Source organism: Balaenoptera musculus, chromosome 19 (assembly GCF_009873245.2).
Source record: "Balaenoptera musculus isolate JJ_BM4_2016_0621 chromosome 19, mBalMus1.pri.v3, whole genome shotgun sequence".
NCBI classification, from domain to species: domain Eukaryota; kingdom Metazoa; phylum Chordata; class Mammalia; order Artiodactyla; family Balaenopteridae; genus Balaenoptera; species Balaenoptera musculus.
The window spans coordinates 16792448-16925303 of record NC_045803.1 but is presented as its reverse complement, the minus strand read 5'-3'; the positions used below and the strand labels follow the sequence as shown (position 1 = coordinate 16925303).

The 132856-nt window shown below is 52.9% G+C and overlaps 12 protein-coding genes and 1 pseudogene across 34 annotated transcripts; 7 read left to right on the top strand and 6 right to left on the bottom strand.

Annotated features, from left to right (window-relative positions):
• The first annotated feature begins 4129 nt into the window (after nt 1-4129).
• On the top strand, nt 4130-13784 carry UPK1A (uroplakin 1A). Of its 4 annotated transcripts, XM_036832982.1 has the most exons (9): nt 4130-4265; nt 4351-4451; nt 4863-4954; nt 6457-6657; nt 9731-9805; nt 9939-10046; nt 11574-11753; nt 13072-13155; nt 13235-13784. In XM_036832982.1, exons 1-9 carry the CDS (start codon nt 4231-4233, stop codon nt 13277-13279), a joined length of 921 nt encoding a protein of 306 aa, XP_036688877.1. In that variant the 5' UTR covers nt 4130-4230; the 3' UTR covers nt 13280-13784. The 4 variants fall into 4 exon arrangements, with proteins under 4 accessions (XP_036688877.1, XP_036688876.1, XP_036688879.1 ...); XM_036832981.1 differs by lacking the exons at nt 13072-13155; nt 13235-13784 and adding an exon at nt 12168-13062; XM_036832984.1 differs by lacking the exons at nt 6457-6657; nt 13072-13155; nt 13235-13784 and adding an exon at nt 12168-13063.
• An 8363-nt stretch (nt 13785-22147) lies between these two features.
• LOC118884600 lies at nt 22148-24000 on the bottom strand (annotated as a pseudogene).
• Nucleotides 24001-29728: 5728 nt separating this feature from the next.
• ZBTB32 (zinc finger and BTB domain containing 32) lies at nt 29729-39475 on the top strand. The gene is made up of 6 exons (XM_036832892.1): nt 29729-29755; nt 36920-37905; nt 38162-38235; nt 38353-38421; nt 38545-38709; nt 38895-39475. The coding sequence occupies exons 2-6, from the start codon at nt 37019-37021 to the stop codon at nt 39173-39175; spliced, it is 1476 nt and encodes a 491-aa protein (XP_036688787.1). The 5' UTR covers nt 29729-29755; nt 36920-37018; the 3' UTR covers nt 39176-39475.
• A 969-nt stretch (nt 39476-40444) lies between these two features.
• KMT2B (lysine methyltransferase 2B) lies at nt 40445-60674 on the top strand. 5 transcript variants are annotated; one of them, XM_036832739.1, is made up of 37 exons: nt 40445-40813; nt 41960-42032; nt 42272-44292; nt 44527-44640; nt 44735-44885; nt 45172-45451; nt 45613-45668; nt 45899-46177; nt 46485-46579; nt 46860-46958; nt 47100-47213; nt 47335-47481; nt 47581-47676; nt 48148-48265; nt 48760-48873; nt 49046-49230; nt 49305-49394; nt 49480-49584; nt 49718-49791; nt 50390-50505; nt 50601-50692; nt 50773-50910; nt 51651-51809; nt 52053-52173; nt 52251-52329; nt 52432-52592; nt 53646-53873; nt 53957-55253; nt 55340-55429; nt 55507-55616; nt 58589-58726; nt 58811-58885; nt 58988-59165; nt 59470-59577; nt 59695-59778; nt 59897-60026; nt 60117-60674. In XM_036832739.1, the coding sequence occupies exons 1-37, from the start codon at nt 40445-40447 to the stop codon at nt 60390-60392; spliced, it is 8160 nt and encodes a 2719-aa protein (XP_036688634.1). In that variant the 3' UTR covers nt 60393-60674. The 5 variants fall into 5 exon arrangements, with proteins under 5 accessions (XP_036688634.1, XP_036688635.1, XP_036688639.1 ...); XM_036832743.1 differs by lacking the exon at nt 41960-42032 and having other exon boundaries at nt 40684-40813; nt 42272-42466; nt 42611-44292; XM_036832740.1 differs by lacking the exon at nt 58811-58885.
• A 401-nt stretch (nt 60675-61075) lies between these two features.
• On the bottom strand, nt 61076-66066 carry IGFLR1 (IGF like family receptor 1). 2 transcript variants are annotated; one of them, XM_036832967.1, is made up of 11 exons: nt 65992-66066; nt 65760-65822; nt 65298-65364; nt 65165-65214; nt 64992-65090; nt 64685-64818; nt 64479-64574; nt 62900-64123; nt 62229-62411; nt 61545-61938; nt 61076-61450 (listed from the first exon to the last, which is right to left on the bottom strand). In XM_036832967.1, exons 8-11 carry the CDS (start codon nt 63083-63085, stop codon nt 61095-61097), a joined length of 1119 nt encoding a protein of 372 aa, XP_036688862.1. In that variant the 5' UTR covers nt 63086-64123; nt 64479-64574; nt 64685-64818; nt 64992-65090; nt 65165-65214; nt 65298-65364; nt 65760-65822; nt 65992-66066; the 3' UTR covers nt 61076-61094. The 2 variants fall into 2 exon arrangements, with proteins under 2 accessions (XP_036688862.1, XP_036688863.1); XM_036832968.1 differs by lacking the exons at nt 64479-64574; nt 64685-64818; nt 64992-65090; ... (2 more) ...; nt 65760-65822; nt 65992-66066 and having other exon boundaries at nt 61545-61935; nt 62900-63116.
• Nucleotides 61076-66162, bottom strand: U2AF1L4 (U2 small nuclear RNA auxiliary factor 1 like 4). 2 transcript variants are annotated; one of them, XR_005017391.1, is made up of 11 exons: nt 65992-66162; nt 65760-65847; nt 65298-65364; nt 65165-65214; nt 64992-65090; nt 64685-64818; nt 64479-64574; nt 62900-64123; nt 62229-62411; nt 61545-61938; nt 61076-61450 (listed from the first exon to the last, which is right to left on the bottom strand). XR_005017391.1 is itself a non-coding variant. In XM_036832997.1 (9 exons), the coding sequence occupies exons 1-9, from the start codon at nt 66033-66035 to the stop codon at nt 64039-64041; spliced, it is 714 nt and encodes a 237-aa protein (XP_036688892.1). In that variant the 5' UTR covers nt 66036-66071; the 3' UTR covers nt 63853-64038. The 2 variants fall into 2 exon arrangements, 1 of the variants encoding a protein (XP_036688892.1); XM_036832997.1 differs by lacking the exons at nt 61076-61450; nt 61545-61938; nt 62229-62411 and adding an exon at nt 65571-65621 and having other exon boundaries at nt 63853-64123; nt 65992-66071.
• Nucleotides 66163-66191: 29 nt separating this feature from the next.
• Nucleotides 66192-67599, top strand: PSENEN (presenilin enhancer, gamma-secretase subunit). Of its 2 annotated transcripts, none has more exons than XM_036833027.1 (4): nt 66192-66332; nt 66466-66621; nt 67040-67144; nt 67331-67599. In XM_036833027.1, exons 2-4 carry the CDS (start codon nt 66561-66563, stop codon nt 67468-67470), a joined length of 306 nt encoding a protein of 101 aa, XP_036688922.1. In that variant the 5' UTR covers nt 66192-66332; nt 66466-66560; the 3' UTR covers nt 67471-67599. The 2 variants fall into 2 exon arrangements, with proteins under 2 accessions (XP_036688922.1, XP_036688920.1); XM_036833025.1 differs by having other exon boundaries at nt 66230-66332; nt 66504-66621.
• A 1490-nt stretch (nt 67600-69089) lies between these two features.
• Nucleotides 69090-74073, top strand: LIN37 (lin-37 DREAM MuvB core complex component). 3 transcript variants are annotated; one of them, XM_036833002.1, is made up of 9 exons: nt 69090-69328; nt 71893-71968; nt 72130-72180; nt 72499-72528; nt 72610-72695; nt 72779-72945; nt 73548-73688; nt 73777-73850; nt 73937-74073. In XM_036833002.1, exons 1-9 carry the CDS (start codon nt 69295-69297, stop codon nt 74016-74018), a joined length of 741 nt encoding a protein of 246 aa, XP_036688897.1. In that variant the 5' UTR covers nt 69090-69294; the 3' UTR covers nt 74019-74073. The 3 variants fall into 3 exon arrangements, with proteins under 3 accessions (XP_036688897.1, XP_036688899.1, XP_036688898.1); XM_036833004.1 differs by having other exon boundaries at nt 69124-69328; nt 73606-73688; nt 73937-74065; XM_036833003.1 differs by lacking the exons at nt 72130-72180; nt 72499-72528 and having other exon boundaries at nt 69124-69328; nt 73937-74070.
• A 47-nt stretch (nt 74074-74120) lies between these two features.
• On the bottom strand, nt 74121-76708 carry HSPB6 (heat shock protein family B (small) member 6). Of its 2 annotated transcripts, none has more exons than XM_036833024.1 (3): nt 76462-76702; nt 75344-75466; nt 74121-75232 (listed from the first exon to the last, which is right to left on the bottom strand). In XM_036833024.1, the coding sequence occupies exons 1-3, from the start codon at nt 76657-76659 to the stop codon at nt 75059-75061; spliced, it is 495 nt and encodes a 164-aa protein (XP_036688919.1). In that variant the 5' UTR covers nt 76660-76702; the 3' UTR covers nt 74121-75058. The 2 variants fall into 2 exon arrangements, with proteins under 2 accessions (XP_036688919.1, XP_036688918.1); XM_036833023.1 differs by having other exon boundaries at nt 74122-75232; nt 75311-75466; nt 76462-76708.
• Nucleotides 76709-77814: 1106 nt separating this feature from the next.
• On the top strand, nt 77815-89587 carry PROSER3 (proline and serine rich 3). 9 transcript variants are annotated; one of them, XM_036832790.1, is made up of 12 exons: nt 77815-77892; nt 78280-78382; nt 78752-78937; nt 79292-79363; nt 80357-80484; nt 80591-80691; nt 81352-81434; nt 81535-81677; nt 86268-86443; nt 86560-87535; nt 87635-87716; nt 87872-89587. In XM_036832790.1, exons 4-12 carry the CDS (start codon nt 79308-79310, stop codon nt 88011-88013), a joined length of 1887 nt encoding a protein of 628 aa, XP_036688685.1. In that variant the 5' UTR covers nt 77815-77892; nt 78280-78382; nt 78752-78937; nt 79292-79307; the 3' UTR covers nt 88014-89587. The 9 variants fall into 9 exon arrangements, with proteins under 9 accessions (XP_036688685.1, XP_036688680.1, XP_036688676.1 ...); XM_036832785.1 differs by having other exon boundaries at nt 79161-79363; nt 81568-81677; XM_036832781.1 differs by having other exon boundaries at nt 79161-79363.
• A 2388-nt stretch (nt 89588-91975) lies between these two features.
• On the top strand, nt 91976-105706 carry ARHGAP33 (Rho GTPase activating protein 33). The gene is given in 23 exon segments (XM_036832752.1): nt 91976-92092; nt 94101-94198; nt 94278-94362; nt 94712-94792; nt 94902-95039; nt 95477-95569; nt 96503-96625; nt 96713-96790; nt 96876-96942; nt 97026-97085; nt 97176-97328; nt 97412-97514; nt 98719-98863; nt 98943-99025; nt 99110-99217; nt 100609-100636; nt 100638-100755; nt 101391-101544; nt 101629-101774; nt 101855-101929; nt 103284-103961; nt 104055-104446; nt 104531-105706. Coding segments are annotated over 23 exon segments (3795 nt in total). The 5' UTR covers nt 91976-92086; the 3' UTR covers nt 105314-105706.
• Nucleotides 105707-108210: 2504 nt separating this feature from the next.
• On the bottom strand, nt 108211-113732 carry LOC118884857 (inactive serine/threonine-protein kinase TEX14-like). 2 transcript variants are annotated; one of them, XM_036832964.1, is made up of 6 exons: nt 112895-113732; nt 110216-110322; nt 109016-109408; nt 108877-108934; nt 108676-108806; nt 108211-108539 (listed from the first exon to the last, which is right to left on the bottom strand). In XM_036832964.1, the coding sequence occupies exons 1-6, from the start codon at nt 113021-113023 to the stop codon at nt 108275-108277; spliced, it is 1083 nt and encodes a 360-aa protein (XP_036688859.1). In that variant the 5' UTR covers nt 113024-113732; the 3' UTR covers nt 108211-108274. The 2 variants fall into 2 exon arrangements, with proteins under 2 accessions (XP_036688859.1, XP_036688858.1); XM_036832963.1 differs by lacking the exon at nt 112895-113732 and having other exon boundaries at nt 110216-110587.
• Nucleotides 113733-115427: 1695 nt separating this feature from the next.
• On the bottom strand, nt 115428-127391 carry PRODH2 (proline dehydrogenase 2). Its single transcript, XM_036832915.1, has 10 exons — nt 127131-127391; nt 126858-127054; nt 126629-126767; nt 126450-126536; nt 120759-120839; nt 120517-120672; nt 120251-120417; nt 117132-117242; nt 116650-116735; nt 115428-115674 (listed from the first exon to the last, which is right to left on the bottom strand). Exons 1-10 carry the CDS (start codon nt 127302-127304, stop codon nt 115490-115492), a joined length of 1383 nt encoding a protein of 460 aa, XP_036688810.1. The 5' UTR covers nt 127305-127391; the 3' UTR covers nt 115428-115489.
• Between the last annotated feature and the right edge of the window lie 5465 nt (nt 127392-132856).

Below are 132856 nucleotides of genomic sequence, written 5' to 3'. Positions count from 1 at the left end.
GAAGGGGACAGCCTTTGTGGAAAGCAAACTGCCACATACATACCCAGGACCCAGCAATTCTGCTCCCTAAAAAAGAGACACAAGTCTCTACCGGGCCAAGCGTGAGGGGGTTCATTGCAGCATTATTACCAGTGGGAGTGGTGCGGTGAGGGAGTTGGAAGTAGCCTGACTGCCCTCTCTGGGGAGGAGACAGTAAACTGGAGGATGCACACCAGAGGGGCCCCAAGCAACTGTCAGAAGCCATGGGCTCAATGTGCCCGGAGTCACATGGATGGACCTTAATAAACGTGTAGTGCTCAGCAAGAAAAGTAAGAATAGGGTGAGCTACTTAACACAATCACGGGTATGTCAATTAGAAAAGACATGAGCAGGAAACACTGGTATCCATTTTACAAGAACCCACTCAACAAAAAAAGATATATATGACAATATTAGAATGTTTGCCAGTGGGGGGAGGGGGCACCGAAAGAGACTAGGATATGGAGATATGAGGAAATACATTAAATTTAAATCAAGAGGGCTTCCCTGGTGGCGCAGTGGTTAAGAATCTGCCTGCCAATGCAGGGGACATGGGTTCGAGACCTGCTCCGGGTAGACTCCACGTGCCGCGGAGCAACTAATCCCGAGCGCCACAACTACTGAAGCCCGCGCGCCTAGAGCCCGTGCTCCGCAACAAGAGAAGCTGCTGCAATGAGAAGCCCGCGCACCGCAATGAAGAGTAGCCCCCCTCGCCGCAACTAGAGAAAAGCCCGAGCACAGCAACAAACACCCAATGCAGCCAAAAATAAAATAAATTAATTTTTTAAAAAAACACCATTCACTTAAAAAAATTTTTTAAATCAAGAAGTATCTTGTGGGGGATAATGAACTATAAACTGAGGGTGTGGGATTAACGCAATCCAGGACATCTGTGATCTGAAAAGGAAGACAAGGGAAGGGTGTGGAGGAGGAGGAGTCCCAGATTTATTTATTTATTTATTTATTTATTTATTTATTATTTATTTTTGGCTGCGTTGGGTCTTCGTTGCTGTGCGCGTGCTTTCTCTAGTTGCAGCGAGCAGGGGCTACTCTTTGTTGCGATGCACGGCCTTCTCGTTGTGGTGGCTTCTCTTGTTGCAGAGCACAGGCTCTAGGGCGCGCGGGCTTCAGTAGTTGTGGCTCACGGGCTCTAGAGCGCAGGCTCAGTAGTTGTGGTGCACGGGCTTAGTTGCTCCGTGGCATGTGGGATCTTCCCAGACCAGGGGTCAAACCCATGTCCCCTGCACTGGCAGGAGGATTCTTAACCACTGCACCACCAGGGAAGTCCGAGTCCCAAATTTAGTAGTGAAGTTGTCTCTGGGGCGGGATCACGTGGCTTCATATGCCATCTGCAATGTATGCACCTTAAAAAAACAATCTGCAGTGAATACAGAAAATACTTAGATTTGACAAAGCTGGGATGTAAGGATGTAGGTGTAGGTTACATTATCCCTACGTTTTCTTGTATAGTTGAAATATTTTATAATAAAAAAGTTTGAGAAAACTTTCCTTTCACCACTGCCCATGGAAAACAAAACATCTTAAAAATAAATACAATGAAAATATGTTACTATTAAATTCTAGTGAGACACTGAGGCCTGTTGAAACCTGCTCTAAGCAAGAAAGGAGAGGTATTTAGGACACAGTAGCATCAAATTACTGAGCCTCTCTCCACGGCACCATCTGAAGGACTGGTTAGAAATGGCTCACCTCATCATATGAATTTTGTATCATTTCATGCCATTTCATTTCATGTCCATGGAATGCCTAAAATTACCTCATGTGCCCTCTTTCGAAAACACCACTTTTAACACATGAATATGTTTCTTTTGAAAGGATCTACCCTCTTTAGAATAAGGCATTGGAATAAAAAAAAATACAGAAAAGTGCACTTATCGTGAGGGTACCGCTTGATGAATTTTCACAATCTGAATACCCCTGTGTACCCAGCGTCCAAATCAAGAAAGAGAAGCCCCCTTCCTGTCCCCCCGCCCAGTCACATGCTCCCAAGGGTAACCACTCCCTGACTTTTATCATTCTAGACTGGTATTGCCTGTTCTAGAACTTCCTATCTAGCATCATACAGTGGTAGTCTTTTGAGTGGCTTTTTTCATTTAGCGTAATGCTTTTGAGATTCATCCCTGTGGTTGCGTGTATCCATAGTTCGTTCCCTTTTGTTGCTGAATAGCATCCATTATATGCATGTACCATCATGGACTTATCCATCCTCCTGTTAAGGGACACTTGGGTGGTTTCCAATGTGGGGCTGCTATGAATACACTCACAGCCTTTGGTAGACGGAAGTGGGGGAATTTCCAGGGACAAACGGCCGGATCACAGCATAGGCGTATGTTATCTTTAGGAGATCTCGGCGTTGTGATTTTTATCATCAGCCTTCTGAGCATCTGAGTAATTAGCACTTCAAATTTTATTGTTTTGAAGACTAGCTTATATAACAGTAAGAAAGAATAGTGAAAATTCAAGTTTGACATCAAAACACACTGGGTTCTTGTTTCAGAACAAAATGAATCCCTTTTATGACAGGTGACATATGCCTCCATTGATGAAAACTTTTTGCTTTTACTAGACATTTTATATAACTTCCAATTGCTTATAGTTATCAACTATTTGAAAATAAAAATATTTCATTTATTAGCATGGTCCTATTATTTTGCAAGTTACTTTAGCTAAAACTTATAAAGTGTATTTGACAGGTTATATAAATTATTATTTCAATGTTCTCATTAGTCCTTAATATATGTAAATCAACAGAGAAAAACTATTTTAAATGTATAGTGGATTGACTAAAAATCAAATTATCCATTTTAATCGGAAGACATTTCATGAGTCTTATTACCAAGCCAGTATCTTGACGATTGAATTTTAAGTTCCATTTGTTTGCCCATTTCTCACTGGGGAAAGCCAAAGCACAGAGAGAAAACCAAGCAAATGCCCTAGCTCTCCGGGTTGAAAAGTTCTGGGGAAGGACGGGCCCAAGTCACCCTTTTCGCCTGCAGAATCAGCCTTTTGCCACTAGGGGGCGCCACCGGAGAGACCGTGGGCCGCTCCGGAGCGCTGCTGGTGAGGCGCGGCAGCCCACTGCACACCAGGCCCGAAGACACCCTTTGCAGATATCCCCGGCCTCAGTTCCCATCGCCGCCCAGGAAAGTGGTCTGATGGTACCCATTCTGCAGATGGGCAGATGCACACGCCAGGTCGCGCGGCACGGAGTAGGCGGAACAGGGATTTGAACCGAGGTCTCTTAGATTCTGCAAACTGAAGACATTTCCACCCACGGCTCCACCTCGCTGTGACCCTGCTTTGTCCGCGCGTTTGTGGTGATGGGGGGTGGGCCTCCCACCAAGCCCATTCAGGGTGCCCCTCCCTTTTGCTTGCACACTCCTCTCCCTGCTTGCTCGCTGAACACTCATCTCAAAATCCCGTCACACACCCATCTCCTTCCATCCTCCCCCTCAGCGCAGAAACCGAGCACCAGCATCCCGAGCATCCCTCCCACTTGCCTCATCTCCTCCCACCTCCCTGCCTCATCCAGCCGCCCTTGCCTGCTGGAGTCCCTGCCTAGACCTCCCCTTGGGCTCCCCGCCTTGGAGAGGTGGGGCACCAGTAGAGGATGCAGTTCTGGGCTTGCGGACACACGTGTGGGTTTTTTGTTTGGTGTGTTTTTTTTTAATTGTTCATTTATTTATTTATTTATTTTTGGCTGCTTTGGGTCTTCGTTCCTGCTCCCGGGCTTTCTTCTAGTTCTGGCGAGCGGGGCGGCGGTGGGGGGGGGGGGCTACTCTTCCTTGCGGTGCACAGGCTTCTCATTGCAGTGGTTTCTCTTGTTGCGGAGCACAGCTCTAGGTGTGTGAGCTTCAGTAGTTGCAGCATGTGGGCTCAGTAGTTGTGGCTGCGGGCTCTACAGCACAGGCTCAGTAGTTGTGGCTTACGGGCTTAGTTGCTCCACGGCATGTGGGATCTTCCCGGACCAGGGCTCGAACCCGTGTCCCCTGCCTTGGCAGGTGGATTCTTAACCACTGTACCACCAGGGAAGTCCCCTTACTTGTGGGTTTGACCTGGATCTCTCCCTCCTCCCAGGAAGGCCCTAGTCCTGAGGAGAGACATCAGGTTGTGCACTCGCCCTCTCCACCCCGCCCACTTCCACCACCATGACAGACGGGGAACCAGAGGCCACTGCAGGTCACCCTGCTCATGTGGCCAGATATTGGCACAATCTGGAATTTCAGGTCTGTAAATCACTTGGGGGAGGGGGCTCGTAAAACTGTTCTCCCATTCTGATCTGCCGGCTTGACCTCTTGTCCCCTCCTCCAGACACCCTCCCCCCTTCCAGGAAACTGGCCCAAGGAGGGGCCTGGGCATATATAGGGAGCCACTGTGGGAGGGCCTGGCCAGAGAGGCTTCAGGCAGAGAAGGTAAGGACGGGGCTCTGGGGGTCTGGATGGGCCGGGGGAGCTGGGGAGGTCTGAGGCTAGGGGTGGGGGGCAGCCCTGAGCTCTGGCCAGTGACTGCCCCACCCAAGGCTACATTTCCTCTTTTTTATTTGGCCAAGCCACTCAGCTTGTGGGATCTTGGTTCCCCAACCAGGGATTGAACCCATGTCGCTTGCAGTGGGAGCACGGAGTCCTAACCACTGGACCACCAGGGAACTCCCTCCTCCTCTGTAAAATGGCCCACTGCCGGGGCTGTGGGAGGCTGGGCACACTTGGTACCGGCTTGGGCCCATCAGAGAGCTGGCAGCAGCCCCTGGCAGCTGGGGTGTGGAATGGGGGCAGTGGGTCCTCTCCCGGCCCCTGCCTGGCCTCATCCCGGCTCGTGTGTCCCAGGCAAGACTATGGCTTCTGCAGCAGCAGCAACAACAGAGAAGGGGTCTCCAGTTGTGGTGGGTCTGCTGGTCGTGGGAAACATCATCATTCTGGTGAGACATTCCCTGGTGCTGGGAGCCCAGTGGGCAGGTGAAGAGGAGGGGGGCGGTCCTGAGCCTGGGAGTGGGACAGCTGAGGGCCCAGGACTCACCTAATGGCCAGTGTCGCCTGGCTCTCAAGTCAGAGCAGCCCCAATTCGAATCCCAGCTCTGCCTCTCCCCAGCTGTGTGATCGTGAGTAAGCGACTTTACTTCTTTGTGCCTGTTTCCCCATCTATAAATTATGTCCTCTCTGTGGGCATTGTTGTGTGGATTAATCCATGTATGGCCCTCAGCTCAAAAAAAGTGCTTGACCAGTGCCAGCTATCATCATTAACATGATTATGGACATAAGGTGCATGATTGGTGCACAGGAGACCAATAGTAATGTATAATAACAATGTCCTTTAATTACGTGATACCTGTACATGGCTCTGGAGCCAGACAGCCTGGGTTCAAATCCCAGCTCTGTCACTTTCTACTGTGGGACTTGGGGCCAGTGATGTAACCTCTCTGGGCCTCAGTGTTCTCATCTGTAAGATGGAGATAAAATAGGAATGCTGAGAGGATAAAATGAGTTATTGGATTTGTGCTTAGGCCAGAATTTGGCACACGTGGTTGCTATCTGTGTTGGCCATAACAGCAGTAGCGCAGGAGAGCTGGTAACAACGATGATTATCACACAGAAAGCAGTTTCAAGGACCAACGCACACAGTAAATACTCTATGAGAGTTAGTTTGATTGTTGGCAAAGATGTCCACTGAACAGTCTTCCTCTCTCCTTGTTCCCCATCCCAACAGATAACCAGATTTTTATTTTCTCCAATATTTCTTTAAGCAAATAGGAACCTATATATCTATTTTCTCCCCTTTCTTGCCCCAAACGTAGCTCATTCCACACCCTGCTCCGTGCCTCCCATTTCCTCCTGCGCACATTCTCCGTGCACATGAGTCCTCAGACAGCCTCCCTGCCCTTTTCCACAACTGCCCAGCCCTCCGTTGTGTGGCATCCTGGCTCCTTTACCCACGGTGCTGTGGGAAATAACCTTGTGGGTGTGTGATTTTCCTGCCTGGGCAGGTGTATCTGGAGTATTGATTCCTGCAAGTGGAATTGCTGGATCAAAGGCTTAATGCTTTTGTAATAGTTCTGGCCACGGCCAGACTCCCCTCCTCAGGGAGTAGCAACACTCTTCAGGGGCGGCGGGCTAACCCAGCATCTCCTCGGTGCCAGTCATGAGCTCCAGGCTTTGCATGTAGCATCTCTTTGTATCCTTGAAGCCACTGGCAGCTGGAGTGTGGGTGGGGGCAGGGATCTGGCTGGGTCCTCCTTTCCCTCATGGCCTCCTGCCCACCTTCATCCCTGCTCATGTAAGGTGACATCTTTGCCACTCTTACTACGTGCCCACTTCACCAAGAGGGCAGTAGAGGCTCAGAATGGGGAAGGCCCTTCTCATGGAGACTCATACAACCGGGGCTGCTACCCCTGTGCAGGCCTTGCTAACCGGCTGCCCTGTCCAGCTGTCAGGCCTGGCCCTGTTTGCTGAAACGGTATGGGTGACCGCCGACCAGTACCGCGTGTACCCACTGATGGGCGTCTCGGGCAAGGATGACGTCTTCGCCGGTGCCTGGATCGCCATCTTCTGCGGCTTCTCCTTCTTCGTGGTGGCCAGCTTTGGTGTGGGCGCAGCGCTCTGCCGCCGCCGGTCCATGATGCTCACGGTGAGGCCCCAGGAGGAAGGGATGGGGACGGCTGGGCACAAAGGTCACCCTCACAGAGTCGTAATAACAACCACACCGCAGCCACTAGTGTGTACACGTTCCGCGTGGCACCACACTTGGGCCTCGTGGCAATCAGGTCATTTAATCTGCCCATAACCTAATAACCTAGGCTCAGCTGTTACCCCCATTTTGCAAAGAAAACTGGGGCACAGGGGAGGCAGGGAAGGAAGCTCTGCCTGGGAGGATGGCTCTTAAGTAGCAGGACTGGCATTTGAACCTCAGCTGGTTGGTCTCCAGGGTCTGTGCTCGGGAGCTCTGTTGATAACAATGACAATAATAATAGCACAGCAACCATTTAATGAGCGCTCACTACATTCTACATGCTTTACATAGATTAGTTCATTTGTTCCTCACAACCCACCATGAGGTACCATCATCATCTTCATCATCATTATCATCTTCATGGCCCATTTGACAGAGTTGAAACTGAGGCTCAGAGAAGTGAATCCACTTAACCAGGGTGGCACAGCAAGTGAGTGACAGAGCCAGGATTTAAACCTGAGCACTTCAGTGCTTGAGCCTAGGCTCCTATCTGCCCACAGCAATAACCCACACTCCCCAAGTACCTCTCATGTTCTGACACTAGGCTAAGCAGTTTAGAAAATGAGCTCCTTCAATCCTCCCAGAATCCGTCTGAAGTTAGTGCTTCTCTACCCATTTACCAGATGAGGAAACTGAGGTTCAAAGAGGCCCACAGCCCAGATGATAGGGAGACCAGGGATTCCAATCCTGGCCCCACTGACACAGAACCAACACTGGGTTTTCCCCAGCTGAGGGCTTTTTGGATTCCCAGGAGCAGCTACTTATCCAATCCACAAATGTTTATACAGCAAGAACCATGTGCCAAACCCTGCACTAGTCACTAGGCTATTTTGTGAGCAAACCATAAAAGCCCTTGCCGTGGGGGAGGATACTCTCATGGGGGAGACAGTGACCAGGCAAGGGAGAGCTGGAGCTGGGGATGGGAAAGGGAAGATCTTGCAGGCAGCGAAAGTGAAGCCCCGGGGCGGGGGCTGGGGCGGGGGGGGGCTGGGGGTTGGTAAGGGAGTGAGCCGCTTGAGTATCTGCAGAAAGAGCATTCCAGGTGGAGGGAACAGCAAGAGCAAAGGCTCTGAAGCCAGAGGGGACAGGAGTCCAGTGTGGCTGGAGCCAAGTGGGGGTGAGTGAGTGAGTGAGAGGAACTGAGGGCGGGCAGGGGAGGAGAACAGCAGCGGGGGGAGGTTTGCTGGCCTTGAGGGGAGAGAGGGGCGAGAGCGGAGGTGGTCCTATCAGGTGGACCTGCAGGCCTTGGTAAAGACTTTGGCTTCTCTATGAGTAACGTGGAGCCATGCAAAGGCTCTTTTCCTTTCCTTTTCTTCTTTTTTTTTCTTTCTTTCCTGCATTTAGTTCTCTGGCAGAACAATTTAACCAAAGTCCTAAAAGTTCACCCAACTAGTAAAAGAAAAAAGGTCTGTGTCTGTCTCTCCTATTAGTTTGTCATTAACTAAGAAACGGATTTTTTTTTTTTGATTATTATGGGAAATTTCAAACAGACTAGAGTGAATGGCACGATGCACCCTGTTTACCTATCGCCTGGTTTCCACAATATCACCCACACATCGTCCCCTCTACCCCTACCCTCTGCCTGCCCACATTTTTCTTTCCTGGGGTATTTTGAAGCACATTCCAGACACCAAGTCACTTCCCTGTAAATACTTGCGTGCACAGTTCTCTGAGTGATAAGGCTGTGGTTTTAAAGCAGCCAGGCGTGTGTGGCCACATCACCTCGTCTGGGCAGTGGAGCTGGCACATCCACACCCCACGCCCTGTTGCTTTAAGGGTGAGGGGAGGGGACAGCTGAGGATCAGAAAAATAATTTTCATTAAACACCAATTAAAGAACTTTTTCAGATTTGGGTTTTTTTGTTTTTTTTGTTTTCCCCAACCACTGTACCATGGGCACATTGTGCAAAATTCACCCCAGTCCCTTCCTATCTATCTTCCAATACCCAATCTGTGTTCAGATGTCCTTGGTTGTCTCGGGAATGTCTTTATTTTTTTCTTTTCTACGGTAGGCATTCATTTTACTGCATCCAAGCCAACAGTTAACAGTTAAGGGAATACCTTACATATTTTTGTTGATTCCATTGTCCTGTAACGTTTTATTTTAAAAAATTTCAAACATACAGAAAAGGTAAAGACTTGCAAGGTGAACACCTGTATATCCCCCACGTAGATGTTTCCATCCACGTTGTCCTATACTTTTTTTTTTTAACATCTTTATTGGAGTATAATTGCTTTACAATGGTGTGTTAGTTTCTGCTTTATAACAAAGTGAATCAGCTATACATATACATATATCCCCATATCCCCTCCCTCTTTCGTCTCCCTCCCACCCTCCCTATCCCACCCCTCTAGGAGGTCACAAAGCACTGAGCTGGTCTCCCTGTGCTATGCGGCTGCTTCCCACTAGCTATCTATTTTACGTTTGGTAGTGTGTATATGTCCATGCCACTCTCTCACTTTGTCCCAGCTTACCCTTCCCCCTTCCCGTATCCTCAAGTCCATTCTCTAGTAGGTCTGCATCTTTATTCCCATCTTGCCCCTAGGTTCTTCATGACCATTTTTTTTTTTTTAGATTCCATATATATGTGTTAGCATATGGTATTGGTTTTTCTCTTTCTGACTTACTTCACTCTGTATGACAGTCTCTAGGTCCATCTACCTCACTCCAAATAACTCAATTTCGTTCCTTTTTATGGCTGAGTAATATTCCATTGTATATATGTGCCACATCTTCTTTATCCATGTCCTATACTTTTTAAAAGATTGTGTTTCTGGGAATTCCCTGGCGGTCCAGTGGTTAGGACTCAGTGCTTTCGCCACCAGGACTGGGTTCCATCCCTGGTCAGGGCACGGCCAAAAAAAAAAAAAAAATTGCATTTCTCTCATGGATCCATCCCTTGAGGGGTGAGACTTCACAGGCTTGGCCCTGACAGGGCTGTCCCTGCGACCCTCCCTCCGTCTCTCCGCAGTACCTGGCGCTCATGCTCACCGTCTACATCTTTGAGTGCGCCTCCTGCATCACGTCCTACACCCACCGAGACTACGTGAGTCGGGGGGAGGACAGGGGAGGGGCATGACTTCCAGGGACAGTTTGGTGAGGGTCTTGGGGCGGCAGTGGAGGTCGATCTCTCTCCCCACCCAGCCCCGCTGGACCCTGTTCTTCCCGGCCCACTGCAGATGGTGTCCAACCCATCCCTGATCACCAAGCAGATGCTGACCTTCTACAGTGCAGACTCGGACCAGGGCCGGGAACTCACCCGCCTCTGGGATCGCATCATGATTGAGGTGGGCGAGGGTAGGCAGGATGGGTGGGGAGGGCTGGAAGAGCTGAGGCTCAGGTCTCCCATTATGGCCCCCATTAGGGCTCCCATTATGCCCATTGGTAGATGATATCCACTCATGTGGTTCTTATGAGGGAGGGGCTCTGGTCCTTGCGATTTTCGGGATGAAAACAGGCCCAAAAGAGGGAAAGTCACTTGCCCAGGGTCATATGCTTGGTAAGGGGCAGAGCTGGGATCCAAACCTAGATCCAGAGCCCCTGCTCTTAACCATTGCACATGCTGTCTTTTTTTTTTTTTTTTTTTTTTGGCAGCATTGGGTCTTCGCTGCTGCGCTCAGGCTTTCTCTAGTTGCGGCGAGCAGGGGCTACTCTTCGTTGCGGTGTGCGGGCTTCTCATTGCCATGGCTTCTCTTGTTGAGGAGCATGGGCTCTAGGCACACGGACTTCAGTAGTTATGGCACACGGGCTCAGTAGTTGTGGCTCATGGGCTCTAGAGCGCAGTCTCAGTAGTTGTGGCGCACGGGCTTAGTTGCTCCGCGGCATGTGGGATCTTCCTGGACCAGGGCTCAAACCCGTGTCCCCTGCACTGGCAGGCGGATTCTTAACCACTGCGCCACCAGGGAAGTCCGCACCTGCTGTCTTAATAGTAACAATAGTAATAATAATAACAGATGGTGGTCCAGTGGTTAGGACTCTGTGCTTCCACCACAGGGGACTCGGGTTTGATCCCTAGCTGGGAAACTAAGATCTGCATAGCGGCGAGGCAGAGGCCAAAAAAAAAAAAAAGAATTGTTCAATTAAAAAAATAACAACAACAAACACTTAAGAGCACTATGTTTTGTTTAGCGCCGTTCAAAGCACTTTCAAGCTTATTTAATCCTCACAACCAGTCCATAAAGAAGATCAGCTCTTTAGCGGTGAGGAAACCAAGGCAGGAAGCTGAGGGTTTGCACGAGGTCACACAGCTGGTAGGTCACAGAACCAAAAGGACTCAAACCCAGGCTGTCAGGTTCCAGAATCCACATTCTTAATTAAACTCAACATGATACGGCAGCACAAGAGGAGAATATTGAGGACCCAAGGGAAATTGAGGTCCCCATTCGGTTCGTCATGCAGCTAGCCAGGACTGGGACCCAGGTTTGAAGGAGCCTATGTTTTCATCATTTGAGAGTCACAAATTAAACACCCACGGGGGTCAGGTGAAGCCAGAAATCTGCCTTTTGGTGTCACTTACCTCAGGTTTTGTTGACAGCTAATTAAAAAAAAAATTTTTTTTCCAATGAATTTGTTTTTCAAAACAATTTTAAAATAAATCATGAGTGTGGGTTTGAGCCAAATCCCCCATCAGCCTCGGGGTGCTGGGACAAGTATCTTCTGCTCCTTTGCTCACGCACAGACACTGCTGCCCCTCTTCGAGGAGGCCCAGGATGTGGGAAGTGCAGGCCAACCTTATCCTTCCTCGCTGTGTGACCTCAGGGGAGCGGCTGTCCTCTCTGAGCCAGAGTCCTCCTGACCCCTGCCTCTCTCTCCAGCAAGAGTGCTGTGGCACGTCAGGTCCCACGGACTGGGTGAACTTCACATCAGCCTTCCGGGCCACCACCCCAGAGGTGGTGTTCCCCTGGCCCCCGCTGTGCTGTCGACGGACTGGCAACTTCATCCCCCTCAGTGAAGAAGGCTGCCGCCTGGGCCACTTGGACTACCTGTTCACCAAGGTGCGTCTCCTCCCCGCTGCTGCGTCTGTCGGTCTATCTGACCCTCTCTGGTTCTTCTCTTTCTCCCTCCCACTGTCTGTCTGTCTGCTCCTCCCTCCCATCTGGCTTTCTCCTTCTCTCCCCTCCCTCTGACTCTCTCAACTCTCCATCTGTCCCTCCCTCCCTCTGCAAGTCAGCGGGATGAACCCCGGTTCCGGTTTGATCTGATCCAGACCTGGTGGCGCCTGAAACTTCTCAGCTTGTCTGGGGATAAGAGCAACAGTAATAGTACCAGCAGCACAACACCAATAACAACCAACATTTATTGAGCTTTTACTTTGTACCAGGCCTCCTTGTAGGTGCTTTAAGTTTTTGCCTTATTTAATTCTCACCACAGCCTTATGAGGTAAAGGTTATAATTATCTCATTTTACAGATGATGAACCTCACTAGTGACGGATGGAGTTGGGATGTGATTTCAGGCAGTCAGGCCCCAACCAGGTGCTTTAATTCCTGCAAAGGGAGTGCAGAGGCAGAGAGAGAAACCAGAGGAGGAGAACCGGTCCCCTTGGCTGCCTGGGGGCCCTTCACCGTCATGCCTTAGATCAGGTGTCACACAGAGGGGAGCCTGCATGCAAACCATCACGGCCACCAGAGTCGGACAGCCCTTCCTTGAGCCCTGGCTCTCTGCAGAGTGCTTCCATGCATCATCTCACAGGATCACCACGACTGCTTTCGGAGGGCAGTGCTGTCAAAGATCGCCATTTCACAGATAGCAAAACTGAGGCTCAGAGGGTCAGAATCATAGCTAGGCCCCATAGCCAACAAGCGGCAGAGCTGGCCCCCAGCTCCGTCCTGCCTGACTCCAGGGCACACACCCTGAATCTTTGTTCTTGGCTGCTTCCAAGTTGCGCCAAGCGGGGGTCTACATGAAGGCGACAGGTGTGGGGCTCTGGGCCCACTCAGCCTTACCTCCAAATGAGGAGGTGTCAGAACTGGACTGATCCTAAAGGCGTATTTCAAACCCTTGGAACTTGGGGGCAGCATGGAAAGCCAGCCCAAAACAAAATCACCCTCAGACTGTCATAGGCACTATCGGGGCAGCACCTGCTCGTGCAGGGCCTGGGTTAACATCACCTCCCTGGCTCCCTGAAACCACCCTGGGAGGGAGACACTGCTGGGATCCCCAGGGTGAGACACCCACTTCCTCGTGGTCCCACAGGTAAGAAAACCAAGGCTCGAGGCAGGAAGTGACTTTCCCAAGGGCGCCCAGTGACTCTTGCTTTCAGCAGCCAGCCTCCCCAGGCATTTTCTCAGACCCCCGTGTTCCCCCTGCCCAGGGCTGCTTCGAACACATTGGCCACGCCATCGACAGCTACACGTGGGGCATCTCATGGTTTGGGTTTGCCATCCTGATGTGGACGGTGAGAGGCGGGAGCCCATGGGCTGGGTGGGATGCGGCTGTGAGGCTGGGGCGCCCCTCACCTGACTCCTGCTCTCCAGCTTCCTGTGATGCTGATGGCCATGTATTTCTACACCACGTTGTGAGGAACAAGAAGGGAAGTCCACGTGCACACCCGGCTCCTCCTCCTGCTCCCTCCCGCTGAGATGCCCGCCTCACCTCTCCCTTTCCCACCTCCTCCACCCTTCCCTCTCTCCACTCCAAAGATGTCTTACCAGGTTTCTGAGCCCTGCTGGGAGTCGGGGTGCCCTGAAACCCCTGGACATGTGTGCACGGACCCTTAGACCTTAACCCCATCTCACTTGGCTGATTCCTGGCCCATCTTTCAGTGTCAACTTAAAGTCCTGTCCTGGGAGGCGGGGTGGGCCCTTCCCTGATCTTACCACCCCATTCGCAGATGCCTCTCTTGTAGCTCCCTGAGTTCCTCCTTCATGCTGGATGTCGTCATCATCACTGAATAGTTTGTGATTGTCTATTTAAGCTCTGGTAGACTGGGACTGCCATGAGGGGAGGGACAAGTTCTGTTATGGTTACTTTAGTATCCCCAGTATTGCCCAGCACAGGGCTGAGCATGGATATTCAATAAATACTGCTTGAATGAGTTAATTTGTTTTCTTCGGAGGCCGAAGCGAATAACAAGAACTCTTCCAATGGAAGTGGCAGAAACCCAGCTGGCACTGACTGAAACACAAAATAGAAAGTATTGGCTCGTGTAACTGAGTCAGTAAGGCTGGCTTCAGGCATGTCTGGATCCAGGGGTTCAGTCTAGATTTCCAGGAAACCTGCTTCATTCTCAGGCAGGATTTCTCTGGCGACACGAGACTTACATCTTCATAGCTAAGCAACAGAGCAGCGAGAAAGGGCCTCTTTCCCAATAACTTTTGCCAAGGTCAGGGATTAAATCTCACTGACTTGGTTTAGGTTCTAGACCCACTCTTTGGTTGGGGAAGGGCAGGCACTATGGATTAACATTCCTGCTAAGGATGCATCCAGGGGTGGTGTTAGGAAAGGGGGTTGTTTACCAAAGGAACATCAGAGTGCAGGGATGCTGGGCCAGTACAGGTGACAGACATCCTCCTCCTAGGGACTAAAGCTTCCAGCAGGTTCTCTAAGGGGTGCATGAGAGCAAACAGTTTAAGAATCTCATCACTGCTCTTTTGTCCTCTCTGAAGCAGGCTCATGCTCTGGCCATTTTACAGCAATTAGGCCCTGCGAGGAGAGTTTGTCTTCCTTCCCCATCAAATGAGGTTTCTCAGGGTCCTCATTTACTCTACTGGTCTGCAGATGGTCTGCAAATGCTGAATTCAGATGTCAGCTTTTGAAAATATACTTTAAAAAAAAATCTGTATTGGTCAAATCTATTAGGGTGAAAATTGGAAACAACCTAACCTCCATCAGCAGGGGGTGGGATGTACAACTCGTGTTATATCCTTGGACTGGAATTCTCTGTGGCTGTTAAAAAGAAGATAGATCTATGTGAACTGATATAAAAAGATGTCATAATGGTATAAATAATTAGAAAGCAGGTATAAGGATGTTCATTACAGTAACCTAAATGAACATCAGTAGGGGACTGGTTAAATTAGCTATGCTATGTCTATTCTCTAGAATACCACACACAGTGGTAAAAAATAATGTTTTAACATGAAAAAAATCTCCAAGAAATGCAAGTAGAAACACTTGGCAAACCACATACAGTACTTTTATCCCTGTAGATACATATGTAGGGTAGGTTTTGTCTTTTAAAATAAATGGGTCAAGGTTTTTAAAATAATTTTTAGAAGAATTAGGGAAAATACTTTTTAAAATCAAAAATCATTTATAACTCTTCCACTTAAAAGATTATAAAAATTTACAAATGGAAGTGTCCCATGTTCCGCTCCCCAGTAAACTCCCCCCCCAAATCTGTAGATAACTGCTATTAATACATGATAAACGTCCTTTTTGGCTTTTCAAAAGTTTATTTCGACATATCTATATATACTTGTATGAGCACACACATACACACACATTTAATAGAATAATGCTTTAAATATTGCTTTGCAACTTGTTTCCTTCACTTAACTGTACATTTTGGTCATCTTTCCATGTCAGTATATATGAATTCACCTCTTTTTTTTTTTTTTTTTTTGACTGTTGCAGTGTATTCCAGGGTATAGCTGTGTCATCGATCATCATGCTCTGTTGTAAGTAAATAAGGCAAGGAGCAGGATAAGCATAAGTGATTTCATTTTTATAAAAATTCTATATACATATTTCTCATGAAGGATTCCGTTGAGAAGGGGTATGGGATGGAGGGCCCAGAGGAGGAGGAATTTTCACACCATATATATCTTTATAACGTTTGAAAAAGATGTTCGTAAAGATAATCTATTACTTTTCAAAAACAAAAACTAGTAAAGGGGTTTCTAAGATACTAAACAATGTACAGCTTTGCTTTTCAAGCCAGAATTTTTTTAAATGCCGTGTAGTTGTTACACGTACCATATTTTAACACACAAGAGTCCCTCCAGGTTAACTGGCCTAACAGGCTTTTCTGCAGGCCCTGGAATGAAACTTCTCCCCCATCCCTGAGCACATATTTGACCACGTTGTAAACATGTCAAGGGAAGGGGGGATTTCGTCCCAATCTACTTTTAAATTCAGGTGTGTCCTCAGGAGCAAGTTCACAGTGACCTGGCCCGTGACTTCGATTCTCTGAGAAAGGCAGAGAGGCAGTACTGGGTTCTCACCACGCCTCCACCACACTCTGAGCCTCTATGTGCCCCTCTGTAAAATGGGGTTCTAGCAGTCCCTACCGCATAGCTTAGGGTCCAATACATTCTAAGAGCTCCGGAACCCATAGACCTCTTTACTATGAATCAGGAATTTTCTAAATTCTGTGCAATCAGAACCAAATGCAGAAATAAACTGCCGGATAAGGCTGCTACTGTGTCTGGTGAGCCCGTTTCAAAGGTTTGGGGGCTCCACCACCCTTGATGTACAGTAGCCAATTAATTCATCGAAGTGACTCACATATCTGTGCTTTAAAAAGTCAAATCATACTTGAAAATGCTTGGTGCTTTCGCTGAGAGATGTTCAACCCATGGGCTCAGCATATGTTAGCGTTAATATAACGCTTTTCGCCTGAGGGTCCTTCAAGAACGTTTGTGGAGTTAGTGGAGATTGATATGCCTAAAATCAAATTTTTCCTTAAACGTCACACTGCAAAAGAATATTTAATGTCGTGGGAGAATACCTGAAAAGTTGTTAAGTGAGAAAAGAAGATTACAAAAAGGCATGCCAAGTATGATTGCTTTTCTGATAAAAATTCAAGTATGTGTTTGTGTTAAAGTTGTAAAACACAGTCTCCCAAAGGTTAACCTTGGTTATCAAGGAAGAGGAGACACTTGAGGGGGATTTTTATTTCATTCCTTGGGCATTTTGGTATTTTCCAAATATTCTATGATGACTCTTGCTTTTGTCCTCCTATAAAAATAAATATTAAGAGAGCTCCTTTCTACTTACTAGACGGGATGCTGCCTAATTCATGACTTGTTGAATAAAACCAATTAGATCTTCAGATTTACTTGGTTGATTTTTCTTAACACTCCTACTCAGAGCTAGTTCTGATCATACAACCACAGCCTCCTGAAGACAGATACTCCTCTCTAGCCATCAATCTCACATTGGCTATTGCAATTTAACAGTGGAGCTCAAATTTGTTTGAATGGGATGTGATCCAATTTCCAACAGACAGTTCCTGAAGCAGAAGAAGTGGGTGTCCCTCTGTAGGCCTTTCTGTTTCAATTAAGATCCAAATAAGTGACTGGCAAAGGAAACTTAAAGGCAGCTCACCACTGAGCAATTTCAGAGAGACCAGAGCTGGGAAAACCTGACACCAGCCCCACCCCATCTCCAGAGCCCACTGCAGACAACTACAAACAAGCTGCTCTTGTTTTTTCACTTCTGGTAGTAACTGTATAAATAAAATAGATGAAGGATAGATAGATGGATGGATGAACGGGTAATGACTGATAATCTTTTTAAAGAAGAAAAATAAATAAATATTAATAAAAACTTCAGGGCTTCCCTGGTGGCGCAGTGGTTGAGAGTCTGCCTGCTAATGCAGGGGACACGGGTTCGAGCCCTGGTCTGGGAAGATCCCACATGCCACGGAGCGGCTGGGCCCGTGAGCCACAACTACTGAGCCTGCGCGTCTGGAGCCTGTGCCCCGCAACGGGAGGGGCCGCGATAGTGAAAGGCCCGCGCACCGCGATGAAGAGCGGTCCCCGCACCGCGACGAAGAGTGGCCCCCACTTGCCGCAACTAGAGAAAGCCCTCGCACGAACCGAAGACCCAGCACAGCCAAAAATAAATAAATAAATGAAAATAAAAGTAGCTATAAAAAAAATTAAAAAAAAAAACTTCACTGTAGGACATGAGATGTGTACTGAGAAACGAATTACCTTGCTAAATATTTTCAGACTTTACCTGAGCCGTTAAAACAGGTCAGGCCTTGTCAGATGCTGGGGTCTTGGAGTCAAGCTGGCCTCTGGGCAGCAGGTAGGGGGCCTCCACCTCTGTCCCACATCTGCCACTCCCTTTCCTGGCTTCATCTGGCCACATATTTGCTCAGCTGGAATGGCAGCAGTGTGGCCTGGCCAAGGCAGGCCTCAGCTGGCGGGACGGGTTTGTCTGCCCTGGCCTTTTCACTCAGAGGCCCACTCCTGTGGGTGAGAGAGGAGCAAAGAGATGAGGGCCAGGTGAGTGAGGCTCCCAGGACCACCCACGAGAGAGGCAGCCATTCGATGGCTGTTCCTGCTGCGCCTCTACAGGACCATGTCTGTCCAGAGCTGGATCCGGCCTCTAACCCTCCGTGGCTCCCCAGTGCCCTCAGCACAAAGTCCAGCTGCTCGGCCTGGCACTGAGGGGCCCTGTGGCTTGTCTCCTTGCTACTTCCCCAAGCCTATCTCTCCCTTTTATTTTGTCCCCCCTTTTATTTTTTAAAATTTTGGCCGTGCCGCACAGCTTGCGGGATCTTAGTTCCCCAACCAGGGATCAAACCTGTGCCCCCTGCAGTGGAAGTGCGTAGTCTTAACTGCTGGACCACCAGGGAAGTCCCCCCTCCTGTCCTATTGAACCAACCTCTCTTTCACCACTGGAGATCATAGAATGGAAAGAGTAAACTAATGTATATTATAGCAATCAAGCAGGCACACACATACATACACTGACTACATACACTGTTGCTTACACTCCTTCCGTGAGAGCAAGTTGACTTTTTCACTGAAATGTAAAATCCACACCCCTTTGACCCACCCGATTCCACCTCTGGGAATCTATCCTGCATATACACTCCTGAGAGTGTGATAAGACCCATGTACAAGGGTAACAGAAAAGCAATCACTGAGAAACAGCCTGAATCACATCAGAAGAGAACTAGTTATCCAATTCATTTTTTCACACCACAGAATACTCTGCAGCTAAGTTTCAAAGGAGCTACACTTATATTTTCTGATATGAAATCATCTCCAAGATAGATTGTTCACTGAGAAAAATGCAACGTGCAAAACTGAATGTATGCTAGAGTGAAGTAAGTCAGAAAGAGGAAAACAAATATCATATATTAACGCATATACGTGGAACCTAGAAAAACGGTACAGCTGAACCGGTTTGCAGGGCAGAAATAGAGACACAGGTGTAGAGAACGAAAGTATGGACACCAAGGGGGGAAAGTGGCGGGGGGTATGGTGGGATGAATTGGGAGATTGGGATTGACATATATACACTGATATGTATAAAATAGATAACTAATAAGAACCTGCTGTATAAAAAATAAATAAAATTTAAAAATTTAAAAAAGAAAAAACTGAATGTATGCTAAATGCAATGTGATATCCTATATTGGATCCTGAAAAGACAAGACATTAGTGGAAAAACTAGTGCAATCCAAATAAAATCTGGAGTTTAGTTAATAGTCCTGTAGTAGTGTGAATTTCTTGGTTTTGAAAAACATATCATGGCTATGCCTCTAAATTCCATGTATCATTTAGCACAAGGTTAGGCCTTGTGAGTAGAGGGCGCTGGAGGGACACGGCAGAAGTTAGGGGTTCTCTCCAGATTCCGGTTCTTCCTTGTTGTTCCAACGGAGCTGTGACCAGCAGGTGGCTGGGGTTCTTCTCCACACTTTCCTAAGCCACCTTCACTAACCCAGGTAGGGACGCACCGCTTAACCCAAGTAAGAAGCCTATCGAAAACAGGAAATAGAATCATGATTTCTCACTGTCTTTTCAGATGGCCTTCAAATGGAAATAGAAAGATGAAAAACAGAGAAAATGGTCTTTTTGAAGAACCACTTCTAGCGCTGCTGGAAAAAGTGATCAAAAGATCCTGCCATTTGATCCCTGGCATTAAAATTCATCTCATAAAAATGTATGCAGAAAATTGAGGGAACAGGTCTAGAAACTGAAGGGATTTTTCAGCTTTCAAGATGTATACCCAGGGCCAAAGCAAGTATATTTGTTGCCTAGAAACCACTCTAGCCCAGGGTATACTGGTTAATTTTGTTAACACACCAAAACACAGCTACTTAAAATAATGATTATTTTTTAGCTCCTGATCCTGTGGGACCATTTGGGCTGAGCTCAGTCAGCCAGGCAGCTCTTCGGTTTTTCTCACCTGGGCGTACCCATGCAGCTGCAGTCAGCTATGGGGTGGCTGGGCGCTTGTTGGTCTAGGGTGGCCTCCCTCACATGTGTGGCTGGCTGGAAGTTGGTGTAGGTAGCTGGGGTGAGGGCTCTGACTGGGCCATGTGTCTAAAGAAGGCCAGCCCAAGCATATTCACATGGTGGTGCTTGCAGGGTTCCCAAGAGCAGCAAGAAAAGACAAGTCCCAAGGTGCGTAAGCAATTTTCAATGTTCTGCTTTTGCCACATGTGCTATTGTCCCATTGGGTGAAGCAAGTCAATGGTTAAGGCCAGACTGAGTATGGGAGGTGTGCAGAAGGGAGGAGAATTATGGAGGCTATTTTAACAATCTAACCAGGATGATAAAAAGGTGCCAGCAGTCCCCAGCAGAAGTATCAAATGCCTTTATCTGAGAGTATTCCACAGTTGTGATCTCCTCAAACGGCTTAGAGTTCCCAGAAGGAAGCTAGATAGGAAATAGTTAATGCCAACAGTAGCCTGGACCTTGAGCCGTTCCTCCAGTAATCAAAGAGTTGTCCTGTGAATAAGTGCCTTTTCCCAAATTTCAGATATCACAGAAGTTTGAGACAATGTTTTGACTTAATTCATGTTTCAAAACCCAAGCAAGAGATCTATTAAAGACATTAAGTTTCCCTTAGATATCTCTCAGATGGCCCCCTCAGATGCCACGGGCACTGGAATGGAAATAAATAAAATATAAAAGGTAAAAAGCTGTGAATTCCCTGGTGGTCCAGTGGTTAGGACTCCACACTCTCACTGCCAAGGGCCTGGGTTCAACCCCTGGTTGGGGGACTAAGATCCCACAAGCCATGCAGTGTGGCCAAAAAAAAGTAAAAAGCTAAGAAAGTGGTCTTTCTGGAGTTCCACTTAGGTACTGTTGGACACATAATTAAAAGAAGGTCCCTAGGGACTTCCCAGTGGCACAGTGGTTGAGAATCCACCTGCCAATGAGGGGACACGGGTTCGATCCCTGGTCCAGGAAGATCCCACATGCCGTGGAACAACTAAGCCAGTGCGCCACAACTACTGAGCCTGTGCTCTAGAGCCCATGAGCCACAATTACAGAGCCCACATGCCACCACTACTGAAGCCTGCACATCTAGAGCCTGCACTCAGCAACAAGAGAAGCCACCGCAATGAGAAGCTGGCACACTGCAATGAAGAGTAGCCCCCGCTCGCCGCAACTAGAGAGAAGCCCACACGCAGCAATGAAGACCCAACGTAGCCATAAACAAACAAACAAACAAATAAATAAATAAATATTTTTTTTTAAAAAAGAAGAAGGTCCCTAGTAGTCAAGTTCCTCTTGCTGTACCTAAGATCAAATTGCCAAGGATGTCTCATCTCACCACTCCTTTTCAACATCATACTGGAAGTCCTAGCTAATGTAATAAGACAAGAAAAGGAAATAAAATGTACACAGATTGAGAAGGAAGAAATAAAACCGTCTTTGTTTGCAGATGACATAATTGTCTATGTAAGAAATCTAAAAGAACTGACCAAAAAACCTCCTGGAACTAATAAGCAATTATAGCAAAGTTGCAGGATACAAAGTTAATATACAAAATATCAACTTGCTAGTGCAAGCATTACATCTATTGATCACATCCCTGCCTGATGGCAACTGAGATACCCCCAGGACTTACAGAGGATTGGTCTAGAAATAACAGGTGCAGTCACTGACATTTTTTGGAGATTTGCAACCATGAGCACAAGAGCTGTTCCTTATTAGTCTTTCCTGACCTTCCTCAAGAAAGAGATTATCAATCAAATCAAAATAGATGAGTTTATTGTACATTTCCATGCCAAAGTGCCAAACCTTTTATTCAGCAAAGGCAAATTTTCTGATCAGGAAGGAATGAGGTTAACAGACACCGTGAGCCACATCATATGCTTTCTACTTAACGATCAAGATATTTTATGGGTAAAAGCCCTATTTTGATCGTAGATACTTGTATTCAGAATGTTTACCATACTAATCCTCAAGCCGAGTATATGATAAAACCCCAGTCAATTTTAATCTTCTAAAAACATTCTCTTAAAATGCAGGCATGTCTCAGAGATACTGCAGGTTCAGTTCCAGACCACCACAATAAAGTGAATATTGCAATAAAGCATGTCACCAGAATTTTTTGGTTTCCCAGTATATATAAAAGTTATATTTACACTATACTGTCCTCTATTAAGCGTACAATAGCATTATGTATAAAAATACAATATATATACCTTAATTTAAAAATACATTATTGCTAAAAAACGCTAACCATCACTTGAGCCTCCCGCGAGTTGTAATCTTTTTGCTGATGGGAGGGTGTTGCCTTGATGTTGATGGCTGCTGACTGATCAGAGTGGTAGTTGCTGAAGGCTGGAGTGACTGTGGCAGTTTATTAAAATAAGACAATGAAATTTGCTGCATCAGTTGACTCTTCCTTTCATGAAGAATTTCTCTGTAGCAGGCAATGCTGTTTAATAGCATTTTACCTACAGTAAAACTTCTTTCAAAACTGGAGTCAATCCTCTCAAACCTTGCTGCTGCTTTATCAACTAAGTTTAGGTAATATTCTAAATCTTTGTCATTTCAACAAGCTTCAGAGCATCTTCACCAGGAGCAGATTCCATCTCAACAAACACTTTATTTGCTCGTCCATAAGAAGCAACTCCTCATCCGTGAAAAGGTTATCATGAGGTTGCTGCAGTTCAGTCACATCTTCAGGCTGCACTTCTAATTCTAGATCTCTTGCTATTTCCACCACATCTGCAGTTACTTCCTCCACTGAAGTCTTGAAACCCTCACAGTCATCCATGAGGGTTGGAATCAACTTCTTCCAAACTCCTGTTAATGTTGATATTTTGACCTCGTCCCATGAATCACAATGTTCTTAATGGCATCTAGAACAGCAAATCCTTTCCAGAAGGTTTTCAATTTACTTTGCCCGGATCTATCAGAAGAATCACTATCTATGGAAGCATAGCCTTACAAAATGTATTTCTTAAATAATAAGACTTGAAAATCGAAATGCTACTTGGTCCATGGGCTGCAGAATGGATGTTGTGTTAACAGGCATAAAAACCACATTAATCTCACTGTACATCTCCATCAGAGCTCTTGGATGACCAGGCGCATTGTCAATGAGCAGTAATATTTTGAAAAGAATGTTTTTTTCTGAAAGAGTAGGTCTCAACAGTGGGCTTAAAATACTCAGTAAACCATGTAAACAGATGTGCTGTCATCCAGCACATCTGTTTACAGCATCCATTTATAGAGCACAGGCTGAGTAGATTTGACAAAATTGTTAAGGGACCAGAATGGTGAATGAGCACTGACTTCAACTTAAAGTCACCAGCTGCATTTGCCCCTAATAAGAGAGTCAGCCTGTCCTCTGAAGCTTTGAAGCCGGACATTGACTTCTTCTCTCTAGCTATGAAAGTCTATGTGGCATCTTCTTCTACTAGAAGGCTGTTTCATCTGCATTGAAAATCTGTTGTTTAGTGTAGCCACCTTCCTTAATTATCTTAGCTAGATCTTCTGGATAACTTGCTGCAGCTTCTACATCAGCACTTGCTGCTTCACCTTGCACTTTTATATTATGGAGATGTCTTCTTTCCTTAAACTTCACAAACCAATCTCTGCTAGCTTTAAACTTTTTTGCTGCAGCTTCCTCACCTCTCTCAGCCTTCACAGAATTGAAGAGAGTTAGGGATTTGCTCTGGATTAGGCTTTGGCTGAAGGGAATGCTGTGGCTGGTTTGATCTTCTGTCCAGACCACTAAAACTTTCTCCATATCAACAATAAGGCTGTTTCACTTTCTCATCATTCATGTTTTCACTGGAGTAGCCTTTTTAATTTCCTTCAAGAACCTTTCCTTTGCTGTGACAACATGGCTATTTGGCACAAGAGGCCTAGCCTTTCTCATTAAGCTTAATGATTTCCAGCTTTTGATTTAAAATGACAGACATGTAATTCTTTCTTTTTTTGGCCACGCAGCATGGCCTGTGGGATCTTAGTTCCCCCACCAGGGATTGAACCCAGGCCCTCGGCAGTGAGAGTGCAGAATCCTAACCACTGGACCACCAGGGAATTCCCATGTGATTTTTTTCACTTGAACATGTAGAGGCCATTGTAGGGTTATTAATTGGCCTACTTTCAATATTGTTGTGTTTCAAGAAATAGGGAGGCCCTAGGAAAGGGAGAGAGAAGGGGGAATGGCTGATTAGTGGAGAAATTACACCAGTAATCCCACAACATTTATTGATTAAGTTTGCTGTCTTACACGGGCGCAGTTTTTGGCGCCCCAAAATAATTACAATAGTAACATCAAATATCACTGATCACAAGTCACCATAAAATATAACAATGAAAAAGTTTGAAATATTGCAAGAATTACCAAAATATGCCACAGAAATATGAAGTGAACAAATGCTGTTGGAAAAATGGCACTGATAGACTTGCTCAACGTAGGGTTGCCATAAACCTTTGATTTGTAAAAAATGAAGTATCTGCGAAGCACAATAAAGCAAACCACAATAAAACGAGGTATTCCTGTACTGTTAATGCTACTGATTGGTGCTAAAAAATTTTTTAAGGCATTTTCAAAGCATTTCACAAAATGTGTCATTTAAAAAGCATGCATTGTCACTAGATAAAACCAACTATGTGTGTACCTTTTCTCCCTAATAAAGTGTGTTTGTATATTTCCCCTTCTCAAGAGATTTTTGTCCCAATTGCTTTCATTGTCAAGTAGAATGTGTTCACGGAGAAAAATATTTAAAAGAAAAAGACTGAGGGAGTACTGATGAAATAAGAAAGGCAGAATGTTGATAGCTCTTGCATCTGGGTGATAAGTATTGTACATAGAGGTTCATCAAACCAGTCTCTGTTAAAAAAAAAAATAGACACTTCCTTCTGTGATTCTGCATGGTTCTTAGGAGAATGCCAGCACTCCTGGCAAGGCCAGGCCTTGCCAACTACACCAGGTATCCCTCTCCCCTGCTTCCCCTGTACCTCCTTGCTCTGCTCTGAGACATTGGATTCTGAGCCATGTTTCCTCTCACCCCAGAGCTCTGGAACCTACTTTCCTACTGCCTGGAAGCCTCTCCTCGCTCCCTAGTCTGGTTAGTGAGTACTCATTTTTCAGACCTGAGTACAAGCATCACTTCCTCCAGGAAGTCTTTCTTGAAAACACTGGTCAGATGAGAGTTTTACTTTCTTAATCTATCTTGTGGTTTTCCTTCGGAGCATTTAGCACAATTTTAATTTTACTTGTAATTAATAACAATAGCCAACATTTAACGAGCACTTAGTGCCAGGGGCTGTCCTAAGGACTTCAAGGGTATCTGCTCATTTGATTCTCTCAAGGCACAAAAAGTAGAAGAAACTTGCTCAAGGTCACACAGTTGGTAAATGACAGAGGCAGGACCCAAACCGTCAGTCTGATTCCAGAGCGGACATCTTAACCATTCTGCTCTGCTCCCTCCACATGTTGTTAATAATATGCATCTCCCCTACCAGGCTGTTTAATCCCTCAGTGGTAGATATTTAGTGTTACAGACTGAATTGCCAATAAGTCCAAATTCCCCAGATTCATGTGTTGAAGACTTACCCTCAATGTAACTGTATTTGAAAACAGGGCCTTTAAGGAGGGAATTAAGTTAAATGAGGTCCTAAGAGCACGAACCTAATCCAATAGGACTGATAAATAAGTTTGTATTGTTTAAGGACTGATGTCCTTCTGTCTTAGTCTGTTTGGGCTGCTGTAACAGAATACCAAAGACTGGGTAGATTATAAACAACAGAAATTTATTTCTCACAGTTCTGGAAGCTGGGAAGTCCGAGATCAAGGCACTGGCAGATTTGGTATCTGGTGAGGGCCCGCTTTCTGGTTTATAGATGGCTGTCTTCTCACTGTAAAATCACATGGGAGCTCTCTCTGAAGCTTTTTATAAGGGCATTAATCCCATTCATAAGTGCTCCACCCTTATGACCTAATTACCTCCCAAAGGCCCTACCTCCAAATATCCTCACATTGAGGATGAGGGTTCAACCTATGAATATGGTGTAGGGGGGTGTGGGAGGGGGTGGCACAAACATTCAGTTTACGGCATCTTATCAGGAAAGGAAGAGACACCAGTAGTGTGCATGCACAGAAGAAAGGCCATATGAGGACACAGTGAGAAGGCAGCTACCTGCAAGCCAAGGAAAGTGGCCTCAGGAGAAACGAACCCAGCTGGCACCTTGATTTTGAACTTCCAGCCTCCAGAACTGTGAGAAATAAGTCTGTATTGTTTAAGCCACCCAGCCTTCGGTATTTTGTTACAGCAGCCCTAGCAGACTAATACATTCGGTCTCTTCTTGTTGCCAATTATATGTTTTGGACTAAGCACCATGCCTAGCACATAGGAGGTCCTCCAAAAATATACACTTAGGGGTCACCACCTTCTCCGAAAAGTCTTCCCTCACCCTTCTCCCTCCCCGAGCCCTGGCTTAAGTGCCCCTTCTGGGCTTTAGTTGCTACACTTTCCACTTGGTTCTGGAAGGATATGTTTTAAGGTCTAATTCCTTTCTATAAGGTTAAATCTTTTAATTTAAAGATTTTGAAGGGGCTAAGTCTTCCCTGGGCTTGGCACAGATGGCATATGCTCTCGGAGTTTAATAAATATTTGAGTGAATGCAAGTCTTCTGACCCCCACACATGAGCCCTGGTTCAAGATGACCTGAGTTCTAAGCGACATCTCTAAATCCCTGTGCTTGGACACTGAGCCTCAAAAGTAATCATGGCGGACTTCCCTGGTGGTGCAGTGGTTAAGAATCCGCCCGCCAGTGCAGGGGACACGGGTTCGAGCCCTGGCCTGGGAAGATCCCACGTGCTGCGGAGCAACTAAGCCCGTGCGCCACAACTACTGAGCCTGCACTCTAGAGCCCGCGAGCCACAACTACTGAGCCCTTGTGCCACAACTACTGAAGCTCGCACGCCTAGAGCCCATGCTCCACAACAAGAGAAGCCACCGCAATGAGAAGCCCGAGCACCGCAACTAAGAGTAGCCCCCGCTCGCCACAACTAGAGAAAGCCCGCGCGCAGCAACGAAGACCCAACGTAGCCAAATAGAAATAAATAAATTAATTAATTTAAAAAAAAAGTAATCGTGGCTTTGGGTTTCTCCAGAAATCAAAGCTTGGGTAAAGTCCATCATGCTCTGAAAAGTACAGCGTCGTTTTGATGCCTGTTATGAGCACATGTGCAGTTGGGCTGAGCTCCTGAGTCTTAGTCATCTGCCTGGCTCCAGCTGGACTTCTTGCTGTACCTCAGACAGACTAAGTTCACTCCTGTCTCAAGGCCTTTGCTCTTGCTACCTCTTCTGGGAACACACTTCCCCCAAACTTTCCCAGTGCAAATATCCAGCCTTAATTTTCAGTATCTACAGCAGAGTCAAGGCAAGTGATGTTGATTGCAAGGAGACAACTCAGTTTCAGAACACGGGAGAAGAGAAGAGATGCCACTGTTCTATTAGTTCATTTAAAATCCTCTTGACAGTCCTGAGAGGTATTTATTATCATTATCCCCACATTACAGATGAGGAAATTGAGGCCAAGAGAGGTTAAGTAACTGGCCAAAGGTCTCACAACTAGCAAGTAGCAAGGCCAGGACATGAATCCAGGCAGACTGGATCCAGTGTCCGGCTTGTTAACCACAAGGCTTCTCAACATATATTAAAGTGTAGTTAACATAGGGCCTGGCATGGGGTAGTTGTTCCATAAGCCATAGTTATTTCTCTATTCCTCTCAGACAGCTTACTCTTCAGATCTTACAGTCCAACCTCCAGAATGAAACCAACAACCGTTCTGACTCCATCCTGCCAGAACCCAGGGTCCCTCACTCCATCTTCTCATGCTTGTACACACTGGGTAGTAGCTGGAATTGAGGGCTCTCGAGTAAGGCTCTCTGAGTTCCAATCCAGGCTCCACCATTCACTAGCTCTGTAAACATAGAAATGTTACATCCCGCCCTGAGTCTCAGTTTCCTCACCTGTAAATTGGGGACAATAACAATCCCTATATCCTAGAATTATTATAAGGATTCAGTGAGATGATACATGCAGAATGTTTTCCACCTAGCCTGGCTCATAAAAAGTGTACAATAAATTGTAGCAATTATGATTAAGGCTTCTCAATGAGAAGCCCCCAAAGGCTCTGAGGCTGTGAAATACTCTCCCAACCACCTTTAGGGCCAAAATTGGGACCAGATGACCTCATTGCTTGCAGACAAGGCTGGCTGAGTATGAGGACTTCTCACCTGACCCAACACAGGATCTACCAGACACGTACTTCCTGGAGGCAATGTGGTTCAGGGAGTGATCTCTTGGGTCTGACAGACCTGGGTCTGAATTCCAGCTTGGATTTCTCCTCAGCGTCTCAGTTTCTTCGTTTTTCAAATGGGAAGGGAGCAGTGTGAGGAGTGATTAAGAATGTGGGGTGTGGATTCAGCATATTAGGTATCATTCATTCTACTCCTTGCTCAGCCATGGACCAGCTATGTGAGCTGAGTGTCTTCACCTCCATGAGCCTCTGTTGTCTGTTCTAATGGGTGTTGTCATCATTCCTCTTCCTAGAGTGGCTACGAGGGTTCCCCAGGACCGTGTGTGCCCACGCTCTGGACACTGTAGCTGTTAGGATGAGAGGTGTTGTATACCAGTGGTTAGGAGCTTAGGCTCTGGAGTCAAACTGCAACAGGCCTAATTCAAATTCCAGCTCTGACAATTACTCCTGGTGAGATCTTAGGGAAATCAAGTTCTTCTGTCAGCCTCGATATACTTATCTGTGAAGTGAGAAAAATAACAGTAAACATCTGATACAGCTTATGAGGATTCAGTCAGAGGATGCATGTAAAACACTTAAAACTGGCCTGGTTCGGTGTCAGTGGCCAAAAAGTGGCAAAGATATTATGATGCTGATTTTTAAAATATCCTTTTCTAGAATGCAAATGCATTTGCCCCAGAGTTTGAGGAGTTGAAAATATATGCTGAGTGCTGAGTCTTCAGGATGAGATTCAAGTCTATAAAAAGAAAAACAAACAAGCAAAAAAACTCATTTATATGATGAAGTAAACCAAGGTCATGTGACCACATCAGACCCCATTCCACATCTATATAAGATCAATCCTACTTAATTGTAGTGTAGCTCGGATGTTGGACTCTTCACCAGAACAATGTCGGAGTCCCAGCAATGCCCATACTCACTGTGGAACCTGAGACAAGTGACTTCACCTCTGACCCTCAGCGTTTAACCCGGCTAGTAATAGACCCCCTCACAGAGCTATTTAGAAGGATTCAGTGAGATGATGCACAAAGCGTGGTACATGGAAAGGTCTGTTGTTACTACTACTACAGCGCCCGTCTTTCCCCTGCTATTTTAAGGGTTATCTCCCGCGTGCCAGACACTCGCCTTAGGCGGTCTCGGTTCCCACTGTCCTAAGCTCCTCTGAGTCGAGTCACGCCCTCCTCAGCAGGGCCCCTTCCAGCTCCTCCCCCCACCCCACTCTCCATCCCCATTTCCCCACTAGCCGTGGGGAAGGAGACGCCAGGCAACAGTCGCCAGAACCCCGAAGCTGAGCAGAAGCAAAGGGACAGAATTCTAACCGCCGCCCGAAACCGTTGGGCTGGGCTCCCTCCTCCCGGTCCCCTGATCAATCAAAGGCGAAGAAGCAAGCTTCGGGACCAATCAGAAGTGGAAGCGGTGGAGCAATGCCCGCCTCCTTAAAGCGCCCTCGCGCCTGATTGGATGTGTCCAGGCTAAGCCACTTAGGAGTGGGGCCAGCTGATCGACGGTGCAATGGCAGCGGGGCCAGGGGAAGAAGGGAGGCAGTCGGCCAGCCACAGATTGGTACGGTGTGTCAGCACCAAAGCCCTGCCTAGTCAGAAAGCCCGCTGGCCGGGTTCTAACCCCGGGCCAGTTAATGGTGGGGCAGCGTAATGGGTCGTCATTCTCTTAACGGTGTGGGGGGGGGGGTGGCTGGTACATGAAGTACGCAGTTAATCCTGACTCAGCAGACAGTTGAGGCGTCATCGTGTATTTGAAGCGCCAGCATCTAGGCCAATGAGGGGGGTCAAGGCACTGCCCTCTCTTGTGTCTTCCCTGTCCCCGCATACTTCCGGGTGAGGCAGGGTGCGTTCTGCAGCCAATTAATGGTGGTGCAAGGCAAGAGGCGGGAAAGGGGAGCTGCCCACAGGCACCCAAAGCCTGATGGCCTCCTATCCAATCCCAGTCACTTCTCCACAGATTGTAAGGGGTTGAGAGAAAGGTGAACCTCGTTTGCAACGAGGACTACACAGGGTAGAAAGAAAGAAGCAAGAAAGCAGTGGTATCCCTGAGCACTTGCGGAGGGAGCCTCCTGCAGGTGAAGGAGGTTCAGGCCCCAGTCTCTTCATAAACAGGGTGGGACAGAGCAATCTCCGCAGCCAGAAAGCATTGAGGACCCGCTGGTGGATGATATCTCAGCCTTAGAGGCCTGAAGCCTAAGTCCGCGAACCAATCAGATTTAAGGCCCTGTCCCTCCACAGCGCCAGCCAGGTGGACGCGAGCTCGGCTCCGCAGCCAATCAGCGGAGGTCGCGAGGCAGAGCTGGGGACCCGGGGGCGGGGAGGGAGAGGGGCGGGGGTGGTGAGGAGTGGAGCTGTCCTAGGTGCCTCCCAGGCTGTTGAGATCCCTCAGCCGGCGGGAGACAGGAAAGAGGGTGTGGCCAGCACTGTGGCCAATCAGCGTCTGCCTCGGGATCCAGGGCGACCAGCGAGCTGTGCACGCGGCCCGGCCTCGAGCTCCGAGCCTCGCGCCGCTCCACTTTTTAACGGCCACTCGGGCTTGTGCCGCCCTGAGTGTATGTGAGGCGGAGTGAGGAGAGGAACAGGGCCTGAGTCGGTGAGTGCCATGGATTTTCTTTCTTTTCTTCGGGCTTGGGCCTGGCCCAGGCAAAGCTGAGGTATGGGGGCTTGAGTGGTGGCCCTGAGGATGAGGATCGGGAAGTGGGGGTGAGGGCGTTAGGCTTTGGGGACTCCCTCTTCCCTGGAGAGGCTGGAAATGGGGCCTCCTGGGTACCGTTGGTCCCGGCTGGGTAGAGACCAGGCCGGCATGTCCCTAGTCCCTAAGACAGCCTGATTTGGAAGTGTGTTGTGGGGCAGGCGGAGGCACTTGGAGCTCAGTGTGGGGTCACTGGCCATGAGGTATGGCCTCTGAACTATGAGAGGTTGTCCGGGGTCTCTGGACTGAGACTGGATCTGATGACTGGAGAGGTCTGTGACTCTCCAGAGGTTCTTGGGAGTCTTTGACCAAGAAATGAAACTAGTGAGAACTTGAGAAGGTTTTCTGGAGTCTTTGGATCCAGCCTGTTGATGAAGTCGAAAGCCCAATGGGAAGTTGTCAAGAGTCACTGCATCCTGGCTGTGATGGGAACATGTGGCTGCAAGACTTTTGGGGGACTCTGGCTTCCGGGTTGGGGCGCTCGTGTAAGATTTTCCAGTACTGGGTCCAGGTTGGACAACGTGGCCAGGAGGTTAGGGCCGTGGCCTTCTGGAGGTTCCGGGGTGGGGAGGGTGTCTCTGAATCCCAGCAGGTTGTTTGCCCTCCATGAAGTATTATTGTTTTGTGGTGGCTCTAGACAGAACCAGGACTGAGTCGTGTCTGGGGCCTTTTAGTCCCTGTTCCCATTCTTCCGCAAACTGTCTCTGGTCATTCCCAGAAGACATCAGGCTCTAAGCATGGGGCAGCTGCTTGGGGAGGATGGACGTTGTACTGGAGCATAGGAGGTGTGTGAGATATCCTGCTCTTGAGGAAATCACCCAGGTTGTCTTTACTGAAGATCTTTTTATACTTATGAGGCAGGATGTTGATATCTAATTTCACTCAGCTGTTCAAGCTCTACCTGGTACTAAAGCTTTCAGGGTACTTTCATGTACACCCAGAGTTCTTAAACCAAGGGTGGAGGTGCAAGGGGGGAGTCTATGAGTGGATTACAGGGTCTATGAGCTCCTGGAAATAATCCAAAAAACTGTATGTGTGTTGGCGGGGGAGCGGTAAAAGCAGCCACAAGGATGAGGAGTGAAGCCTGTCCAAGGGTGAGTTTCAGAGCAGTCTGTGACTCTCTTGTTATTCATATGCAAAATGGTATGAGAATCTACAATTTTCTGATGTAAAGAGTTGATTCCACGACTTACAATTTTAAAAAGCATAATGACCCCCTGAGAGGTTAAGAACCACTAAAATAAAGCAGGCTCCCATATTATTTATGGGGCTTAGGCAAGACTAGAAATGGAGATTTCCCCTCTTATCCCCACATCTGGTGTTGGCGCATACTTCAAGGTGTCTCACATACTAGCCTGCATGTCCAAGTTCAGTCTACGTGCCCCTCCCACCCAATCAGGGCCACACAATTACATCAATCACACAGCCCACTCGGAAGAGTATAGACCTGGGGCTGAGGCCAATTGTAAACCCGGGAAGTGGGCTATTTGGGCCAGGAGGTCCAGGGTTCCGAGTTCCCAGAGCATGGTCTAGAATTGGGGGCCACAGGTTCCAGGTGGGTACTTCCTAGATACCCTTGGACTCCTCAGCCCATGGGGAGGGACACAACTAGAGGTCAGAGTGGGGCCCTCTGTCTGGATTTGAGGCAATATGGATATTCAATACTGGTCTTGAAAATAGTCCCTATGAGGAAGTTGAGGGTCTCAGAAGAGTTAGCCCCATGTTAGAGCTGAAGAAAAAGGCAGTCCACTGTGAGGATGCAGTGGAACCTAAGTTGTTTTTACTTCTCATCTGGTTCTTTTGCCACTTAATCCATAAGAAGTGTGCTATGATAGGGTCTCTATGACCTAGATTCAGCTCACCTGCCTATTACTATATCCAGATCTTGGGCTATGTAGAACATAGATTTAAGGGAAGAAAGAAACTCATTCATTCTGTGGTGTCTCTCCTCTGGTATGTGTTGGATGTACTTAACTAAAAAGAGTGAACCTTTGAAGATTTATGTAAGGTTTGGATAATCGGTTTTAATCTATATAAAATGCTGTAGGGAGTTTAACCACCTTAATTTGCCGAAAGTGATGTGTTCCTGGGAAGAGTGGAAAATTCATAGAACTTTTCTGAATTGAATCTTGTTTAACCTGGCTTTTGGAGGTACTCAATACCTCAATACGTGAGACCAAGGGAGGATATTTTCATAAAACAGATAATCATCCCTCTAATTAGCATATTCTGATGGTTTAGTTTTAATTATAATATTTGAAGAGACTCTATACTTGTATTGCTGTGTTGACATTTTTACAGCAAGCTGGGTTGTGCCTGAAGGGGCTTATGGTCAAGTCTATCAGTAAGAATAAAAGATATCAGATTTCAAACTTTATTTAGTAATATGAGTATTAGAAAGGACTGAGAGGCAAAAATCATACCTCCTTTTCCCACATTCTTTTCTTCCAATTATATCCTACCTAACCTCTCCCACCTACGGTACCCTCTCCCAGGATGTAGGCTTGTGTCCTCATAACCTGTGGTTTCCTGGCTCCACCCCAGAGAGACAACTGCAGGAGATTCCTACTGAGTCAGCCTGGGAAGTGGAAGGTGGGCAAGGTTTCTGAGGCTGGGGAGGAGAGTCCTTTCAAGAAGAGAAACACAGACTTCCCTGGTGGTCCAGTGGTTAGGACTCCGGGCTTCCAATGCAGGGGGCACGGGTTCGATCCCTGGTCAGGGAAGTTCTGCATGCCGTGCAGCCAAGAAAAAAAAAAAAAAGAAAGAGAGAGAGAAAGAGTCAGCAGTGTCCCTACCCTTCCAAGTCAAAGTGCTATTTGCTTCTGCTTCTGCTACCACTGCTCAGTGCAAGGTGGTTTGGACTGTGCAGTCAAGAATGTCGGAAGGAAGAAGGGCTGAGGTGTAGAGGACCCTAGAGATACCTCTAAGGAGGCAGTCTCTAAAGGGATATCCTTAGATGGGGTAGACACCAAGTGGGAGGAAAGATGGGGTTTCCCAATCTTGGGGGCTTTTGTTCACTGAATGGGGAGTCCCCTTGCCCCTTGCCCTCACTTTTAGGTTTCCTGAAAGCCCGTTGGCACTCCCTGTCAACTGCATAAGAGGATGCTGCCCTTTGAGCACAGCCTCCAACTCTTTTGAACATCAGTGGGCAACCACCAGTGGGGGAGCCGAGTCATGGGCACATGATGTAGGCCTGGGAGGTGAGGGGACCCTACTCCACTGGGTGATGATGTAATCTTCCAGACCCCTATACCTACACTTGGGGTTTCTCCTTCATGGTTTTCCCCACTTATTCCATATCCTCAGGGAGTGTGTATTTCTGTGTTGGAGGAAGGATGTTTCCCTCTGTATACCTACATGTCAGGGATTGGTGCATTTCTGTGTCCAAGTCAAGTGTCTTTTATATGGGTATCTAATGAGTCCCTGGGTGTGGTGGTGTGAGGAGTTAGAAAGCTCAGAAATGGAAAATATTTAACGACCAGAGTAGCAAATGAATACAGCTTGCCCATTTGCATTTTCCCTTTCACTCTGACTCATCTTCCCCTCTCCCCACACTATTATTGCCCCTCCACTAGCCCCACCCATTGGCACACCCTGTCTGATCTAGGAGGGATTAACATCCGTTTGCACCCAAGCTAGAATGAGAGGTAGAGGGAAGGCATGTTAGGTCTGGAGAGAGAGTAGAAGGATGGTCTGAACATTTGGGGGTCCTGGAGCCAAAAGGTGAAACAGGAGTTTTAGAGACATAATATTTGAGTCTAGGAGGGGACCAGAATGTAAGAGAGAAGCCTAGGGGGAAGCAGACTGTGTCTTGTCACCAGAGCAGCCTACCAGTGCCTGACTTGTGAACCTTCCAGTTATTCATCAGGCACATATCATAAGCGATTTAGCAGCACTTGTTCTGTGAATGAAAATTCTGCCACAGGACGAGGAATAATGAAATAGTAAGAAACAGAGAAAGAAATTTGAGTCTCTCAGACCTCATCTTTTCCCCAGGTTAAGGAGTGCGAAAGTGTAAAAAGAGGGGAAATCTCTGAGGACCTTCACCCCCTGGGCAGGAAGTCAAAGAAACCTCGGAGTCCTGATTTCAGAGAAATGTCATTTGTCATCAACCCAGGAAAAGGAGTTTTTCTCTTCGAAGACCACCGCAGGCCCTTCCTGGGGTTGCCCCCATCAGAGCCTGATGGGAGGATCTGAGTCACTCACACACCCAGTCCCCACTGATGGCCCAGATGACAGGGGTCATTCCCACAGAGCAGTTGAGGCTTCCTAGTACCAAGTCAGAGAGAGGGAGGAGGAGGCATGCTTTTGGCCCTCCTTCACTCTCTCCTTAGAATGCAGATGTTTCAGTCCTTTTTACTTTTGAGGTAGTAGAAAGAGCTTCCAGCTGCTAGAGATCTACTGACACCTCTAAGAAACAGAACTAACACTATTTGAATGATGCTATGTACCGAGAAACCACTTTCACATACATCATGTCATTTCATCTTCACCCCACCTCCAAATGAGGTAAGCAGAGGTTATCCCTATTTCATGGATGAGTTAACTGAGGCTCAGAGAGGTGACTTGCCCAAGGTGACTCAACTAGTAAATGGCAGAGATGAGACTCAAACGCAGGTCTGATTATCCCAAAGTTCTTATTGCTTTAGATACACTTCTTTGACTCTAGGAGTTCACAAATGAAATAAGGAGACAGGAGGTTAGGAGGCAGAATACCTGGGCTCTGGAGGGGAGGAGTGGTCTCTCCTGGAGGGGTGAAGCACAGCCAGGGGTATAAAACCACACCCCTTGGGGAACTGTGGCAGACTGATACTTGGGACACCCAATGGACGACTGTGAGGTCAGGGGCGGGGCTAGCTCCAGGGTAGGGGCGCCCAGGAGCCCCAACAGCAGTTCAGAGCATGCGGTGTCCAGGAGGAAGCTACAACCGGTGAGTGGCTGCTTCTCCCCAGCTGAGACTTTCCTCCCACTACACCCCTCTTTCTGTCCACTTCCTGCCAGCCTGTAGCCCTCTCCGTGAAGTGTCCAACTAGTAATCCTCCCTCCTATGGGGTCCATGCTTATGGTGAGCCCACACCTAGGAATATGCCTGCTGGGCACTGCGACACTTAGGTGCGTCTCTTTGTATCTGGGTTCCCAGTTTTCTTAAAAGCCAATGTGGTGGTTTTGATGTGTGATAAATTTCTGCCTTGTTCGGTTCTGTCTTTCTGTTCTTCACTTTTGGCTTATGAAAAACAAAATTGAACCATCTCCTTATCCTCATCTTGAGAGGAAATAGCCTCTCCCTCTATGGTTCCCATTTCCCTTTCTCCGGCTTCCTCAAAGGTCAAAGCCTTCTCCAAAGTCTCTCCATCTTCGGGTGAGGAGCCTTCTCTCCTGTGGCTTCTGACCTGCTCTCTTATCTCACTGCATGGGAGTCTTTGGTCTCTTCCAGTTCCTTCTCTGAGGATGGGTTCTAGAAGTTTCGTCCTCAGGGAGATGATTGATTGATGCCTTAGAGCCTGCCCTCCTGCAGTTACAACTCCTGTCTTGCTGCCCTTTCTTCCTCTCGGAACCCTCAGCTCCACATGATGGGCTTGCAGGGGGAGGACACACTAGCTTTCTAAACTCACCCATGAAGCTGTGTCTTGCTCCATCCCTAACTTCCAGGGCTGACTGGGTTTTGTGGTGATCTTCTTGTCTGGAATGAGGAGAGCCTGACCTACTCAGAGGTCTTTGCCTGCAGACGAGCTTGGAGAAGCAGAAGTATCAGTGTTTGCTATCCTTTAAGTCAGACATTGCCAACTGGCAGGACCCATCTCTACTAGTCTTAAATCCACTACTTGAGATAGTTCTTAACTGTCTGGTCCTTGCTCTTTAAGTCCTGAATTTGGTCTGATTTCCATTCTCCCACCACCCTACCCCCACCCCTGGCCCCTGCTATGATTCTGGATAAGCTCAGGTCCTCTCTCGGGTCAGTTTATCTGCTCCATTCAGGACAGAGAGCTCTGATTCAGAACCAGCAACTCACTCTTTCTCCCCTCACCTCCACAGGCTTGAGAATATGCTGTTCCTCCCTCCACTTTTCACCATGGACCCCACACTGTGGCCCTTCTCTCAGAACCTCTGAGATTGGTACCCAGGCAAGGCACAATGCCCATGTCCCCAACAAGACTGCCTAGTCCCTATGGCTCTGATCGGCTGGTACGCCTAGCAGCCAGGCTCCGGCCAGCACTGTGTGATACCCTGATCACAGTGGGGAGCCAGGAGTTCCCTGCCCACAGCCTGGTGCTGGCAGGTGTGAGCCAGCAACTGGGCCGCAGGGGTCGCTGGGCTCTGGTGAAAGGCATCAGCCCTTCCACCTTTGCCCAACTTCTGCACTTTGTTTATGGGGAGAGCCTAGAGCTGCAACCTGGGGAACTGGGGCGCCTTGAGGAGGCAGCCAGAGCATTAGGGGTGCAGTCCCTGGAAGAGGCATGCATGAGGGCTCGAAGAGATACAGCCAGAGAAGAGGTGGGTCCAGGGCTGAAGGAACAACAGGAGGAGCCAGAGAAACCCACAAGGGATTCTATGAGAGGAGTGGGGGGCTTTGGAGAGAAGCAGAGACCACAGAAGTTTGTTAGAGCTGGTGGGAAAGAACAGGAGACGTTGCACAGGCACAGGCCACCAAGAGAGAGCCCTGAGATGGCAGAGGCAACTCTGGAGGATCAAGGGGAGCAGATGAGACCAGAGGAGAAACTCAACCAATCCCCTGTTGGCCGCAGAGGAGCAAATGGGAAGCAAGAAGTGATCATGTGGGTGAGGGAGAGTCCAGGGGGCTCTGAGGAAAGTCTGCGGGAGTTCCCTGGCCCCCTTCCCCCACCAGGTTCCCTCCAAACCGGCATCACCCCTAGGCCCTGGTGGGCTGAGGCCCCTTGGTTGGGGGAGGGCCAGCCTGCCCTGTGGAGCATCCTGCTGTTGCCGCCCAGATATGGCACTCCCTTCTCCCATAGCACCCCCATGACTGCAGCCCGGCAGGAGGTCTGGCCTCAGGACCAGAGGTGAGTTGAAGAGCCTATGGAAGACCTCCGGTTGGGAAGGAGTGGCTCAGGAGAGGCAGCAGTGAAGGGTGGAAGGGCACCACATCTCTTGTCTCTACTATACATTTCCTGAGCTGGGGAAAGGACAAGAAGCTCCCACCACAGGGAAAGCCAAAGCCCAGCCCCTGAGGACTCATGACACCTCCCTCCCCAGAAAGGAACTGGCCGGGATCCCAGGTGTAGCCAAAGCTGTAACTCTTCCCCATCCCACTCCCAGGATCCCACTGTCCCTGAACCTCCACAAAGGCCTCTGGAACCAGAACCAGTTGGCCTCCTGCAGCCCCACCCCAGGTAAGCCCCTCACTTGCCCTGCATGCACCCTGTAACATGTTCTCTCAGCTGGGGCTGAGGCTGGGGCTCCAGGAGTCCAGCCTGAGCAGAGCCCCTACTTCACTCTGCTCCCTTCAGGTTCCCTCCCCCAGGGCCCCACACAGCTCAGCCCTGGGGAGATGGAAGAGTCTGATCAGAGGCACACAGGTGAGTAGGGTGAAGGCACTTTTGCCTCAGCCCCACTGTAGCCCCTGATGTCTTGCCTGAGTGTTCCAGTGATCCGGCTCTGGGATTCCCAGCCCTGCCCTCCTTTGCCTTTTGTCCCCATAGGTGAACTTGCAACCTGTGTGGGTCATGTGGGCACAGCAAGCCACGCATCTCAACAACACCCTCCCCCACCCCCTCCTGCTCGGTCTCGGCCCTATTCTTGTTCTGTCTGTGGAAAGAGGTTTTCACTCAAACATCAGATGGAGACGCACTACCGTGTCCACACAGGTATGGGCGCCCTGCCCTGTGTGAATTGTCTACCTCCTTCCAAACTCCAGTGGGCCCACTCCTAAGTCCCTCTCGAGTGTCTGGCTCCCCCGCAACGACCTTGCCCAGTTGCCCCAATCTACCCCTAGGCCAGCCTTCGTTCCTTTCTTCTTTCCTTCATGGGTCTTCCCCTCCACCTGCCCTAGGAGAGAAGCCCTTCTCCTGTAGCCTCTGTCCCCAGCGCTCCCGGGACTTCTCAGCCATGACCAAGCACCTGCGGACGCACGGGGCCGCACCCTACCGCTGCCCTCTGTGCCAGGCCGGCTGCCCCAGCCTGGCCTCCATGCAGACGCACATGCGCGGCCACTCGCCCAGCCAGCTCCCGCCGGGATGGACCATTCGCTCCACCTTCCTCTACTCCTCCTCCTCCTCGAGGCCATCTCGGGCCTCGACCTCTCCCTGTAGGCCCCCTTCCTCAACCACCTGACAGGGTGTCAGTAGCTTCTTTGGCTTCAGCCACCGTACAGAATAAAAGATGGGCCGGCGGGCCGGCTAGGCTTCTGACCTCGCACCGCGGCTACGGCAGCCTAGCAAACTCTGCTCCAAGAAGCGTCGCAGGAAGGGCGCCAAGAGCCCTCTCCCAGATGACCGCGGGCCACAGAAACCTGGGCCAGCGAGCCCGTGTGGGGTGAGGGCAGTGAAGTGTGCACGAGTGACGGTTAACTGTGCGGGGACTGGCGGTTCATCACCAAAATAAAGAGTTTCCTGTGCCTTCCTCTCCGGACCAGAAAGCCGAGTCCGGACTTCAGCCTGCGCGCGGGGGACAGCCTTGCCCCTAGTCCTGTAGCGGCCCCTGGTGGTTCAGCGCGGCGGCCACCTCCTCCGTCTCCCGGGGCTCCCTGTCCTTCCCCGGAGGCAGCGGGCCGCGAGGACTCGGCGTCCAGGCCGACTTACCAGCAAGCCCTGTGGGGGGAGGCTGTCAGAACCCAAGTTACCCGTCCCTTCCACAGCAAGCAACTGCGCGCGGAGTCTGAGTCTGGGCCCCCAGCCGGGGGCTCGAGAGGAACGCGTGCTCCGCCCTGCTTTCGGCCACCCTCCTTCTTTCCTAGAGCACAAGAGCCGAAAGGCCGCAGCCTCTCCGGCATCTTCCCTCCAGGCTGTACGAAACGGCTGCCAGGTCGAGCTCCAAACTGAGACTAATCTTTTGCCGCCGCCCCTTACCCAGCCCACGCCTCCTGCAGTAGCGAACTTCATTTTCCAGTGACTCTGGTGTTCCCAGGGTCCGAGGCCCGCCGCACTCTGGGAGTGGTAGTTCACACGGGCCGCTGGCCTCGACAAGAACAATGGGAGGAGTCTGGGACAAGAACCACATCTCCCGGCGGCCCCGGAGATCGCTTTCTGGGTCGGGTCAGGACCCCATAATCCTAGCTCTCGCGGCCCTAGTTCGCTGGGAAGGAGCGAGGCGCTCGAACTACATTTCCCAGAGGGTCCATGCGCCTCATCCTCTCCCGCCGCGACGCGGGGGTCTATGCGCTTCAGATGCGGTCTAAGGGTGACGGCCGGCCGGCCTCGGACTCCCGCTCCCGTGGTGCCCCGCGCGCGGCTGGCCCAGCCCCCGGCTCCCGCCAACCCGGCGGCGGCGCTGGTTGTTGTCGTGAGCCGCCGCCGCCCCGCCCCTCCTCTGCTCCCCTCCCCCCCGGCCCTGCTTACGGGCCGCCCCTCCCCCCGCCTCCCCGGCCCCTCTCACGGTGCCAAGATGGCGGCGGCGGCGGGCGGCGGCAGTTGCCCCGGGCCTGGCTCCGCGCGGGGCCGCTTCCCGGGCCGGCCGCGGGGTTCTGGCGGGGGCGGGGGCCGCGGCGGACGGGGCAGCGGGGCCGAAAGAGTGCGGGTAGCTCTGCGGCGCGGCGGCGGCGCGGCGGGGCCGGGCGGAGCCGAGCCCGGGGAGGACACGGCCCTGCTCCGTTTGCTGGGGCTCCGCCGGGGCCTGCGCCGGCTCCGCCGCCTGTGGGCCGGCCCGCGCATTCAGCGGGGTCGGGGCCGGGGCCGGGGCCGGGGCTGGGGCTGGGGCCCGAGCCGGGACTGCCTGCTGGAGGAGGAGAGCAGTGACGGGGAGTCCGACGATGAGGTGAGGCAGTCGGAGGCGTCCCCAGCGCCGGGCGGGGCGGAGGCGGGGGGCTTCCAGGGGTCTGGGTGGCCCCGAGGGGTGGCGTGGGGAACCGTGGTCCTCAGGCCTCCTGAGGAGGGAAAGGGCCCTGGAAATAGGCATGGGAGGAGGTAGGCTGCACGGAGCTGTCGGAGGAAGAGGCCTCTGAAAGTGGATAGAGAAGCCCGGGCTGTAGCTGGGCACTTGGGCCCGAGGCTGGTTCTGCTGAAGTGTCTTGGGCTGATCTTTCTTGGTAGTTGGTAAATCCAGGGCAGGAGAGGTTTGGGCTAGGAGGCTGTGGAGACTGCACGCCCAACCGGTGGTTGACAGCAGCAGCGTGGCTCGAGTGGACCCCAGGCTAGGGCTCTCTGGGCTCTTACCTGCAGGCTGCCCCGCCCGGCCGCATAACCTCCGACACATCCCTGATTTCACCAGCGCCCCAATTCTTCTTCTGACTTAAAGTGGAGAGAGGGTAAAATGGTGGAGGGCTTCCTCTTGGGGGCACAGGTTGAAGAGAAATGGAATGCAGGATGAGACTGGGCACTCTAGCAGGTCTGAGTTCAATTCAGGATTTATAATCAGTCTCTCAGAAAAGGCAGGAAGGTGTGCGTTTTATTACTTAGGACAGTTTGTAGCCACTTGAGGACTCAGGGCAGATTATAATATGATAAACCGCTTGATACACACACACACGCACACACACACAAACACACACCCTGCTTGGATGCCCCAATTCCCATTTTCATTCAGGAAGAAACTACAGTCCGAGAGGGTATAAGCAGAGGTTCCACTTTTTTCTCAGTTGGAGGATGAGGGAATCTGAGGATAGTGCCTACTGCCTGATCTGAGGAGACCCTCTTGTGTTCCCTTTGGACCAGTGAACCACTGATGGCTGTGCTGGTGTGGTCTGGAACTGGGGGTGCAGGTTCAAAATACCCTCTGCCTCCATCCCTAGGAGGAGACCATCTTTTCTTTTCCCCTCACTTTCCAGTCTTTTTAGTTCTTTTGTAAATAGGGATATGTTAAGGGGGAAGCTGGGGATATTCCTCGGAACCTGAGTCTCACATGAAACGAGGGCTTTGGCACTGACTGCTGTTTCTCCCCTCCACCCCTGGTCCCCTAAATCAGGAGTTTCAGGGTTTTCATTCAGATGAAGATGTGGCCCCCAGTTCCCTGCGCTCTGCGCTCCGATCCCAGCGAGGTGAGTGATGGGGAAACTCTACCTCTATAGCTTTACAGGAATGTTATTCTTGCTTTTCATGTCAGCTCTTCCCTGCTCAACTAGAGTCTTCATCAGTTACCAAGTGTGTTCTGTGTTCAAAGCTCAAGCTAGGCTGGGCTGTCGGGGAAACAGACAAGACTTAGTCCCTGCCCTCCTGGAGTCTTCCTCAGTCTGCAGGGCTACCTTGACCCATCTCCCCACACCTATTCTCCTTTTAGGTCGAGCCCCCCGAGGTCGGGGCCGCAAGCATAAGACGACCCCCCTTCCGCCTCCTCGCCTAGCAGATGTGGCTCCTACCCCCCCAAAGACTCCTGCCCGGAAACGGGGTGAGGAGGGCACAGAACGGATGGTGCAGGCACTGACTGAACTTCTCCGGCGGGCCCAGGCACCCCCAGCCCCCCGGAGCCGGGCATGTGAGTCCTCCACCCCCCGTCGGTCTCGGGGGCGGCCCCCAGGACGGTCAGCAGGCCCTTGCAGGAAGAAGCAGCAAGCAGTAGTGGTGGCAGAAGCAGCTGTGACAATCCCCACACCTGAGCCCCCACCTCCTGTTGTTCCAGTAAAACACCGAACTGGCAGCTGGAAGTGCAAGGAGGGGCCCGGCCCAGGACCTGGGACCCCCAAGCGTGGAGGACAGTCTGGGCGAGGAGGCCGTGGAGGCAGGGGCCGAGGCCGAGGCGGGCTCCCCCTCGTGATCAAGTTTGTTTCAAAGGCCAAAAAAGTGAAGATGGGACAATTGTCCTTGGGACTTGAATCAGGTCAGGGTCAAGATCAACATGAGGAAAGCTGGCAGGATGCCCCTCAAGGAAGAGTTGGATCTGGACAGGGAGAGGGCCCCTGCTGGAGGAAGGAGCAGAAGCTGGAGGAGGACGGAGAGGAGGAGAAAGAAGAGAAAGACAAGGAGGAGGAGGAAGAGAAGGAAGAGCGAGCTGCAGCCGAGGAAGAGATGGTGCTAGCTGAGGAAAAGGAAGAGGCAAAGCTGCCGTCACCACCGCTGACTCCTCCAGCCCCTCCACCTCCTCCTTCCCTCCCACCCCGCTCAACATCTCCTCCATCCCCACTTTGCCCTCCACCACCCCCAGTGTCTCCTCCGCCCCCACCATCCCCTCCACTGCCTCCTGCCCCAGAGGAGCAGGAAGAATCCCCTCCTCCCGTGGTCCCAGCTACATGCTCCAGGAAGAGGGGCCGGCCTCCCCTGACTCCCAGCCAGCGGGCAGAGCGGGAAGCTGCTCGGGCAGGGCCAGAGGGCACCTCTCCTCCCACTCCAGTCCCCAGCACCACCACAGGAGGCCCTCTGGAAGACAGCCCCACTGTGGCCCCCAAAAGTACCACCTTTCTGAAGAACATCCGGCAGTTTATTATGCCTGTGGTGAGTGCCCGCTCTTCCCGTGTCATCAAGACGCCCCGGCGATTTATGGATGAAGACCCGCCCAAACCCACAAAGGTGGAGGTTTCACCTACTCTACGGCCTCCTGTTGCCACCTCCCCACTCGCCCCCCAGGAACCAGCACCAGCCCCGTCTCCACCGCGTGCCCCAACTCCTCCACCTACCCCAGCCCCACTCCCTGAGAAGAGACGGTCCATCCTAAGGGAACCCACATTTCGCTGGACCTCACTGACCCGGGAACTGCCCCCTCCTCCCCCTGCTCCTCCGCCGGCCCCACCCCCGCTTCCTGTACCCGTCACTCCGTCCCGGAGGCCCCTGCTCCTTCGGGCCCCTCAGTTTACCCCAAGCGAAGCCCACCTGAAGATCTACGAATCGGTGCTTACTACTCCTCCTCTTGGGGCCCCTGAAGCCCCTGAGCCAGAGCCGCCTCCTGCCGATGACTCTCCAGCTGAGCCTGAGCCACGGGCAGTGGGCCGCACGAACCACCTCAGCTTGCCTCGATTCGCCCCTGTGGTCGCCACTCCTGTTAAGGCCGAGGTGCCGCCTCCTGGGGCTCCAGCTCCAAGCAGTGGGCAGCAGCCTCAGGCTCAGCTGCAGCAGCCTGTACAGGCCTTGCACACCCAGCTGCTGCCTCCAGCACTACCACCACAGCAGTCACAACTACAGCCGCAGTTACAGCTGCAGCCGCCGCCACCGCAGCAGCCGCCACCACTGGAAAAGGCCCGGACTGCAGGCCTGGGTTCCTTACCACTGTCTGGTGTGGAGGAGAAAATGTTCAGCCTTCTCAAGAGAGCCAAGGTGCAGCTAATCAAGATCGACCAGCAGCAGCAGCAGAAGGTGGCATCTTTGATGCCGGTGAGCGTGGTACTTGGGCCAGGCCCCTGCACCCAGCCTCAATTCTCTGCAACCCCTGAACCTCGTTCCCTCCCTAGACACCCTCCAGCATTGCAGGGAACCTTCAGAGCCAGTCCTTCCCCTGTCCCCCAGCTTCCTGTGTTCCTTCCCTGGCCCCATCCCTCCCCAGTGCTAGTCTCCTGGCCCCATTTTTTCTCACACTCTAGCCTCTGACCCTGTTTATTCCCCCACCAGTCAAGCCCTGGAGGGCAGATGGAGGAGGTCGTGGGGGCTGTCAAGCAGATCCCAGACAGAGGTTCTGTCAAGTCTGAAGATGAATCGATGGAAACTAAGAGAGAGAGACCGTCGGTATGGAGTGGGAAGAAGGCCCTCTGAAGAAGGCTGGTTGCGGGGCCACAAGGGGCAGCGCTCCACATGTGTTCCTGCTTTCTCCTCCCCCCAGGGCCCCGAGTCCCCTGTGCAAGGCCCCCGCATCAAACATGTCTGCCGTCATGCTGCTGTGGCCCTGGGTCAGGCCCGGGCCATGGTACCCGAAGATGTCCCCCGCCTCAGTGCTCTCCCTCTCCGGGATCGGCAGGACCTCGCCACGGAGGGTAGGGGTGGGCTTGTTGGGAAATTTGACAGCTGTGTCAAGTTTGGGGGCAAGTGAAGGCATCAAGAACCTGGGGGAATGGCAGCTGAGTCGGGTGCTTGGGGCCAGGTGGCGAGTGGGTTGGAGTGCTAGGTCTTAGCACTTAGTGTTGGGAGCACCTGGAATGGGAGCACTGTGGGAAAGTGGGGACCAGAAGGCCAGTTGAATGGGATCTAGGGGAGGTTAGGGAAATGAGGTAGAACTCCTGGTGGCTTTGTGGCTCCATCCCGGCCTCTCCGCTGCACTAGATACGTCGTCAGCATCTGAGACTGAGAGCGTCCCATCTCGGTCCCGGCGGGGCAAAGTGGAGCCAGCAGGACCTGGGGGAGACTCAGAGCCTGCGGGGTCTGGAGGAACCCTGGCACATGCACCCCGGCGCTCACTGCCCTCCCATCATGGCAAGAAGATGCGGATGGCACGGTGTGGACACTGTCGGGGCTGCCTGCGTGTGCAGGACTGTGGGTCCTGTGTCAACTGCCTGGACAAGCCCAAGTTTGGGGGCCCCAACACCAAGAAGCAGTGCTGTGTGTGAGTAGCTGGGGTGCAGCCTGCATTCCCACCCATGGTTGTCAGTTACCCAGGCCTCCTGCCCCAGCAGAGCAGTGGGATTGGCATCCTTGTGGAGAGCTTCCTCTCTTCCCCCAGACCACCAGTCCCCTACCCTGGTGACGTGCTGCTCCCCTCCCCAGATACCGGAAGTGTGACAAGATAGAGGCTCGGAAGATGGAACGGCTGGCCAAAAAAGGTAACGAGGTTTGAGGAGCACTTCTTTACACAATCTTACTGAGATTCGTGGTACGGAGGAAACCATGTCTTCTTTGCTCTCCTTCCCATATCTTTGCAGTCCACCACCTTTCTTTTCTTTTCCATCGTGTGCTTGTTTGCTTCTGCCCCACTTTTTTCTGGCTTTTCTCCATCCCAGTGTCCCATGTCCCTGGCTGAGCTCAGATCCTACTAAGTCCCCTGTTCCCACAGGCCGGACGATAGTGAAGACGCTGTTGCCCTGGGATTCCGATGAATCTCCTGAGGCCTCCCCTGGTCCTCCAGGCCCACGCCGGGGGGCGGGAGCTGGGGGGCCCCGGGAGGAGGTGGTGGCCCCCCCGGGGCCCGAGGAGCAGGACTCCCTCCTACTGCAGCGCAAGTCAGCCCGGCGCTGCGTCAAACAGCGACCCTCCTATGATATCTTCGAGGACTCGGATGACTCAGAGCCCGGGGGTCCCCCTGCTCCTCGGCGTCGGACCCCCCGAGAGAATGGTGCGAATTGTTTGTTGCTTCCTCTTTCGGTCAGTTCTGTGTCTTTTGTGTGGAAGGGTCAGGACTCCCAGACCCAGGGCTTTGTCGGTCTCAGTGTAGAGAAGGGGAGTGGTTTTAGTGGACAGGGAGGACAGGTGCAGGGTGCAGGAGGTTTTCAGTAGCCTGCTGAACAAGGTCCAAGTCATCCTAGTGGACCTTGTCTAGTTAAAGAAGGCCCTAGGGATCCAGGTAACAATTGGGGGTTGTAGAGGAGGGGGAATGGGGCAGAGAAGAGGGGGAAACCTCACCGCTCACGTGTCTTGCCTAGAGCTGCCAGTACCAGAACCAGAGGAGCAGAGTCGGCCCCGCAAACCCACCCTGCAGCCTGTGTTGCAGCTCAAGGCCCGAAGGCGCCTGGACAAGGTCAGCATAGCCCCACACCAAGAACCCCGAGTCCTGTGGAAGGCATGGCTCCATCCCAAGGAGCTTCCTGGCAAGTCAGGGTAACAGGCTCACTTGAGTGCCGTGGTGTGTCCACGCCAGAGGACAGGTCCTGAGGGGGTGAAGCAGGCCTGTCCTTCTGGAAGGCCAAGTAGGATCTGGGCAAAAGGTAGGGTTGGGTAGGCTGGAGGAGAGGGCGGTGAGGAGAAAAGTTGGTAAAGGGTGGGGCTGGCAGCACTCTGAGCACCACCATCCTCCCTAGGATGCTTTGGCCCCTGGCCCTTTTGTCTCTTTTCCCAATGGCTGGACTGGAAAACAAAAGTCCCCTGATGGCGTGCACCGGGTTCGTGTGGATTTTAAGGTATGGCACGGAGCAGGGGAGGGTGGCGGGGACTACGGTGGGAAGAAACTTGTTGATTATGAGTGAGAAACCAGGGCTTTAAGGTTGGATCTGGCTTGTGTTCCTGGCTGCTCTCTGATCCCTTGTCTTCTTTTCCCTCAGGAGGATTGTGATCTGGAGAACGTGTGGCTGATGGGCGGCCTGAGCGTACTCACCTCTGTGCCAGGGGGACCACCGATGGTGTGCTTGCTGTGTGCCAGCAAAGGCCTGCATGAGGTTGGACCCCTGCCTTTTTTCACAGCCCCCCAAGTCTGGTTTCTTGGGCCCTCTCCACAGGGTCACATTCCCTGGCCTCCTGGCCTCACACTCTGCCCGTCATTCCGTCTCCCCACCCCAGCTGGTGTTCTGCCAAGTCTGCTGTGACCCTTTCCACCCATTCTGCCTGGAGGAGGCTGAGCGGCCCCTGCCCCAACATCATGACACTTGGTGCTGCCGCCGCTGCAAGTTCTGCCATGTCTGTGGGCGCAAAGGCCGGGGATCCAAGGTTTGGGCACGAGGGCCATGGCAGTGGAGGCATGAAAGAGAAGGGGTGTCCCTGTGCCAGTAGGTTCTGCCATTGCTGTCTTTCTCCAACATCCAACAGCACCTCCTGGAGTGCGAGCGCTGCCGCCATGCTTACCACCCAGCCTGCCTGGGGCCCAGCTACCCAACCCGGGCCACGCGCAAACGGCGCCACTGGGTGAGAGATGAGGCCCCCACCCCTTACTTTGGAGTTCTGATTAATGCCGCACACCACCCCCAGACTTGCTCTAGGCCAGGGCTCTCAGGAGGAGGGGAAGGGTGGAGGTCCTTCTGAGAGTTTGATAAACATCACACGTCCTCTTCAACAATTTCACGTAGACAAGATTTATGTGCAGAATTTGTATGTAATGGTTTTACGGGCTCATGTATTCCATGGCCCCCAGCTCACAGCCCCCTCCTGCTCTAGCCTAACCTCTTCTGTCTCACTCTACCGATCTCCCCACTTCATTTCTCTCCTGCCCTGCTTCTTTTCTTCTCCCTTCCTCCTCCTCTTCACCTCTCCTGCACACCTTTTCTCCTCTTACCCATCCTTCCTTATCTGTCTCCTGCCTCCTCTTTGCCCATCCCCCCTTCGCACTGCTCCAGCCCGGTGTCTGGCTTTCCCCCTAATGTCGCCCTGCCCTCCCAGATCTGCTCAGCCTGCGTGCGTTGTAAGAGCTGTGGGGCGACTCCAGGCAAGAACTGGGACGTCGAGTGGTCGGGAGATTACAGCCTCTGCCCCAGGTGCACCCAGCTCTATGAGAAAGGTGGGGACCTGGCAGGGGACCGGGGCCCCGGGGGCCACCGGGGAGTGGGCCAGGTTCCTAGACAAGCAGTTGGAACAGATACTCTTCTCTAGTGGCTTTCTACTCTCTTCTAACTTTGGAGCCTTTCCTTCCACTCAGAGTACTCTCCCGCTGAGGGCAGTGGGAGTGGAGGGCCTGGAGCCCACCCTTGTGGTGGTCCCTGAGATACCTCCTGGAACCTCAAGTCTCCACTGAGCTCTTTGAAGACCTGGGCTTCCTCATTTACTCAGGCAGCATGTTTAGCAAAGCTCTTTCCTTTGTGAGGCCTTGGGGCTGCAGAGTTAGAAAAGCAGCCTTATCCTCAGCCAGCTTTTGGGGAGCAGTAGGGACCCAAGTGGGGCATGACAGAGGCAGCTCATGCAGCAGTCGGGATGGCTGGCCTCTGGGCAGGGACTCTGAGCGGCAGCTAGTGGCACCAGCCCCTCTGACTTGTCTCTTCCTCCCTCTCGCTCCAGGAAACTACTGCCCGATCTGCACACGCTGCTATGAAGACAACGACTACGAGAGCAAGATGATGCAGTGCGCCCAGTGTGACCACTGGGTGCACGCGAAGTGTGAGGGGCTCTCAGGTGAGTGGGTGGATTACCTGGGGGCTGGCCTCAGTCCTTTGGGGATCCCTGTTCTACCTTCCACCACAGGCCCTCAGGGGACAGGGCTCAATGTTCTTGGTGATCTGGGGGCTACTGAGAGCCCTCACATCTCCCTAAACCATTTTTTCCTTTCCTACCCTGTCTGTTCTAGATGAAGACTATGAGATCCTTTCGGGGCTGCCAGACTCGGTGCTGTATACCTGTGGGCCGTGTGCTGGGGCCACGCACCCCCGCTGGCGAGAGGCCCTGAGTGGGGCCCTGCAGGGGGGCCTGCGCCAGGTGCTCCAGGGCCTGCTGAGCTCCAAGGTGGCAGGCCCACTGCTGCTGTGCACCCAGGTCTGGGGCCCCAGGTGGCAGGACGGGGTGGGCCTAGGCCCAGCACGAGCCCTGCTGACTTCCCCTCTTTGCAGTGTGGGCAGGATGGAAAGCAGCTGCACCCAGGGCCCTGTGATCTGCACGCTGTAAGCCAGCGCTTTGAGGAAGGCCACTACAAGTCCGTGGTGAGTGGGATACTGAGAGGAACAGGTGGGTGCCAGGAGGAGAGGGTTGGGGTCGAGGCTCGAGTCCTGACAAACCCCCTTACAGCACAGCTTCATGGAGGATGTGGTGGGCATCCTGATGAGGCACTCGGAAGAAGGAGAGACGCCGGAGCGCCGGGCTGGAGGCCAGACGAAGGGGCTCCTACTGAAGGTGAGCTCTTTGGGGGATGCCTGGAGGGTAGCTAGCGTGGTAGTGGGGAGGAGAGAGTGGGTCCTTCAGACCCTGCCCCTGCCAGCTCTCCTGGGGAAGCCAATTCTTCTCATCCTGTTAACCTGCTCCCCAGCTGCTAGAGTCTGCGTTCGGCTGGTTCGACGCCCACGACCCCAAGTACTGGCGACGGAGTACCCGGCTGCCCAAGTGAGCAAGGCTGGGTAGCAGGAGGGGAACCAGGGAGTGAGGGCAAAGGCAAGGGCACCTAGGAGTCCAGGGTCAAGCTGGACTGAGACGAGGAGCAGGCTTAGGGTCTGGAGGGTGGTGGAACCAGCATGAGAGTCCCTAGTGGCTCTAGACGAGCAGAGACTCAGATTGTGTAGTTAACTCTCACTTCGGTTCTACTTTATGCAAGGCGGTGTTGGGGACAGCAGTGGGCGAGCCATGTTTGGGAGGGTGGGCAGGCACTGATGACCCAGACAGTCAGGGCGCTGATGGGGAGACCCAGGGGCTGTGGGAGCCCAGAGGAGGCGCCTGCCTAGGAGCCTAGGGCCTGAGGCTTCCCGGAGAGGTGACATCCAAGCTGAGAAGTGGAGGAAAAGTATTTCGGGCATGAGGAACAGTGTTTCGTGGGCCAAAGGTGGCATGAGAGAGCCTGGCTTGTTTGGGAGACTGAGAGAAATTCCACATAGAGAGAGGACAGAGAGTGTCATGGCATGTTCAGGCTGATACTGTGGGTGGGCCCCAGTGCAGCCCCCACCCCCCGTTAAAAGGCGTGTCAGAGGCTGACCCTGCCTGTCCACAGCGGAGTCCTCCCCAATGCCGTGTTGCCCCCTTCCCTGGACCATGTCTACGCTCAGTGGAGGCAGCAGGAACCAGAGACCCCAGAATCTGGGCAGCCTCCAGGGGACCCCTCAACAGGTACTGGGAAGTGGGGGCTGGAAGCCAGATCCCTTGGTTGGTGGGCGAGGCTCCAGGTCCTCATTCTTGGACCTTCCTTCCCACACCCCTTCCAGCTTTCCAGGGCAAGGATTCAGCTGCTTTCTCACACCTGGAGGACCCCCGTCAGTGTGCGCTGTGCCTCAAATATGGGGATGCAGACTCTAAGGTGAGGGCTACTGCATGAAGCCCAGGCTGTGGGGTCTGGTCTCTGGGGCCTCCCCTCCTGCCACCCTCCTCTGTCCCCAGGAGGCGGGGCGGCTTCTGTACATCGGGCAGAATGAGTGGACACACGTCAACTGTGCCATCTGGTCAGCCGAAGTGTTCGAAGAAAACGACGGCTCCCTCAAGAACGTGCACGCTGCTGTGGCTCGAGGGAGGCAGATGGTGAGGGCATGGGCCTGGAGAGGTGGGCAGTCCTCAGGGCCCTCCTCCACTCGGAGACAGCGCTTGTTTAGTCTCTGCCACAGCTTGTCCTTCCACTGCCGGTCCTAGGTACCTATCTTGGTTGTCCCAGCACTGTGGTGCTGCAGTGACAGCAGCTCTTTTCCTATTTGTGCTCTCTGGTCGTAATACGGGCCTGAAGCCTGGGAGACTAAAAGTTAGTCTGTTGAATCCTGTTGATTAAACCTGTGCCGGATGCTTTCCATACAGTGTGGCACTTAGCTCTTATTACATCCCTATGAGGTGAGGTGTAGCCTGAGTTAGAATCCCCCTTACCAGTTTCGAACCTGAGTCAGGTACTGTAGAACGTCTCCAGCTCACCCTCAGAAAGAAGGATGATAGAGAGATGTACCACGGAGGGCAGATGTGAAGATGAAATGAAATAATACAGGTTCCATGCTAGAACAGCATGAGGAAGATGGTAAGGTAAATGCCACGCTCAGCCTTAGCTCTTGTTATTTTTTTTCCTACTGCAATTCTGTTTCAAACAGTCTGAAATGGTTTTGATGTGTACGTGGCCCTGGATGCAGCTAGGGGAGAGGTAATGTTTGGTGAGTGCCTTTGCTTGGTGAGGTGCTGGGCTAGTCAGGGGCCCAAGCAGAGTCTCAAGGACAGTGATGCTGAGTGTGAGACCCTGGCTCGGGTCACTGGCTTCCCCCTTTAGCATCCCCTTCCCCCCACAGCGCTGTGAGCTCTGCCTGAAGCCTGGAGCCACGGTGGGCTGCTGCCTTTCCTCCTGCCTCAGCAACTTCCACTTCATGTGTGCCCGGGCCAGCTACTGCATCTTCCAGGATGACAAGAAAGTCTTCTGCCAGAAACACACAGACCTGCTGGATGGCAAGGTTGGCCCGCACCCTGGGGGAGACAGCTCCCCACTGCACTCTCTTCCTCTTCCACTCAGGGAGCTCCGTAGCCCCTCAGGCCTGGCCCCAGCTGCCTCTCAGTGCCTCTTCCTTGTTCCCTTACCCCCTGCCCCAGTCCTTTAGTCAAGCCCCTGACTGACCAGTCTCTGCCTCCAGAGCCTTCCCTCGCGTCCCCCTCGCCCCCCACCAACCCAGCAACCCCGTTTGCCACCCCCCTCCCAGGAGATCGTGACCCCTGACGGTTTTGATGTTCTCCGCCGAGTCTATGTGGACTTTGAGGGTATCAACTTCAAGCGGAAGTTCTTGACGGGGCTTGAACCTGATGCCATCAATGTGCTCATTGGTAAGCAGCTTGCTCTCTACCCTGGTCTTCCTGACCCTGCCTGGGCCCACCCTCCTGACCTCTCCTCTGCACCATAGGCTCCATCCGAATCGACTCCTTGGGCACTCTGTCTGACCTCTCAGACTGCGAGGGACGGCTCTTCCCCATTGGCTACCAGTGAGCAGCCCAAGGGACATTGGTGGGGCGGGGGGGTCTCCAGGACTGGATCTTGTTGCCTAAGTTGTCCTGACCCTCCTGTCCCACACGCCCACCCCTCAGGTGCTCCCGTCTATACTGGAGCACAGTAGATGCTCGGCGGCGCTGCTGGTATCGGTGTCGAATTCTGGAGTATCGGCCATGGGGGCCGAGGGAAGAGCCGGTTCACCTGGAGGCGGCAGAGGAGAACCAGACCATTGTGCACAGCCCCGCCCCTTCCTCAGGTACAGCCTGGGAACTCCTTCATTTTCTTCCCTGAGTGCTGCCCTCCCCAAACAGTTACCCACCAACCCTTATTCTCCTTGTGCCCTAAGGAAACCCCAGGATGCTTGCCATTGTTCCACTTGTTGTAATGGCAGTAGCTTGAGATGACTTAATGGCTGCGCATAGTGTGCGGGGGCTGTGCGCAGCGTCTCCCAGGACGCTGAGGGGAGAGCGCCATGCTACCTGCTTGTGCACAAATGTAGGGAGCATTTATGGCCACCTGACTTGGGGCTGCGTGCTCATGTAATGCTCCCCACAGCCCTTTGAGAAAGGTATAAGCTCCTCTGTACAACTCAAAGAGGGCAGTAGCTCTCCACAGTGACCTAGTGGTGGAGCCAGGATTCAAGCCTAAATCTGCTCATTTCCCAAACTGGCACCTTCCCAACTGTGCTAGCACTGAGGGATGTAGCTGAGCGCTGGATGGCACGAAGCAAAGAATGGGCTTGGAGATAGGTAGAAGGAGAGGTCCTTGTGGGCCAAATGGGAGGAGGAGGAGATTTGGATTGCGCTTGTGGGTAAGGTGTTTGTTCTGGGTTGGAGCATGACACAGGGTGGAGAGGGGAGGAGGGTACAGCCATCCTGGCTGGAAACAAGGAAGTGTTGGGAGGAGGCAGCAGAGATCAGCTTGCACAGATTGGGTGGAGCCAGGTAATGGGGAGCCGCAAGCGCCAGGACGGGGTGGATGCATTTGATGTGGCAGGGATGTGCAGAGCAGGTAGGACTGGCCGTGTGTGGGGCCTGAATCGGCAGTAGGCAGCCAGCAAGTGGGGAGATGGCAAAGGATGGGTGAGGAAGGGTCACAAAGGAACTCTGACCCAGGTGTGTGTGGAGGTTTTGCAGAAGCCGCAGAGGGGTTTGGGACCTGGGTGATGACTGGGAACCCATGCGCCTTGTCCCCAGCTCAGGGGCCAGGCAGAGAAGGTACGGTTGGTTCAAAAGAACGAAGGGTATGTGAGGGGAGGCTTTCACAAAGAGCCCCTGCCATCCATGATGCCATTCTCTTGCCTCTTTAGAGCCCCCAGATCATGTGGACCCCCCACCAGATACAGGTGCCCTTATCCCTAGAGCTCCTGAGCACCACTCACCCGTTGAGAGCCAGGACCCCCCACTTCGGCCGGATCCAAGCAGCGCCCCTCCTCCAGCCCCCCGCTCCTTCTCGGGGGCTCGAATCAAAGTGCCCAACTACTCACCATCCCGGAGGCCCTTGGGGGGTGTCTCCTTTGGACCCCTGCCCTCCCCTGGTGAGTACCTGGGAGTGTCTGGGAGAGGGGTGGGGCAGGGTGAGGCAGGAGCTCCTGGCTGACCCTGACCCTTCCCCCTACAGGAAGTCCATCTTCTCTGACCCACCACATCCCTACGGTGGGAGACCCGGACTTCCCAGCTCCCCCCAGACGCTCCCGTCGTCCCAGCCCCCTGGCTTCCAGGCTGCCACCATCGCGGCGGGCCTCTCCCCCTCTCAGAACCTCTCCTCAGCTCAGGGTGCCCCCTCCTACCTCAGTCGTTAGAGCCCTCACACCTACCTCAGGGGAGCTGGCTCCCCCTGGCCGGGCCCCATCTCCTCCACCACCCCCTGAAGACCTGGGCCCAGACTTTGAGGACATGGAGGTGGTGTCAGGACTGAGTGCTGCTGACCTGGACTTTGCGGCCAGCCTGCTGGGGACCGAGCCCTTCCAGGAAGAGATTGTGGCTGCAGGGGCAGTGGGGAGCAGCCACGGGGGCCCAGGGGACAGCTCGGAGGAGGAGGCCAGCCCCACCCCCCGCTACGTCCACTTCCCTGTGACTGTGGTGTCTGGCCCTGCCCTGGCCCCTGGAGCCCTCCCTGGAGCCCCCCGCATTGAACAGCTGGACGGAGTGGATGATGGCACCGACAGCGAGGCCGAGGCAGTCCAGCAGCCTCGGGGCCAGGGGACTCCACCTTCAGGGCCAGGAGCAGGCCGGGCTGGGGTCACTGGGGCTGCAGGGGACAGGGCTCGACCTCCCGAGGACTTGCCGTCAGAAATCGTGGATTTTGTGTTGAAGAACCTAGGGGGGCCTGGGGAGGGGGGCGCTGGGCCTAGAGAGGAGCCGCTCCCCCCAGCACCTCCCTTGGCCAATGGCAGCCAGCCCCCTCAGGGCCTGCCCCCTAGCCCAGCTGACCCCACCCGGACGTTTGCCTGGCTCCCTGGGGCCCCAGGGGTCCGGGTATTGAGCCTGGGCCCTGCCCCCGAGCCCCCCAAACCTGCCACATCCAAGATCATCCTTGTCAACAAGCTGGGGCAAGTGTTCGTAAAGATGGCAGGGGAGGGTGAACCTGTCTCACCCCCAGTGAAGCAACCACCTCTGCCCCCTCCCATCCCCCCCACGGCCCCTGCTTCCTGGACTCTGCCCCCAGGACCCCTGCTGGTGTGGTTGCCAGTTGTAGGGGTGGTCCGCCCTGCCCCTCCCCCACCCCCCCCTCCACTGACGCTGGTGTTGAGCAGTGGGCCCCCCAGCCCGCCCCGCCAGGCCATCCGCGTCAAAAGGGTGTCCACCTTCTCTGGCCGTTCCCCACCAGCACCTCCCCCAAGCAAAACTCCCCGGCTGGAGGAAGATGGAGAGTCCTCGGAGGACCCCCCCCAGGGTCCAGGGCTTTGTGGCAGCGGGTGAGTGAGCGTGCCCAGGCTGCGGAGTGGGAGAAAGGTGGGCAGGAGAAGGCACCTCAGCCTTCTCACGGTCCACCCTGCACCAGGTTTAGCCGAGTGAGGATGAAAACGCCCACTGTGCGTGGAGTTCTCGACCTGGATGATCCTGGGGAGCCCACTTGGGGGGAAAGCCCGAGGTGAGTGGCCAGTCTCCTTTCCCTGGAGGCTCTGGAACCTCTGTCGCTTCCTCCTTCTGACAGGTCTCTCCTCACAGGCCCCTCCAGGACCGGTCCCCTCTGCTGCCACTTCCAGAAGGTGCTCCTCCCCGGGCCCCCGATGGTCCCCCTGACCTGCTGCTTGAGTCCCAGTGGCACCACTACTCAGGTAGGGGCCAGCCTTTCCCTCTCACTGCATCCTTCCCCGTGCTTGCCTCAGCTGAGTAACTCACAGATACAGAATTGGTCCACTTAAAAAAAAAAAAACAAAACAATGCACTGGGTGTTGCACATTGCACACCTACCTGGGTACGAGCCTGAGGCTGGGTGTTAGAGTTACAGAGACACCCTTGGGAGCTTATGGCCTGTGTCAGAAACAGACACATGCCTGTTCAGTGTGCCCAAGAGCCCAAGGAAGGGCTTCAGGGGCTAGTGTACCAGGGTCAGAGGTTAGGTACCTAGTAAAGCCAGAGATGAAGTTCTGGGGATCATCCACAGAGGATGGAGCCCACCTAGGACCCAGAGGAAGGACAAGAACAGTGGGAAGGAGATCAGAGGCGGGTGGTGTCCCAGAGGCTCAGGGAAGGGAGTGGTCAGCAGTGCCAACTGCCACACACAACACCAGGCATGTGGGGTCTAGGATTGGTGTACTGTCTGGGCAGGTGGCACAGGGTAGGGAGGATGTTGTGTCCGAGTCCAAACAGTGTTTGATGAGGAAGCCAGAACAGCAGTCAGGCACCTTGCCAAAAAGCTCAGTTAAGAGTCTGGGGTGGGGGTTGGGGGTTGGGGGGAGCAGCTCAGAGGGGTTTGGTGTGAGGGCTGTGACAGCAAAAGCAAGAATGAGGGTGGAGGGGACTCGTGGATGGAAAAGGAGGTGGGAGGAGACATAGCGGTCAGGTTCGCATAAGAGACCCCTGAGATGGAGGGAAGGACATGAGGAAGGCGTACAGGCATACCTCGTTTTATTGCCCTTTTTCTTTGTCACGTTTTTTACAAATTGAAGGTTTTTGGAAACCCTGCATGGAGCAAGTCTATCAGCGTCATGTTTCCAACAGTATTTGCTCACTTTGTGTCTCTGTGTCACACTTTGGTAATTTTCTTAATACTTCAAACTGTTTCATTATTTGTTACGGTGATCTGTGATCAGTGATCTTTGCTGTTACTCTCGCAAAAAGATTACAACTCCCTGAAGGCTCACATGATGTTTAGCATTTTTTTAGCAATAAAGTATTTTTTAATTAAGGTATGTACATTGTTTTTTTAGACATAATGCTGTTGCACACTTACTTACTAGACTACAGTATAGTATAAACATAACTTGTATATGCACTGGGAAACTAAAAGATTTGTGTGACTCACTTTATTGCAATATTCGCTCTATTGCCGTGGTCTGGAATTGAACCCGCAGTATCTCCGAGTTATGCCTGTACTTGCAGAGATACGAGACATCAGTATGCAGGATGGGGGCACGTGGAGCAGTTCTGGCTGATGGACTCAGTGAAGCTGGAAGGGCAGTGCTCTGTTGGTCATGGAGGGCAGTGGGAGAGGGAGTAGGCTACAGCCAAGTAAGCTGATAATTGAGCAGCCTGAGGCTCGGAATTCCTTGTGGCCCCACGTCCTGTCCAGATGTGTGGATCTTCTCATTATGTAGAGCTAAGCTGCTGAGTATGGAAGTGGAATGAAGTAGACTGAGACTGTTTAACTGAAAGGCTACTTACAGGGGTCGGAGATGGCATGAGGATATGGCAGTGACCATGACAGACAGGTCCCTGCCCATAGGGACCAGACCACATTTTGCTAGAGGAAACAGATGCATAATTAACAAGCGCATTCTAGCTTAGGATGAGCACCATGAGAAAGAAGAAAGTGAGAGTGTGCCCAGGCGAGGCCTCTGTGGTTGTGCTCAGGGAACAGAATGGAAGTGAGGATGGGGAAAGGTGGCAGAAGTCAGAGGTGGACCCTAGGGCATTGCGAGGCCCGGAGATGATGTGGGGGACACGGCAAGAGTTAGGTTTAGAGTCTTGCTTAGGGCTGGAAGGGCATATAGGCAGGTTGGCCCAGAGCAGTTCTGTGGGGAGAAAGTATGGCTGTGTGACTCCTGCCCCTCCTAAAGTATGCTCCACTCAAACGTATGCCCCCCACCCCACTCAACCCCGGTACAATGGTCAGGCCTCAGTCCACATCCTGCTTGAGCCAGTAGCAGCATTTGGTGTGCTGATCCCTCCCTCCTTGAAGCACTTCCTTTCCTGGCTTCCAGCACCCCAGCCGTCTCCTCACCTATGGCTGTGCCTCCTCACTGCCCCAGCCTGTCAGCTTTGGTGTGTCCCAGGGCCCTGGCCTTGACTTCTCTAATCTCCACTCACTCCCAAGTGCTCTTGTCTAGCTTCCTGGCTCTAAACCCCATCTCTAATTCTGATAGCCCCCAAATCACTAGCCAGGCTCTTATATCCTGCTGCCTGTTCGCCATCTCCACAAGCAAGTTGAAAGGGGAGGTTTTCTAAGAGGAATCTCAGGCTCAACATGTTCCAAACAGTTCTCGACCTTCACCCCAAACTCGTTTCTCCCTCACCTTCACCAACCATCTCAGTCAGTGAGCATTTTATCCTTCCAATTGTTCAGGCTCCACACCTCAAGAATTGTCCTTGATCCCCGTTTTCTCTCACATCCACCTCACCTGTGTCAGCTAGTCCTATCTGTTCTAGCTTTAAAATTTTTAGCCCCTGAGAAATCCCTCATAGTGTACATATACTTGATTCTGTGAGTATGGGCCTTTATAATAATATACTGGTAATCTTTACAGAAATGTGGTGCACATAAGAAAAATAAATGTGCAAAATATAGTAGTTCTCCAGTATTTTAAATTTTGTGTGAGATGCAGAAAAATGAGGAGTAGATCGGCATTTACGGTAGACTGAGTTTGAGTGAGCCATAAGCATGTCCTGCAGTAAAGGGACTGTAGGCCCTCTAGAAAAAATAATGTCCATTCTTTAGGGTTCACTGGGCAAATATTGCAGGAGGAAGGCCCTCAGACCTAGCAACTGTGCCTATACGCTGGGAGGAAGGAAGGGCAGAGGGGAACCAGGGGCTTTTGAGTCCAGGAGGGGTGACCCTCACCAACTCTGATCTGCTCCTTGGGACCAGGTGAGGCTTCAAGCTCTGAGGAAGAGCCTCCATCCCCAGAGGACAAAGAGAACCAGGCCCCTAAACGGGCTGGCCCACACCTGCGTTTCGAGATCAGCAGTGAGGATGGGTTCAGCGTGGAGGCCGAGAGCTTGGAGGGTGAGTTTGGGAGTAGCATTGACAGGGAGGGAAGGTGTCCCGTAGAACACCATCCTGACAGCTCTGGCCCTGCCCTCTCCCCAGGGGCATGGAGAATTCTGATTGAGAAGGTGCAAGAGGCCCGAGGGCATGCCCGGCTCAGACATCTCTCCTTTAGTGGTAACAGGGGTTTCACAGGGATGCTGGGGGCCGGGATGACTCCCTGTTGGCAGGATGGGCCTCCGACATGACTTACGTGTCCTCACTTTTGACTCTCCCCAGGAATGAGTGGGGCAAGGCTCCTGGGCATCCACCACGATGCTGTCATCTTCCTGGCAGAGCAACTGCCCGGAGCTCAGCGCTGCCAGCACTATAAATTCCGCTACCACCAGCAGGGAGAGGGCCAGGAGGAGCCACCCCTGAATCCCCATGGGGCAGCCCGCGCTGAGGTCTATCTCCGGTGAGAGGTCTGGGGTGTGGTGCCTGAGTCGGGGTAGCCCTATAGGAGTTCTCAAGGGTGGGAATTAAGTCTTTACAGATTAGAAACTGAGGTCTGAGGAGAAGATACTAGGCCACTCCAGAAGTTATTCCTAGAGTTCACATCAGAAGAATGAACTTCATCTGTTCCCCTTTTGCTGTGTCTTCAGTAGTAGCAGTATTGCTCCTACCCTACCGGCAGCAGGCCCGGGCCAGAGAATAGATGGGTAGCATCTTCTTGGAAGAATCGGTGTGAACCTTCTTCCTTTCCTCCCTCCCACCTGCAGGAAGTGCACCTTTGACATGTTCAACTTCCTGGCCTCCCAGCACCGGGTGCTCCCTGAGGGAGCCACCTGTGACGAGGAAGAGGATGAGGTGCAGCTCAGGTCAACCAGGTATGGAGGGCAGGCCAGGGTACTGGAGATGGTCTGGAAAGGTCCAAAAGAGGGTGATCGGGGCAAGAGAGGTCATTCCTGGGTACCAACCTATGTGACGCTGCCGTCCCCCACCAGACGCGCCACCAGTCTGGAGCTGCCCATGGCCATGCGCTTTCGCCACCTCAAGAAGACATCCAAAGAGGCTGTGGGTGTCTACAGGTCAGTGGGGTCGGGGGGAGGATGCCCCTTGGGTGGATGGATAGGTGCCCTAGTGCGGGACTGCCTTGGTTCTGTCCCCCTGCCCCCTGACCTCCCCCTTGCCCATGCAACCCTGCAGATCTGCCATCCACGGGCGGGGCCTGTTCTGTAAACGCAACATCGATGCCGGCGAGATGGTCATTGAGTACTCTGGTATTGTCATTCGCTCTGTGCTGACTGACAAGCGGGAGAAGTTCTATGATGGGAAGGTAGGCTCTGCCAGGCGATGGGAATGAGACGGGTGAAACGGTGTGGTCCATGGGAACAGAGCCCCTGACTGCCCCACCCTATCCCTGTAGGGCATTGGGTGCTACATGTTCCGCATGGATGACTTTGACGTGGTGGATGCCACCATGCATGGCAATGCGGCCCGCTTCATCAACCACTCGTGTGAGCCCAACTGCTTCTCTCGAGTCATCCACGTGGAGGGCCAGAAGCACATCGTCATCTTCGCCCTGCGCCGCATCCTGCGTGGCGAGGAGCTCACCTATGACTACAAGTTCCCCATTGAGGATGCCAGCAACAAGCTGCCCTGCAACTGTGGCGCCAAGCGCTGCCGTCGGTTCCTTAACTGAAGCTGTGGCTGCCTGCCACGCCCCCCGCTGCCATCTTGCCCCTCGTCCCTCCCAGAGCATCTCACCCCACCCTCATGTTCAGGGTGGATGTGGGCATGCAGGTGGCAAGGGCCCTGCCTCCACCCCTCCAGCCCACCCAGCAATCGCCCCCTTCTTTCCCTGGGGGCCCAGGATGTAGATATTGTACAAAAGTTTCTAAATCCCTCCTTTTCTATGCACTTTTTTATTTAAGAGGGTGGGATCCCAGGTGGGAACCCCCCACAATAAAGTCTGTCAATGTTTGGAGAGGTTGGTCTTCCATTTGTATGGTGCTGGGGGCAGGTAGGAGCTTCTGTTCCTCTGCGCCCCACACTCATCCTGAGCCAGGGAAGGCGAGAGGGCATCGTTCAGAATTAGAAGTAAACTGTGGGGGTCTCTTAAGGCTCAGAGCATAAATGTAACACCTATTCCAAGTTAGAACTCAGATGGGTCCCTATAGATGAACCCTCCCAAGGGTAGCAGGGCCATTTCTCAGAGGGGACCCTGGTTGCCCAGAGGTAACCCACATCTGGTCTTGTGTGTGTGGTGGGATTGGCCCATTCCCTGAATGGGGAGGGGAGTGAGAGGATGTCTGTTGGGTTTTGGCCCAATTAAGACTATTTTAAGAGGACCCGTGATGAGGCCCAGGGACAGCAGGCACTTACTTCAATGGAAACTTTATTTTTATCGGGTACTAGGCCGGGCAGGCCCCAGCTCAGCCAAGCTTGGACAGCACCCGCAGTGCATCTGCCCGCCCTCTCTGGGCAGGTGTGCGCCAAGCTGGCCCAGAGAGGCAGAGGGCTCCCTTGCCACCACCATCTCCATCACGGCCCGCCGAGGCCAGCGACTGGGCCGCAGGGAGTAGGCGGGAGTGGACCAGGCAGCAGGCAGTCCATATTTTGCAGCCAGGTGTCGAGTGCTGCCACAGGCTCTCCCCCAACCTGGCCCAGGCTCAGGATCCAGCAGCACGATCAGCTCCTCCAGCACTTCCAGCTCATCCAGGAGGCGAGACAGCGGCTGTGATTCCAGACTTGGCAGCTCTAGGAGACAAAGGGAGGGGTGAAGGGGAGGAGGCGCAAGCTTCCAGCCCACCTCCCCGCCCCCCCCCCGCTCCTTGGTGTATCCTCAACTAACCCCTGCCTAGGAGTGGAGGCAGAGGGACCTCCTTCCCTGAGTACCCTGCCTCTGAAGCCTCCAGGGAGCCTGGAGGGGACGAGTGCAAGGAGAATAGGATGTGGGTGTTCAGGTCGTTGCAAACCAAGCCAGGATAGGGGTGTTGGACGGCCTTCCCCTGGTGGTGGCGACGGCGGTGCCTTTGCAGGGCGAGCAGGAGAATTACTGCTGAGGTCACGAGCAGAACCAGCACCAGGGACAGGTCAAAACTCCAACTCGGCCAGGCCTGCTGAGGGACTTTGTGCTCAGATGTCCACGGGAGACTGGGGATCGCCGGTGAGCTGGGCTCCTGGGAACTAAGGACGCTCAGTTTTCCACGTGTCAGGGGGCAGGGCTCCTTGTTAGGGACCGGCTTCTGGAAATAAAGTGGGAAGCATGCCCTACTCCTGCCTCCTCAGCACAAACTTCCCATCCTTAAATCCCTCAATGGGGCCACATCCCCGCCTGATCCAGCCCTCCCACCCCGACTCCTTTAACCCCTGATACTATTAATACTGTGCCCCCATCCCTATCCTCTTCAGTTAGGTTAAACCCTCCCTTCCCTTGATACAGACCCCGCCCATCCGACCCCAAGCCACGCCCCCAGCCCCCGCCCCACTCCGGCAGGCTGCACCTTGCCCAGGCCCTCCGGAGCCCAACCAGCACCTGTCTGCCGCGCCTCCGGGTCCCGCCGCGGCTCCCCAAGGAAGTGGGGGCCGTTGCTCCGCCGCCACAAGGGCTACCTAGCCCCTCGGTGTTGGGGTTGCACTGCCCAGGAGGACACTCTTTGAAGGGGTGCGTTACGTGATTGCCCGCATCATCCGGCCGGCAGTTTTCCGAAAATTCAGTCTGGTGGGACACAGCGTCTCACGTGCAGCCGCCAAACCTGCCTCCTCTGCGCTAGTACGTGCTTTCCCCTTTGTCCTATCCCAGCAGTCCCCGCCCCTTGCACTGTACTCACCCAACCTATCAGCGGACGTGCCCACCTCTCTATTCCTCCCCCCCCCCCCCCCACACACACACACACTAGCCCTGCCAGTCTCCCAACCTTCTCTACACAGGCCCCGCTCCTTTCATTCCCCCGCCCACCTCTTCCTCGCCTCCCGGTTCCCGCCTGTCTAACCGGCCACACCCCTTAACCATGACCCTCTTAACTCACACTGTCCCTTTCTTCGCAGGCTCAGCCCCCCATCCCCCCTTCGTCTACGTACGGCCCACCGCCCCTACCCCGAAGCAAGCCTCACGGGTCACACCCCACAGACCTCGCCCCTTCCCCCTTCCCTATCACCCCTTAACTCCGCCTGAACATATGCAAACGCCCAGTCCCCGCTCCTTACCCGAGCAGGGGGCGGCCCGAAGCGCTGCAGGCAGCTGCCACTGCACAGGTCGTCAGGGTTCCAGTACTCGAGGCGGCTGCAGTGCTGAGAGGCCTTCCTCGGCGCCGCCTGGGCCAGGAGCAGCACGGCAGTCAGGAGGAGGCCTAGGGGCCCCATCCTGGCGGAGCCTGCCTTCTGGGGGGCCATGACCACAGGACTTCCTGCCACAGCGCCTCTGCCGCACTTGCCAGGAAACCGGGTCAGAAGAAGGAAGCAGTGGATGTGGGGGCATAGGATCCCCAGTCCCCTTTGGAAGCCAGGAATCTACTCTCCAGCCCCCAGACCAGCTCCTGGCCCGTTATCAGAGAGGCCACAAGGCCTCAAGATGGCTACAGCGAGGACTCTGGAGCCGGACTGCGTGGATTTATATCCCATCTCTGCCATCTTCTTGCCCTCTCTTTTCCCATCTGTAAAATGGGATAATAATAGTACCTGTCTTAGAAGGTTATTGTGGAGAAGTAAAACCATTACTGGAAGTAGAGCATTTAGAACACCTGGCACCTGGCATAGAGTAAGCTTAAGTATTAGGTACTACCTATTCCCATCTCAGGGCAGTGGGCATAGAGGACCCAGCCATCACCCACTGGGGACTCCCACCCAACTCCCAGCAATCTTACCTTAGCTCCTAACCCCAATCTCCTCCAGACTGGGAATCCTCCAACCTGCCACAACCAAGCATCTCCCCCTTGAGAATCCTCTGATGGACGTGCTGAAGTTTCAGCACAAAGGCAACCCCACCCAACCAGTCCCACTTGGGGGTTTCTAGGACCCTGGGCATGCTGCTTTCCCACCTGTTGTTGGAAGTTCCTTGGCTGAGGTTGTGGCCAGAGCCCAGCCCTACTTCCCCTTTTCATCAGCAGATGTGGGGGTGGAAGGAAACCAGCCCACAGCCAGGCTCAAGCTAACAACGAAGCTCTAAACCCTCAATATAGAACTTTATTAGGGGCGGGGCGATAGAAGGTCCCTGTGTTGAAGGTATTACATCATGGAGACCCGGAGCCTGGAAAAGATGGCACTAGGGAGTTAAGGGAGCTTTGAGGAGGGGTCCTGGCCAGGAACATATGTGCCTGCCAGGGGTGGAGGGCAAGGAGGTCAGCATCTCAGAAACGGCCATGCCGGTGGTCTGGGGACCGTCGTCGATTTCTTTCTCGGGGACGGTGGCCAGTATGGGACCTTGGGGGTGACCTGGGGACAGGAGAGAGGAGGGTTAGAGCCATGGGAATGGTGTGCAGATCCCCCAGTTCTGCCTCTCTGCTCTGGGATAGGCATGGCAGTTGATGAAGTAAGAAGAGTTCCTGGGGGTGGCCTCAGGATAGGTGCACAGGGGCCGACCTCAGGATTGGAGATCCAGGATGGACTTGGGTTTGGGGTTCAGGCTGGTTTGGGGGTTGGGACTTAGGTGCTGGTCTTCAGATGGGGCTCAGGGCTAGTCTTAGGGCACAAAAGGCTTGAGACACTTATTGGGGCACAGGATCAGATTCATCTCAGGATACAGGGGCCTTGGGATACGAGAAGTCTTGGCAGGCTGGTCCTGAGGTACCTGCGCCTGGGTCCCCGCCCATAGAGCTGCCGCCGGAGGTTGCGGGAGATAGGTCGCAGGTGCATGAAGTTGCAGAAACCACCCCGGGTACATTCCCTGGGTAAAGCATGGAAGGACGGATGAGGCCATTGTCACTGACAGCCCCCTCAACACATACACAGAAGTCTGGGACTCCAGGTGACCATCCCACCCCTGCACTACCATACCCCATCTCATACTGCCGACAGCACGACTCCCGGAAGTCAGTGACGGGAGACAGCTCGGCATGCACAGCCTGCCCGTTGAACCAGCGGTTATTGAGTTCAGCCACTGCCCGCTCTGCATCCTCCTCGCGCCGAAACTGAGGGAAAGTCGGTCAGGGTCAGCAATCAAACTCAGAAATCAGGGGATTAGCTAGCAGCTCAGGGTCTGGAGTGGATTCAGTGATGGACCTCAAGCTGTGAGGCTTCAACGGTGGCCGTTAGGCATTGAAATGCCTCCACCTCTAGGCTCTAATGGAGAGACAGCAGGCACCTTGACATAAACATTGCCCACGAGGTGATCCCCCAGGTTGTCGCACACATTCATCTCTTCAATCTCCCCGTACTTCTCCTGCAGTTCTGTGAACACTTCCTGTGGAAGACCAGGAGGAACTCAGCTGAGCTGCTGGCCCACAGGAAACTGAACCCACCCCTGCCAACCCTCACCTCGAAGAAGTTATCATAGTGTTCTTGCACCTCCACGTCGCTCACGTGACCTGGAGGAGGGGGGCAGGGTGGAATCAGGGCGTGGCCTGCTGGCAGCTGTCCGCCCTGCCCCCAAGACAGGTCCCTCACTCACAGTGCGATCCGTCTGCGGTTTGGGCAGTGTTCTGTGGATTCCGGTACAGGTTGAGCAGTACTATGGTCTGAACAGAATTTAAAGGGGGCGGGGCCTGAGCTCAGAGGGCGGGGCTATATGCAAAGGAATTGGGTATGAAAGTTGGGGGTGAGACCTTGCACCAGAGAAAAAGCATAAGCATCTTGAGTGCATCAGCAACGCCTGTCCCTCAGAAAACCAGAAGAGGGGGTACCTAGCAGTGAGGGACAGCCCTGGGGTGTGGTCTTTACGTACGGGGGCGTGGCCAAGTTCCTGGGAGAAGGGCCTGAAGGTTGGGGGAGGAACCTGCAGAGGTCCGACAAGAAAAAAGCCGGGCGGTAGGGTGGGCCCTAGAAATCCGGAAAAGGTGGGACCTCGTGATGGTGGACAACAGAAGGGGAATGGACAGGAGGTTAACCCCCCAGGCTCCGTGCCGGGTCTCACCTGGCTGAAAGTCGGTTTGTTGTGAAGCCGGGAGCACCGGTCCCCATGCCGGCAGGCCCCGATCTTAAAGTAAAAAGAGCAGTTAACCCTGGAAGAGGTGCAGAGACAGAGGTGAACCGAGGGCCGGGGAGCCGGACACCCCAGAAACACCGCCCCACGCCGCCCAGCCACCAGGGAACCAAGTGCCTCGTCCTCGGGCTCCCGAGGGGCCACTCCCTGCGCCCGTTCTCACTTGTCCTTCTCAGTCCCGAATATCGAAGCTAAATATTCGGCCATTTTTACCCGAACCCTCCAACTATGTCTGCTATTTACATCACTTCCGTTGCTTAAGGGCATTGGGAAATGTAGTTCTTCGCGGCCTCCGGACACTCAGAAACTCTCTAGTGCGCTTGCGTGATGGAGGCTCGCACCCTCCGCCTGGACTCACCCACTGGCGTTGCCTGAAAGCGCATGCGTGCAGCGTTGCCTGACCAAAAAGACTACAAGGTCCAGAGATACTTGCGGCATCTCGCGCAAAAGTCCGTAGTTGAAAGTGGCAAAGGGGTCCAAACCGGAGGAAGTAAGACTCCACTGGTGAGTTAGGGGTCGTCTTCGTACCCCAGTAAACATAAAGAGCGTCTCAACCCAGTCAGCTTGCTGGTGGGGGCGGGGGTACCCTTCTTTCAGAAAACCCACCCTTCAATTTCTCTCCCTTTTGTCGTAATAGGGGCGTGGTTGTTTGTGATCCTTGCATCTGTCACTTAGGATCAGGGCTTGGGTCTTGCCCTGAAGACCCTCGGAAGACCCGGCCCCAGCGCAACTATGAACTTGGAGCGGGTGTCCAACGAGGAGAAGTTGAACCTGTGCCGGAAGTACTACCTGGGTAAGGGCTGATATCTTAGGGTCCCCGGAGAAGAGAGGGGACGGGACTAGAGCGCCTGGGGGAAGAGGGTCTAGGGGCCTGGATTCTTGGGTCTAGAGGATGAAGTGGCTGGGGACGCCGACTCCTGGGTCCCAAGAGAGGAAGGGCCTGGGTCCTGAGGAAGGAGGAGACTGGGCCCTCAATTTCTGGGTCCCAAGAGAGGACAGGAGTTGGGGGCCTGGGCTCTTGGTCCTGCCAAAAAGATGGTTGAGGACTCAGATTTCTGGATTCCGGGGAGGAGTCAGGATTCTTGAATCCCTGATAGCAGAGATCTCCATTTGAATTTGGGTATGGGAGAGGACCTTCCAAATTGGTCTTCTACGTGGGTGTTGGGAGGATCCTCATTGCCTTAAGTCCCAGTTTATTTTCTTCTCTTTAGGTGGGTTTGCTTTCCTGCCTTTTCTCTGGTTGGTCAACATCTTCTGGTTCTTCCGAGAGGCCTTCCTTGTCCCGGCATACACAGAACAGAGCCAAATCAAAGGCTGTGAGTCCAGGGCACAGATGAAGGGAGGCCATCGGGTGTGGGGAGGGGGACTCTGGGAGCCTTGCTGGGAAGGGACAATGGAGGTTCCAGAATTCTGGGACTCTGTGGAAGAGAAGAGAGGGCCGGTCTCGGGGAGACCAGAGAGCAGGTGGAGGCCAACCTTTCCCCTCCTGTTCCCTCTTACAGATGTCTGGCGCTCAGCTGTGGGCTTCCTCTTCTGGGTGATTGTACTCACCACTTGGATCACTATCTTCCAGATCTACCGGCCACGTTGGGGCGCCCTTGGGGACTACCTCTCCTTCACCATACCCCTGGGTACCCCCTGACAACTTCTGCACAGGCCTGAGGACCAGGATGGGCTCCTCTACTCCGAGCCTGCTCTCAAGCCCCTAAGACTTGTTCCTATCTCCTGTGTTCTCTGCTGACATCCCCTAATAAAGGACCCTAATTCTCAATATTGATTTCCTGGGATCTTTTGGAGGTTGAAGCATAAAATGATTATTAATATTCCGAAACATTTATTGATTGCTTACTTTGTGCTAGGCTTAGTGCTTCATACATCATGCGCATTAGTTCACTGTGTACTACTCATAACCCATCAAAAATAGGAACTTTCTTGCTTGGGAACCCTACTGTACAGATCTGGAACCAAGAAAGCAATAATACTTCCATTACTAGGGACTGTTATCCTGTACAGGTAGTATGTGAATTTGAAAACATTACTTCCCCACTCGCCCTCATTATTCTTATCAGAAGTGTGGATCACAATGCTACCCCCTAGAATTTATCTATGCCAAGGCACATGTGGTAAATGGAAGTTCCTCATTTTCTGAAGGAGATCGTCTGCAGCAATAGACATGTATTCAAGAGATTTATTAGAGAAGGTTTCCTTGACCCTCCTATTTAAAATTTCAATCCCCACCTTGGCATCTCCTGTGGAGCCCTACATCAAGGACACCCTACATCAAGGACACAGGACAAAAACTCTGGAATTAACCGAGCCCCCATAGCAACTGTTGCCATGCGCTCTCCTAATCTGAACCGGTCAGCCCCCCGACTCCATATTAGGTAAAATATCCACCATGTAGTAACCTTGTAGCTTCCTGACCAATCACCTAATGCCATCCTGCCCGCAGGATTTTTCTTTGTCTTGAGGCTATGAAAGTTGGCTGCTAGCCCACAGAGGGGGTTGACTTTCCCTGGCTACCAGGAAGTTGGCCCGCTGTTCTTGCAGCGACCCTTCTCTTTAATAAACTCTATCTTCCTTACATTCTGCCTTGTGTCTGGAAATTCTTTTCCAACCCGCGCTCGGGCCACCACACTCCCTATGTCCTTCAGGCTATATCCATTCTCCTCTTACATTTCATTTAAAATGTTCTACTTGTTTATTGTTCATCTTCCATCCTCTAAAATATAAGCTCATTAGGGCAAGGATTTTTGTCCATTTTGTTCACTGCGGTGTCCCCAGTACCTAGGAGAGTACCTGGCTCAGGTACTTAATATTTGCTAAGTGAATGAGGCTGCACCTGAAAAGAGTTTAACAGGTAGCTGACACCTAGTGAGTGCTTAGTTAAGAGGGAACCCAGCCTAACCCCAGACTTGTTTTCCTCTTAGGGACCAAGAGAGACTCCCACGGTTAAAAAACTCCTGTTCAATAGCGAAATTGGTGTTACTCAAAGCTTCTAATACTGTAACTGCCAAGCAGCCTCACGACGCTCTGATCCTTGGTCTCCCACCGTGCCTCGCGCGGCGCAGGCGCGCTTACTTCTGCTGAGTCTCGGGAGCTAGAACTACACCTCCCAGGAAGCGCCCTGGGATATCGGTGGTTTGTTTCCGGAAACCTGGCCCCAGAAAGGGGGGACTTAGAGCTGGGAACCGACAGCGGCAGCTGTGAATTGGCCAGGGTACGAGACTGACGGTTGCATTGACTAATGGAAACAAGGGATTGCCGAAGGGGCCCGCCCACAGAAGGGCAACTGGAGGAGGTGGCGGCCTCCGCGGCCGTCGCGGCCGGACACTGCTCAGGGCGGAGGACTGCCCACACACGAAGCTTACCTTTGACTTCTCCCCGTCTGCCTCCGGCCTTGACTTGTGACCCTAGGCTCTTTTGGGCTTCTCTGACCCAGCTAGCCAGACCCCAGACCCCAACCATGTTCCCGGTGAAGGTGAAAGTGGAGAAATCAGGTGAGGACCCCGAGGTCGGGGGCCTGTAGGGGAGCACCGGACTGATCAGGGTGTGGGAGTCCTTATAGACAGCATTATCGCGATAAGGCGGACTACGCGACTTCTCCCCGCAGCCCATCTTACTATCGCTGTTAGGCATCGAGCGATTCCTGCCACCTTGATACCCTCCCGGTCTGTGTTCAGGATAGCTTTGAGGTTGAATGGTGGTGGCTCAGGCAGTGGTGTGGTGCGGTAAGATATGGGGATCCCGAGCCGTGTGACTCAAAGAAGTACTCTTTTCTCCGTTTCCCCATTTCTCGCAGTGGTCATGAGTCCAGCATTTGCTGAGCACCTGAAGTACAGGAAGGCTTTTAATCCTCGTAGTCACTGTATCCCAGTAATCCTAGGAATTGGGAAATGTGGTCGATGGGGAAACTGAATCTGAGAGAGCGGAAGTCATTTTGGGTTGGGGCCAAGCTTGATGGGAACCCAGGACTGGCACGTTAAGGGTGGTGGGAGAGGCATGGAATCCAGACAACAAAATAATAGTAAAATGACGTGAGATGTTAAATGCTATAAGTGGTAATAAAACGAAACAGGAGAAGGTAGGGAGATCAGGAGTGAGGCAAGGTGAGGGAGAGAGCGATGAGGATAAGTGAGGGAACAGCAAATCTGACAAAGAAAATAGCTTTGAAACAGCGGAGAGGTGAAAGCCTTGTCCGGAGTGTTCAAGGGCCAGCACGGAGGCCAGTGTGGCTGGAGCAGAGCGAGTGGCGTAGAAAGTGTGAGGAGATGAGAGCAAAGGGGCGGGGGGCAGGTCTTTGGCTTTTGCTCTGAGGGAAATGGGGAGCCAAGGGAGGGTTTTGAACCAAGGAGGGAGTTTTACAAGATGGCCCCCCAGATGCCAAAAAATGCCCCCAAAATCGTGGATGGAAAAGTGAAGGGGGCCTGACCACAACAAAATGATGGTGGTGAGGAAGGAGTAGTAGGGAGTAGTCAGGGTCATGGAGGCCTGTGAACACCAGGCTGAAACACTCAGACTCTGCCCCAGGGGGGCACTGCAGAGTCGTGGACGGTTCTAAGCAGGGAAGGATCAGGGTCAGGTTTGGGTTTAGGAAGATTCCCCTGGCCACCTTGCGGAGGGTTCATTAGAAGGGGAGACTGAGGCTGGGAGCCCAGGGGGAGGGAGGGAAAGGACCTGGCTGGGCAGACTAGGGAGGGGGGAGAGACACTCAGGGGACCAAGTGGACAGGCCGTGGGGTGGGTGGGGGAGGGAGAGAAGTGACCGTGTTGAGGCCCAGGGAGGGATGGGGTGACAGTGTGGATACCCCTGAGAAGGGGGTCCAGGAAAAGGGATAAGTTTAGAGAAACACTGAGGCCAGTGTGGGACCCAGTAGGTGGCAGGAGCCCAGGGGATGTCAAGGGGAAAGTGTCCAGGAGTCCATAGGATCCCAAGATCTGAGGTTCAGGAGAGAAGCAAGGACTAGGGAAAGAGAGGTGGGCATGATCCATACCTTGGCTCCTAACCAAGGCTCTTTGCTAGAATCTCAGCTGCCCCCAGCCCTGCATCCCCACCCTGTCTCTCCTCTGAGTCATGTTTCCTGGTCTCTTCAGGAAGTCTCAGGGCTGGCAAAGCATGTCCCCAGGTGTCCTTCCAGGCTGTAGAGCGCTGGGTCAGAGCTCCTACTAGTTGGAAGAGAAGAGCGAACACCCCACAAGAGTAAGAGGAGAATATTTATAACATCATCATCTACTTATGTTCCATGATGAAGAGAGGCAAACACACAGGCTGACAGGGCCAGGCAGGGGCTGTGGCATGCAGGAAGGTGGGCCCAGATCTCATTTCCTGGGGGAAAAAAAGCCAAAAATGGGTATTTGAGATGAAATCTCCCAATTATTAAATGTAGCCATCTTATTCAGATTTAACTCAGATTTAAAATAACACAACTACCTCAGCCAAACAAAGCACATCTGGCGGCTGGATTCTGCACCCAGTTTGAGTCCGTGCCTTATAACTTCACCTGTGGAGCCAGATGACCTGGGTGCAAATCCTCAGCCTTGCGATTTCCTAGCTGTGTGACTTTGGGCAAGTAGCCTAACATCTCTGTGCCTCAGTTTCATCATCTGTAAAATGGGGATAAACATCATATTTACCTGCCAGGGTTATTGTGAAAACTCAATGGGTTAATATGTGTGATGTGCTTGGAACAGTGCTTGGCACATAATAAGCACTCTATATATGTTACTCATTATTATTGCATCCTGCTGAGATTCATATACAACATAGGTTTGTTTAAACCTCAAAACAGTCCTAGCAGGTAGGTATCATTCGGAGACCCATTTTCGAGATGAGGAAACAGGCTCAGTGAGGTAAGGTGATTCACCTTAGGTCACACATGAGCATGCGGGTCAGCCCTGGAAGCCAGAGCTCTTGCTCATCATTTCAGTAGTCTCTGCCCACTGTACCCTCCCAGCATGCCTGGGCCTGACCGAAGGATTGGATACACATGCCCTTCCCTGGCCCAGTGGCTGCCCACCTGCCGTGGGCCTGGGAAGTGACTCCTGCTCGGTACCCTCTTCCCCAGAGTTGGAGATGGCCAAGGCCCGGAACCAACTGGATGCTGTTCTGCAGTGTCTGCTGGAGAAGAGTCACATGGACAGGTTGGGACCTGGCCCAGCATGGGGTCATAGGGAGTCGGGGGCCCTGGGTGGGACCCCAGAGGCTGGCTTAGGGAGGAAGGGGCCCAATGGATGAGGCCACTGGGTGCCTTCCCACCCTGGGCCCTTGGAACCCTGAGCCTACAGTTCTCCTCTGCTACCAGGGAGCGTCTGGATGAGGAAGCTGGGAAGACCTCCTCAGACACCCACAACAAGTAAGTTTTATTGATGGGATCTGTGTTTGAGGGTTTGTGGTAGATAACTTCTTTCCTCATCCAAGCCCTGACCACCCTGCCCCATGCTTTCTCCACCACACTCCTAACCACTCTCCATGTACAAAGGCCCTGGGGCAGCAGAAGCTTAGGTCCCCTGATGATGCCACCTCAAGCCCCGGTGTGGGGGGAACACAAGGCCTAAGGAGTTGGTGGCGTCTGTATGAGCTTGATCACAGTACCCCCAGGGTGCCCTTTGGGGGGTTTTGAGCAGGCATTTGTTCAAGGGTAAGCCTGCTGACTCCCTGTCTCTCCCCACAGGGATTGCTCCATCACGGCCAGCGGCAAACGGTAAGGTGGCAGGGGCCCCAGCCAGCTGATGAGAGGTCCTCAGTCCCCACCCCGGTCCTGAAATTCTCCCTCCCCACACAGGCCATCTGCCCGATTCCCCCATCAGCGGAGGAAGAAGAGGAGGGAGATGGATGAGGGGCTGGCCGAGGGAGGGCCACAGCGATCCAGTGAGTAGGCGGTGGCCCTGGAGGGCAGGCAGTGATGGGGGTCTACGTGACGATATTCATACCCCTCCCACTCACCACCCTAGACTCGTACGTGATCAAGCTGTTTGACCGGAGCGTGGACTTGGCTCAGTTCAGTGAGAACACACCGCTCTACCCGATCTGCCGAGCCTGGATGCGCAACAGCCCCACAGTGCGCGAGCGTGAACGCTCACCCAGTTCACCGCTGCCCCCACTGCCTGAGGATGAGGAGGTGGGATGGGTGGTGGGCCCCCGCCCAGCAGCCAGGGAGGGCAGTGGGTAGACAGTCACAAGGTACCTTCCCCCCTAGCTAATGGGATAGACAAGCACAGGTCTCTGTGTCTCTCAGGTAACTCCTGGATCCGGTGAGGCACACAGATAGGAACCCTTAGGCCAGGGGAATGGTTGGAGTGCCCCAGAGCAGACAGACGTGGCTGTCTGTTCTGGGAGGGAGAGGGGACAGGGTTCCTCTGGGCAAATAGATGTGACCTCCAAGATCAGGGGTTCCCAAGAGCTGGGAGACTGGGCAGGGGTCCTTAGTGCAAACAGATGTAGCCACCTGGCCTAGGGGAGCAGATGGGGACCCCCTTGGGCTGGGAATGGAAGTCTCCATAGATGGAGGTCTGTGTGCTGGGCAGGAGTAATTGAGGGGATCCCTGGGTTGGATAGGAGAAAACAGGGATCCTTGGAGCAGACAGACATGACTCCTAAGTACAGGTCCCTGGTGAGACCCTCATGTCTTTTGTCACTGGGAAAGGAAGGAGGTGTGAAATGTGTGCCCCTGGCCCTCTTCTCTGACTCTCTTGGGCTTGGTGTGGGGTCCTGTATCCTCAGGGTTCAGAGGTCACCAACAGCAAGAGTCGTGATGTGTATAAGCTGCCTCCACCCACAGCTCCCGGACCACCCGGAGATGCCTGTAGATCCCGAATTCCATCCCCACTGCAGCCTGAGACCCAGGGTACCCCTGATGATGAGGTGGGTGTGCAAGGCCGGCCTGGGGCAATGGGGCAGGAGTTGTGGGGCTCGGGCGTGGCCACCCAGCCTGGCCTCTCTGTCCATGCAGCCCTCTGAGCCTGAGCCCTCACCCTCCGCACTCATCTACCGAAACATGCAGCGCTGGAAACGCATCCGCCAGAGGTGAGCATCCCCCAACTGCTTGTTCCCTGTGGCCTGTGCGCCAACTGCTGAGTCCTCCCTCTGCCTTCCCCCCACCCCAACTGCAGGTGGAAGGAGGCATCCCATCGGAACCAGCTTCGTTACTCAGAAAGCATGAAGATCCTACGGGAGATGTACGAGCGACAGTGATGTTCCCCTGTCCCCACCCCCACCCCAATAAACATTCCCCTCGTCCACACTGGCCTCCGCTTTCTACAGCCCATCCTTCCCGGATCAGACATAAAGCAGTTGGCACAGCTGTAGCACATTTATTGGGGGAGTGAGGGGATGGGGCATCAGGGAATTTGAGGCAAGAGAAAGATTGTGGGGAATCAAAGAAAGTGGCTGCTTGGTTGGGTCTTGGAGAATAAGGGGAGGGGTGTGGAAGGTGGCTATGTGGTTGGAGACTTGGGGGTCATGACAGTGACTGGGGGGTTCTGGTTGGAGCTGGGCTTAGGGGCCTAGGACATCCGTGCAGAGTCTGAGGAGATGGGGTGGATATCTGTACAGTGTGAGGTTGAGGGTCCTGGTTGGCCTAGAATAGGTGTAAAAGGGTGGGGGTCAGAAAAGGGGTTCAAGAGTCTGGGGGTGGCTGGCTGAGGTTTCAAGTTAGAAGATGGGTTGGGGGGAGAGAGTGAGGAGAAGTGGAGTATCTGGTTGGAATGAGGGGAAGGACCCAGAGTCTTGGGGACCAGGCCAGGAAGGTCCAGGTTGGGAGGTCTGTGCAGAGTTTGAGGGGAAGCGGGGGCTTATGCTTGACTGGCGTAGGCCTAGGGTGGGGGCAGGTCTGTCTACACCATAATCTTGGGTGGGGGGGATTGAAACGGGGTGTGGAGATGTTTTCCTAGAGAAGTCAGAAGGAAATAGGGAGTTTGGAGTGGGGTTCTACGCCAAGTGGGGTCAGTGGGGATGGGAGACTGTAGGCTGGGGGATTGTGCTTGTAGGGTCTGGAAGCCAGAGAGGTGTCGGGAGGTTTGAAAACAGGAGCGTGTGTGAGAGAGGGAGTGTCAGTGGAAAGGTCTAGGTTATCAAGGCTGCGTCTAGGTTGGAAGGTTCAAGGCAGACCCCAGATTGGGTGGGCGGGTAGTCTTGGCGCGCTCGGGACATCTGGCTGGGCGGAGTCAGGTCGGCTTTAAAAGTGCGGTGGAAGGGCCTGAGGCGGCTCCCAGGGTTCAGGCGTGGCCTGGCTCCTACTTGGCGGCAGCCGCCGGCGGCGACGGCAGCGGAGCCTGGGCCGGAGCAGGTGCGGCCTGGATGGAAAGGACGCCCTCAGGGGACAGCGCGGACGTCACGGACGCAGGGTCCACGCCAGGCGGCAAGCGGTAGCGGCGGTGAAACTCGCGCGCGATGTATCCGTGCTCATCCTGGAGGGAAAGAGGCTTGAGGGGCTCTGCCCATTCCCTGTAGATGCCCCGCCCCTCCGGCCTGCGGATCCTGCATACTTGTTCTGGCCCCGCCCCCGCCAGCGGGCTCACCGGGCGCTCCTCGTGGCGCGCGTGCACCTCCACGTGGTCGCCAACCACCTTGACGGCGATTTCCTCGGGTGAGAAGTGCTTCACATCCAGCAGCACCGAGAAATGCCCGGGGTCGGTCGATACCTGCGCACAGCCCGATAGTCATCGGGCGGGGCGAGGCTCCGGGGACCCAGAAAGGCCCCTCCCCTTGGTTCTCCGTTGGTTCCGGTGCTGCAGCTGTTCCTGGCCTCTGGAACTGGGGCGTCCCCTTTCCTACACATAGCCACCGAGGACCTCTTCGCCCAGAATAACTGGGATCATCCCTCCCCTTGTAGCCACTGGGATTCCCCTCTCATCCAGAGTGATGAGGCCCCCTTACCCTGCAAGGTCAGGGACCTCCGTCCTCACGGGATGAGGCCTGCCCTCTCTCCCCCAGTGTCAGCAACGCCGTAGTCAGCGTGTCCTTCTGAACACTGACTCCTCAGCCCCCTTCCCCTCAGAGCCCCAGGGGCCCTTACTGCGCCACCCCCGCCAGAAATCGCCAAGATGCCGCCTCCCCCAGTCTCGAGTCCCCTTTCTACCCTCCCACTCGAGTCACGGGATTGCTTGAGCCCTCAGTAGTTACCAGTACTCCTCCCCCACTTCTGAGTGGCCAGACCCCCCTTTCTCAAGTCACAGGACCCTCCCTCCCCTCTACCTCTCCAGGAGACATACAGTCACCACAGTCTCCAAACTCTCTTCCTCAAGAATAACAAAATATTCCCTCCCCTCGGGAGGCACTGGGAGCCCCACGCCCTTCAGAATGACTGGGCTCCCCCTTTTTCCCAGATTCCCTGGGTCCCCAGCCTCCTTCAGAATCACCAAGACTCCCCTCAGAGGGACCGCCCCCACCCAATTAGTGACCCAGCCCTTACACTCCTCTCGGAGCTGAGACCCTCCTCAGACTGACGGGGACCTCCCACCCCTTTCAGTAATCTGACCGCCGAGAATCCATACTCAGGGAACTCCGGAAGCCCCTCTGAGGGGCCGGACTCTCTGGCCCGCTCAAAGTCAAGGGACATTCCTTCACCCCCCTCAGGGGACCGGGGACCCCAGCCTTGGAAGTAGACGGGTTACCGCCCCTCCCCCAGGCCTGGCACCTGGGCGGTAGGCAGCGCCACGCTGGGTGCGCGCAAGTAGTAGGGGGCCAGCGCGGCGGGGCAGAGCGCAGCCAGCTCGGCCTCCAGCAGCCCCTCGCCGAAGCGCTGGTCGAAGAGGCGCCCGGGTGCCGAAAGCCCGGGCAACGGGGCCGAGGCGCGGCGCAGCCAAGACGGCTGCACAGGCACCGGGATCTCCATCGTGCTCCGCCGCCGCCCTAGGCTCCGCAGTGCCCCAGCGGGCGCCGCCGCTGCTTTATAGTACGCTCTGTGTCCGCCCCTCGGCGGGCCGCCCGGGGACGTTGGGACTGCGGCCAGAGCCGGCCATTAATAGAGTCTTATTTAGACAGCCCAACAATGACTTGGCCATTTATTAAGCGCCTGCTGAATGCCAGGGAGGTATCATTCCCCAATTTTCCGAAAGGAAAACTAAAGCTGAGGAGGCGGAGCCTTGCCAGAGTGGGGTGCAAGCGTGGCGTTTGGGACCCACGGCCTGAGAAACCCACCAAAGAATTCCCAGTCCCTTTAATCCGCCCCCGCCCCGAAGGCGCTCTGAGGATGACGCAGATGGCGGTCTTAGGAGCAGATTCCTGGGTACAGGGAATGCGGTAGCTGGGCCAGGCTGTCAGGAGGACACAGAACAGACCCTATTCCCATCTCAGCAGGGCCCTGGTCCCAGCCCCCCGGCAAGCCGGGCCTAATTCTGTGCGTCTGACTCAGCCTCGGGTGCACAAGGCAGCGGGGTCTGCCAGGTGAGCAGCGGCCAGGGGGCGCGGGCAAGAACAGTCCAGGCTGGCCCCCCTGGGGCAGCGCGCCGGGGCCCAAAATAGCTCATTTTGATCCAGCCACCTCGGCCAGGAGCCCAGGCCTGGCATTCGGCGCAACCAGCTGCTCCTGGAGCAAGACGGAAGTGGTTAGATGACCGGGTGGGACTGGTAGCCTGCTGGACTGATGGAGGGACGGCGGTTAGAGAGGACATAGACGCCCTTATTGCCCCTGCAACGGGAAAAGCCGCAGTTAGACTGAAATCTGGATGAGATTTACGCAGCAAGAGGGGGAGTGGCTAGAATACACGACTACAGGAAAGCGAGAGTACATTGGAACCCCTCCTAACCGCGAGCCCAGCCTCAGCTCCTTTCCATTGGTCCACGGACTTGCCAATTACTGCAGCTCGCTATGGTTCTCCAATCACACGTGCTCTCTCATTCACGTTACAGCCAACCAATTGTGAGACATCTCCCTTTGGCCACCGTCCAATTACTTTTATTTTCCTATCATTGGTCGCCTTGGGGGCCGCTCTCTTCCCGCGCCTGCAGTCCCAGAGAGGGGCGGGGCTGATAGGGCATTGCTAAGCGACAAAGATGAGCTCCGAGTGAGTCCGGTGACCAAGCAGAGCAGGCGGAAGCGGCGAGGTAGCTGCGGGATGGACCGCAGGTGAGGCCGATCCCTCTTCCGGGGATCACAAGAGGCCTGGGGAGGACCAAGGGTGAGAGTAACGCAGCCTAGGATCAGGTTTTCTAGGGTCCGGAGTCTCTCGTTCTCAACCGCACTGGAACTACAACTCCCAAGATGCTCCACAGCCTTAAGCGGCTCCCGCCTTGGACTTCACCATCCCGGGGGTTCCCTAGCGTCTTACGTTCCGCTAAGTGGCCCCGAGGGCTTTTTTTTTTCCTCTAAGGGTGTTCAGGAGCATCTTGGGAATTAAGATTCTTAATTTTGAATTTGTCCCCAGACTCCCATGGGTGTTATTTTTGACCTTTCTTGCTTAGGCGGAGCCCAGTGACTATAGAGATTGTAATCCATCTACCCCTTTCTCCTCAGATAGTGTCCCAAGGACTTATGGGAAATGTACAGTGATAAGGTTTAGCCTTGGCCCTTAACGTGAGCTCCACTTCAAAATCACGTGGGACACTGAGAAGAAGATGTATGTAGATGCCCAGCCCCCTTCCAGATATTCTGATTCTTTTGGTCTGGGGTGAGGATCACGCATCTGTAGTTTTAAAAGATTCCTCCTAGACTGGATCCACGGTTAAGAACCACCAACCAACAGTTCCTGGGTTCTTCTCTTTTGAGACTGCTCCAAGGGCGGGTGGGAATCGTGCCTCCAGTATCGTTATCTTGAGTGTGCAGTGGTGCTTCATGGGAATTATAGTCCATCTCTTCCGGGAATCCATGGGAATCGTAGTGTGGTTCTGCCCTCTTAGCATTCTCCCATTCACCCCACCCACATACAGCCTCCCAGCAGGGCTGCAGTGACCATGCTCTGCCTGCCAACCCCCCTCTCCCCTTGCAGCTTGCCAGTTTTCTCCACCCAAGACAGTACTTTTGGGGACGCCCCCCTGGGTCGAAGCCACTACTGGCCATCCTGAAGCCAGACCTGGCACCCCAAGTTGAGGACACCCCACAGAAAGTGCTGTGTTCCAGCCCAGTAGCAAGGGAGTGACGACTAGAGAGAAGGAAGACATGATGAGAAATGGGGGTGAGAGTTCAAAAGACAGTCCCTCCTCTCTTCCCCATGGCCCTGCCCTTATCCTGTCCTCTACCACCTAGATCCCTTCATCACAGCCCCAATCACTTTGAGTTGTTGCAATCGTGGGACGTGTTTCCTCCCCTCCGGACTGAGACTTCATATGTGTCTTCGTTCCCCTACGGGGATAACCCCTCAGCCTCACTTTTTCTTCTCCTCGCTTCCCCTAACTTAGACCCTGAGCTCATCCAGGTCCCAGAGATCCAGGCTCCCAGAAGCTCCCAGGGCTCTGGCCACAGGTCCCAAATCCCCTGAGCTGTTTGAGGAGTCCTGGCCATCCAGCTCAGGGACCCCTTCCCCACCCAGCACCACTGAGGGACAGATGGGAGCCTCTCCACCACCCACCGTGACTGACAGCGAGGACTCTGTGATGGCCAAGTAAGTAGCAGTAGCCCTGGGGGAAAAGAAGGGTTTGGATCAGTGGGAGGGGGCAGACATCCCATAATAATCATCACAGCCAGATCTCCACTTTTAGGACCACACTTCATGCATGTTAGCAAGCGCTCTGGAGCGAGGTTCAAATCCAAGCTTTGTCACCAACTCCGTATATGATCCTGGCCTCAGTTTCCTCATCTGTAAATTGGGGATATTAATAGCATGTATTCTCTAGGACTGTTTTAAGTTTTCAATGAGTTACTGTCTGTACAGCATCTATAACAATGCCTGTCACATAGTGAGCACTTGGATTTGTAGGATCCAAGTTCAGCTGCTATAACACAGAGACCCAAATTAATTGTGGCTTAAACAAGAGAGTACTTATTTCTTCATCACCTAATAGTCCAGACAGAAGCAACCAGGGCTGATATGGCAGCCCCTAAGTGAGGTGTCAGAGACACTGTCTCCTTCTTTCTTGTCGCTCTCCCTTCCCTAGGCTGTTACCCTTTCCTTCATGGCCCATAATGGCTCCCAGCCACATCCACTTTCCAGAATCACATCTCCTCCTACCTGTTGGTCAAGAACAGAGTTACATGGGCATAAAGCTACAAGGGCACCTGGTAAATGTATTTATAGAATGTATTTATAGAATGGCTATGTGCCCAGGATTATATCGTCTTATATAATACTGCATTACTGGGGGACTTCCCTGGCGGTCCAGTGGTTAAGACTCCGCACTCCCAATGCAGGGGGCACAGGTTCAATCCCTGGTTGGGGAACTAAGATCCCACATGCCGCACAGCCTGGCAAAAAAAAAACACAACAAAACAAAACAAAATTGCATTACTCTATAAGAAAGGAGAACAGATGTTGAGGGACAACTACCAAGTGCTGCTATGGAGCTAGGTAAACGTTGGCTATTGTGATTATTATTGTTATTATTAAATATTAGGCTCTCCTCATCCCACCCACCTCGCAATTCTCTGATGCTCACAGGTACATAAACCGGTTCCGACAGGCTCAGCCCACAAGCCGAGAGGAACGCCAGTCTGCAGGCCCAACCCCAGCTGACTTCTGGTGGCTGTGGCCTGAATCACCAGACCCCAGCAGTCAACTTGCAGCAGGTACCTGCTTCAGTCTCACTACTCCTGGCCTATAACCTCTCCTGAGCGATACCCCCAGCAGCCACTCCTCCTGGCCCCCCCTAAATCAATTGGAGCTTCTCAACAGGAGCCAATGAACCAGAAGGAAGACCCAACACAGCAGTCCCGACTCGTGCCAAGGTGGCCAGTGCATCACAGACTATGGCCCCCCTTCAGGAAATAAAGCAGGTGACATCCCCATCCACTCCTTCCCGTACGTGCCTGAACTGGCAGCACCAGCCCTGGGATAGAATTAGAGTCAACCCCCAATTCAAGGCAGTGTAAACAAAAAAGGGAGGTCTTGCTGGCTAATGCAATCAAGAAATCCAAAGGTAGCTGCTTTCAGGCACAGCTGAATCCAGGTGTTTGAACCATATTGGGAGGAACTTGACTCTCATGGCTCTCTGTTCCTCTTTGTTTGGCTCAATCTCAGGTAGGCTTTCCCCTCAAAATAGCCAAGACGGCCCCGTTAACTCTAGGCTTCTAATGTACTTGATCACTCCAGTGGAAAGAGAAGGCTTTTCCAATAGCTCCATCCTAAACCCCAGGGCTTACTCTCATTCGCTCATCTTTGAGCCAATCACTGTGAACCAGAGGACAGAACATTATGACTAGCCAGGCCTGATCAGGAAGGCAGGGTCAACCCTTCTATAACAATGACTGCACTGAGGGATATGGATCCACAGAGGAAAACCTGGTCTCTCTTTCCTGAGGAGGAAGAGCAGATTCTAAGCCAGCATGTGAGGGCACCAGGTGCAATGTAGACCTGCATCCAGGCCCTCTGTCCCGAGCCCCTTTCCCAGTAGCCTTTGGGATGGGGACTGGCCTCTGACCCCTCTCACCTCACAGAGCCTCAACACGTGGAACTCATCCCTGCTGGACTTGGAGACACTGAGCCTGCAAAGCAGAGCTGCCAGGCTGCTCAAACGCAGGTGCCTCCCCCGCCCCCATCACCCTCCCCACTCCCACCCCTCCAGGCTCGGGCCACTGCCTCTGAGACCCCCGTTGCCTCACTTCTGCCTCTCCCTACAGCAAGGCCTCCATCTCTTCCTCCTCCTCCCTCAGCCCCAGCGATGCCGGCAGCTCCTCATTCCCCCTCAGCTCTGATGGCCTCTCTCCCTTCTCCATGACCTTCACTCCTGACTCCAGCAAGGGCTGTGACCCCGAGGCACAAGGTAGGTTCTGGGAGGCAAGGATGAGGGCAGTCTGGGTGCAAATCCCAGCCTTTCGACTTACCAGCTCTGTGACCTTGGGCCTCTCTGGGCCTTGTTTCCCCAGCTGTAAAAGAGGGGAAATAATTGTACTCCTCTGCTATGGGTGTTGTGAGGATTAAATGAGTTGGTGAATACATGGAACACCTACCACGGCTCTGTTAACAGTAGCTATCAGGAGTATGCAGGTTCTCTCCCTGCATCCTGTCTGCAGTTCTGAACACGAAGCCCCAAAATCAGAAGGCTTTTTGCAAATTTGGCACCACAGCTGATTTGCCAGCTAAATTTGATGTAAACAATATGAAGAATATTTATTTAGGGTGAATATTCATACTTTTTTTATTGAGGTATAGTTGATTTACAATATTATATTAGTTTCAGGTGTACAACATAGTAATTCAAAATTTTTACAGATTATACTCCATTTAAAGTTATTATAAATATTGGCTATATTCCCTGTGCTCCACAATATTTCTTTGTAGCTTATTTATTTATTTATTTATTTATTTATTTTAATTTTTAAATTTATTTATTTATGGCTGTGTTGGGTCTTCATTTCTGGGCGAGGGCTTTCTCTAGTTGTGGCAAGTGGGGGCCACTCTTCATCACGGTGCGCGGGCCTTTCACTGTCGTGGCCTTTCTTGTTGCGGAGCACAGGCTCCAGACGCGCAGGCTCAGTAGTTGTGGCTCACGGGCCTAGTTGCTCCGCGGCATGTGGGATCTTCCCAGACCAGGGCTCGAACCCGTGTCTCCTGCATTAGCAGGCAGATTCTCAACCACTGCGCCACCAGGGAAGCCCCGCTTATTTATTTTATACATAGTAGTTTGTACCTCTTAGCCCCTATCCCTATCCCTATCCTGCCCCTCCTCTGCTTCCCTCTCCCCACTGGTAACCACTAGTTTGTTCCCTATATCTGTGAGTCAGTTTCTGTTTTGTTATATTCATTCGTTTATTTTATTCTTTCAATTCTACATATAAGTGATAACATACGGTATTCACCTTTCTCTGTCTGACTTATTTAACTAAGCATAATACCTTCCAGGTCCATCCATGTTGTTGCAAATGGTAGAATTTCATTCTTTTTAATGGATGAGTAGGATTCCATTGAATATATACACCACATCTTCTTTATCCATTTGTCTGTTGATGGACACTTACTTAGGTTGCTTCCATATGTTGGCTATTGTAAATAATGCTGCTATGAACATTGGGGTGCATGTATCTTTTTGAATTACTGTTTTCATTTTCTTCAGATATAGACCCAGGAGTAGAATTGCTGGATCATATGGTAGTTCTATTTTTAGTTTTTTGAGGAACCGTTGTATTGTTTTCCACAGTGGCTGCACCAGTTTACATTCCCATAAACAGTGTACACGGGTTCCCTTTTCTCCACATCTTCACTAACATTTGTTATTTGTGGTCTTTTCGATGATAGCCATTCTGACAGGTATGAGGTGATATCTCATTGTGATTTTGATTTCCATTTCTCTGATGAGTAGCAATGTTGAGCATCTTTGAATGTGCCTGTTGGCCTTCTGTATGTCTTCTTTGGAAAAATGTCTATTCAGGTCTTCTGCCCATCTTTTAATCAGGTTGTTTGTTTTTTGATGTTGAGTTGTATAAGCTGTTAATATATTTTGGCCATTAATCCCTTATCAGGCATACTGTTTGCAAATATTTTCTCCCATTCAGTAGGTTGTCTTTTTGTTTTGTTGATGGTTTCCTTTGCTGTACAAAAGCTTTTAAGTTTAATTAGGTCCCATTCATTTATTTTTGCTTTTGTTTCCTTTGCGTTAGGAGACAGATCTACAAAAATATTGCTATGATTTGTGTCAAATAGTGTTCTATGCCTGTGTTTTCTTGTAGGAGTTTTATGGCTTCAGGTCTTACATTTAGGTCTTTAATCCATTTTGAGTTTCTTTTTGTATGTAGTGGGAGAATATATTCTAATCTCATTCTTTTACATGTAGCTGTCCAGTTTTCCCAGCACCACTTATTGAAGAAACTGTCTTTTCCCCATTGTATATTCTTGCTTCCTTTGTTGTAGATTAATTGACCATAAGTGTATGGGTTTATTTCTGGGCTCTCTGTTCTATTCCATTGATCTACTTGTCTGTTTTTGTGCCAGTACCGTTCTGTTTTGATTACTGTAGCTTTGTAGTATAGTCTGAAGTCAGGGAGTAAATATTCATGCTTCTTTCTATGGATATATAACATTGAACCATATGAAGTTTTTGTCTGTAAGTGAAAAATGGTTGAATAATGGCAATTTCATATTGTTCAACTAAATACCAATGTGTTTGAGTCTGGTGTACTGACCCAGACCCCTGTCAACACTGTACATACCATGTAACTTTGCTAAAACATGCAAACTGTTGAACTCTCAAATTTCTGCCCCCAAGATTTCAGAGATTGGATTAAGGACCTGGGTTACTGTTACGGTCATCGTTGTTACCGTTACTCTGTGCCCAGGTCCTGGGATGCAGTGTTGCACAGGACAGATGCTCTCCATGTCTCACAGGACTCCCGTGAGTGGGGACAGGCAAGCAGAGAGAACAGAGTGGTGTTTGTGCATGTTGTGTGATCCTGCCCAAGCACTCCCCTGTCTGATTCTTTGCTCCTTCTAAACTTCTCTTTTTATTCACTTCTTCTTGAGCCTCAGTTTCCTCATCTGTAAAATGGGGATAAAACTACTACCTACTTTATGAGTTGTTTTGCAGGTTAAATGTATTCATTATTTCACATAACAAACATTGAATATCTGTTGTGTATGAAGCCTGTGAGCGGGATTGGGGATTCCTTAGTGAACCAACCATACATGGTCCCACCTTCATGGTCCTCACAGGATAGTGAGTGTGGAGCAGAGAATAGCTACATAACTCCACAAACAAATGTGGAATATAAGCAGAAATGAGGGCCATGCATGAGATAATTGCGATGCTGGGATGTCAGAGGCCTTCCTGGAAGAGGTGCTATCTAAGTGGAGACCTGAATGATGCAGGTGGGGACAATAGCCCTCTAACCTGCACAAAGGACCTGAGGTCAGAGGGAACACGATGCAGACAATGAACTAGGAAAGGCAAGAGCCAGGAGTAAGAGTAGTGTGGGATAAGGTGGACGAGATTGGCAGGGGTCAGATTCCATAGGCTCTGTAGGCATGTGAGGCATTTGGTCATAATCTACCGGGGAGCCACTGGAGAGTTCTGAGCGAGGAGGGCACGGGATCTTTATTGGCTCCCTATGGCTGCTATCAACATCTAGTGAGAGACAGACTCTGGTAGTTTGGGTTGGGCCAGAGCCTGAGGAGCAGAGTAGAGGGAAGTGGCCAGGTTTGGAAGTAGAATCACAGTATATAGAAGGGAGAGAAGAAGAGGTCCCACATGATGCACCCCCCACCCCTTCTCTGTGCAGCATTAGTAGGTGGGGCTTCTGAGAGATAATGGTAGCCATACTAATCATAACTGACAAAATGATGCTCTGGGTGATAGGGAATGGTGTCTCTTTGCCCCACAGGACTGAGGACAGCCAGTGGCCCTGCCTTTAGTCACTGCTGTATTCCCAGCACAGGGCTGGGCACTGGGATGGAACACAATAAACAGTTCGTTTTGCATTTATGCCACAAATACTGACACTAGGTCCTGTTCTTGACACTGAGGATATGATAATGGCCAGATAGACAAAAATTGCTGCCCTTGTGTAGCTGGCATTGTGGAGGGAGAGATGAACAATAAATAAGCAAAGAAGTATGATATTTAGTAGTTAGAAGGCCCTTGTGTAGTTGGCACTGTGGAGGGAGAAATGAACAATAAATAAGCAAAGAAGTATGATATTTAGTAGTTAGAAGGTGATAAGTGCTAAGGAGAAAAATGGAACAGGAAAGAGGATGGAGAGTGGTAGGGCTGGGGTTGTTGCAGTTTTGAATAGGGTAGCCAGGGAAGGCTTCACTAAGAAGGTGATACTTGGGCAAATATTGGAAAGACTTGGAGTGAACCCTGTGGTTACATGAACGAAGAGCCTTCCAGGCAGAGGAAACCGCAAATGCAAAGACTTTTGCTTTTTACCAGGAGAGAGGTGCAGCCTGGGGAAGATTCTAACCCAGGAGGGCCCTGATCTGACTCAGGTGTTCACAGGCTCCCTCTGGCTGCGGGTGGGGACAGTTTGGGAGGATAGGAAGAAGGGAAACCAGGGAGGAAGTTGCTTTGGGGTTGGCAGGTGAGGGAAGTAAAGTGGGGAGAAGTGGGCAGATTCTGGAGGATCTGCCTTGGTCACTGCTGTAACCACCATGTCCAGAACAGTGCCTGGCAAATAGTAAGAGCTCAATAAATATTTGTTGATGAATGAAGAATTGAATGATGACAGGTTGAGAAGCCCATGAGGGCTCTCTTCTCTGATTCTGCCCCTTTTCCCACTTCCCAATCTGCAGGGGAGTTGGGACATTATCTGGAGAGCCTGTCTGAATAACCTTCTGGTACAGTCGAAGGGTGTGTGCTAGGCTGTCCTTGCTCATCCCCCCAGGCCCTGCCTTACCCCTCTTCCCTCTACTTACTCCACAGCAACCCCAGCACCTGCCCCCATCCCTACTCCATCCCCAGTCTCCTCCCAGGCACCCCTGCGGCCAGAGGATGACATTCTGTACCAGTGGCGGCAGCGGCGCAAGCTTGAACAGGCTCGAGGAAGCCAGGGTGATGGAACCTGGGTGCTGCCCCAGACCCCTGCCCTCACCCCTACGGTGAGATGGGGGGAGGGAGGAGACTGAGGGGGCTGGAGCGGGGATCCTAAGGGAAGTTGAAGGAAGGGGGAGGCTGAGGGGGACTGAGGACCCTCTACCCTTTCTCTCCCTCTCAGGTCCCTATCCCCATCTGTCTACAGACCTCTCCTGCCCCTGCGGAGACCCTTGGTTCCCTGGGAACGCAGCCTAACTGCATCCCACTTTGGGGCAGTGTGGCTCCACCTGGTCCCCGGGAAGCCTTCCGCTTGGAGAGGCCTCCTATTCCCCCAGGGTTCTCTCCACATATCTTTTGGGGCCCCAGTCCCCATGGATTCTTCTGGGCCCCGCAGCCCGGTCCCTGGGTATCTCTTGGGGCCATCCCTCCCACGGCCGCGGCCTCCACCCCAGCGCCCCCAGCCTCCACTCCTGCGCCTCCAGCCTCAACCACTGCGACCTCTGCCTCCACTCCCGCGCCCCCTGCCGCCCCCCAGGGCCCGCCCACCCCTGCACCATGCAGCCCAGAGGAGCTCGAGAGGCAGAGCTCCAAGCCTCGAAGAAGCAGAGCCCAACGCCGGGAGTCCGCTGGGCGAATCACGGCAGCGGACGAGGGCCCTGGCCCGCAGCTCAGAGGCGCGCTGGGCCAAGTAGTGGCGGCTCGGCTGTTTCCGGCCAGCCTGGAGGACACACCCCCTCGCCAAGAGGGCCCGCCTCCACCCGAGGCTGAATCTCAGAAAGTCAAGGCCACACGCCCTCAAACCGAGACTCTGTCCCCTCGTTCAGAGGTCACGGCCCCTCCATCTGAATCACGGTGTCCCCAGGCAGAGACCCCGCAGGGTCGGTCTAAGGCCGAGTCTCGGAACGCCAAGGCCATGCTCCCCCTAGTGGGATCGGTGCCTAGGAAGGACAAAGACACTTTCTTGGCTGAAGTCGTGTGTAAGCCGCCCAAGGTCCGGCCCCCTCCAGCTGAGGAGGCGGCCACTTGTGTTAAGGCCCCGCCCCGTCCGTTCAAGGAGGGGGCTCTTGAAGTTGTGGCCACGCCCTCATCCGCTGATGGCCACGCCCCCTCAGAGGACCTCCTCTCCCAGGCTGCCAGACTTCTGCAGGCTGCGGAAGGTGAGCTGATGCGCACCGACGCTCGTGGCTGCCCGGATCTGGATGGCAGTCCAGCACGCTACGAGTCCGGCCCGCTGAATCTCGCTCTTTTCCCCCCAGACTCCGACGGCAGCGAGTTCCAGGACGACCCTATACTGCAGGTGCTAAGGGTTCAAAGGGCGGAGCTGCGGCGGCAGAAAAGGTGACCATGCCAGGATTTAAGACACCCGGTCCCTGAATCCTCTGAGACCGCCGTTTGGTACCCACCTCTCCTGAGCCCCTTTCCCAGAACATACACAGCCGCAGACCCCAATCCTGAGCAAAACCTCAGCCTCTACTCCCCTGTCCTTTTTCCAGGAAAGTGGATGCCCAGATATCCCGCCTGCTGGGCCACACTGAAGACCCAGGGTCTTGGTCTCCTCCAGCCAGGTCGCCTCCCGAGTCCCCAAGGATGCGGCTGAGGAGGGAAGGAGCCTCTCTTGAGGCCAGACGACTTTGAATTGTACAGATTCTATTTTTCCTAATAAATTTTTTTTTCAGGTTACTGGTTGTCTCTGAGAAAGAAGTTGTTTTGGAAAGGCCAAGGGCCATGCTAATTTAGGGAAATAGCTCCCATGCCCCGCCTCCCCCCCACACACACCCTAGCTCTGCCCTGCCCCACCTCACCCTAGTTTCTGACCACTGAAGCAAAGTGTCTTCTGGTTTCATCATCTATGAGGGCAGGAGAGGGGTTCCGGGCAAGACTGGGACTCACCTTATCTGACCTTCAACTCAGGAGTGGATCCTCCTGTCTCAGATGAGACCAAAGGAACTGTCCTCTGGGTATGAAGCTTGTAGAGTCATCAGAGTGTGGGACAATGGTCAGGCCTCAGTCCACATCCTGCTTGACCCAGCAGCAGCATTTGGTGCTCTGATCCCCACCCCCTCCTTGAAGCACTTCTTTTCCTGGCTTCCAGAACCCCAGCCCTCTCCTCACCTCTCTGGTTGTGCCTCCTCATTGTGCCTCACACCTGTCACTTTAGTGTGTCCCAGGGCCCTGGCCTTGACTTTTCTATCTACAGTCAATCCCAGGTGCTCTCATCTGGCTTCGTGGGCTCTAAACCCCATCTCTTTTCTGATAGTCCACAAATTTCTATCTTCAGCCTAGAACCTCAGGTACCCTGCTACTTGCTCATCATCCACAAAGAAAGGTCTAAGAGATGTCTCAAACTCCACAGATCTTAATCTTCCCCCTAAACTTGCTCCTCCCTGGCCCTCAGCTCCGTCCTTCTCAGGTCAGAAGCCTCAGGTCAGAGGCTGCTCAGGTCAGAAGCCTCACAGCTGTCACTGACTCCTCTCGTTCCCTCACACCCACAGTCAGTTGACCAGCAAGTTCTATCATCTCTACCTTTAAAATCTCTCCAGAATTTAACCCCGCCTTTCTCCCCATTCCACTGCCCCACCCCAGTCTAGGCTATCGTCACCTGTCCGGACTATTGAAAAACCTATTGTTTTATCTGTGAATACTTTGACACATTTCCCATCAAAAAAGTAAAGTCTATGTCCCTTCTTGAAACTGGGTTGAACTTTGTGACTGCCTCCACAAATAAAATGCAGAGGAAGTGATACTACTTTAACTTCCTAAATTGGATTAGAAAAGATGATATAATTTCCACCTGTTTTTCTCCCAGTCTCTCTTCTTTCTCCGTCTCTCCCTGTCCCCCTCCTTTTGGAGCCCTGGGATGCCATATAAAAAGTCCAGTTGCCATCCTGGATAAGGATTTTGACTACAAAGGTGTCAAAATACAGTGAAATTTATGAATTGCATGGTATGTAAGGTTTACCTCAAAAGAAAAATAAATATTGAACTCCAATGAAGGATATGCATGCTGTAGTATTTAGGAGACAGTATACAATGTCTTTAATTTATTTTGAAATGCATGCAAAAATTAGATTAATGGATGAATAGAGTAATAGGTAGATGTGACATAAAGCAAATATAGTAAAATGCTAATGGTAGGATCTAAGTGGTGGGTATATGGGTGTAAAATTGTTCAGCTTTGCTGTATGTTAGAAAATTTTTATAATAAAATGTTGGAGAATATATGATCAGGATTATTTTGATATTTGTATTTACAAAAAAAGAGAAGATAGGATAGATTTCTGTAAAAAGTAGCTTCTGTATGTCACAGACATGGTAAACATTTGTTTTCAGTCTTTTTGAACAAACCATACATTTAAATAAAATCAAAAGAAGGAAATAGCTGCTTAGGTATAAGGAGAAAAAAAGATGTTTATAGTAGCAGAATCTGATCTTGGGGGGTGAGTGGGACCTAGAAATTTTCCTGAGGAAGTTACATTTGAGCTGAGACAGGTAGGAATTAATAACTAACAAAGGGCCATCCTAATTACTATTTCTGGGTTACAAGCCACCCTAAAACTTAGTGGCATAAAACAATCATTTTATTATGCTCATGGATTCTGTGAGTCAGAAATTTGGACAGGGCACAGCTGGGGACAGTTTGTCTCTGCTCCATTATGTCTAGGGTTTCAGCTGGGAAGACAAAGGTGGCTTGACAGCTGGGGGCGGAATCTCTGGAGCTTCTTCACTCCCAAGTCTGACATCAGGGCTCAGATGACTTTAAGCTGGAACTACGGACTGTAGTGCCTACACAAGTTCTCTCCATGTGGCTTATGCTTCCTCAGAGCACGACTACCTCAGCAGAGTTGCACTTCTCACATGATGCCTCAAGGCTCCAGAGCTAGTCATTCCAGTGGACAAAGAATGCCTTTGCCTTTTACTACATAGCCTTGGAAATCACATAGTGTCAATTGCTATTCATTACTATTCTCTATTGGTTGAAGTTGTCACAATCCTGCCCAGATGGAGATAAACTCTACCTTTTCATGAGAGGATTGTGAAAGAATTTGCAGTCGTGTTTTAATCGGGCGGGGGCGCAGAGAATACTCCAGGCAGAGGGAAATTCATGTGGGAAATCCCTGTTATGGAAGTGAGGTCAGCAAGTTCAATAAACTGAAATAAGTAGCTGTAAATTTACCCCTCCGTCAGCACTCCCTTTCCCCAATCTCGGCTTAAATTTTATCCATGGAAATTATCGCCTTCTAATATTCTATATTTTAAAATACTTATTTTGTAAACTGTCTTTTCCCACTAGCTTTTGAGCTCCATGTGGGCAGGGTATATTTTCCCCTGTTTTGGTTACTGATATATCCACAAATTAAGCGATCAGAGTTTTTGAATGAATGAATGGGTGGATCAAGGATGTACCTTCGAGGGCCTTGTTGAGGGCATGACCAATGGCAAATTCTCTTGGAAAGGGCGTTGTTACAGAGTTTTCTTTTTCTTTTCTTTTCTTTTTTAATGTACATATCTGGTCCAGGGATCAGAGAGCTGTATTTATTTATTTATTTTTAATTAATTAATTTATTTATTATTTATTTTTGGCTGTGTTGGGTCTTTGTTGCTGCGCGCAGGCTTTCTCTAGTTGCGGCAAGCGGGGGTTACTCCTGGTTGCGGTGCGCGGGTTTCTCATTGCAGTGGCTTCTCTTGTCGTAGAGCACAGGCTCTAGGTGTGCAGGCTTCAGTAGTTGTGGCATGCAGGCTCAGTAGTTGTGGCACACGGGCTTAGTTGCTCCGCAACATGTGGGATCTTCCCGTACCAGGGCTCGAACCCGTATCCCCTGCGTTGGCAGGCGGATCTATAACCACTGAGCCACCAGGGATGTCCCTACAGAGTGTTTTCTGAGCCTCAGTCAACAGCGGGAACAACTGGGACTGGCTTTATGGGAGGCGTGGTCATGTTCAGGCACGCAGGCTAAATTTATTCCTAGGAAAAAGGAGTCAAGGCTGGAGGCCAGCCTGTAAGAAGCAGTAGAGGAGGAGGCAAGGATAATGTCCAGTGGGTAGGGGGAGGCTAAGTCGCAGATTGCCTAGGGTTATGTCCCAGGCAGGGCATCTGAACCAGTGAAAAACATCCAGGGGCCAATGTTGTTAGTATTCTGTGGGCAGGGGAGGGGTCAAGGACTGACAAAGTGAGGTCAGAGGATCGAGACTTTGAAGAGCTGCTTAGGGGATGGAGAAAAGCTTGAGGCCATGGGAGAAGCCAATTGAGAGTGGCAGAGGAGCGGTCACTGACAGTGGACTAAGGGAAGGGTCCACTGCTTAGTGTTAGAAATGTTAGAAGCAAAGCATAAAGAACCTGAGGGTGTGTCTCAGGAGGGGAATGACGGCCAATGAAAAGCAGGCATAGGCGTGGCGCTGTCAAACTTCGCGGGGCGGGACCGGAGAGACCGAGCCAGAAATGAGACCCAAGCCAATGAAAATCCGCCAGGTGGGCGGGGCGTCGTCCTAAGGCCAAGGGTGGAGCCAATGAGACGCTGCGCCGCGTCCCCCATTGCCCCAGCCCCTGTGAGGCTAGTGCCGGAGCCACGGGCAGCCGTTAGGGGCGGGGCCTGCAGCCGCCCGCGCGCAGCTCGCGCCCTCCCCTTTGTGTCGCCATGGCGGCGGCATCGGCGACGAGGACGACGAGCGGGGGGTCCAGCGCGGCCGGCGCCTGAGGAGGCTACACGACCATGGTGGTGAGGCGCCCACGCGGCCGTCAATCTGTCGGCGAAGTCAGTCTGTCCGCGCGGGGCCACGCCCCGCGCGCCCCGCCCCCGGCCCCGCCCGAGCCCGCGGCCTGCGCCGCCCCTCACCCCTCACCGCGGTCCCTCTCCTACCCCGGCCAGGTCTTGGGCCCGAGCTCTTACCCGAGCCCCGCCCCCTCAGCGCGCATCCCCCTTCCACGCCCTGGATGGGGGTGACGGTGGCCGAAGACCCAGACTTGGGAGGAAAAAGGGCTGTTCCAGGGAAGGACCCCGCATCCTCCAAGTGGCCCCCGCAGGGGCCTGCTGAGGCTCTCTGGGTCCTTCACCAGGCCCTATCCCAGAGCCATCCTCAGCGTCCTCATCCCAGCCTCCACCCATCCCTGGCCTAGACCCCTCCTCCTCCTGCCATCAGCCGGTTTCTCATTCTTGAGCCCCACCCCCACCCGGCTCCATCCTCAGCCTGACCCTTTTCTTCTCCTTCTTGTCTTTCTCACCCCTTCCCAGTCCCTCTCAACCAACCCTCCCTTATCGCCCATCAGCGTGAACCTTTACTTCAGCCTCTCCAGCTGCTACCCTCCTCCTTACCCCACCCTAATCCCAAGCGTGCATTGTACCCCGATGTGATCCTTGGGTCCTCTCCATCTTCTTGTCCTCATCCACCCTCCCCCAGCATCTCCCTCTCCCACCGTGCTGCTCCTGCCCATTCATCCATTCATTCCCTCATTCGCTCACTTAGCATTCACTGAGACCTCTGTGTAGCCCCTTTGCTCCAGGCACAGAGAAAGTCAGATCCCCTCCTGCCTTGGGGAGCTTCATGGGCTGGAGAGGGACCCACCCAAGGGTGAGACCCAAAGGATGAAGTCGGCGTTGTAGGGATACGAAGGAGGGAGAGGCTAGAGCCCAGTCTGAGGAATCCTCACCTGGCAGATGGTTAATTTATTCATCAGATTTTACCCAGCCCCCGCTGCGTGACTGAGCTGGCACTGGGCATTGGGACCCAGAGAGGAATCGGGCACAACCCAGCCTGTGAGGAGCATCAGTTCTGTTCCCAGCTCTGTGCTGGGCAATGCTGGGGGACTAGGGACTCAGCCCCAGTCCAATGGGGGAGAGGGACTCCCCCATTGGACTGTCATCAGACAGGGACATCTCAGAGTGCTCAAGGCTGTAATGAGGGAAGCTTAGGCAACATCATCAAGCCTGGGATGGGGGAGGCTCAGGGGATGCGGGAGTCCAGAAGAGGGGCCTGACACAGCCTGAAGGGTTAGGGAGAACTTCCGAGATGTGGGAACATGAGAGTTGAGACCTGAGGGATAAGTGAAAGGACAGGGAAAGGATGGGGAAGAGTGTTCCATGCAGCAGGAACAGCCTTTGCAAAGCCCTAGAAGGAAATGAGAAGATGGTGCTTTTGTTGGACTCTTAGAAGTTTGAGAGCTCTGAGAGCGGAGGCAATGGGAAGAGATGAGGCTGGAGAGGTAAACAGACCAGAATATTTAGACTTTATCTTAAAGACAACAGGGAGCCATTGAAGATTCATGACCTGTGGAGAGACAGAGGCAGATTTGTGTTTTGTGAAAGTTATACTGGCTCTTGCTGTGAAGAAGCTGGCAGGAAGGGAGAGGTGGAAGCAGGAAGACTGATAAGATGGGAGCAGTGACTGTCCAGATGTCTATGAAAGGCGTGAGAGGCACATACGGGAGATGACTGTACTCTGCTGGGGCTACAGGAGGGTTTTAAATGGGGAGAGATGGTACCAACATGCTCTTTCCCTAATTCACCCTTGGGCCCTGCTCTTCCAGCCCCCGACCCCAGACCACACATGGAGAAGCAGACCTACCCTCAGCCCAGCCTTTACCTCCCCCTGACCTACCCCTCTTCTCCCTGCTCAGGGCAGTGTATGGAGCAATTCGGGCCCGCAGGCCCAGGCTGACAGATAACAATGCTCCCGTTGTCTCTCTGCTCCCATCTCTGGGGGCCTCTGATTCTTCTTTCTGCTCTACAGGCTCGCAGCACTGACAGCCTGGATGGCCCAGGGGAAGGCTCAGTGCAGCCCCTGCCCCCGGCTGGGGGGCCCAGTGTGAAGGGCAAGGCTGGGAAGAGGTGAGAGGTGAGGGAGAGGCTCAAATTAGGAGGGGAGCCAAGCGCAGGAGCCACTGGTGACCTGTCACCTGTCCCCCAGGCTCTCGGCTCCTCGAGGTCCCTTTCCCCGGCTGGCTGACTGTGCCCATTTCCACTACGAGAACGTTGACTTCGGCCACATTCAGGTATGGGGGTTGCACCAGGTGGGTAGGCAAGATCCCACCCAACCCTGAAGCAGTATCAGCCACTTTACTGCTGGAACCAACCCTTGGGACTGGCTGCTCAGTGGCAGGAGCTGCAGGGCAGAAGGGGAGAGTTGTTCATTCATTTGTTCCTTTATTCACTCAGCTACAACTTTTTGTTAGGTGTATGCTTTGTGCCAGGACCCTGTACTCTGACTGAGACGTCACCAGGCCCTGCCTTTGGGGAGGCTCAGGAGGGGGACGCAGACCCATCCTTAGATAATGCCGATCTGGAGAGGTCAGGGCTGGAAAAAAGTGAGACCCTCACCTGGACCTTTGTTTCCCTCTACAGCTCCTGCTGTCTCCAGAGCGTGAAGGTCCCAGCTTCTCTGGAGAGAATGAACTGGTGTTTGGGGTGCAGGTGACCTGTCAGGTGAGGCCACACACCGCTGCCTCTCATCGAGCCTGGCGGGCTGGTTGCCACGGTCCTCAGCTCAGGGTACTGGAACCATTGCTCTCTCCTGTCCTTCCCGCTCCCACAGGGCCGTTCCTGGCCAGTTCTCCGCAGTTATGATGACTTCCGTTCCCTGGATGCCCACCTCCACCGGTGCATATTTGACCGGAGGTTTTCCTGCCTCCCAGAGCTTCCCCCACCCCCAGAGGGTGCCAGGGCTGCCCAGGTAAACTACTTGTTGTCCCAGCCCCTACCTCAGCCAAGGTGTGTCCTCATCAGAGATGTGTGAAACCATCAAGGCAGGGGAATAGATAATATTTAAGCACTGGTATGGCCCGAGTCCCAGCCAGTCAGAGGCCTTAGAACTGCAGCAGGGCTCTGGAGACTCCCTTTAGTTGTAGGATCATAGGGAGTTCCCGGGGGTTCCACAGAAGGGTCAGAATGGCCAGACCAATGGGGGCACACCATTGTGGGGGACTCGGCATAGTCTGTTTAACCAATTGATATGACAGCATTTCAATACTTAAGAGCGAGCGGAGCAGCGCCCATGCGTACAAGTTGAATTTCGGCTCTGCCAGAGGCGAGCTAGGGCAGTATAGGAGGGCAGTGGGCTGTCTTGGGCGGGGTCTTCTCACACAGCCCACTCTGACAACCTGCCCCCAGATGCTGGTGCCGCTGCTGCTGCAGTACCTGGAGACCCTGTCAGGGCTGGTGGATAGTAACCTCAACTGCGGGCCCGTGCTCACCTGGATGGAGGTGGGCCCGGGCAGGAGGGCTTGGAGCTGGGAGTGAGTGCGGGGCGTCTGGGGAGCAAGAACCAGCCTGGGAGGGTGTGTGTGGGCACAGGAAAGAAACGAGCCGGAGTGGAGGAGACGCTGGTATTTCAGTGTCTGTGTGGGCGCTTGCCTATGAGGGAAAAACGTGTGCGCGTGCGTGTGCGCGCAGGTGTTGGGCTGTAGGGATGTGAGAATTTCAAGGTATATTGGTTAGAAATAGGTTTGGCTGTAGCTCAGAATGCCGGGCTAAGAGTGGCTTAAAGCAGCGGGTTGTTTTTTTTTTTTAATTTATTTATTTATTTTATTTTTGGCTGTGTTGGATCTTCGTTGCTGCATGTGGGCTTTCTCTAGTTGCAGGGAGCGGGGGCTACTCTTCGTTGTGATGCACGGGCTTCTCATTGCGGTGGCTTCTCTTGTTGCAGACCATGGGCGGGCTCTAGGAGCGCGGGCTTCAGTAGTTGTAGCACACAGGCTTCAGTAGCTGTGGCTCGCGGGCTCTAGAGCGCAGGCTCACTAGTTGTAGCGCACGGGCCTAGTTGCTCCGTGGCATGTGGAATATTCCCGGACCAGGGCTCAAACCCGTGTGCCCTGCATTGGCAGGCGGATTCTTAACCACTGCGCCACCAGGGAAGCCCCAAGCAGCAGGTTTTTAGATAGCAGATGTGCAGTGTCTGCTATGGAGGACGAGGGTGCAGGGGTGTATCAGAAAGACTTTGGGCAGGGGAGTCCTGGGACATGGAAAGGGCTTTGTTTTGGGAGAGGCAAGAACGTAGGTGTTTGACCAATAGCTCTGAGTGACAAGGGCTTTTGGGTGGGGGACAGGTGGTGGCCTCCATTGGGCATGGAGGAACCTTCTCTGTCTTTATTATCGCCTTCCTCTGGCCTCTCCCTGCCACGCTCCCTTCCGTCTCAGCTGGACAACCACGGCCGGCGACTGCTCCTCAGTGAGGAGGCCTCGCTCAATATCCCCGCGGTGGCCGCCGCCCACGTGGTGAAGCGGTACACAGCCCAGGCACCCGACGAGCTGTCCTTTGAGGTGAGGCTGTGGAGGAGCAGACTCCAGCCGGGTCCCCACTTCCCCTGCGCCTTCTGACCCTCCCTCCTCACACCTGCCCACTCCCAGGTGGGAGACATTGTCTCAGTGATCGACATGCCGCCCACGGAGGATCGGAGCTGGTGGCGGGGCAAGCGGGGCTTCCAGGTGAGCCTGGCTGGGGGTGGACAGGTGGGGTCGGGGCACCGCGCCAGCTCAGATGGCCCCGTCACTGACCCCAAACCCTCCTCAGGTCGGATTCTTCCCCAGCGAGTGTGTGGAGCTGTTCACAGAGCGGCCGGGTCCAGGACTAAAGGGGGGTGAGTGTCCTGGGCAAAGTGGGGAGGCCCTCCTGCATCCTTTGCCTGCCATCCATCCTTTCCACCCCTTGTTCGCCCCACAGATGCCGACGGTCCCCCGGGTGGTGTCCCAGCTCCCCAGGGTATCTCCTCTCTGACCTCAGGTAATGCAGACGAGGGGCGAGGCCCCTGCCCCCCACCCCACCAGACCGGGGGCTGCACTGACCCTGTGTGACCCGCCTTTACTCCCACAGCTGTGCCCCGGCCGCGTGGGAAGCTGGCCGGCCTCCTCCGCACCTTCATGCACTCCCGCCCTTCCCGGCAGCGGCTGCGGCAGCGGGGCATCTTGCGGCAGAGGGTGTTCGGCTGTGACCTTGGAGAGCACCTCAGCAACTCGGGCCAGGATGGTGAGGCCCGGGCCCACCTGCCCTGCCCGATCCTCCCACCCAGGCTGCAACCTGCCCAGCCCCGACCCCGCTGTTTCTCCCAGTGCCCCAGGTGCTTCGCTGCTGCTCTGAGTTTATCGAGGCCCATGGGGTGGTAGATGGAATCTATCGGCTCTCGGGTGTGTCATCCAACATCCAGAGGCTACGGTGAGGACCCTCCGCCAACCCCTTCCCTCTGCAAACATTTATTGAGCATCATCTCTGTTCCAGGCCCTGTGCCATGTGCTGGGGACACAGAGTTATTGGGAGGGCACAGGGCAGGGTTGGACCGGGGTGGGCGCAGGGAAGGCTTCCTTGAGGAAGTGACACCCCAGCTGAGGTCTGAAAGGTGAGAGCAGAACAAGCACTCAAAGCAGGGGGGTCAGCCTTCACTGAGCACCTGCCACATGCCAAGCACTCGGCACTGGGGACGCAGTGGTGAATGAGACAACCAGAAACTCCGTCCTCATGGGGCCCACGTGCTAGAGGGGGAGCCAAACAAGGAAATGAGAGAGTTTACAATAGGTGACAAGTGGTATGGAGAAAAAAAGACAGGGGTAAGGAAGATCATAATAAGAAATCAGGGAGGGGTATTGCGGCTTTCAGTAGGGTGGGCGGAGAAGGCCTCCTGGGGGAGAGCTCGCTGTGGAGGAGGTGAGGGAGCGAGCCCTGTGCTTATCCACGTTGGAGGGAACAGCCAGCGCGAGGGGAAAGCAGCAGGAGATGATGTCTGCGAAATGATTAGGGGCAGAGCATGCGGGGCCTTTTTGATGACTGTTAGGATTTGGGCTTTTACTGGGAGTAAGAGGGGAACCACAGGACGGGTTCTGAGCCCAGGAGGGGCAGCATGCATAACAACAGTCTAAGAGGTGGGAAGCAGTGAGGCATGGGCTTCCAAGCTGACAGGAGGCCGTGAAGCAAGAGCGTGGAGCCTGGGGCAGTGAGAGATGAGGCCTAGGTCGCGTGCGTAGAGCTTTTACCTGAGAGGGTGGGACACCGCCAGGTTGTGAGCAGGGGCTGCTGGGATTTCAGCTGCATTTTCCAGTGTGACCTCTTGGAGCCAGGAAAATGGCACAACTTTGTGGACAGAGCCCGGTTACACTGTGTGGGCAGATAGCCTTGGGTAGCTACAGTCAGGGCATCTCCCACCCGAGCCTCAGCATCCTCCTCTGTAAGTGGGGTGCCCTTGTCTTTGGCACATAGGGTTGTTGTGGGGGAAGGGGGCTCGGTAAGGTTCTGAGAGCCTCTGAAGAGCCCAGCACAGGAAGAGGATTGCATCCACCTGTGGACACTTTAGGGGGCAGGGGAAGGACACGGCCAGGCGGGCTAGCTCTGACCCGAATCTTCCTCCTCCTTGACCTGGTGGCCTCAGGCATGAGTTTGACAGTGAGAGGATCCCTGAACTGTCTGGCCCCGCCTTCCTGCAGGACATCCACAGCGTGTCCTCCCTCTGCAAGCTCTACTTCCGAGAGCTGCCGAACCCCTTGCTCACATACCAGCTCTACGGGAAGTTCAGCGTGAGTGAGGGCGCTGGCAAGGTTGGAGGGTGCTGGGAGGCGTGCGGCCCCCCTCATTCATGCCCGTGCACAATCTCAGGAAGCCATGTCAGTGCCTGGGGAGGAGGAACGCCTGGTGCGGGTCCACGACGTCATCCAGCAGCTGCCCCCGCCGCACTACAGGTAAACCAGGAGGGGCAAGGAAGGGCTGTGCTGGGCTCCCAAGGGAGTTGAGGCTCAGGCGTCCCCCTCCGCTTCCACCCCCAGGACCCTGGAGTACCTGCTGAGGCACTTGGCCCGCATGGCGAGACACAGTGCCAACACCAGCATGCATGCCCGCAACCTGGCCATCGTTTGGGCACCCAACCTGCTACGGTAAGCTGGCAGCTCACCAGCCTGCCCCCCTAGCTCCCTCCCACAGGCTGGGCCTTGAGTCTCCCCCGACCCCTACCCTACCCCAGGAACCCACCCAGCTTTTGCTCTCTTGTTCATTTCACATATTTCTTAAGTGTCGGATGCCAGTATGCCAGCCCCTGTTCTCAGCACCGGGGACACAGTAGTGAGCAGGAACCTGTGCTCTGGGCTCACATTCTCATGCGGGAGATGACAGTGAACCATTACAAGAAAAACACAGAGCACTGTCTGATGGTGATGAGTGGCAAGGAGAAAGATTACAAAGTGGGGAAGGGAGATCTGCAGGGCCATGGCATTTGAAATGTTTAGAGTGGCAGTGAAGGCTTCAGGAAGAAGTCTTCCATGGCCAGCAGCAGGGTAAGCCCCAGAGGATTTGATGGTGACCAAGACAGGCAAGTTCTCTGTCCTGGAGGAGTTCAGTTCTTCTTGGGAAACAGATAAGTAAATAAATAAAATAGATGGTACATGGTAGGTATAAGAACTACGGGGGAAAAAATAAAGACAGACCTGGAATATAGAGGTTTACAATTTTAAATGAAGTGGGTGCGGAAGATTCCATTGAGAAGGTAACATTTGAGTTGATACCTGCAGAAGGTGAGGGAAGGACCCATGTGGATATCTGAGGAGGAGCAAACTAGGCAGAGGGAATAGCAAGTGCAAAGGTCCTGGGACTGGGTCAGGGCCTAGTGTTTTGGAGGAGCAGCAGAGGGGCCAGTGTGACTGGAGCTGAGTGAGTGAGGGAGGGGTTGAGGGGGAGGAGATGGTAAGGTCAGAGAGGTGATGGACCCGGTAGGGAAGGGACTTATGGGTTGTGGGTCATAATGAGGACTTTGGCTTTTACCAGGAGTGAGATGCAGCCAGAGGAGGGCTCTGAGCCAGGAGGGCCCCGATCTGACTCAGGGGTTCACAGGCTCCCTCTGGCTGTGTGTGGGGAGCAGACTGTAGGGGCAGATGGGAGCAGGGAGACCAGGGAAGAGGCTGTGTGATGGTCCAGGAGGGAGAGCATGGAGGCTGGGCCAGGGTGGGGGCAGTAGAGGAGCAGAGTTTAGATTCTGGGTAGATTTTGTGGGTGGAGCCAACAGGGTCTGCTGAGATTGGATGTGGGTGTGAGGGAAAGAGGGGTCAAGGACAATTCTAGGGTGTTTGGCCTGAGCCACTAGAAGTACACTGACTGAGATGGGATAGGCAGGGAGGGAGCAGGTTTGGGGAAGGGTTGAGAATGCAGTTTTAGTTTGACAGGGTCAGAGACATTGAATGATAGTCATTGCTTCCAAGGCTCCCTACCTTGCCTGGCCAGAACCCACCAGCTGGGGCTCGAGGCACCCGGCCACCCTCCCCCTCCTCCCATCCAGGTCCATGGAGCTGGAGTCAGTGGGGCTGGGGGGGGGCAGCAGCCTTCCGGGAGGTGCGGGTGCAGTCGGTGGTGGTGGAATTCCTGCTCACCCACGTGGACGTCCTGTTCAGCGACACTTTCACCTCTGCTGGCCTTGACCCTGCAGGTATGCCCATCCACCCCCGATGTCCTGACTACTGCCCCCTCATTGTCCGGGCTGCAGCGGGAGGGCAGGTGGGCTCCCAGCCCCATCCCTATCCCACTGAAGCTGGACCTCCCTTCTGGCTCCTTGAGGACCCCGCCCCGGCCTCTCCCTCCCCTCCCCCCCCTTCTCATTTCAGCTCCTACGCTCAGGATCCCCACTTCTTGGCCCGGACATCGTTCTTCCTTCACCCCTTGTAGCTCCTGGGGGCGCTCGGGGCCTTGGGTCCACCTGGGAGGAGGTGGGAGGTCCCCAGACTTGACCCCGCCCCGGCCCCGCCCAGACTCCCCGCCCTGCCCCGGACCCCAGCCCAGTCAGGACTCAGCACGTCGGAGGGCCCTCTGGCTCGAGGTAACTGAAGCCAGAGCCGCTGTCCTCGCTGGCTGCTGGGAGCTGCCTCCTCATCAGCTCGTTCTGCCTCACGCCTCCTCCTCACCTGCCTGCTGCCCACCCGTTCCCGCCTGATCCGCCCTGGCCCCCTGCCTTGCCAGCCCGGGTGGGCACGCTGCTGGGCCGGGGCTTGGGCTGTAGCGCTTGGCTTTGCCTGTGGCCTTGAATGGTCCCAGGGCTGACGGCTGCCCCCTTTCCCGACTTCCCAGGCCGCTGCCTCCTCCCCAGGCCCAAGTCCCTTGCGGGCAGCGGCCCCTCCACTCGCCTGCTGACGCTGGAGGAAGCCCAGGCTCGCACCCAGGGCCGGCTGGGGACGCCCGCCGAGCCCACAACTTCCAAGGCCCCAGCTTCACCTGTGGAAAGGTGAGTGAGAGGCCTGGAAGGGGAGGGGCCAGCCTGGGGGGCCCCAGCTCTCATCCTGCCTCCTGTGTCTCACCCAAACTCCAGGAGGAAAGGGGAGAGAGGCGAGAAACAGCGGAAGCCTGGGGGTAGCAGCTGGAAGACCTTCTTTGCCCTGGGCTGGGGCCCCAGCATCCCCCGAAAGAAGCCTCTTCCCTGGCTAGGGGGCACCCGTGCCCGACCGCCGCCTTCAGGTCAGAGGCCGGGCAGCTGGCATGGTGGTCAGAGAGGCACTGCATAGTGCCCCCCGTGACCCTTCTTCCTCTCCCTGCAGGCAGCCGACCTGACACTGTCACACTGAGGTCTACCAAGAGTGAGGAGTCTCTGTCATCGCAGGCCAGCGGGGCTGGTGAGCACAGCTGCCTATGCCCAGGTGGAGCTGGGAGGGACTGGGGCCCTGAGTTGGCCTCCAAGTGGTGTTCTCAGATTTGGGGGTCTTGGGTTTTTTTCGTTTTTAATCTGGACCGTAGGTACAATAAGTTGGATAAAGCTTCACCCTTGTTTCATGATGCACTGTGATCACTGGTCCATGCAGCGTCCTTTCAAACAGTCTTTTATTCATCCCTTTTTTTTTTTTTTAATATTTTATTTATTTATTTATGGCTGTGTTGGGTCTCCGTTTCTGTGTGAGGGCTTTCTCCAGTTGCGGCAAGTGGGGGCCATTCTTCATCGCGGTGCGCGGGCCTCTCACTCTCGCGGCCTCTCTTGTTGCGGAGCACAGGCTCCAGACGCGCAGGCTCAGTAGTTGTGGCACACGGGCCCAGTCGCTCCGCGGCATGTGGGATCTTCCCAGACCAGGGCGCGAACCCGTGTCCCCTGCGTTGGCAGGCAGATTCTCAACCACTGCGCCACCAGGGAAGCCCTATTCATCCCTTTTGAAAAAAAAATTAAATAGTATAATGAACACCCATGAACCCACTGGCCAGAACTAAAAGAGCACCACTGCGTTACCTGCGAACTCCTCCCCCTCCCACCTGCTGCCTCCCCACAACAGGCATCCTCTAAATTTGATAGTCTTCGTCCCTTTGCGTTTACAGTTTTATCACGTACAGGTGCAGGCGTCAATAACATACTGCGAAGTTCTAGTTGTTTTGAAACTTTAATTAAAAGGTATCATTAAAAGCGGTATCGCGCTGTATGTGGATTCACTCACCACTACATTATAGGCTGCCGTCCGCGCTGCTGAGTGGAGCTCAGCCTCCTTCCTCTCCGTCACTCTCTAGTGTTCCATGTGTGGGTATCCCCTTGGGAGTTGCTTGTCCATCCTCCTCCTGATGGATCTGGGGGCTCTGATGAGCTCGCCCAGGAGTGGAGGTACATACTGTACGGTATGCTCACATCCAACTGTACAAGACAAGGCCCAAGTATTTCCCAGACGTGGTCGCCCCACGCTGTCCTCCCAGCCACTGTGTATGAGATCTTGCTGGTCTCATGCTCACAGCCAGTGGGGTCATCAGACTTCATTCTTGCCTTTGGGTCTGGAAGGATTCTTTTCATGGACTTGCCATTTATTTCCTTTATCACCCATGAGTCTGAACAGCTCTCCCTGGATTCCCAGCCATTGTGACCCTATCCAGGGACGTGCCTCTTCATGTTATTTCCCCAACTTACTGGGCGGTGTGTCCTGTTCTCACTGATGTACGTGGGTATGTAAAGTTCTGACCCCGACCCCTAAGTGCCCACCCCCCATACTGCCCTTCCAGGCCTCCAGAGGCTGCACAGGCTACGGCGACCCCACTCCAGCAGTGATGCTTTTCCTGTGGGCCCAGCACCTGCTGGCTCCTGCGAGAGCCTGTCATCGTCCGAGCCCTCCGAGTCCTCCGAGTCCTCCTCCTCCGAGTCCTCCTCCTCCGAGTCCTCAGCAGCTGGGCTGGGGGCACTCTCCGGTTCCCCCTCACACCGAGCCTCAGCCTGGCTAGATGATGGTGACGAGCTGGACTTCAGCCCACCCCGCTGCCTGGAGGGGCTCCGGGGGCTTGACTTTGATCCCCTTACCTTTCGATGCAGCAGCCCCACCCCAGGGGACCCTGCACCTCCCGCCAGCCCGGCCCCCCCGGCCCCCGCCTCTGCCTTTCCACCCAGGGTGACCCCCCAGGCCCTCTCGCCCCGTGGGCCCACCGGCCCTGCCTCACCCATTGCCCTGGACATCTCAGAGCCCCTGGCTGTATCGGTGCCACCCGCTGTCCTGGAGCTGCTGGGGGCTGGGGGAACACCTGCCTCGGCCACCCCAGCGCCAGCCCTCAGCCCCAGCCCAGGCCTGCGCCCCCATCTCATCCCCCTGCTGCTGCGTGGAGCTGAGGCCCAGCTGAGCGACACCTGCCAACAGGAGATATGCAGCAAGCTGGCACTGCCTGGTCCCCGGGGAGCCCAAGGCCAGCATGGTGAGTCCTGTCCAGCCCACCCGACCCCGCACCCTCACAACCCTGAGGCTGCGCCCAAGACCCTGCTGACTCCTCTTCCCACTCCCCTCCTAGGTGCTGGTATGGATTCACCGCTGCTGCCCCCGCCCCTGTCCCTCCTTCGCCCTGGGGGGGCCCCGCCCCCGCCTCCTAAAAACCCAGCACGCCTCATGGCCCTGGCCCTGGCTGAGCGGGCTCAGCAGGTGGCTCAGAGACAGAGTCAAAAGGAGCAGGGGAGCACCCCGTCTGCTCCCCACTCCCCTTTCCATGGCTCACTGTCCCTGGAGGTGGGCAGTGAGCCCCCAGGGACCTCAGGGAGTGGGCCACCCCCCCACTCCCTAGCCCACTCGGGTGCCTGGGCTCCGGGACCCCCACCCTCCCTACCGAGACAACAAATCGATGGGAGCCTGGTGAGGAGCCAGCGGCCCACGGGGACCTCAAGGAGGGGACCGAGAGGCCCTTCCCAGGTCAGTGCCCAGCTCAGGACAGGTGGGAGGTGCAGGGATGTGCCAGAGATGGCAGCCCACTCCCTGTGTTCTGTCCCCCCACAGGTTCCTACCCCTGGCTTCTTCTCCTCAGCCCCCCGGGAGTGCCTACCATCCTTCCTCGGGGTCCCCAGACCAGGCTTGTACGCCCTCGGCTCCCCATCCTTCCAGCCCAGCTCCCCGGCCCCAGTCTGGAGGAGCCCCCTGGGTCCCCCTGCACCACTGGACAGAGGAGAGAACCTGTACTATGAGATCGAGGCAGGCGAGGGGTCCCCTTACTCTGGTCCCACCCGGTCCTGGAGTCCCTTGCGTTCCATGCCCCCAGATAGGCTCAATGCCTCGTATGGCATGCTTGGCCAATCACCACCACTCCATAGGTCCCCCGACTTCCTGCTCAGTTACCCACCACCCCCCTCCTGCTTTCCCCACGACCACCTTGGCTACTCAGCCCCCCAGCACCCTGCCCGGCGCCCCACCCGACCTGAGCCCCTCTATGTCAACCTAGCCCTAGGGCCCAGGGGTCCCTCACCCGCCTCTTCCAGCTCCTCCTCCCCTCCGGCCCACCCCAGAAGCCGCTCTGATCCTGGTCCCCCAGCCCCCCGCCTCCCCCAGAAACAGCGGGCCCCTTGGGGCCACCACACCCCTCACAGGGTGCCTGGGTCCTGGGGCCCTCCAGACCCTCTCCCCTACAGGGCAGCCCCACCAGCCTATGGGAGGGGGGGCGAGCACCACCGAGGGTCCTTGTACAGGAATGGGGGACAAGGAAGGGAGGGGGCTGGTCCCCCACCCCCCTACCCCACTCCCAGCTGGTCCTTCCACTCTGAGGGCCAGACCCGAAGCTACTGCTGAGCCAGAGCTGGGAGAGACCTTCCTCCTTCCTCTTCTCCCTCACTGATCTTGGTCCAACCTAATCCCTTGTTTTGTATTTTCTTGAGCTCCTGACCCCTACCCCAGGTTTCTAACTTTGTAACTTGCCTCTGATGTGGGTCCCTAACCTGTTATCATAACTTACCTACCCTGGGCTGAAGGGCATGCCCATCCCCCCACCGTCCTCCATCCTGGGGGCTCTTGCACAAATCTGAGAGGGTTAGGCTGACTCCCTGTCCTCCCTTTCTCTCCAGGAGTTCCCAGCATGTCCTGTCCTGTGCACAGGGGGTGGGGGGACAGCTCCTGCCATCTCCCCCCACATACCCCACTAAACCATCTGACAAAATTAATGAATAAAAATGGTGAAAATGTGGCTGCTAGTGTCATGCTGGGGCCAGGCTCAGTGAATAAAGAGGCAGTAACAGATGGGTTGCTTTCTCATTTTATCATTTCAGCAGGTGCTAAGTGGTGAGTCACTCCTGGGAGACTCTGAGGGGGCGATATCTGCAGAGAAGGGGCCATGGGTGCCCTAACAATTTGTGTCAGGAGTGGGATTGAGCCTGGGCCTGTCTTCAAGTTGCCATCCACCTTGTAGTTCTGCTATGATCTCCTCCAGCAGATCCATCCTGGGGGGTGGGGGGCGGGCGGGTAGGGGTGGACTGAGGGTTATCTCAGGGATGAGGAAGGGGCCTGTGGCCATCCCACCAGTGCCCCATTTCTCACTTCTGCAGGCTGAAGAAGAGACTTCCTCTGATCAGCTCAGGGCTGGGCGCCTACAGGAGTAAAAGACTAGAGCTGCCACCCGGTGGCCATGGAGCTCAGGATGGCCCTGGGAGGGTGGGGTGGGGCAGGGGCTGGGCTCAGGGTCCTCTGCTTCACCTGCCCTCGTGGCCTTCCCTGCCAGCAGCCTCCAGGGTGTGGGAAGCCTCCCTGTGGGTCAGTAGGCAGGGGGTGGGCTCACAGGGCTGGGGGTCCAGCAGGGCAGCCCTGTGTGTGTGCCGCCGCAGCCGCTGCAGGGCTTGGATCTTGGCTGAGAACTTCCTCTCATACTGCTCCTCAGAGCTCTGAGTCCCCAGCAGGGAGGCTGAGTCCTGAAGGCTGGAGTACAGGGCAGGGCCCTGGGGGAAGCAGGGTTGGTTGGGGGTCACAGGTCATCGAGGGAACAGTTGGGGGTCCCAGGGGGTCCCTGGTCAGAGGAGAGGCAGCCAGGGAAATTGGAGTTGGTGACAACTGGAGGGAGGGGTCACAGGTGAGCAAATGGATGGTGGCGCAGGGCTCAGGGTATCCATACTGTTGATCTGGGCTCCAGGCAGCGGTCCAGGCTGACCCTGGCTGTGGGGCTGTGCCCTGGGCAGAGGCTGGGGCTGGGACTCGAGCTGCTGCCTAGAGTCAAGCTGCTGCCTGAGTCCCAGGCTGCACCCCTCTGGACTTTGCTGTGGCTCATGACCTGCAGAGAGCGATGGCAGAGAGCTGGCATGGTTGCCCAGGTGCCCCACAGCTCCCTTGGTCCTCCACATGCCTGTCCTGGCTCCTACCTGGGATGGGGAGGGGCCTGGGGACATCACAGGGGGCACAGGCCTGAGTGCAGTCTTGGTTCTGGGAGCCACCTCATAGTACGTCGTCTCTGGGGGAACAGCCAGTTGGTTGGAATGGGGTGGGGGCACAGCTGACCTGTGCTTAGTACCTGCTACCATCCCCTCCTTGCCCTCTAACCTGGTGGAGAACCCTGGGGTGAAGGGCACAGTGTGGTCCAATCCATTGGGGAGCTCACCTCAGAGGCTGAGTCCTGTGGAGAGGAGGCTGGGTGTGGGACATGGGCCCTGCCTGAGGTTCCAGGGCTACCACCCACCCCGGCCTACCTGCCCTATACCTGAGCCATGGCCTTCCGCAGCAGGTATCGTGTACTCTGCAGGCTGCCCCAGCGGTCGGCAGGCCCTAGACCTAGCCCAGCCTGAACCAGGGCCTGGTAGGGGGCTGGCACCAGGGGGTCCAGGGCTGGGCTCTCACTGGCCTCCAGTTCAGCCTTCACCTCAGGGCCTTCTCTTCCAGCCCAGGGAAGCTCTCCTGTGTGGAAGCATAACTGGGGGACCCAAACCGGTGGGGGGCCTCACTGGGGCAGGGAGCGGGGTCACTCGCTGATCAGTGAAGACCTCCTGGGCCAGGATGCAGAAGCTGTAGAGGTCTGAGGTGGCGGCAAGCATGTTACCACAGATGAGCTCAAGTGGCAACCACGGGTACAGTTCGGGAGGTGGGGGCAGCCCTGGGCCTGGGCCTCCCCACGGGTAGCCCTGCTGTGGCCTGTGGAGGCCGAGGAACCTGGTGAGCCAGTGGCCGCCAGACAGGGACACAGGGGCAGGCAAGTGAGGCAGGCGCTCACCCGGGCCGCAGCCAGAGTTGGTGCAGTGGGCGCCCGTGCTCCAGGCTGCCCACTTTGGCCAGGCCTGGCCGCATCAGCTGCACAGCATGGGAGCTGAGGCCGCCAGGAGCACGCCAGCGGGCCTGCAGGAACAGCAGGGCCTCCAGCGCCTGCAGCGGCAGGTGGCCGGGCCCCCCTCTCTCGGTCCCAGCCACACGGGTTCGAAGAGAAGGCAGAGCCCCGACGGGTCGGCCAAGCGGCTCAGTGCCATCAGCAGCAACAGGCTGGGTTGGTGCAGGGCGCGGGGCAGGCAGAGAGCAGGCCATTCGTGAGGAGGCCCCAACCCACACGGGGCAGGGGGCTGGTCTCAGGCACAGATCACCACGCACCAGGGGTTGACGATCTGCCTCAGCCACCAGACGGAGGGGAAACCGAGACCCCGGGTCACACAGCCTGGCAGTGGTAGAACCAGCACCCTGTCCGTGGTACACCCCCCTACACCTGCCTCCCCTCAGAGGCCTACAAGACAGTGCGCAGAACTGGGTACCCACGTACCCATGGGGAGGGGTCACTCCAGTAAGAAGGCTTCATGCCAAGCGCTGGCCCAGAGGTGAAGACTGTAACCGCGGCCACCGCCACACTCCCTGGGCTTCTGTTTCCGAAACGCTTGAGTCGGGAGGGCAGGCAGGAGACTGCTCTGCAGGACTGGGCTGGCCTGGGGGCAAGGCTGGGGTGACGTACCCGCAGTGCTGAAGGTCAGGCATCAGCACGTCAGGCTGGGCTCCAGGTGCCTTCAGCTGCTGCACGGTCACGGTCACGGTCACGGTCACGGGGTGGCCCCTCCACGGGAGGCTGGAGAAACGGGGAGGGGGAGAGAGTGTGGGCCTGAGACAAGGGGGTTTTCCCTGTAAGGGCAGAGGAGAGCTGGGCTCTCCCCCGAGCTCTGCTGGACAGCCAGGCAGGGGTGTGGGAGGGGTCTCTCTCTCACTTGGCCATGAGGGTGTGGGAGCTGCTCTCGTAGGTGCAGTCAGGCCCGCCCCGAGCTGGCAGCAGCTCCTCGAGATCCGTGAGGGGTCCACCTGTTACCAGCCCCAGTGGCCACAAGCTGCTCCGCTGGGGCTGGGGAGCGGGACCATGAGGCAGGAAGAGGACGGAGTGGTCCGCACTCCCTCCAACATCTCCCGCTTACCTGGCCGAACCCAAAGGCTGGGATTTGGGGGGTTCTGATCTGCTCCGGCCTCCGTGCCCTGGGGTAAAGGGCCGTCTGAGAGTAAGTCCAGGGCAGCTGGGAGTGGTGGGTGGGCAGGCTTCGGGATGTGGGCTGTTACCTGTCAGTGTGCGTCAGCCGCAGGCCACCACACAGGCTCTGTCCAGAGCTGGCCTGCAACTGGCCCAGGGGTGCAGTGCGTGCCAACTCACTGCCATGCACCAGTGCTGACGTGTGGGCACAGCAGATCTGTAACGGCTCCAGCACCCGGACAGGGGGTGGCACGTGGGGTGAGGCAGGGTGGGCCGCCCGCCCTGACGCCCTCACCCCACCCCAGCCACGGCTCACCTCCCAGCTCTGCTTGGCACCGCCTTGCTCTGCCCACTCCCGAGGGATGCGACCCTGCTGGTCATGCAGACGCAGGTCACCCCCCGCCTGCAGCACGTGCAGCACCAACAGGCTGCAGCCCGAGAAGGCGCCCGCATGCACAGGTGTGCTGCCGTCCAGGCAGCGGCTGCAGCAGAACGATGAGAACAGTAATGGATTAGGAAAGGGACGGAACAGGGACAGGAGGTGCAGGATGGGAGGACTGAGGGATAGAGGGGTCACTACGATCATGGGAGGTGGCGATCAAGATGGGGGGCTCACTTGGGAACACAGTGGCGTCTGAGAGGGTGAGAGGATCGCGGTGAGCGTGGGAGGCACTGGGAGAATGGGAAGAGTCACTGGAGGACAAGAAGGGGTGAACTGGGCTTCCCTGGCGGCGCAGTGGTTAAGAATCCGCCTGCCAATGCAGAGGACACGGGTTTGAGCCCTGGTCCGGGAAGATCCCACATGCCGCAGAGCAGCTAAGCCTGTGCACCACAACTACTGAGCCTGTGCTCTAGAGCCCGCGAGCCACAACTACTGAAGCCCGTGCGCCTAGAGCCCATGCTCCGCAACAAGAGAAGCCACCACAATGAGAAGCCTGCGCACCGCAATGCAGAGTAGCCCCTGCTCGCCGCAACTAGAGAAAGCCCGCGCACAGTAACAAAGACCCAACACAGCCAAAAATAATAAATTTGAAAAAAAAAAAAAGTGCCTTGAGGTTTGCAAGTCACGGCATAAATCTTGATAATAAACATACATTAAAAAAAAAAAAAGAAGGGGTGAACTGAGAGAACAAGGTGGGGGCTGGTCACTGGGGATGGGAGGGTCATCAGGGGATGGAAGGGGGTCTGAGGGAGAGAGGCCTCTGGGGAAGACAGCCCTGGCTCTCAGGCTCCCTGGGACTCAGACTCAGGGCGCTGGGAGTGTGGGGCATCACCACCTGTCCACTCACTGGTTGGGGCTGGTACCAAAGGCCAGCAGGAGCTGCACGGCAGAGCTGTGGCCCAGCAGCGCCGCGAGGAAGAGCACCGTCTGCCCAGCAGAGTTCTCACCATCTACCTGGACAACGGAGGGGCAGCAAGGCTGAGGATTACCCCTGCCCCTTACTCCGGGGGCAGAGGTCCTCTCCCAATTCCCTGCCCCCACAGTCCCTCCTTGACTGGGTGATCCTTGACTCCAGGTTCCGTCTCTATGTCCTGGAACGCCCACCTCCAGCCGCTGGGGACTCTGCCTCAGAATCCATCTCAACACAGTCCTCACCATTAAGTCCACAGAACTGGAACAAGGTGACATCTACCTGCCATGCCAATATCCATCCCCCATCCCAGAGGTGTCAAAATCACACCAAGGGGGCTTCCCTGCTGGCGCAGTGGTTAAGAATCCGCCTGCCAATGCTGGGGACACGGGTTCGAGCCCTGGTCCGGGAAGATCCCACATGCCGCGGAGCAGCTAAGCCCGTGAGCCACAACTACTGAACCCGCAAGCCACAACTACTGAGCCCACGTGCCACAACTACTGAAGCCCGCACGTCTAGATCCCGTGCTCGGCAACAAGAGAAGCCACCGCAACGAGAAGCCCACGCACCGCAACGAAGAATAGCCCCCGCTCGCCGCAACTAGAGAAAAGCCCACGCGCAGCTACGAAGACCCAAAGCAGCCAAAAATAAATAAATAAAACAAATTTATTAAAAAAAAAAAAATCACACCAAGGTACCCAGGGGCCAGGAGGAAGTGGACTTCATGGGCACTTGGGCTTATAGGAGCCTCATGCACTGTCTAGGGCAGGCAGGCTCCACCCAGCTCTTCTTCACTATATGAATACAGGTCCCATGTGGTCAGCACCAAATTCAAGAAAAGCAAACTCTCTGGATTTTATCAGGAAATCTCTCAAGTTTATTTTTGAACACTGCGTTGAAGAGCTGAATCCAGGTGGTAACCTCCTCTGGATTCAGCCTCCATGCCCTTGCCAATCCCCTACTCACCATCATCCTGCTCAGAGCCCCCCTCCCAACCCTTCATCTCCACACCCATCATGTCCCAAGCCCTGTTTCTCTGCATCCATCATCCCTGAGTGCCTCTTCCTCCAGACTCTATCCCATATACCCATGGTGTCTTTGTCCTTGCATTCCTATGTAACTGGCAGACACAGCTAATTAATCATGTACTTGGTCCAACCTAGCTTGGTCTCTGCCGCAAAATCCCTCCAAATGTGGTCCTTCAGGAACCTCTGAATATCACATTTACTGCATCCTATTTTACTCAGTAGCCTACCACCTTTTGCAATGGCATCCTAACTGGTTTTCTGCATTTGTCTTGCCCTGCAGAGGGATCATCTTAAAACACAAATCATCTCGCAATATAATCATTACGATAATCACTTCATTTCATGTATAACCTTATACAAGTTCTTCCAAAACAGAAAAATAGAAAAAGAGAGCAAGGCTCATTTTTATGAGGCTAGTATGACCTTAACTCCAAAACCAGATGAGAGTTTCCAGAATCAGAAATGAAGCTATATATCAATTCAATTTATGATCATATACGCAAAGCCCCTAAATAAAGTAAAAAGGGTAACCCAATTGATCTATTTCCAGAAAGCAAGGATGATTCAACAAAAGAAAATCTATCAATGTAACAAAACACATTCATGAACTAAAGGACAAAAACCACGTATAACTGCATCAGTAGATGCAGAAAAAGCACTTGATAAAATTCAATACCTACTTATGATTAGGGAGAAAAAAAACCCACCGCAGAAAACTAAGAATAGATGGGAACTTCCTTACTTGATAAAAATTACAAACCAAAACCCAAAGAGCAAGCATGGTACCTAGTGCAGAAACATAGGCTCTTCTCTTTAATATCAACAACAAGGAAAGAGATGTCCATTGACAACAAGGTTTGGGAGTTCTGGCCAATACCTTATGACAGGAAAAAGAGATTGGAGTTTAAAGATTGAATAGCTGAGACCAAACTGTCACTGTCTGCAGATAACAAAAAAGTAAAAGAATCAACACACAATTACAACTATTAAGCAAGTTCAGAAAGTGGCTGGATACACAATCAACTTACAAAAATCAATGAAAAACAGAAACTGTAAATTTGATAGTGTTAATTTCCTGCCTACAACTCCGATGGTTTCCAATCACAGAACAAAATCCAACAAAATTCACACCCCTCTTAAGGCCCTTTCCTGTCTGTACCTGCTGCCCCCTCCGCTTCAGTTCTCTCCCTGAGTCCCCTTGCTCCTTGCTGCTACTTACACATACCCAGTGTGTTTTGACTTCAGGGCCTTTTCACTGGCTATTCCATCTTTCTGAAGTGCTCTTCCCCCAGCTGTTTGCATGACTGACTCATACTGTGGGACCCAAGTCTCACCATATCCGAAAGGCCATCCTCTTTACCTCTCCTTTCTACGTCATTCTCATCACTCTCTTAAATTCTCATATTAGATTTCATTCACAATGACCCAGAAGGTTGTGTTTACCCATAAATCCCCATCTCAGACAACAGAGCCTTGGCACACGATAGGTGCCTGCTACACAATTGTTGACTGGCCAACTGAAGTCGCACCCTCCATTCTGCCCCTTGATCTTGTCCCCCCCAGGCAGTTCCAGCAGCCAAACTCTCACCTCTCCGCAGGAGCCGGGTGAGGCCCCAGCCTGGGCCCCTGGCCACAGCCAGGCGATGCAGACGGCCCACCTGGCCTCCTGGATCCCGGAGCCCAGCTCCACGGGGAAGCGAGAACGCAGTGAGGGCATTTGTGGGCTCTGGACTCAGCTCCTGGCCAGGGATCAGCTAGCGGGTCTCATGAGGGCTTGAGGAAGTGAAGGACTAGACCTCTGGGGGGCAATAAAGACAGAGCTGGCTGGGAGTCCAGGGGGGCAGACTGAGAAAAAAAGGCAGTTCGGGAGGGGTCTGCTTTGGAGAGAGGCATCAGAATGAGAAAAGGGGTGGGCTCTGGGACAGCTACAGAACAGCAGGTCAGGGGTCCAAGGGAGTCTGGGAGTGAAGAGGATCTATGGCAATCTGAGGGCTGGGCGCTCCGTCTGGGAGAGAGGGTGTAAGGGCTACGGGGATAGGATTTGGGCCAGGGAAAGGAGTCTGGGGGCTGGGGAAGAGGGTCTGAAGACTACCTAGGGGCTGGAGGAAGAGGGGTCTGAGGGTTAGGACCTGAGAGGGGCTGGGGTCTACGGGCTGTGAGAGGGAGGCGTCCAAGGGAGGAGGACAGTCTGAGGGCAGGGTCTGCAGGCTTGAGGAGGGGTCTGAGGGTAGTGGCTGGGGTCTGTCGCATGGGAGAGGGTCTGAGGGTTGGGGGCATGGACTGAGGTTTAGGGAAGCGTCTGTGTGCTAGGATGGGGTCTATGGATTATGAGAAGGGACGGAGGGAAGGAAGGGATGTGAGGACTGCATCCGTGGGCTGAGGGAAGGGAGAGTGTAATGAGGACAGGGTCTGATAAAGGGGTGGGGTCTGAGGGCGTAGGAGGGGCGGGAAGGAAGGGAGGAGTATGGGGGGGGGGAGGTCTGAGGGCGGGGTCTGTGGGCTGGGGAAGGGGCCTGGTGGACGGCTGAGGGCCCAGTCCCTGCAGCTTTGTACCTACCGTTGGGCTCCGACAGTGATCCCCACGTGGCTGCCACGTGACCCCGTGCACTAGTTCTGGCGATGTGAGCGGGAATCCTCGGCTCGTGCGCACCAGCTGTCTCTGGCCACCTGTGCGCTTGCGCAGTAGCCTCCCTCCCCTGAGAGCTGCCCCTGCGGCCCTGAGGTGACCCGGTAGAAAAGACAGCAATGGCCACCCCAGAGCTACTGACTGCTCCCTAATGTTACCGCCTTCTTGTTTGGGATGGCGGGCCCTTTATGATCCCTGCCCTTGGCTGTCTTTCCATGCTTTTCACCCAGGCCCACGGGCGGTTTCCTCTGTCTCAGCCCCAGCCTCTCTTCTTTGCCCCACACCTGGGGCTCCACAATGTCCGGGACACCTCTCCTTGGACGTCCCCTAGGACCCTAACACCCACTGGGTCCCACACCGGCCTCAGTATCTCCCCCAAACTGCATCTCCTCCCAGATCCCCATCTCAGAGTTGGACCCACTGTCCCCTCTTTAAGCCAGAGCCCTGGGCCTGGCCCTGAATGTCTCCCTCAAATCCAGCCTATCAGCTCCACGGCCCTTCGCTCAGTCTCCTGATTGTTCTTTCCACGAGCTCCCTCCTCCCTTCCCCACACCCTGCCCTGCTCTACCCACCTGCCAGGATTCCCTACCCCGGCTTCCTCTGGGCTCTCAGGCAGAAAGCTCAAGGTCCACCTGCCGTGCAGCAGCCAAGGGACTCTCAGTAAAGCCCAACCTGACTCTGTCCCTCCCCTGCTTCAAAGCCTCCTTACTCCCCAGTGCCCTTGGGACAGAGTCAACACCCTGCAGTGTGGCACCCAAGACTGCATCTTCTGGCCCCCCACCCTCCATCCTTGTCCCTCGACTCCGCAGTCTGTTTATGCACATGCCCTTGTCTTGGAATGCTCTTCTCAGTATTCACTTGGTTATTCTTGTGAACTCTCTGGGACGCCCTCTTGATCACCAGGTGTCTCCTCTGGCCTCCTACAGCCTCCAGGCTTTTCCCAACGTTGCCCTGATACTCTGCCTGGGCTCCCCTCATCATAGCCCTGACCACCCTGGGCTGTCACTGTCTGAAGATGGGTCTGTCTACCCCTACTGGACTAAGAGCTCTGTGAGGCCAGGCGTGGGGTTGTGTTTGGTCACTGTTGTGTCCCTAGCACTGTTCACCTGGAAGCCTAGCTCAGAAGGAGACTCAGTAAATGCTTATTAAATGAAAGAGTGGCTTGTTTCTTCTCTCTGTCCCTCCGTGGACGTGTGGCCTTAGCCCAGCCTCTGGATTTCAGTGCCTCAGTGTCTGCCTTCATCTGTGCTCTTCACCTGGGCGTCCACTGGAGTGAAGACAATTCCCGCGTGAGCAACTAACTGGCTGAGTAGAGCTGACCCCAGGCCCATCGCAGGATCGTCTGCCTCAGGGTTGGTGGGGGAGCTCATTAGCCTTTGATCAATGCCCTTGCTATGCTCTAGGGTCATCTAAAGATCTCTCTTGAGCCACAGAGCTCCCTTAGCTTGGGCTGGCTGAGGCTGAGATGAGCCCTTCCCCAAGGAGGTGGCTTCCGTACAGGGCAGCTGCCTGGGCAGCAGCTCAGGACCTTTATTGACCGTATGACCCCTGGGGGTGCTAATGGGGTACCCTCAGGCCCCGCCCCAGCAGCCTCCGCCGAAGTTCCTGGCTGAGCAGCTCCTGCTCCCTGCGGGCACCCCGCAGTACACTTCGGTTCTCCTGGGCCCTCCGGATCAGGTAGGGGATCACTTCCTCCAGGGAGCCGTAGGGGATGGACTTGTACACGGCATAGCCAGCCTGCCCTGGAGGGAGAGTATTTGCAGGGTGTGGGCTAGTGTTTGGGGAGAGGCTCCCCCAGGCCCCATCTGGAACAGAGATTTCCACTTCTGAGAACATGGCAGACTAGGTGGGTTGGACAAAATCTCCCACTGAAAAAACTAAAAATCCTGGAGTAAACATTAAAAACAAAATCTTCTCAAAGTTATGAAAATGCTGCCAAGAGAATAAGGAATTTACTAATCCAAGAATTAAGAGAAAGTGAGAATCCAGAGAAGGAAGGGTTACACAAGAAGCATTTCTATCCTGAAGGCAAAATTGAGCTGCTATTTAATGACTTCAAAGCTGAGGGGGTACAGAAATGGAGGCCCAAAGCCTGACCAGGGTAAGAATTATAAAGGAGAACTTCCCCAGATTAAGTTGGAACCCCAAAATCTAGACCCTCAAAGTAAGAGTTAACAAGAAGTCAACTCTCCCACCCTCCCTCACTCCCAGGGAATGGCCTTGACCATGAGCAGAGCAAGGAAAAAAATAGAGAAATCCATCTCTGACAGGTTGTGGCCATGGGTTAGTCCCCTAAAATATTTGCAGCCCCAATTTGCATCCCTGGGATATCTCAAGAAACCTCAAGCTGTGAAGTTAGGGTGCACTGATTTTGTACCCCTTAGCACCTGGCAGAAGAAAACATAAATCTTCTGGTCTCAGGCCCTGGTGAACAACACAGTAAAGATAACAAAGCACACAGGTGACAAGATACCATGATGAAGAACCAACAAAAACAACAGACCACAGACACAGAGACACAGGCCTGCAAGGCCTTCAGCTATGGGACAGATCTATCTGGAAGGGTCTGGCGCTGGGCCGGCTGCAGGCTCTGGATGGGAGCCTGGCCAGGCATTGCCTGGGAATGGAAGATGGGATCTGTTTGGGAGGGAATGAGGCCTGGGGCTGACTGGGTGGGATGTGGGAGTGGGGCTGGGAGGGACAGATCATTCACATACCCAGTGCCAAGGAGACATGGTCACACATCCCCAGAAGTTGTCCAAAACAGACAGGCCCATCCAGAGGAATGCCCAGCTCCCACATGCTACAGAAAAGGCCACATCATCAATCCAGACAGTGGCTGCATCCCGAGCTGAAAGTCAGCCATGATGCACTCATATGGTCATATGGCTGTTCTAGTTATTCAAATATTGAAGTACTTCCCAACTCACTGATAAATAACCACTGCCCTGGGCCCCCTGAAGGATCCCCAGTGAGTCCCCACTTCTTCCCTGGAACCCTGGGACCTCCCCATGCCCCAGCAAATCAGGGGCAATGCCTTGTTCAGCTGGGGCCTATGGGACCTGCAGGTGTAGCAGGAGTTAAATATTTTGAATATCCTCCCCAGATTCCCTTTGAACCTAGCGGCCCGCACTGTCCCTCCCCTTGTTCCACGTCCACCACCCTTTGGGCACCTATTTCCCGTTCCCCTACTTCCTACCGCTTGGTCGCCTGGTGAACAGAATCCTCATTGTGGGACGCCACCATGAGGGGGCACATGGGGCCACGATGGGACACCTGGGTCAGCATCAGCTCCAGACAGCGGCTGTAACTGAAGGGAGATGAAGGTCTGGCGTATGACACCTGGTAAGTGAGGGTTAGGCCCCAGGGACTGGGGATTTCTGTCCTTGGGAGGTGGGGTGCCTAAGGGCAAGGACCCTGAAGTCAGGAAGTACCTGCATCCCACCTGCCTCCGCTGCGAGAGGCATCCCCCTCTGAGCCTTTTTCTTCTCTTTCACAACCCACGTTCACCTAACAGTGTTGTTGTGAGGATGGAGTGAGATGAGGGTGGACATAAAGCCTCTGGCACAATGGCACTCTCACAGCAAAGGGCCGCATCACACAAGATGACATTTATCCAAGGTCATTCACTGCAGCAGTGTCTACAGAGCAGGGTTAGTAACAACCCAAAGGTCTGTAAGTGGGGGACCGGCTAAATGAGCACTCAGAGGAGAGTGGAGTGCCCCTGCGGGGGCAGGGAGACCCCGTGATTACGTGGGGATGTGAGTGGACGTGAGCTGTGTCGGTGTGTTCATTTTCATATCATTTTGAGTTTTGAATCATGTGAATGTATTATTTATTCAAAATCTCTATTAAAACATGAATGGTACTGTGCTGGAGAAGATGTGGAGAAATTGGAACCCTCCCACCGTGCTGGTGTGAGTCTAAAATGCTGCAGCCACTTTGGAAAACCATCTGGTAGTTCCTCAAAAAGTTAAACATGGAGTGACCATATAACCCAGCGATTCCAGTCCTAGAGAACTCAACTTTTGAGAATGAAAACTGTATGTTTACACAAAAATGTGTATGTGAATGTTCATAGCAGCACTATCCACAATTGCCAAAAAAAGTAGAAACAATCCAAATATCCATCAACTGATGAAAGGATAAAACAAATGTGGACTCTCCATACAATGGAATATTATGCGACCATAACAAGGAATGAAGCACTGACACGTGCTACAACATGGTTGAACCTTGAAAACATTATGCTGAGTGAAAGAAGCCAGGTACAAAAGGTCACATATTATATGATTCCATTAATATGAAATGTCCAGAATAGACAAATCTATAGAGACAGAAAGTAGATTAGTGGTTGCCAGGGGCTGAGGTGGGGTGGGAATGGGGAGTGACTGCTAATGCATATGGGGTTTCTTTTTGAGGTGATGAAAATGTTCTGGAATTAGATAGTGGTGATGGCTGCACAATCTTATGAACATACTAAAGGCCACTGAATTGTACACTTTTAAATAGCAAATTTTACGATACGTGAATTATATCTCAGTAAAAAAATGGTGCCAAATGATTAAGCCTATGGGACACAAATGTGCCTAGGAACCTTCATGGGCTTGGATGCAAGCTTAGCCTTCGTGGCTTGGCAACTTGCTCTGGAAGCTTGGTAAGTACTTGCAACTCTACAAACCTCTCCTTGGTCCACTGTGAAATGGAATTGGGCTTTGAAAACGCCATGAGGACAGGGCCTGGTGGCCACCTTGGCTGCCACTGCAGCCAGGGTCCAACACAGGTCCTGATCTAAATCAGGTGGTCAGGGACTTCCCTGGTGTTACAGTGGTTAAGAATCCGCCTGCCAATGCGGGGGACACGGGTTCGAGCCCCAGTCCGGGAAGACCCCACATGCCGCGGAGCAACAAAGCCCGGGCGCCACAACTACTGAGCCAAGCTCTAGAGCCCGTGAGCCACAACTACTGAGCCTGCGTGCCATAACTACTGAAGCCTGTGCGCCTAGAGCCCGTGCTCCACAACAAGAGAAGCCACTGCAATGAGAAGCCCACGCACAGCAACGAAGAGTAGCCCCCGCTTGCCGCAAGTAGAGAAAGCCCGTGTGCAGCAACGAAGACCCAACGCAGCCAAAAATAAATAAATAAATAAATAAATAAATTTAAAAGAAAAATAAATAAATAAAGTGGTCAGCAAGTATGTATTGAAAGAATAAATTCTTTTTTTTTTTTTTTTTTTTGGCTGCGGCCTCTCGGCTTACAGGATCTTAGTTCCCCAACCAGGAATTGAACCTGGGCCCCTAACGGTGAAAGCCCAGAATCCTAACCACTGGACTGCCAGGGAATTCCCTGAAAGAATAAATTCTTTCTTCCCAGGGCCATGGGATGGTGGCCCAAGGAACTCACAATGATTTGAGGTGAGTAAAAATGTGGGTTCTAGAGCCAGTCTGCCAAAAATCTTGGCCCTGCCACTCACTAGCTGTGTGACCGTGGGTAAGTGATTCCACTTCTCTGTGCCTCGATTTCATCCCCTGTGAAATGGGGATGATAATAATAGTATCTACCGCTTGGATTGTTTATTCATTCTTTCAACAGATCTGTACCGAGCACCCACCACACAGCAGGCGCAATTTTAAGCACTGGGGGTTCAGCAGTGAACAAATCAGAACGCCCTGCCCTCCTGGGCCCACGCTCCCGTGGGTAAGACGAATAATGAGCAACCGAATGTGAAACCTCAACTGCTGATAAGCGCCGGAAGAAAAATAAATCTAAGAAGTGAGTGGGTGTAGAGAGTTCTAGTTTTTGATAGGGAGGGCAGGATGGTCCCCTGAGAAGGTACCAACAAGTAAAGACCTAAGGAGGTGAGGGATTGAGCCACACCACTGTCTGGAGATAGAAGGTTCTGGGCAGTGGGAACAGGAAGTGCAAAGGCCCTGGGGGTCATCAAGGAGGCCAGTGTGGCTGGAGTGAAGTGAGCGAGGGAACAGGATTGCAGGCCGCTGCAAGGACCTGGGGTTTATCGAGGGCGCACTGGGAGCCATGGAAGGATTTTGAACTGAGGAGGGACAAGATCTGAGGCAGGTGTTAAGAGGCTCCCTCTGGCTGCACAGTGGGGACCGAATGGGGAGGGGGGGATAGAGGAGGGAGCAGGAAGCCCAAGGAGGAGGCTGATCTCCAGGTGGGAAGTGACGGTGTCCTGGGCCGGGGAGAGGGAGTGCTGTGTAGATCCACATAGGATGCTCGGCACCATGGCGAGTGAGCTCTAATGAAAGGTTAGATGCTAATATTATTTGTCTCAGAGGCCAGCCCGCCCCAGTCCCACCTCTGATTGGTAGCCTTGTAGTCAGGCTGAGTGGGATCTTCGGTACCCTGGAGCCGGGCCACCTCTCTCTCCTTGTCCAGATACGCCCCTCGTACCAACTTCACCCCGAAGGCCAGGCCAGCCCTGTCTGCGGCCTCAGCATCCCGCCTCAGCTGCTCGTAGGTGTCCTGGCAGAGCACAGGGGCAGCTTCGGGTCAAGGTGCTGGGACCCCGGCCTGCGGTCCCCTCCCCCGGACCCCCCCCCCAGCCCCAAGTGCACCACACACCTTCAGATAGGCCTGGTAAGTGTTCCACACCCAGGGCCCGCCTTCCCTGGGGCTGTTCCAGCGAGTGGCCAGAGCGGCCACCAGCAGAGAGAGTGCAGGGTTCAGGCAGGTGTACTCAGCATCCACCAGGAGCCTCACATGCTGGGCCCGGGCGTGCTGAGGGTGAGAGAGACTGTGGTCGGGCCCCCAGGAGTGACCAGCAAGCAGGTGCAGTGGAGCCAGACCGCGGCCGCAGGTGTTACCTGTACCACCCGGTGCAAACGGCTCAAGGAGGCCTGGAGATGCCGGGTTTGCTCGGCATTGAGGCAGGAGACCTGGAGGTCCTGTGGGGGGCAGGGGGTGGCAAGAGCAGTTCAGGGCTACTGGACCCTTCCAGAGCCTAAGTCTTCTCTCCCCCACCAGCAGGAAGGGAAAAAATGTTTAGAAATTGTTAGAAATCTGAAAAGTAGCTGTATCACATTGATATTATTTATTTATTTATTGATATTATTTATTGATTATTATTTATTATTTATTTATTGTATATTTATTTATACAGTGGTTGAGAGCTCAGAATCTGAGTTTGAATCCTGGCTCCACCACTTACTGTGTGGCCTTGAACAAATCATATAACCCCTCTGGGCCTCAATGTTCTCCTCTGTAAAATGGGGGTGATAATAATAACTACCTCATGGAGTTGCTGTGTGGATAAAAATGGGTTAATATATGAGATGTGCCTGGACATAAACAGGACAGGACAGTGGCAGAATATGATAAGCACTCAATACATGTTATAATAATAGGTGGCTTCAAATGCCATCTTATGTATTTAATCTTCACAATGATCCTAGTAGGCAGATGTTATTCCAAGCTCCATTTTCCAGTGGGAGAGTGATGTGACTTGGAATTAGCAACTAGAAAGTGCTTGGAACAGTAGCTAGATCATAATAAGAGCCATAAGTGTTACCTTGCATTAGTCTCTTGGGACCTCAGTTTCCTCATCAAACTTTGAAGGCCTCATTGCAACTCACAAGGCTCCCCTGGTCTGGCCCCTCTGCTCTCACCTCCTCCCACCCTCCGCCTGGCTTACTGCCCTCCAGCCTCACTGGCCTCCCTGTGAGTCTTTGAACATGCCAGGTACCTTCCCACCTCAGAGCCTTTGCTCTGGCTGTTCCTTCCGCCTGGAACACTTTTCCCCTAGGTGTCCACTTACTTCACTCCAACCTCTCCGCAGGGTCTTTATTTCAATGCCACCTCCTCTATGAGGTTTTCTCTGGTTTGAACTTGCAACTCCCTTCCTGGGGCTTTCCTTTCCCCTTCCTCAGCCTTATTTTTCCCTACGATGGCTGTCTATACTTGTAACATATCAGCTTTGTTTTTTGGTTTTTGTTTTAGTATAATTAAACATGTATTACATTTTTTCACACACTTATGGATAGAGTGAAGAGAGGGCAATGTTTCTCTGTGTCTGTCTCTGTGCCACACTCCCCATCTGAATCCAAGATCATTTGATTGTAAGGGAACAATAAACAGAAACCTTTCAAAAGAGCTCAAGTGAAAAGGCGGTTTACTAATATGGGGAAGCTCTCGGAGCCCAATTTCAAAAGTACCTACTTTATCTGCATTAATTAATTTGATCCCCTAAAACAATTAAGTAAATATTATTCCCAATTTCCAAATTAGGAAACTGAGACCCCGAGGGGTACTAGAACCTAAACTTGAAAAGAGAATGATTTTCCTGGCTTGGTGCACTGCCCCCCCAACCACCCCTCACCGGCATGAGGCCGGCAAGCCCCGAATGGGCTTTGGTTTTTTTGGTTTTTTGTTTTTAAAGATAAGCTTTTTTTTTTTTTTTAATTTATTTATTTATTTATTTTTGCTGTGTTGGGTCTTCGTTTCTGTGCGAGGGCTTTCTCTAGTTGCGGCGAGCGGGGGCCTCTCACTGTCGCGGCCTCTCTTGTTGCGGAGCACAGGCTCCGGACACGCAGGCTCAGTAGCTGTAGTTCACGGGCTTAGTTGCTCCGCGGCATGTGGGATCTTCCCAGACCAGGGCTCGAACCCGTGTGCCCTGCATTGGCAGGCAGATTCTCAACCACTGCGCCACCAGGGAAGCCCTGGGCTTTGGTTTTAACAATTGAGTGTCTCTTGTGCCTCCCGGACTAGCAAGTAATTACCTCGAGGGCAGAGATTTTGCTTATCTTGGTCATCATCCCCACCCCTGGCACAGCACCTAGAATGTGGTAGATGTTCAACAAACGTTTAGGGAATTGTTACATTTGTAACGTGGAAATAATAACTGTCCCTAATTCAGGGTCCTCTTATGGGGATTCGAGGGTGAATGTGAGCTGCTGGTGACTCAGGGAGTCCAGCTGGGTTCAAAGGCATTGGGAAGTTAAAGAAAGAGGAACAGGTGGAATCTAGGGCTCCGTTATAGTCAACAGGATGGATATGGATCCCGTCCTGGGGGAGAAGACTCTCCAGCAGAAGGGAAGGGTGAGGGGCACCTGCGGAGTTCTTCTCCCCAGTCAGAGAATTGTCTCCCTGTGGGGCATCATCCCAGGGGAGTTCTGGGGTGTGAGCAGCTGGTGGAGCCGCCGCCCTCACAGAGGGCCGACAGGGTGCCAGGTGCTGTTTCAGGGCCTCATTTACCCTTCACCACCCTCTGAAGTAGGGACTATCGTCATCCCCATTTTACAGAGGGGGAAACAGAGGTGAAGGCACAGAGAGGTGAAGTCATTCGTCTAAAATCACACAGCTTGGGACTGCCCTGGTGGAGAATGGTTAAGAATCCGCCTGCCAATGCAGGGGACACGGGTCCGAGCCCTGGTCCGGGAAGATCCCACATGCCGCGGAGCAACTAAGCCTGTGCGCCACAACTACTGAACCTGCGCTCTAGATCCCGTGAGCCACAACTACTGAGCCCGCGTGCCACAACTGCTGAAGCCCACGCGCCTAGAACCCATGCTCCACAACAAGAGAAGCTACCGCAATGAGAAGCCCGCGCACCGCAACGAAGGGTAGCCCCCACTCGCCACAACTAGAGAAAGCCCACGCACAGCAATGAAGACCCAACACAGCCAAAAATAAAAATAAATAAATAAATAAACTTATAAAATCACACAGCTTGACCTGGGATTTAAACCTCAGCATCTCCAGGCAGAGAGTAAACGCTTCCCTCGAACACATATAAACCACTTAGGACAGTGCGTGGCACGTTGTGAGTGGTAAGTTCTCCACCATTAATTTACTGTTTCAGACTCACTTGCTCCATTCATTTACTCATTTATTTAACATATGTTTATCACATCTTGTCTAGGTGCCATGGCCTGGGATATGGCCGTGAACAGGACAGTTATGAATCGTGCTGTGGAGCCAGTGGCTGTGAAGACCAAGGATGGGTGGGGCCTGGGATCTGGGATGGGGGTGGTAGGACTGCTCTGAGATGGGGACAGGAGGAAGGGGCAGGTTTGGGGAGACACAGGCCAGTGTGGGACCCAGCTGGTGTGAGGGGTCTGGGGGACGTCCAAGCGGAGGTTCCAGAGGGGCTCAGGGGAAAGGCTGGGGCTGGAGACAGAAGGCAGGCATCATGAGTGCAGAGCAGGGAAACAGGCTGTGGGTGAGAAGGCCCCTTCGAGGGGAGTAAGGACTGAGAGGGGAGTGAGCCGGGACTTCGCCCTGGGGAACCTCCATATTTAAGAGTCAGGCAGAGTAAAACCTAACAAAGATTGAGAATGAGCTGGCAGAGATGGAAAAGGAACACCAGGTCTGATGGTGTTGGGGAAGCCAAGGGAAGCTAGTGACACAGAGGGATGAGGGCCCCTCTGTCATCGTGCAGATGCCAGCCTGGCAGGGGCTTTAGTCTTTAAAACCACCCTGGGAAGAAATTACTCTCACTGTCCTCACATGCGTAAACTAAGTTCATGAAGAGGTGAAATTCGGTACACTCCAAAGCTGATCCTTTGAAGCAATGAGTCCTGCTTCTGTGTGTTCTGTGGCACATATTAAAAATTACAAATTAAAAAAAGAAACCTCAGCAGGTCCCAGGCAGCATTATTTGGGGTGACGGAGACTCAGAGGCCACCCTGGTGTCCATTCCAGGAGAGGTAAACCATGCGGCCAGAAGCAGCCGTTAAAAACAATGGATTAGGGACTTCCCTGGTGGTCCAGTGGTTGGGACTCCACACTCCCAGGGCAGGGGGCCCAGGTTCGATCCTTGGTCAGGGAACTAGATCCCACATGCTGTAACTAAGAGTCCACATGCTACAACTAAAAGATCTCGCACGCGGCAACGAAGATCCCGCGTGCCACAACTAGGACCCAGAGCAGCCAAATAAATAAATAAATATTTTTAAAAATGGATTAGATGTACACAGAGATGCTTGGAGGGATCTTAAAATCAGAGTGCTCAGTGAAAAAAGTTAAGAAACAGAATGCCATAGATAACATAATGTTTACTTGTGTGCGTTTAAAACTATACCCTCCCCCCCCCACCCCAGCCCCATTGATGGAGAAGGGCACAAGGGAACTTCCTGCAGTGATGGAAATGTTCTATACCTTGATAGGGATTTGAATTGCTCAGGTGTGTATCTGTCAAAGCTCATCAAAGGGTACGTTGAAAATGTGTGCATTTCATTGTATGTAAATTTTACCTGAAAAGAAATAAATACTGAGCTCTAATTGGTGATGTGCATTCTGAAGCATTTGGGGGAGAACTGTGCTGATGTCTGCAAGTTACTTTGAAATGCATCAAAAGAATGTGGATTGATGGGTGGATAGAGGAATGGATAGAAGGATAGATACAATTTAAAGCAAGTATATGCCCAGTGGAATGGACATACATACACTACCAAATGTGAAGTAGATAGCTAGTGGGAAGCAGCCGCATAGCACAGGGAGATCAGCTCGGTGCTTTGTGACCACCTAGAGGGGTGGGATAGGGTGGGTGGGAGGGAGGGAGACGCAAGAGGGAGGGGATATGGGGATATATGTATATGTATAGCTGATTCACTTTGTTATAAGGCAGAAAATAACACACCATTGTAAAGCAATTATCCTCCAATAAAGATGTTTAAAAAATAAATAAATAAAGCAAGTATAGTTAAATGTTAACGGCAGCAGGTATATGGGTGTTCACTGTAAAATTCTTTCAACTTTTCTGTATGTTTGAAATTTTTCATAATAAAATGTTGGAAAAATATGCCCCCAAAGAGCATATACTTGGCAAAACAAAATCACAGTAACAAAGAGACACATGCTGCTGATGGCAGGGAAGGTAAAAATTAGATATGGAAATAAAGAATAAACAAAAGAGGGACTTCCCTGGTGGCACAGTGGTTAAGACTCCGTGCTCCCAATGCAGGGGGCCCGGGTTCGATCCCTGCTCAGGGAACTAGATTCCACATGCATGCCGCAACTAAGGGGCCTGCCGGCAACAACTAAAGAGCACACGTGCCACAACTAAGGAGCCCACCTGCCATGACTAAAGCCTGGTGCAACCAAATAAATAAATGAATAAAAGAAATATTTTTTAAAATTACAGTTAATTAAAAAAAAAGGAATAAATGAAAGAACAAATGAGTGAATGAATGAACCAAAACCCATTGGTCTAATGCTTCCAGCTAGTTAGCACACACTAGCATAGCTGAGTTGATTGATAAAATATTGATTACTTTCTTCTAGTTGGTAAAGGGCTGCTGTCTCAATCTCTCCTCTGAGAGCTCCCAGCCCCCAGGCCCCTCCCCTAGAGTCCCCAGGTGACCCATATTCCATTTGTTCCAGCCATGCCCCAGGTCTGTAGCCACATTTATTCTGATCATTCTAAGCCTGGAAAGTAGAGGTAGTTAAATATTTTGAACATGCCGCTTGCGGGTGCCTGCTACCTCCAAGTCCAGGGGGCTCTGCTTCCCCCACATTCCCCACCAGCCATTCAATCTCCCCCAGCCTGAGGCCCTTACCCGCCCAGAGTCCATGGTTTCTGCCAGTCTTTCAGGGCTCAGCTCCAGGGAACCCCCCGGCCTTCGGACCCGCGAGGTTAGCTCCTTCTGGAATGGGGTGGGAGGTGGGGTGGTAGGTGGGGTGTGAGGGGGCCCTGGCGGGCAGCCACCCCGTCCTCCCGCCCCCGCCGGTCCCTTACACAGAGGCGAGTGTTCATCAGCGCCGTAATCTTCAGCTGCATGAGGATGTTTCCGGTCGGGCCAGGGGTCTCCAGGAGGCCTCGCGACAGGTCCACGCATCGAAGCATAGCGCTGAGGTTCCCCTCGTACCAGGCCTCGCTGCCCAGCCAGAAGGCGTCAGGGTTTGGAGCCCACTCACCCCCTTCTTGCAAGCCCCCCGGCCACCCTGGTCCCTGGCCCCCGACTCACCCAGTCTTGACAGCTGAGTCTGGCTCCTCCTCAGCGGGCACCGCCAGCAGGGGCCGGAGGCCTAGGGTCTGGAGCTGTTGGACACAGCCCCTCACCTCCTCTGTGGTCTCACCAGCCACGAACTGCCCGTAGATGGATGCTCGCAGAAGCGCGCCCGAGAGCTGGGACCCCAGGAGTCGCTGAGACCAGGCTTGGAGCTGGGGTGACAGGGAGCAAGGGCTCAGAGCCTGGTCCTGGGGGCCCCCTGGGCCAGTCCCCAGGGTCACTGCTCACCGCCAGGCCGTGGGTGACCAGAGGGGGCCAGGCACACAGCCGTAGCACCAGCAAAGCCCGGGTCAGTTCTCCGGTGCCCTTGAGGTGGAAGGCCCCACCATCAAAGCTCAGGGGCTTCCAGCCCCCAGGGGAGGGGCCAGCTTGGGAGCAGAGCGCACGGCAGGTCCAGAGCATCAGGAGTCCTTTGCCACTTCCACACCAGGTCAGGGGGCTTTGGGGGCAGCTGGTCCGCCTAGTGCCCCTTGCCCAGCCAGGGGCAGTGACTGATTAACCAGACCGTAACCAGGGAAAGGCAAATCTTTAGGATCATAGGCTCCTTGGGGGGCAGTTAATTATTAACTTATGGGGACATAGTTCAGAATAATGGGGACAGGAAAGGAAACCCCCCAAAACAGCCCTCAACGACCCTCAGAATAACAGCTCACAATTATTAGGTGCCCATCATACACCAGTGGGTGTTAAGTGAGAATGTGGGCTCTGGGAGCAAGGCAGTGTGGCTTTGTGATCTTGGGAAAGTTATTAACCTCTCTTGTTGCAATTGCTTCATCTTAAAATGGGAGAGAGGGTAGTGCTACTGAATAAATTTGAAAATGCACATAACCTTTTACCTATCTGTCCCATATTAAGTATATATCTTAGAGAACTTGAACATGGGCATCAGGAAACATGTACAGGAAGAAATGTTCCCAGCAGCATTGTTTGTAATAGCCCCACATGGGAACTACCCAAATTTCCATCAGCTGGAGAATGGATAAATACACTGTGGTATAGTCATACAACAGAATACTACAGAGCAATGAAAAGAGCATAAACTACTGATACATACAACCACATGGATAAATCTCACACACGTGGTGTGTGAAAGAAACCAGACACCAAACAGCCAAACAAGACATGCTGTCTTATTCTATTCAAAAAACTCAAAAGCAGGGATAATGAAATGGCAATATAGTATGGGGGATACATACACGGGTGGTCAAACTATAAAGAAAAGGCAAGCAAGGAAATTATTATCACAAAAATCAGAAAGGTGGTCACCTCAAGGGATTAGAGGAGTTGTAACTGGGTAGGGGCTCATGGGGGCTTCTATGTCCTTTTTTTCTTAACCTGATGATGATTCACAGTTGTTCACATTATAAGTATTTTTTAAAGCCATACATTTATATTTTACACTCCTGAATGTACATTTCACAATAAAATAAAAATAAGAAATTAATCATAGTATCAGCCTCACGGAGTTGTTATGAGGATCCATTGAGCTCGTGGACACACACAGCCTGGTATACAGTATGTGCTCAATACATACTGGCTGTGATCATTAAGTTTTGTGTACGTACAACCCCATTGGTGTCTATGCCCCTGATGAGGTATATGACATTAATCACCCCTGTGTTTAGGGATCCCCAAAACCACCTCAGGCTCACCGATTCGCTGGAGGGACTCAACTCAGAAAAGCTGTTTTACTCATGGTTATGATTTATTACAGTGAGAGGATACAGATCAAAAATACCAAAGGGAAGAAGCTATGGGACATAGGAGACATACGACCTGGAGACACCAAGACAAGACATAGGTCCTGGAGACACCAAGGCAAGCTTCTCATTGTCCTTTCCCAGTGGAGCCTAGTGAATGGTGCTCAATTCTCCCAGCAACAAAACATGAAAACACACATGGAGTGCCACAGCCAGGGACATTCACATGAGCCGTGGTGTCCAGACTTTTTATTGGGGGTCAGTCACATGGGCATGGCCTACCTCCCACATGACTGACCTTAGTCTCCAGCCCCTCCAGGGGTCAAGCTTATACTGCACAGCCCAAGGACCCCAGGTAAACAAAGATACTCCTAACAAGCAGGATATTCCAGGGGATTAGAGGTTACCTCCCAGGAGTTGGACAAAATTAATCCTTTAATGCACAACCTCCAATTCACAGATAGTAAAAGTGGAGCCTCAGAGAGGTAAAGATGTCTGAAGTGACACAGCCAGTGGCCAAGTGTGGATTTAATGTCCTTGTCCCCTAAACCCCAGGAATAAAATTTTAACCACCCTTTTTGCAGTCTTTTCCTCAGTACCTAATTCACAGAATCAAGGGACAAGAGTCAGACTATAAATCCAGAAAATCCTGGGTTAAAAAGTCTTTAAACTTTTTTTTATTACATGCACAGTTCATATTTTAAAATTAAAATAATACAAAAGGAAAAGGAGTGAAACAGTTTCTCCAACTCCTCAATTCATGCCTCTAAAGCAACAGGGTATCCTTGCAGAGGATAGTTTGTGCATAGAAACACACCTATATAGCTCCTTTTTGTTACATAAATGAGAAAATACTACTTGTCCCTTTGCACATTGATTTTTTTACTTAATGTATTTTGAGGGATTGTTTCCATCTCAGCACATATAGCTGGATCTCAGATTTGAAAGATTTTATGTTATTTCTTTCTTTAATCTTTGATAGATTTCACCAGCAAAGCCATCTGGGCCTGGAGCTTTCTTTGTGGGAAGGATTTTAATAATAAGTTCAATTTCTTGAATAAATATATTTTCTATTGCATCTTGAGTTACTCTCATATGTTATGTTTTTCAAGGAATTGGCATTTCATCTAAATTGTCAAGGCCTTGACACAAAGTTGTCATAATATTCTCTTTACATCCTTTTAATGGTGACAGAATTTGTAGTGATAATCTCTCTTCCAATCTTGATATTAGTAATTTCTGTTCTCTCTTTTTTTCGTGATCAATCTAACTGGGGATTTTACCAATCTTGTTGATTTTTTCAAACTTTGGCTTTGTTCATTTTCTCTATAGTTTGCTGATCTGCCTCATTTTTAACATTTGCAGATTGTTGTGTTGAATGGATTCCCATCACTGATAATTTCTTCACTTTCCCTGACATTTTATCATGAAAATTTGCAAACAAAGTTTAAAGTTGTCTTATAGAATGTCCTACATATTGTATTTGCCTGATTATGATGTCATTGTGATGTCATTTAATGTGTTCCTTTATCTTCTGTATTTCCTGTAAACCAGAGTTTTGATCTAAAGTCATAAATTTTTAAATTTATTTTTTTGAAGTATAGTTGATTTATAATGTTGTGTTAATTTCTACCATACAGCAAAGTGATTCAGTTATACATATATATACATCATTCTTTTTCATATTCTTTTCCATTTTGGTTTACACAGGATATTGAATATACTTCCCTGTGCTATACAGTAGGACCTTGTTGTTTATCCATTCTATATATAATAGTTTGCATCTGCTAATCCCAAACTCCCAACCCATCCCTCTCCCACCCCTTGGCAACCACAAGTCTGTTTATGTCTGTGAATCTGTTTCTGTTTCATAGATAAGTTTTTTGTGTCATATTTTTGATTCCACATGTAAGTGATATCATATGGTATTTGTCTTTCTTTTTCTGACTTATTTCACTCGGTATGATAATCTCTAGGTCCATCCACGTTGCTGCAAATGGCATGATTTCATTCTTTTTCATGACTGAGTAGTATTCCATTGTATATATGTACCACATCTTCTTTATCCATTCATCTGTTGATGGACATTTAAGTTGTTTCCATGTGGATAAGATCAACTTCTTGAGTCACTGCTGATCTGGCAAGAAGTAGCAGAGACCACAAGAATCACTCCCTCAAAAAAGTCATGATCTGACAGGGGACAGAGTAGGGGGCAACTGGGAGAGGTAGACTTGCTCTAACAGTGGTCACTGACAGCAGCGCTGCTTACCAAGGTGCAGTGGTGTTGCACTCATCGCCCCAGTAGAGGCGGTGCCAAGATCTTCTCCTTTCTCATGACAAAATTAGTTATCCAGGCGTGTTTGACGTTTTCCAAGGATGTTTATGCTGGAGGGTAGGCAGGCAGGCCCTGATTGCTCTTTAATTAAGTTACAAGGAGATATATAGCAGTGGGAAAACTCAGTTCTGGGTGGGAAAGGCACCTTAGTGGGATTTGGAGAAGATATTTTTTATTTCTCAGCTGGCAGATCTTACTTTTTTTTTTTTTTTTTTTTTTAGAGAAAGGGATGAATAAACAGAGCACAGCCAACTTAGGATAGTGAAACTATTCTGTGTGATACTATAATGACAAAGCAGAGTATGTCTGAAGGCAAAGGAGGCCTTTTTTTTTTTTTAATTTTTTTATAGCTACTTAATTTATTTATTTATTTATTTTTGGCTGTGTTGGGTCTTCGTTTCTGTGCGAGGGCTTTCTCTAGTTGCGGCAAGTGGGGGCCACTCTTCATCGCAGTGCGAGGACCGCTCTTCATCGCGGTGCGCGGGCCTTTCACTATCGCGGCCCCTCCCGTTGCGGGGCACAGGCTCCAGACGCGCAGGCTCAGTAGTTGTGGCTCACGGGCCCAGCTGCTCCGTGGCATGTGGGATCTTCCCAGACCAGGGCTCGAACCCGTGTCCCCTGCATTAGCAGGCAGATTCTCAACCACTGCGCCACCAGGGAAGCCCGCAGATCTTACTTTTTTTCCCCCCTTGCTTGTTCTCAAGGAGATAGAACCAGGACTTCCCTGGTGGAACAGTGGTTAAGACTCCACACTCCCAATGCGGGGGTCCCGGGTTTGATCCCTGCTCAGGGAACTAGATCCCACATGCATGCTGCAACTGAGAGTTCACACGTCACAGCTAAGGAGCCCGCGTGCCACAACTAAGGAGCCAGCGAGCCACAACTAAGGAGATAGAACCAAGCGGCAGCAGGTGAACTGCTTGCATTTAGGGATCTCAAAGGTTAATGGTGATAGAGGGAGATTATTGAAGGGAAAACGAATTTGCTCCTTTCTCAAATTAGGCATACGTGAGCCACACTTACACTGAACTAGTGATGTGTGTGGTTGTCTTCTATTTCCTGTAGTAGGAGGAAACTAGCCTGCTCCCTGACCGCTGACAATGTGTTAACCAATCGAAGAATTTAGTTCTACTCCCAGGGTAGAGATGTGGGGGGTGAACTGGGGTGTGGTGATGAGATTATTATCAGTCTGATGTTGATATTTACAAATGTGGAAAGTACAGACTGTCCCAGGATGGGGCCATCCAAGACTGGGGGTGACTTCTTTAGGGTTATCGAGCAAGAGGGATGAGAAATGGGAAATCTCATCAGTAGTTAACCTTGAGGTCTGTCCTAAAAGAGAAGATAAATCACTCTAAAATAATGATGTTCCAGCCTGGTAATATATAAAAAAAAAAAAATCACCAAGCACTCAAGAAAGTAAGCCACCGTGAATGAGGGTTAGCAGAAGCAACTGCTCCAGTTATCAACTGCTGCAAAATAAACTACCCCTAATATTGGTAGCTTTAAAAAATAGCGATAAGGGAGGGAGATGCAAGAGGGAAGAGATATGGGAACATATTGTATATGTATAACTGATTAACTTTGTTATAAAGCAGAAGCTAACACACCATTGTAAGGCAATTATACTTCAATAAAGATGTTTAAAAAAAAAAAAAGAAAAAAAAATAAAGCTGAGTTTTGGGACAGAAAAAAAAAAAATAGCGATAATTTGTTCTGCTTACAATTTCTCAATTTGGGCAGGGCTCAGTTCAGTTGTTTGTTTCTGTTCCATGTAGTATGAGCAGGGTTGGCTCAACTTGAGGCTGGAGGATGCACTTTCAAGATACTGTACTCACATGCCTGACAACTTGGTGCTGGCTGTTGGCTGGAGATTCCGTCAGGTCTGCGGGCTGGGGGCCTCAGTTCCTCTCCATAGG

Excerpts from the sequence above, each read along its gene's own strand:
- LIN37 (XM_036833002.1), top strand. The coding sequence starts at position 69,295 with ATGTTCCCGGTGAAGGTGAAAGTGGAGAAATCAG. Across the intron at positions 71,969-72,129 it reads GAGAAGAGTCACATGGACAG|GGAGCGTCTGGATGAGGAAG; the intron begins GTTGGGACCTGG and ends CTCTGCTACCAG. Across the intron at positions 73,689-73,776 it reads AGGGTACCCCTGATGATGAG|CCCTCTGAGCCTGAGCCCTC; the intron begins GTGGGTGTGCAA and ends CTGTCCATGCAG.
- U2AF1L4 (XM_036832997.1), bottom strand. The coding sequence starts at position 66,035 with ATGGCCGAATATTTAGCTTCGATATTCGGGACTGAGAAGGACAA. Across the intron at positions 65,622-65,759 it reads ACAAACCGACTTTCAGCCAG|GTTCCTCCCCCAACCTTCAG; the intron begins GTGAGACCCGGC and ends GGACCTCTGCAG. Across the intron at positions 64,575-64,684 it reads TGTCGGCAGTATGAGATGGG|GGAATGTACCCGGGGTGGTT; the intron begins GTATGGTAGTGC and ends TGCTTTACCCAG.
- UPK1A (XM_036832981.1), top strand. The coding sequence starts at position 4,231 with ATGTGGCCAGATATTGGCACAATCTGGAATTTCAG. Across the intron at positions 4,452-4,862 it reads AGAGGCTTCAGGCAGAGAAG|GCAAGACTATGGCTTCTGCA; the intron begins GTAAGGACGGGG and ends CGTGTGTCCCAG. Across the intron at positions 11,754-12,167 it reads TGGACTACCTGTTCACCAAG|ATGATGAACCTCACTAGTGA; the intron begins GTGCGTCTCCTC and ends CTCATTTTACAG.
- KMT2B (XM_036832739.1), top strand. The coding sequence starts at position 40,445 with ATGGCGGCGGCGGCGGGCGGCGGCAGTTGCCCCGGGCCTGGCTCCGCG. Across the intron at positions 45,669-45,898 it reads GGAACGGCTGGCCAAAAAAG|GCCGGACGATAGTGAAGACG; the intron begins GTAACGAGGTTT and ends CTGTTCCCACAG. Across the intron at positions 59,166-59,469 it reads CGCGCTGAGGTCTATCTCCG|GAAGTGCACCTTTGACATGT; the intron begins GTGAGAGGTCTG and ends TCCCACCTGCAG.
- LOC118884857 (XM_036832963.1), bottom strand. The coding sequence starts at position 110,556 with ATGTCACCTTGTTCCAGTTCTGTGGACTTAATGGTGAGGACTGTGTTG. Across the intron at positions 108,935-109,015 it reads CGGCTGACGCACACTGACAG|GGCACGGAGGCCGGAGCAGA; the intron begins GTAACAGCCCAC and ends CCTTTACCCCAG. Across the intron at positions 108,540-108,675 it reads TCCCACACCCTCATGGCCAA|CCTCCCGTGGAGGGGCCACC; the intron begins GTGAGAGAGAGA and ends CCGTTTCTCCAG.
- PRODH2 (XM_036832915.1), bottom strand. The coding sequence starts at position 127,304 with ATGCTCTGGACCTGCCGTGCGCTCTGCTCCCAAGCTGGCCCCTCCCCT. Across the intron at positions 126,537-126,628 it reads TGATGAACACTCGCCTCTGT|AAGGAGCTAACCTCGCGGGT; the intron begins GTAAGGGACCGG and ends ACCCCATTCCAG. Across the intron at positions 120,840-126,449 it reads AAACCATGGACTCTGGGCGG|GACCTCCAGGTCTCCTGCCT; the intron begins GTAAGGGCCTCA and ends TGCCCCCCACAG.
- HSPB6 (XM_036833023.1), bottom strand. The coding sequence starts at position 76,659 with ATGGAGATCCCGGTGCCTGTGCAGCCGTCTTGGCTGCGCCGCGCCTCG. Across the intron at positions 75,467-76,461 it reads TGGCGCTGCCTACCGCCCAG|GTATCGACCGACCCCGGGCA; the intron begins GTGCCAGGCCTG and ends GGCTGTGCGCAG. Across the intron at positions 75,233-75,310 it reads CGGGGGCGGGGCCAGAACAA|GATGAGCACGGATACATCGC; the intron begins GTATGCAGGATC and ends CTTTCCCTCCAG.
- ZBTB32 (XM_036832892.1), top strand. The coding sequence starts at position 37,019 with ATGCCCATGTCCCCAACAAGACTGCCTAGTCCCTATGGCTCTGATCGG. Across the intron at positions 38,236-38,352 it reads CTCCTGCAGCCCCACCCCAG|GTTCCCTCCCCCAGGGCCCC; the intron begins GTAAGCCCCTCA and ends TGCTCCCTTCAG. Across the intron at positions 38,710-38,894 it reads GCACTACCGTGTCCACACAG|GAGAGAAGCCCTTCTCCTGT; the intron begins GTATGGGCGCCC and ends CACCTGCCCTAG.
- PSENEN (XM_036833027.1), top strand. The coding sequence starts at position 66,561 with ATGAACTTGGAGCGGGTGTCCAACGAGGAGAAGTTGAACCTGTGCCGG. Across the intron at positions 66,622-67,039 it reads GTGCCGGAAGTACTACCTGG|GTGGGTTTGCTTTCCTGCCT; the intron begins GTAAGGGCTGAT and ends TCTTCTCTTTAG. Across the intron at positions 67,145-67,330 it reads ACAGAGCCAAATCAAAGGCT|ATGTCTGGCGCTCAGCTGTG; the intron begins GTGAGTCCAGGG and ends TCCCTCTTACAG.
- IGFLR1 (XM_036832967.1), bottom strand. The coding sequence starts at position 63,085 with ATGGCCCCCCAGAAGGCAGGCTCCGCCAGGATGGGGCCCCTAGGCCTC. Across the intron at positions 61,939-62,228 it reads CCCGGAGGCGCGGCAGACAG|AAGCCGGTCCCTAACAAGGA; the intron begins GTGCTGGTTGGG and ends CTTTATTTCCAG. Across the intron at positions 61,451-61,544 it reads GCCTCCACTCCTAGGCAGGG|AGCTGCCAAGTCTGGAATCA; the intron begins GTTAGTTGAGGA and ends TTTGTCTCCTAG.
- PROSER3 (XM_036832782.1), top strand. Across the intron at positions 80,485-80,590 it reads CAGCAGTCAACTTGCAGCAG|GAGCCAATGAACCAGAAGGA; the intron begins GTACCTGCTTCA and ends GCTTCTCAACAG. Across the intron at positions 86,444-86,559 it reads CCCCTGCCCTCACCCCTACG|GTCCCTATCCCCATCTGTCT; the intron begins GTGAGATGGGGG and ends TCTCCCTCTCAG.